Consider the following 119,798-nt stretch of genomic DNA (forward strand, 5'->3'; position numbering starts at 1 on the left):
TGATACCACCCTTCAGGTGCGCGTTGACGGCGGATTGTGTGTCCAGAGCTGTAGCCACAGATGCCGATAGGTTGTTCAGCGTCTGTGCTGTCTGAACAGAGCCTACCGCTGCAGCCGTAGCGGCTGCCAGTGCGGCAGTCACTGCCAATGTGGAAATTACAGCTGCAGTAACGCCAAAATCTCTTCGCTGTCGGAAAAGGGTCAAGAAGCTAGGAGCCTCCACCGGCCAAGGAATATGCCGAGGCATACGGGCAACAATTGCCATGGACTGGCTGGAGGCATTCCAGCAACGGGCATAGGAGCAGTTTGCCGTGGAGCAATTGAGAACACCAGGACCAGAGGAAGTAGCAGTGATCCAGATAAAAGGGGGCCAGAGGCAAACAGGTGTGGAGGGGAAAGACAGATTACGCTGCTGAATAGCGTGGACCGACGTCTCAAATGTTGAGGAGGAGTTCCATGTAAGATTGGCAAGGCCCAAAGAGGCATTAGTAGCGAACAGCCGGGGGAAGATCTGGACATCATGGGTCACCGGCATCGGTCTCGGGAACACCGACAGGATGGCCCAGCGCCGGTCCGTCGTCACTGATGCGGCCAGCAGCAGAAAGGTCAGGAGCAGCAGCATCCCCGGCAGCGGACGCCCCATCATCTGCATCCTCCACATCCGCCAACCGCTGCACTCGCCGCGTTAAGCATGCCGGGACCCACACTGGATCAGGAGTGTCCTGCGGGAAAACACAGACAGCTCCCCTGGACCGGCTCACAACCGGATCCGGGCCTTTCCATTTGTTAAGCAGGACATCCTTCCACAAGACCTGCTCTGATAAAGGGGAACCGGGGTTGGCGTGGCGGTCCGCAGCAGAGCGCCCCTGATCATCCAGCAAAAGAAAATTTAAAGGGAACAAGGTGAGAGAGAGCACAGGCTTAGGGGTACGTAAGCCCAAAGGGCTCGTCCCCGTCTCCCCCTTTTGTTTTTTGAGATAGGCCTTTAAGGTGCCATGGGCACGCTCTATGATACCCTGGGCCTGGGGGTTGTAGGGAAGGCCCGTGCGGTGCTCCACGCCTAGGCGTGTGCAGAATTGACGAAAAGCTTGTGAGGTATAGGCAAGGCCATTGTCAGTTTTGATAACCTGAGGTTTACCCCAGGCAGCCCAAGCCTCTAAGCAGTGGGTGATGACATGACTTACCTTTTCACCTGTCAAGGGAGTGGCATGAATTATGCCAGAGCAGGTATCAACAGAAACATGGACATAAGAAAGAGTGCCAAAGGAGGAGTAATGAGTGACGTCCATTTGCCACAAGTGGAGTGGCCGAAGACCACGAGGATTGACACCTACATGAGGTGCTGGACGAAAAGGTGCACAGGCTGCGCACTGCAGCACAATATCGCGTGAGGCTGCCCGCGAGAGGCCAAATTTGAGACGTAACGTCAGTGAAGGAGTATGGTATAGAGAATGAAACTGGCGAGCTGCCTCCAACGGAGAGCCAACCCAATAAGCGTGAGTGGCATGATCCGCCAGGCCATTGCCGCGTGCCATGGGGCCCGGCAAAAGGGAATGGGCCCGAATGTGCGTTATAAAAAATGGGGACCGGCGCGAATGGATGGCAGCACGGATAGCACAGAATAAGGAGAACACCGTGCTGCGAGAGTTAAGAGAATGGGCTGTTTCCAAGTGACGGACAGCCTGAACAACATAAGCAGAATCAGAGATTATATTAAGGGGCTCTGGCACGGTTCGGAGAACCAATTCAACGATAGCACATTCAACGTGCTGGGGAGAAGAGTAAGCGAAGCGGGCCGTAAACACCTGATCATTGATTACATAGCTACCGGTGCCTGTGGATGACCCGTCAGTATAAACAATGGTAGCCCCAATTAGAGGCTCAGGGGAAGTCAGATGAGGAAAGATAAGCTGATTGCGAAGTGCAAACTGAAGAAGGGGATGTTTAGGGTAATGGTTATCTATGTCTCCTGGGAAGATACAACAGAGTACTGCCCAAGAATTTATATGGATTTCCAATCTAAATATTGCCCCATGGATAGACAGGCCCGCGCGGTACCAGCCCAATCACTGGGGGTCATGGCATGCGCACTTAGCCGTTCCAGTAGGCCACGGGTGTAAGCGGCATTGCACCCATAAGCCTTGACAGCTTCAACCAAAGCTTTTAGTTGCTTGTAATCTAGGTGTTCGTGAAAGCGATGTTGATTAGCGTCCTCAAAGACGGGGAAAGCAAACTCCCTCTGTATCTTCTTTCTAGCTCGGGGAGGCACAAACGAGGTTCCGCCCTCCATATTTAGAGGGGCGGGTCCCGCAACGGGAAAAGGAGGGGCAGTAGCGTACGGGGGCGGGCGATTACGCTCCGCCTCATATCTAGCCGCCGCCTCCTCCAGCTCCGCCTTCTCCTGCGGAGACAGCCCCTCCTCCGCCTCGCGAGAACGCGAACGGGAAGAAGAGCGAGACGATGAAGAAGAACAGGAAGAAGAAGGACGAGAGGAAGAAGAGGAAGAAGAGGAAGCCGACATGTGGAGGGAGGCCATTTTGAGAGCCACCTCCTCCATGTCCCTTTCAGGCGGCGGGCGTCCCCGCCGTTCCTGTTTACCCGTGGACTTACGTTTCCTTTCCGGCCTTTTCCTCGGCCGCCCCGGCCGAGCCGGACCCACTTTGCCTCTCTCAGACATACTATCTTGATAATCACTGAGTACTTGCTGACCTTCCCGGACCGGACCGCTGCAACGGTCGTCCTCTAAACAGGAGCGCACCAGTGCCCACACAGGGAGAACACACTCCCAAAGGGGACCAGACTCTCGGGCACGGCGAAGGTCCTGCTCTAGCTTATCCCAACTCGGAATCGTTAAAGACCCCGAGTGGAGAAACCATGGGGCCACCCGGTCCACGTCCTGCACAAAATGGCGCAGGACACGGTCAGGGATACGAAGCTCCCGGGAGGCCAGAAGACCCCGCAGGGCCCGCAACAGGTGACAACTAGGAGAGTTCCCCATGGGGTAGGTCACAAGCACCCGGTGCCGGCGTCAGAAGAGGGCAGGGGTCCAAAATAAAGCCGCCCCAGCTGCTGTGGTTCTGAACTCACCTCCAAAGAGGTCGTCTCCGCCGGTGCGAGAAGTTCCCGGGTTTCGGCACCACTTGTCGCGCCGCACTCGCCTGCAAGGACGACGCAACAAACTGGAGTTCTTCCAACAGCAGTTTAATGAGGTATCTAGTCTAGTTACATGGCGAGAGACCCCGAACAGGAAGGACAGTGGGCTTATATACCATTGCAGGTAGTCGTGGCGGGAAGTGATTGGTAGAGGGCCCTGACAAGGCTCCCAGCAATGATTCTATTGGCTATGTGCTCACCCGTAATCAGAGACCGCTCCCAACAGTGGTCCCCACTGCAAATGACTGGGGTCCTTACAACAAGATGGCCACATGACAACAGATGCACAGAGAAACGTGGCCACTTGAAGACAGACACAGGGAAATGTGGCCACGTGACAATGACACAGGTGGGAGCAATGCAGGTCTCTGACCTCTGCTTTTCTACCTAAAAACAGGTGATACAACGTGCATGAGAAGGGCCTCCCCACACCAGGAAAAGCAGAACAGCCCATCGCGGGAGACTGGAGTCAAGGCTGACGGGGGTCTGTAAACGAGCCCACTGAGACAACTCTTGTCTTCCAGAAGTTTCCCCCAACACAGCTCCTAGCCACTTCTGCCCGACACACTGCCCCCCACAGCCCAAACCCTTGATCTGGTCATTTCTTCACTAACTTCTCTGTCTCAAAGGTACATAAGTGTCTGTCCTGGTCACTTTGGGTCTTCATTTTCTTGTGAGGGTTTCTATGTAAATGCAAAATTCCAACAAAATTGTGTTCTTTTCTCTGTTAATCCATCTTAAGTTCCTTTAATTCTCAGGCCCCGCTGGAGACCCTAAGAGAGTAAGGGAGAGAGTTTTCTTCCCCTGCAACATCTTAACCACATCTAAGTGCACAGTTCGGTGGCATTAGGGACATTCACCTTGCTGTACCACCATCATGCCATCTGTCTCCAAAAGTTTGCCTCTTCCCATCCAGAACTCTGTCCCCATCAAACACCAACTCCCATCCCCCCCACCCTGTCACCCACCGTCCCCTGTCTGTCTCTGTGGATCTGACTACTCTGGGGACCTCGCACGGTGGAATTGCACGGCATCTGTCCTTCGGTGTTGGCCTATTGCCCTCGGCATGAAACAGGCATCCCAGCATCCTGCCTTGCTCGGGCTGAATAATATCTCGCTGCACGGTGGACCAGGTTCTGTGTCTCATCCCCCTCCAGTGGACACGTGGATGGCTTCCCCTTGTGGTGCTGGGAACTACGCTGCTCTGCACACGGGACACACACATCGTTTGCATCCTGTTTTCCATTCTTTTGGGCACATACCCAGAAGGGGAATTGCTGGGTAACGTGGGGATTCTACTTTCAACTTTTTGAGGAACTACCGGACTGTTTTCCTCAGTGGCTGCACCATGTCACATTCCCACCAGCAACACACCAGCCTTCCAGTTTCCTCATGTCCTTGCCAACCTTGTTATCTTCTGGGTTTTATAATCACATCCTAACGCATGTGAAGTGCTAGCACATCGAGGTTTTGATTTGCATTTGCTAATGAGTAGCGATGCTGAGCATCTGTCCACGGGCTTCCCGGCCGTGTGCCTCTTCTTTGGAGAAACATCCAGTGAAGTCCTTTGTTCGTTTTTAAATCGAGTTGTTTTTGTTGTTGTTGAGTCGTAGTTCTTTAAATATTCTGGACATTAACTCCTTATGAGATACATGATTTGCAAATATTTCCTCTCATTCTGTGGGTTGCCTTTTCACTCTTTTGATAGTGTCCACTGATGCACAGGAGTTTGTAATTTTGATGTAGTCCAGGGAATTTGGCTTTGAATTTTAAAGCATAGTGATTTCTTTTTTTCTTTTTTTTTGAGACAGAGTCTCACTCTGTTGCCCGGGCTAGAGTGCCGTGGTGTCAGCCTAGCTCACAGCAACCTCAAACTCCTGGGCTCAAGCGATCCTCCTGCCTCAGCCTCCCAAGTAACTGCAGCTACAGGCATGCACCACCATGCTCAGCTAATTTTTTCTATATATGTTTAGTTGTTCAGCTAATTTCTTTCTATTTTTTAGTAGAGACGGGGTCTCGCTCTTGCTTAGGCTGGTCTCAAACTCCTGAGCTCAAATGATCCGTCCACCTCAGCCTCCCAGAGTGCTAGGATTACAGGCGTGAGCCACCATGCCCGGCCAAACATAGTAATCTCAACAAGTAGTTGACCCTGTTCGGGGCCAGCCCCATGTTAGGGTCTAGAGACACAAAGAAAACCTGTGGCTGCCTGCAGTCTGTAGAGCTCAAATAGCACACAAATAACAGCAGCCTCCTCTCAGCCATGGTACCTAACACAAAGCTCTCTACAAAACATACATACACACGCACACATGCATGCTCACACACAGAGCTCGCTACAAAACATACATCCACACACACTTGCATGCACACACATGCATGCTCACACACATGCGCACACATAAACACACACACACACACACACACAGAGGAAAATGTCAGGGCGGCCTCACAGCAGAGGAAACATTTGGGCTGAGCCTAGAAGGAGGACAAGGGAGTCCCAAGCAGATCAGGAAGTGGCAAAGAGAGACGTGGCACCGTAACGGAAGGGTTGAAAGATCCTTTCGACGCTCCTTCTCCAACTGAAAGGGTCCTGGGATGGCCCAGGGCTCACCGGGCAAAGGGCGGCTCTCTCAGCCCCACGTGAGGCAAAAGGCACAACCGAGGGCCCAACAGGGCTGAAGAGCAGAAAGCATAGACAGCCTGCCGGGGGCCTATTTCCACCCCGGTCAGCTACCCCCAAACCTCACTGAGACCCCACGACCGGCACCTGCGGGCCCAGGACCACAGTGGAATCTGTGACCGTCCCTCACTCCCCCACAACATCTGTGGAAGGGGATAATGATCCATTTGTATTCATAAGACTATTGTTCAAAAGATTAATTAAAAGGCGAGAGTATTTTTAACCATCTGTACTAATTTAGGGGAAGAATTTAGAAATATAATTGCATTATCTGTAACTGAGGAATTCAGACAGATCCCTCTCGGAATCAGAATATTAATGTCTCAAAGAGACGCAGCAACTTGAGCAAATTATCGCTGCCATTCCTCCTAAATTAGCAGAATTAAATGAGGATGGTTTAAAATGTTTGGTTTGTGCGGGAAGTGACAGTCACGCACCAGCAAGGGGAAGACGGCTGTTACCCCAAGTTTGGAGAAACTCACTCCAACTTGCAGGCAGAGGAGCCCGCCCTGGCCCGGCCCGCAGGCCCTGGGCTGCTGCCCTAAGGCTGGGATCCCACCCCTGGGGGTGGGGGATGGGTGTAATAATGCAGCCAGGAATGGGGGGAAATCGGGGGGCTACGGGGTTGGGAGGGAGGTGCTCAGGACACGCAGCTAGAGGCCAGTGACCCAAAACCTCTATCCCCATGGGGCTATCGGCAGGTGCCGGCCCTCAAGGTGTGGCCAGCCCAGTCCTATGTTGAAGGACATAAAATAAAAAAAACACCACACAGTGGAAGGAAGGGATTAGTTGGGATGGTGACTGGGGACAGGAGCCCCCAGGAACCCCTGTCCACACACCCCATGCTGTGCCTCCAGGCCTGGAGTGGTGCTGGGGGCAGGGGGACCCAGGTCTGACACCAGGTCAGAGGCTGGCAGTAGCCCCAGGCCACTGACAGGCTGGGGAGAGAGAGATTGTACGCGTGCCAAGGCCTGGGGGTGAGGGCACAGCTTCCTCCTGCCAAGCTCCTCCTGCTCCGAGGGCCTCCCAGGGTCCTCACCCCAGGGCTCAGGGCTGTCCTGCGTGTCCTAATCCACTCTGGGGCACACACGGCCAGGATGGCTGCTCAACAAATGATGGAAGGTAGTGTGATCTAAACACACATCCATGTATGTACACACAGGCACACATGCTCACGCACATGCATGCATGTACACACGTGTTCGTGCATGCACACCCATGAATGCATACACACACATGGGCATGCACAGAGGCGTTGAAGAGAAGATTCAAATCCTGGTGCTGACGTGTGCTGGCCGTGGGTCTTGAGGCAAGTCACCAGAGCTTTTCTTAGCCTCAGAGTCCTCGTCTGCAGAGAGTGAGACATATCCCTGCCCTGCAGGTTGGGGTGACCAAGTAAGGATTCTGAGCACAGCACGGCTGACTGGCAGTTCTCTCTCCTGCACCATCGCAGGGTGTGCACCAGCCCCGCCCCGCCCCACACCGCAAGAGCGACCAGGGCCGCTGTCTGCCAAGTGTCTGAGTATTAAGCTGTTTTCACAAAGGACTAAGGAGAAAGGAGGCGCCCAGATGCAATGAAGCGGGTATGGACAGCGCTGCCCTGAGCCCGTGCGTGGGCGGCATCCCCCCAGCACAGCCCCCGCAGCCGGGTCGGTACCAGGCACCGTCCTGACGCTGCAAAGGTGAGCTCTGCTCCGGGAGGTCTACCTGCATCCTCCAGGTGAACGCTGCGTTCAGAGGAAATGGGAAGAGAAAGTGCCCCGAGACTCTCTGAGGGAGGGAGGAGAAAATGATGCTGCATCCTCCAGGTCCACACGGGAAGGAATCGGTTCTCTGGTGCCTCCCGGCGGAACGACAGACTCCCACGGCCTCCTCCCCACACAGCCAGGCGTGGAGTATGAGCATGTCCTTCCCGGGGCGTAACCCGCCTCCCACATTTGTACCTTACAGAGTCAACGTGCAGTTTTGATCAAACGGAATCAACATGCACCACGTACTGAGCACCTACTGAATACAAGGCCCCCTCTGGGCAGCTGGGGGAAAGCCTGGCTCACGCCCAGTCCCCGACCCCAGGAGTGACAAGGTCGAGGGGAGAAGAGGCAAGAAGTCAAACACACGCATGTTGCAGGAAAGAGGGTGGATGCCTCGACTGTCAGCAGCAGAGACATTCCGGGGTCAAGGGAGCAAGGGGGAGCCAAATGCGTCTGGGTGATGCCAGGCCACGGTTCCTGGGTCCCTTCCTTTGTCGTACTGGGGGGACATGAACGAGGCCCAGCATTTGGGAGCCTGCAGACACTGGCCAAGACAAAGACCGAGGTGGCCAGGCCCCATTCCCAGGCACGCTGGGCTTGGCAGGCGGCGGGGAAAGTGGACCTCCTTTAACGCAAAACCCTAGAGTTCCAGAGGGGTGAGCTGAGGCCGGCGGGGGCAAGGTGCTCCAGGTCATGTGCCCCAAACATGCTCTTCCCGTCCCCTCGAGTTCTTGAAGCCGCCCCTGGGGATGGGAGTTCCCCGATTCCTCCCCCGAGGGCCTGACCTTGCTGGTGGGAAGTTCTTCCTCCGCCCACCCGGAGCTCAGCTGGGATTTCAGGGGGCTCCTCTGCAGGGCCGGGGCTGACTGCGCTCCAGGGGGGCCCAGCACCCAGGCAGTGGTGCCCCCCCAGCTCCCCCGGCCCTGCATAATCCTTTTGAATAAAAAAGCCCAGATCTGTGCTTTGTCTTTGTCGGCAGCAGTTGCCAATCTCTCCGGGGAGATGGTCTGTGGGGACAATGCCAGATGAGGCGGCGGCGCCCACTGCACAGGGGATGGCGAGAGAACATTCCAGGCACAGGAGTTGGGCCACGGGGTTAAACTGAAACAGAAGGCAGCTGGGAGGGAAGCACAGGTGCGAGGGGAGAGAGAGGGGAGGCAGGGGTGAGGGGAGGCAGGGGTGCGGGGAGGCAGGGGTGCAGGGAGGCAGGGGTGCGGGGAGGCAGGGGTGCGGAAACCGTGGCCGGGAGGACCCAGGCGGACGGGGGTGTGGAGGGGGCGGCAGGCGGGGGCTGGTACGGCAGTCCCGGTGGGGGCGGGGGAGCCGGACGGGGGTGGCAGTGGCCGTGGAGAGACCAACTCAGGAATCGCTTTGACGTAGTGACAGCAGGGGGAAGAAAGAGGAGGAGGAATAAACAATGACTCCGCGTTCTTGAAATGACAAACTGAAAATGGAAAGACTGTCAGAGGAAGAAGTGATGGGACATCTGTCACAGGCAGGACACGCAGAGCTGCGCTACTGTGACAAAAATAAAAACAAAATTCAGTTGCTTTACATATCAGTCAGTCATTGCTACAGTAACGCTGTTGAACAAGCCACTCCGAGACTCAGTGGCTCGTGACTGCAGGCAGCGACTGCTCTGGGTCACAGGTCTGCACCTCTGCCGGGCGGCTGCGGGTCTTCTGGGGGTTCCCGGGGCTTCCACGCTCGGGAATGGCAGCCACCGGGGCACATTCCTTGAGTGGCAGGCCACAGGCTACCGAGGGCTTGCCAAGCCTCAGGGCCACATTTAAGGCCTCTGCTTGTGCCGTGTCTGATAAAATTCCCTTGGGCAGAGCAGGTCACACGGCTACGCCTGACATCGACGGGTCTGGGAAACATGTTCCCTGAACTTGAGCCCATAGGAAGGTCACACGGCGGAGGGACGGGCTGGAAGTGGGGTGCTGAGAAGGGCAGCGGAACCAAGGACAGGCACGAGGAAGGAGCAGACAGGGAGCTCCTCGGCCCCGGGAAGGAGGGGGAAGGGCCCAGCCTGCGAAAGGCTGTTGCAGGGTCAGATGGGAGCAGGACAGAGGGCTGCCCTGGCACTGTGGCCGTGGGTGGGTAGCCAGGCGAACCGGGTACATGGAGGGAACGCCTGCAGGCTGCTCTCCTGAGGACTCCCAGGCCGAGGGGAGCAGAGAAACGGGCAGCACCAGCAGGGCTGGGCGGCGCGAGGCTTCCCCAGCCCGGGCATTGCAGCACGCTCAAACGCAGATAGGAGAGCCACGGAGAGCGGCGGTAGCTGAGGATGCAGAGAGGGGAGAAAGTCACCCAAGCAAAGAGCTTGAGTGGACGAGGACGAAGCCAGCACAGGCTGCACCGGGCGGGGCTGGCCTTGGGTGGGGCCCAGTGTCGATCCCACGCCCAGCCCTGCGGGGGCTCAGTCCCGGGTCAAGACATAGAATACCCACTGGGAGCAAGTTATCCAGGAGAGGAAACGGAACTGTCACCACCTGGAAGCCCTTTGAGTGATAAATTCTTCCAGTGGACCAGTTGCTCTTCGGGGTTGAGAGAACAGAATAGGCGGAGCGTGGATAGGGTCATCTGTGCCAACTGGCGTCGTCCCTGTCACCCCTACTTCCTCCCCAGTTGCCCAGACCCCCCATGGGGCTCCAGGCTAGATTTGGCTCCGAGAGCCACCAACACCCGGCGCGGGGCTGAGGGAGAAGGGGCAGAGTCCCCCTCCGGTGGCAGCTGTGGTTGGGTGTTTCCAGTTCTCCTGAGAGTTGTTCTCTCCCGCGGTGCTGAGAGCAGCCAAGGACACCTGCGGGGCTTCCCCGGCATCTCTGCACCTCTGGGCTCCCTGAAACTGGCCTTCACGGCTCCCCTTCCACGTCTGTGAGCCTCAATCGCTGGGATTAAATCCGCGTTGCTGTCTCTCTCTGCCAGACTCCGAATCCGCCAGCACCTTCATCTCGCACCTCTGGCCTCTAGAACTGCGAGAAACAAGTGTTGGCTGTCACCACTCAGTCTGTGGTGACCTGCTACAGCAGCCTGAAGTGACCAAGACGAGAATTCCCCTCTGCCGTACCGCAGTTTCTGCCGGCCCCGGGGCCAAGCAGCCCAGACTCCCTTTCCCACGTCCCTGCAGCTGTCTGCGGCCACGTGACTAGATTCCGCCAACGCACTGCGCAGGGCCAGAGCCGTCCCTGAGCTCTCCCCTTCTTTGTCCCCCTGCCCCTGGCTGGGGTGTAGCAATAACAGCCGGAGCAGGGGCAGCCACACTGGACTCAGAGACAGCAAGACAGGAGACTGGCCCCTCAACGTGCAGCTCCACATGGTCCTGAACGGCTTGTGCTTGGACTGTCACGTGTGAGAGGAAGAAGCATCCGCATTTCTGCCACTGGGACACCCCTCCTTGGTTACAGCGGCCGGGCCTGTGTTTAGTAACAACTCATGCAGAGAGGTTCCCTCCACTCCGACGGCTCAGTGCTACGATCGTTGCAGAGACAGAAACTCCAGTCACTGTAGCTCTGATTTTTTCACTCTACTGTCCTTTGGCAGTGCTGTTGTGAATCTCTAATTCAGGATGAAAAATAGCGCATATCACCTACACCCAACAGAAGCTTCTCCTGTCGTGTTAGTGTGGATTAGTGAAGGTGATGCCGACTGTTACAGTCAAACAAACCCAAACATTATACAACAGCTTGACACTACAGCACTTTGGGTTTTGCTCAGATAAAGTCCAAATGGGTCTTCCCGGCCAGTACGCAGCTGCCCTACAAGCTCCGGGGCCACTTTCTGGGCAAAGGAGTCCCTTACGGGGTCAGCCCCAGCCCCCACTGGATGGGGAGGGCAGAGAACGAAGGTTGTTCAGGCGAGGCGTGTGGACAAACATCACTGCTGCCCATGTTTCTGTATCCGTAACTCAAGCACGTGGCCCCACCTAGATGTGACAGAGGCTGGGAACCGTGGTCCCTGCCTGAAAAGCCGATTCCCAGTAGCGTCTCCGCAGTTCAGAAGGAGAGTGTATGTCTTTGATGGACAGCGAGCTGTCCGATCTGACTGCAAGGGTCCCGTGGCGGGTCCCACAATTGATTTTATATATGTGCAAAAGTAAAGGCGTGTTTACTGCTGTGGGCGTCAAATACCATCGATGCTCCGTTATCTGCACGGGGGAGACAAAGGCAGCGACGGAGACCAGACCCAAGCACAGCTCTGCTCAGCAGGACGAAGAGCAGCTCCCCCTGTCACAGAAGAGTCACCAGCCCAGATCCGCTGCTGCTCCTCCTGGGGGAGGGAGGGCTCGAAGGCCCCTCACCGAGCACCCAGCAGGTGGGAGATGTCACACTGGGCCACCACACAAGGACATTTTCAATCCAGCGGGGTTCTCAGTTCGTATGATTTCTATATTTACACCCACCTCTGTCTGGCCCGGAGGGATTAAACTCAATTTACAAATGTAACCCGGACACGAGCTAGGAGGCCGTGTGGTGCCGTCCCGATGGGAATCACATGCGAAGACGTATCACGCAGAGAGCAAAGGGTGCCAACCTTGCGCCAGTCCCTCGGGGACCATGGTCGTGGATCCGACTCCTCGTCCAAGGCCCTTCTCCTGTCGCCCCCCGCCCAGCCCTCGCCCTGCTGCCTCTGCCACGGAGCCTCTCGCAGGGCAAAGGCAAGAACCCCCCACCACCCCCCGACTGTCCCGTTCATCTTTTCATCTCTCTCCTTCCTCCTCCTCCTTCTCCTCATACCTTTATCACAGAGCTTGACCCAGCCTCTGGTTGCTTTTTATTTAATGGACTTTATTTTTTTAGAGCAGTTTTGGGCTCACAATGAAATTGAACAGAAGGTACAAGGAGTCCCCGTACACCCCCGTCCCTGCGTACATAGCCCCCGACTCTGCGTTGCCCCCCGACACAACCTGATCACGCAGCGTCCACAGTCTGACGAGGTTCTCTCTTGGCACTGTATGTTCAATGGATCTGGACAAAAGTTTAATGACATGTGTCCACCGTTATAGCGTCACACAGAAGAGTGTCACTGCCCTAAAATCCTCTGTGCTCTGCCCACTTGTCCCTCCCACCCCCCCAACCGCTGGCAACCGCCGATCTTTTTACCTTTTCCAGAAGGCCACAGGGTTGGAGTCACGCAGAGCGTAGCCTTTTTGGATTAGCTTCTTTCACTTAGTAACATCCATTCAAGGTTTCTCCGTGGTTTTTCATGGATTGATAACTCATTTATTTTCAGCACTGAGTAATATTCCCTTGTCTGCACGTGCCAAGCGTGTTTACCCACTCACCTGCTGAAGGATGTCGCGGCTGCTCCAGGCCATGGCGGTTACGGATAATGCCGCCATCCACGCACGATGCGTTCCCGGTCCCGTCTCTGCTGTAGCCATTCTTAGGCTCCGACCTCACGCAAAGCCCAGGCACGGCCATGGCAACGACAGACCCCTGAGCAGTAACTGAGGGACTGAGCGAGTGGGTCAGGGTAGAATCCCCCATGGCGGGTGGACAGTCACGCGTAGATGCGGAGACAGGGCCTGTGACAGCAAAGGCAAGATGGAAGCAGGGAGGAATCCAGACCCAGACGTGTGCAGCAAACTCCTACCCACCTGCTGGAGGGGCCTAACGTAGCCCCAGCTGTGCAGACGGACACCGTAAAGCGCAGCAGCTGCCCAGGAAAAGCACCAAGCGCCCTTCTTACTTCCGGTCACGGAGCGTCTGCCGTGGACCAGACACGCCGAGAGCCGTGCACGCCGTGCTGCTTACTCCCGCGTCCACCTCCTGCGCAGACCGCAGGGCGCAGCGGAAGCAGCCTGAGCTCGCAGCTGGCGAGGGGCCAGGCGAGGGTGCAACGCAGATCCATGGGCTGCCAAGGTCACATTTCGGTCATTCTTCTAAGACCAGAAGGGAAACAAATCCACAACACAGACACGGAGCTCAGGGCTCCAGCGAGCACCGGACAAGCACCCTGGAGTCGGGGCCGTGGTACCTGCCCCGTCGTACGGAGGAGACGGCAGAGGGATGTTCCAGACTCAAACTCATCGGGAACACCGAGGGTGGGACGTGGCTTCTCTATCAGCACAGCCATGCCCTGACCTCACACCAGTGCCACGGCCCGGGTTTGGGGCTGAGAACTCCCCTCTGCACCCCGTGGGTTGCAGGAGTCATTTCTCCCTTTCTGAGAGTGAAGCCACTCGGGGGAAGATGCTGTTGTCAGGAGCGCTGTGAGCGCCAGGGCTGAGACTAACGTGGGGATGACACAGTCGAGGGAGATGCGCACTTTTCAGGGGCTTAATCAGACCCCGCGCGCTGCCTATTGATTTCTGCTTTCCTCGGCTGGTAGGAGGAGGGAGGCTGTGACATTTCTGCCAGGTCTCATCCCAAGTGGGAAGAGGAGCAGCCTGTGTTTGCTGAAATTAAACCCAGACCACACGGATGGGAGGAGGAGGCTGGGAACGGGTGGAAGACGGCGTGTCGGTGAGGATGGGGCGTGGGGCGGGGGCGGGGTGCAGGGCAGGGGATGGGGCATGTGGGTGGGGCACGGGCGTGGGGCAGGGATGGGGGGGTGTAAGGGAAACGGCATCTCAGGCAACATGAGGACATGGGAGGGGCTTGTTGGAAGCCGTGGGAGCCACGATGGAATGTGGTTTTAAAAACTGAGCGAAGCCCCTCTGGTGTAGTCCTGGAGACACACCTGACACCTTTGAGAAACCCCAGGGGGACAGGCCGGCCGCTCCTGTGGTTCCAGAGAGCAGCTCCTGGACTTCAGGCTCCCAGACCCTTCCCTCCTCCGGGTCTATTCGAACCCCACAGCACGCGCAGCATCCCCTGCAGGCCTCGGACCAAGCTCAACTCCCCCTGGACATTATCCTTGACTTTGACCTTGCTTCTGCCCCAGGCCTGACCCGGGTTGCAGCCTCCATGTCTCCCGAAAGGGGACGCCCCTCGCCAGACACCCTGGGGGCCTGCGGCTCCGCTGGTCCTGAGCTCACCTGGACGGGCCCTGGGTGCCCCGAGCCCCCTCGCCGGCCCTGCTTCCTACACGCCTAGGGAAACACGCCAGGCTCGCCGCAAACCACGACAGCCCCTTCAAGCCATCAGAGTCGCTGCATGTGGAGGGAAAAGGGAAGCAAAAAAAGGCAATTTACAATTGCAAATCGGAACTCCTCTCTCGGAGAGCGAGATAATCTAGCTCGGGAGACAGATGGTGAGGAAGCGTTCCAGGAATGTGTTACCACACATCGCTGCACAGCAGAGAGGCTCCAGCAAGGACCCAGCGCCTGCCATGCCAACCTCGAGGGCCCCAGGAGGGACACAGGGACCAGGGCTGCCCCGCCCTCCTCGCCCGTGTCATCTCTGACCATCCCTCTGCCCTCAACCCCCACCCCTGCGCAGGGCCCAGAACCAGGACGCTCCGGGCACGGGGAGGCAGAACATGAACTCACACGCGGTGCAGCGGTGTGCGGGCAGGGGCGGGGACAGCACCCAGACGTCCCTCTCTGCTGCTCTGTAAATGAAGGACGTGGCGTCCAGGAGCAGAGCCGGGACTCCCTCTGGTCTAGACCACAGCTCAGAGCCCGGCTCAGGGTGGGGGACGCGTGGGAGGGACGGAGAGAGAGAAACACAAACAGAGACCTCCCTGCTTTGTGCAAATGAGAACAGGTGTGCGGGGACCTGGCACATCTGTCGCAGGCTCCATCCTTGAGTCCCCAGAGCCGCGGCGGGGCCTCCCCCTCCCTCCCGAACGCTGCGCTTTTCAGGGAAAGGAAAGGGCATCGCTGCACAGACGGGGAAGCGCCGAACAAACGGATTTTTTAAGATGCCAGTGCCGTCGTCCCTCCTCCCGAAGCTCACTCGTCACATGCTGGCTCGAGGGCTATCCACGCAGAGGCCAGCGGCCCTGTCACAGCAAACCTAGGGCAGGCCCTGGGAGGGAGGCGACAGTGCCGTGACCAGGCCCCGAGGTGCCGGGACACAGCAGGACACAGCACTCCGGGTCCAGGGCGGGGACGGGGGTGGCCGGGTGAGCGGAGGACAGGGAGACAGCCGGGCGGACCCCAGAGCCGGGGCCAGGTCGGTCACCGGGAAGTATGGAGGGAAAGGATGTCCCCCCAGACAGCACCAGGGCAGGAACCACTCCAGGGACCGCCAGGGGTCGGCTCTCGGTCCAGCCAGACTGAGGGACTCCAGAAAGCTCTGTGGCTGGGTCCTCAACGCAGCTTGGGAATCTTCAACAAGATGCTAACAGAAAGTGTCAACAAACGATGAAAATTAAAACACACACATATGGATGCGGCGTCGGGGGCAACGTCACGCTGGCTGGGACACCGGGCTCCGAGCCAGGCCAGCCCTTTCCTGCTTCACTTCCAGTCGCCGCTTGAGCACTTGTGTCCCAGCCTAAGATCCGGAAGGTTCTCAGGACCCAATGCCTTTCTGTGAAATGTTCAACATTTATAGCATAAATCTAATAAATATCATAGATTTTTGGCTTTCAAAAAAAATTTTAATGCATCACCTGTTTCTCCCTAAAGGAAAAGAAGGTGACTGATAATGCTAAAATACGGAAATTTTAAAACCCCTAGAGACCCTCTGAGGGGCACTGGAAGAGCCCGCTGCGCCCGGCCACACCCGGACTTGGCCCCGCGGGGAAGGCCAGGGAGAGGGAGGGCGAGTCCCCAGCTGCCCAGCAGCCACAGTCTGGGCAGCGTCCCCGGACCCTCTCTCCTCTCAGTAGCTGCCCTCGTGTCCGGGGCTGGCTGGGGGGCAGACCCCAACTGTCCCCAGACCAGGCCCCCAGAGGCTCCAGCACTGTGGGTGGAGAGGAGCCCACCTGGCCCTGGAGCCTTGTCTCCGAGGGCACAGGGACCTCAGCTGGGCCCCACTCCCACCCCCAGCAGCTGCCTCAAGGACCCAGAGGAGGTCACGGGACAGCAGGGACCTGTCACACCTCGTCACCACACCGACAGGGCTGGCGTTGGGACAGCCTTGTGTCTAAAGTGTCATCCTGAGCAAGTGGGACTCACGTGCTCATGCAGTCACGTATTCATCTGTGAACTGTGAAACTAATTCCATAGATATTTGCGGAGATATTAGGGAGTTCGTCAAAGGGAAAAAACGACGGCGCTAGCAGCGTCCCGGTTAAACGCCTCTTACGCTGCGCTCTGGCCTCATGCGGCCACAGGGCCACTGGCACGGCTCCGACATCCTCCAACCCGAAGACACCAGCAGGCCGGACTCCGCGGCCGGGACATCAAATCCGCCTCCACCACAGTGAACCCTGAGAAGTCACCTCATCTCCGTGGGTTTCCTGGCCCTGCCAGCCGGGCAGTCGGACAACAGGAGTTTTTCTCTCCGGGTCCCGGAGGCAGCAGCCGGAGACCACGGCATGGGCAGCGCTGGATCCTGCTGAGACGTCCGTCCCTGGCTCAGAGACGGTGTGTCCCCCTCCACACGGCCTCCTCCCCTCCTTAGAAGGACACCGGAGGGGCTGGATCAGGGCCCACCTTAGTGAGCTCATTTTAACTTAATTACCTCTGTGAAGACCCTCTCTCCAAATAAGGTCACATTCACAGGGACTGAGGGTTAAGACTTCAGCACATGAATTTGGGGGACACAGTTCAGCCCATAATAATCTCTGAGCTTTCGTCTCCTCGTTTAACAGAAACACAACGCCTGCCCCCTCTCTCAGAGCACATCTACCAGCCTGGGGCCGAGGTGCCCTGTGAGTGTCCCCGGGCGGTGCCGACTGGAGCCACCGGCTTCCTCTCCAGGTATGAGAGCAGGAGAGACAGGGACTCACATGTCCCGGTGATTCTCAGGAAACCAGAGCTCGCAGGCGGGCGGGGACGTCAGCACGCGGTCCCCCCGCAGAGAAAATCCTTTGAGAAAAGCCGCGGTTCCTCAAAGAGACGCAGTCACACGGTCAGTGCTGTCCGGCCACGGCAATCCATCCCCCGGTGATCACACCACCTGCCTGGCCCGTGGCCTTACACGCCAAGACTAGCTCTTCAGGGGTAATAAAAAAATGGAAAGGAACAGAGGCAGCCCCTCGGTGGGGGCCCTTTGGTGTTCATCTGAATTCCATCGTGAATAATTTATGTGGAGGCTGTACTGGAGCCCAGCGCTTCTCAATAAATGTTCCGCGAGAACATACGCAAATATTTCAACATCAATATCTCTCTGGTGGTTTGGGCTGACGGCCCAAATCAGATTTGAGTTGCCTCATTGCTTATTTACGAAAACTATCATAGTCTTACTTTTATTTGCATTTTCGCGAGCATTCGTGGGGTGACGAATTTGGGAGGCATGAGCAGCAGAAGCAGCTGCTTCTGTTGGGTCCAGGAGGGAAGGGGGACTGTGAATTTTGGAGCAGGAAATGAGGAGAAGGGCTCAGCTGTCTGCGCACTTTTTGCCACAAAACAGCAATTAAGAGCAGGACAAGGAGGGGAGACGTCACCTGGTTTCTGGGATGTAGAAGCGGAGTGCGGCCATGTGTCCTGGGCTGAGCACGGTGGGGTTGGAAGGTCCCCAGGATCCCGCGTGGGGGGCTTGAGGGGTCCAGGGTGTAGGCTTGGGGACAGGAGCCTGGCTCAAACCCTCCTCCTGGCTGCATTATTTGGCCTCTCGGACCCTTTGTTGTCCTCGTTTATAAAATGAGAAGACAGGAACCTGCCTATCAGGACTGTCCTGAGAATTTAGTGTGGTGATGGGACCGCATGGCCAGGACGTCATCACTCACACCCGACGACGCTTGTGGAGTGGACAAGTGCGTGGGAGGAGCATGCCACTATGGAGAATGGTTGTTTGTTTTTTGTTTATTTTTGAGACAGGGTCTTGCTCCGTGAGCCAGGCTGGAATGCCGTGGTGCAAACATAGCTCACTGCAACCTCAAACTCCTGGGCTCAAGAGATCCTCCTGCCTCAGCCTCCTGAGAAGCTGGGACTACAGGTGTGCACCAGCTAATTTTTCTATATTTTTGTAGAGATGGGGTCTCGTTCTTGCTCAGGCTGGTCTTGAACTCCTACCCTTAAGCAATCCTCCAGTCTTGGCCTCCCAGAGTGCTAGGATTACGGGCGTGAGCCATCGTGCCTGGCTGAGAACAGTTATTTTTGACATTACTGTTTCCATGGTGCCAGGGAGAGGTGACCCCGACTCAGCTGCAGCGTCCAGGGGCACAGTCCCCACACACACTCGCTGTCCTGGGGTTTGCATGTCCCCAGCTCTATTGTCTCTTAACAGTTTCTCTTTCTCCTTTGTGAATTCATCTCTTTGCAGCATGGAATCGCCTGCGTGTGCTCAGCGGGCGCCTGAAGACCTCAGTTGCACCCACTGTCCTTCTGTGGGCTCCGCAGCAAGCCGGCCCTCTGCAAGTCCGGGGGGGAGGCTGCAGGAGCCCCCAGCTCCTCCACCCTTTTCACCCCAGCCAGATGGACAGAAAGAAAACCAGATTTCAAAGCACCACCAAGTCAGCCGTGACTTTACGATCTTTTTCCTCCAGCATCACCCGGCCTGAACGCAACAGAGCTGGAAACCCAAACACGGGCGTTGGCACAGACAGAGGACGTTCCGGGGAAGCCCTCTAACTCTGGCTGGAGGAGCATGAAAACGGTCTCCTCGAGCTCAGAGGAAACACGGAAAGTCGCATCTCTTCTCCTCTCTGTGCTCCACACTCTGGCCCCCAAGAAATCCCGTGGCAACATTGGCAGAGACACCAACAGGGGCCCACAAGAGCCGAAACCCTGAAGGAAGGAAAACCTCCTCCGCAGCCAGTGGATCTGTGATCCCCGAGGGCAGGCAAACCCCGCTGCTCCCTCTCCTCATTCTGTTCTCCACCAGTTGGCACCAGATAAGGGCACAGTCACAGAAGTACGGGTCAGAGCAGCGTAACCGGAGCCCTAGGTTTCTGGCCAAATCACCAAAACGAACCAAAGAGTATCGAGAAGAGTGCAGAGATGGAAAAGCTTTGGAAAACAACCCGATAAATTAGTTGTAACCTCCCGGTCTCACCCTCCACGCTGCACAGAGCACGGACTGATCCCAGGTAGTACAGCAAAGACTTCAAGAACTGAACCACCTCCCAGTTCAAATGCCCGCTACTAGATGGCACACGTGTGGGGCAGATCTGAATGGTGCTCCAAAGCCTCGGAAAACTGACCTGTCGTTGGAACCACAACCCACAGAAGGCGAGTTGCAACATGAGGCTTGAACTCCACCAGGTTTGTTGCTTGCTTAAACAAATACATCACATTTTCCAAAGGATTTAAACAAAGCCCAGAGTCTCAGAATGTTCAAAATGTCCAGGGTATAATCCAAAATTATATAGCATACAAAGAATCAGAAAATCTCAACTCACATAAAAAAAGACAAACATTGCCAATGAAGAGATGACATGGATTTTAGGGTTATCTGACGAAGACGTTAATGCAGCTATTGTAAAAGTGCTCCAACCAGCGATCGCAAACACGCCTGAAACAAAAGGAAAGAGAGAGTCTTGGCAAAGTAGAAGACGTAAAGAAAAACCAAATGGGAATTTCAGAACTGAAAAATACAATAACTGAAATTTTTTTTAAAACTCACTGCATAGACTCAAAGTAGATCAGAAATAACAGACGAGTCAGTAAACTTGAAGCTAGATCAATAGAAATTGTCAAATCCCAACAGAGAGAATAATTACTGGAAAATATAGAGATTCAGGAACCTCTAGGATGACAAAGGGGAAACAAGCTCTAACATTCACATCACTGGAGTCCCAGAAGAAGAGAAGTAAGTACAACGCTAGGCAGGGCGGGGTGACAGCGATTCACGCCTGCAGTCCCAGCACTTTGGGAGGCTGAGGCAGGACGACTGCTCAATGTCAGGAGTTCAGGACAGCCTGGATGAGTCCCTGTCTCTACACAACATTTTAAAAAAAGTTTAAATTAGCCAGGTGCAGGGGCACGTGCCTGTGGTCCCAGCTGCTTGGGAGGCTGAGGCAGGAGGATTGTTTGAGCCCAGGAGTTCGAGGCTGCAGAGAGCTGTGATCACACCACTGCACTCAGCCTGGGCAACAGAGAACAACCCTGTCTCAAAAAAAAGAGTACAGTGCTGAAGAAATGAAGCAAAAGTTGAAGAAATAACGGCTGAGAAGCATCCCAAATTTGGTGAGAGACAGACAGACCTACAGATGAAAGAACCTGAGAACCCCACAAACACGACAAACCCAAAAAAGGCAGCCCTCCCTGGTCTGTGTCGCCCCCTGGCACTTATGAGATGGACAATGACAAGGACACAACACATCATTCCTGCAACACAGCCGGATGTAGCAGCAGCAGAGACAGGACAGCGAATGGGCCCAAAAGGCCACATTTTCACTTAGGCCTTTTCTGCCTTTACTGCAACTCTCTCCAAAACCCGTCAGTTAAATTTGGCACGTCCAGAGTTGCTGTCCAGCCTCCCGGAGACGACGGTACCTCCAGGCCGGCTGTGGGCAGAGGAGGCCGAGGCAGGCCCGGGAGAGGGTGAGGAGGACCAAGCAGCCAAGAGGTGTTTTCTCTTCGGCCCCCTCGGCCCAGGGCCACCTCCTCTCAGGCACATAGGGACCCCTCTGCCCCCGCACAAGCCCTGCTACTGCATCCCACACTGCTCACACCATCAGCCACACCCACACCCACACCCCTTTCCGCCGTGGGACGCGCAGGACGGTGACTTGGCTGCCCACATCTGACAGAACTACCAACACTGGAGCTCCGTCCGCCCGGAAGTGCCCAGCACATGTGGATGAGTGTGTAGGGCCTTGGTTTCCCCTCAGAGCCAGAGACCTTGACCCCACCCTAACCCATAGGATGGGGGGCCTCAGTGAATCGGGAGGCATTGAGAAACGTCCCTGTGCCAATATGCAGGACACAGTGACTTTCGGGTCTGAGCGGCAAAGCTCCCTGTGGCTCAGCTGTCCTGTGCTTGGCCCACTGAAATCTCCACACCAGCTTTGGGAAACGCCTGACCCTTTCTCCTCCTGCTGGAGAAGAGAACGATAAACGAACTTCTGATATTTTCAGCCCCACCCGACGTCCTGTATCAGCTGCGGGGACCCCAGCACCTCTGCTCCTCCCCACTGGAGGAGAAAGCAGAAACCAAATGCACCATTTAGGCTTCCTGTTTTAACCCCACCTCCCAACTGGGAGCCTTCACCCACCTTCCCAACCCCTCCCAACCCCTCCCAACCCTTCCCAACTGACAGACAACAAAGCAGAGGACCACGTCCTATCGGTGAACCACAGAGTCTGACCGACACATCTGCCACCAATTCCCGGAATGTTCCCCAGTACGTGAAGCAGCCAAGAGGACCCTCACCTTCCCCCTCCACAGGCCACATCACTGACGGAGCCCCGTCCTCATCGCCAGAATTGCTGAGTCAGAAACTGTGCTGGGTCTGAGCTGTCAACCTGTTTGCAAACTAACAAGTCAGTTTGCAACAGTTTATGTACATAATTGGGCAGAAAAACACAAGACCCTTGGGCTACCGAAACAGAAAATGTATTACTCACAGCAAAAACAGCCTCCAAGCAGCATCATAAGGTCAGTTCCCCCAGCCCCAGTTCCCACAGGCGACGCAGCCAGAGCAAGCTGCACCTGCAGGCGTGGAGGGCTGCACCACAGACAGGAGCCCCAAATTGTGCTTATGTAACAGGGTGGCTGGCGTGTCAGCCCTTGTCCCCTCCCAGAGACCTCATCTTGGCTCTGGAATGTACACAGATCCTTGCCAAGCACAGGAGGGGAGACCTCTAAGTTTACTCCCCTGGAATGTAGGCATCGCCCCTTAGCTGTTCTGCCACTTGCAGTGCCCTGTGCTTGGAGGCCTGACTGCCTCGCAGAACCGTGAAATATGCAACTGTCTCCCACTAGTTGACAGATTAAAAGCTTCCTTTTGGAGGTATCTGTTTCTAGCTTTCAGGAGAAGTGGCAGGAGCAGAGGGAGGTCATTTATCCCTGGGAGAGGGTCCTGCAGAAGCTGAGTCATCTATCCACAACAGTGGGGACAAGTGGCAAACGCTAGGGGGACCTCAGAGTGGAACGACCCAGCCGGCAACGGACAGGCTCCGGGACCAGGGCAGTTACCTCCCTTCTTGCAGGGAGGGCACCGGGGCCTGCATGGGGGAGGCCTAGTGTGGCCTCACCCCTGGGGCAGGGAGAGCAGTTTCTGCACCTGGCGCTGCCCACGGGGCCACTCTCCAGGCAAGTTGGGGCTGCAGAGCTAGGGGACTGTCTGGGCCACTTGGCTAACAAGTCACCTCTGCCTCCTGGGACAGATGTCCTTGAGGACAGTCTCCACTCTGCCCTACAAGAGCGGGGCCCCCAGAGTGCAGCAGCCTGGGTTCAAATCCCAGCTCTGTCTCTTGCCAGCTGTGTGGCCCTGGGCAAGTTCTCAGCCTCTCTGTGTGGGTCGAGGGGGAGTGGCAGTGCCTACATGGCAGGCTGTCGAGCGCCAAAGGAGCCCACGAGGCACCTCGGACAGTGCCGGGTACGTGGGAATGGTGAGTGGCTGCTGAGAACCCCCTGCCCAGACCCCGCTCCTCAGCCCCAGCGGCGCCGCCCAGAGCCAAGCCAGCTCTCCGCACGCCAACCCGCACCAACAGCCACACCCCTCCGGCCCTCCTTCCCGCCCACCAGAAACAGAGTCGGCTGTTTTAGTTTGCTAGGCCGCACAGACCTGCCGACTTAAACAACACAAACTTGTACACTCACAGTTCTGGAGGCCGGAAGTCTGACGTCAGGGCGTCTGCCGGGCGGGTTCCTCCTGGAGGCCGTGCGGGAGCGACTGCGCCAGGCCTGCCGGTAGCTTCCGGCACTGCGCAGCTGCAGGTGCGTCACCTGACTTCTGCTTTCTCTTCACGTGGTGTGCGTGCGTGTGCGTGCGTGGGTGGGTGTGTTTCCCTTCCTTTGTACGAGGCCCCCAGTCACGTGGGATCCGGGCTCACGCCAATGACCTCGTCCTAGCTGGTTCCAAGTAAGGCCACACTCTGAGGGGCTGGGGTAAGACTCCAACACAGGAATCTGGGGGGACACGATTCACCCGGGAGCCCACCCCCTCGGGCTGATAGGTGCCATGGCCTTTTCTCGCCACGAGCTTGTGAGGAGGGGCTTCGTGTCACACAGGGGCACTGCCGGTGGGGCAGCCGCACAGGGGCCCCGGCAGGGCCAGAACCGGCTGCTGGTGTCCTGGGGCCCCTCGGACGCCCTGTGTGTTTGTTTCTCTCCCCCTGTCTGCGAGGCGGGTGGAGACTAATCTTTGCACAGCTGTTTAGGACACAGACGGCTCTTCCTGGTTACAGGTTTTAGCGGAGAAGTGAAACAGAGGGGGACGCGGGAGCCAGCCATGGGCCTCGCTATCCAGGCGCCTCCGGAGCCAGCAGACCAGACGCTCCACAGACGAGGCCCAGGGGAGCCCCCGCCACCAGCATCCCGCCTGGTACACACCTGCCGAGGAGGAGCAGGGAAGCAGCTAAGTTTCCAAATTGTCATGGCTCTAATTTCCCTGCTAAGGAAAAAAAAGCAGCCCAGTGAATGTCACCTAGTTGTCCGCTGGGTCCCGGTCATCGCCCACTGTGCTGGGGATGGCATCAGAGGGCCACCCCAGGGCCCAGTGACTCACAGCTGGGCCCAAGCACGGCCCCGAAAACCCAGCAGGCACCTGGGAGGGGTCCCCTTGGGTCTCCCAGCCGAGACCAGCGAGAGGCGTCCAGAGAGGTCCCTGGCTGTACAGCCAGACGTCCTGTTAGCAGGAACTTAATCAATGCTAGCATGAAATATTTATCCACTTACAGCAGCTTAGGTAATTTAAGTTTGCTAGAAATCAACGTCGTGTGTTCGTATTTAATGAGCTTCTATGGAGCAGCCCCCTCCGTCGCAGGCAGGTGTTGGGGGCAGGAGCCTCCACAGCCAGATGCGGTTTGATCCCCGGCACACGGTGCCGAGTGGTGCCCTGCGGCCAGGGCTCTGCCTGGGGTTGCGCGGCCGCCTCCCGCTCCCCTGTTCTCCCCGACACAGAAGGACACTGGACACCCCTAAGCAGAGCTCAGGGGCTGAGTGCCCTGAGGCAGGCCGGGGGGGCAGGGCGCAGAGCCCACCCCAGGGCCGGGACGGGTGTCCAGGAGGCCAGCGTCACTGAACTGGGCTCAGCCAGCATCAAGCACCTTCTAGGAATGTGGCACCTGGTTAACCACTGTCGGGACTCAGGAAAGGATTCCAGATGGTCCCCACCAAGAAAGGCGTTTGTCATTGGTTGGAGAGAGACTTGGCACGATTCGCGGAGACCCAGGAGGCAGCGAGGACGTCCCGGGCGGCTTGGTTCAGGGAGGGGCCCTCTAGCCTCGAACAGCGCAAACAGGGCTGAGTCACTGGGGGGTGGCCAGGAGGGGACGAGAGTAGCCATGACTCTGCTGGTTCTGGCCTGGGTGGCTGGGAGCACAAAGCCCCTCAACCAGAGGAGGGACGTGGTCAGGGACAGGCAGGGGACGAATCGTGGCCTTGGCTGGGGGGCGCGGAACGTCCGTGTGGCGGCAGCAGTGAGAACAGACCAGACGGAGGCCGAGACCCTCTCCAAACCCGCACACCTCACTCCTCCCACCGCTCGGAATGTCCCCTCCGGGTCCCTTGTTCTCCTCCCGGTGCTGACAGCTGGCGGAGTTACCCGTCACTCCTCGCCCACGCCGGCAGGCAAGGCCCGGTGCAGAGACACTGCTTAAGGAGCGACGGGAGGGTTTGTGGGGGTGCCTCCCCGGCGGGGGTGCAAGTGACTTAGGCCCAGCACTGGGCAGGGAGGCAGGGCCCCCGAGGAGGAGGAAGGAGCAGAGGGGTCGGTCCCTGCTGGTGTCCCACCTGGCTGGCTCCCCACAGCCACCCCAGGTCAGTCTCTCCAGCGAGCCCCCGGGAGGGCCGACTTCAAAAGGGCCTCATCGGAGCCGTCCTGGCTCAGCCGGCAGCTGTCAGAGCGTCTGCAGTGACTTCAAACTTTTTCTTAATCCCTCAGACTCTGCAAGTATCTTACATAATCCATCCGTCCATCACCAGGGCAGCGTGGAATACAATGGGAAGGGCTGTCCCCAGATGACCCTGGACCACAGGCCAGCTGGGACCGGGCTCCCCCTTCTCCAAGCAAACAAACGCCACCCAGGCCAAGGGGCCGCAAACCCCACAGGCCCAGGGGCCTCAATTGCGCATCAGCTGGCGTTTCCAGACATCACCTGGTGCAGAAAAACAATAAAGCCAGTTTCCCCCAAGTGCCCTACAGGGAGCTGGGGTGTTGGGGGAGGCCAGGCCCGCACACCACCTCACGGCCTGACCCAGGCCTGCGTCTGGCTCGAGTCCCTGCCATGGAGTCTACCCACCGACCCACACCACGTGACGCCGAAGGATGGGCCCAGACCCTGGTGCATCACTGGGGAGGATGAGGAGAGCGGGTGGCCCCCTGGCAGGACACCAAGTCCTGACTGTGCCCAAGGTGTGACCTGAGAAGGTGGGGACGAGGCAGCGTCCAGGCCGTGGGTGCTGAGGGCTGAGCCTGGGAAGTTGCTTAGCGCTTTGGCGCCTCGGTTTCCTCACCTGCACACCGAGGAGGAAGGAGGTGACCGTCTGCGAGAGCTTACTACACACCAGGTACTGTCTGGTGCTTCACAGGCAGCCACTCGCCTTCTCTTGTAATCACCACCCAAACTAAGAGGCACAGCAGGACTTTTCTGTCTCTAGAAAGTTCCCTGAGCCCCTTCCAGCCCATCGCCTCCCTGCCAGAGGCCGGGGCTGGCGTGTGGAGAAGCTTGATGGAGACGGTGTTAGGAGACCTTCCTGCCATGATCTGGCTGCAGGGGCCGGGGCTGGTTGCCCTCCCCAAGGCGCTCAGGGCACCAGTGCCCAGTGTTGCCTCAAACCTGCAGAACTGGGCAGGGGAAGGGGCTGGTCAGTGAACACCTGGGGGCAGGTGGCACAGGTGGGCGTGAAACGTAGGTACCTTTTGCTTCAGACACACAGAGTGCACCCAGCCCAGCTGTGTCCGCAGGGTGTGGGTGCAGAAACCAAGAGCCCGGGGCAGCAGGCTGGGAAGATGCCCAGGGCAAGTCCGGGGCAGGGACCTGTTCCTGCAAGCTCAAAGTGCCGCAGGGACTGGACAGCTGGGCGCCTCCATCTCTTCCTCCGGCCTCCCTGGAGCTGGTGGCAGCCCCTTCGTAGCACAGAGAAGGTGGCTTGTGTTTGGATCTTTCTCCATAGTTCCATCTGTCGATCAAAGCACCTGTGGAATGTGAGTAGGCGCACAGCTCCTGAGGTCACTGGTCCTCTGCTGCCTGGTGTCCCAGCCAGCCACCCACTGACGTTTGCCTCAGTCACCAGGTAAAGTGGCCGAGAGAACATGGTGGTCTCAAGAAACACCCAGCCCCTGGCCCCCATCCCGTTCCCCCTCGCAGAGGATCCTGTCCTTGAGGAGGGAGGAGCACCACCATCCGCCACCGCTGTTCTTGAGCATGACAGGGGTCCGGATACAGATGACTTTCATCCCTATTCGGAAAAGGGAAAAGATTGTCCCTGCAAAAGCGGCTGATGCCGTGGGCTGGGATTAAGTGGCAGGAGTTCTTCCTCCACTGACGCCTTCCTGGCACCCAAAGCCTCCCTCCCAACCGCGTGGGAGACCCGTGAGCAGCAAAGCCACAAATAGCCCTGGAGAGGACGAGCCCTTTGTGGCTGGCGGATCTCCTGACGGGGTCCAGAGGTGAGAGGGAGGCAGACGGGGCATCTCGCTGGGAGGACGAGGAGCTCTGGGACACTCCGGGCTCTGAGCCAGCCGCTCAGAACAGCCCCCTGCCTCCTCTTTGCCGAGCCCAGGGGTGGTGACCCTAGAAATAAATCCCCTGTGCCCTTAACGCCTTCTGGAGGGCTCCTGGCCTCCTCCGTGTGGTCACGACCTGCCGTCACCCAGCACTCGGGGCTGTCTGCGCGGGTGGATTTGGGTGAGAATCCGACCTGGGATTAGTAGCCCAAGAGTTCCTGGGAACTCTGCCACACGGATGTCAGCAAGGTGCCCCCGGAGACTTTCTCCCCGCCCTGAGCAGAAGCGCAGGTGCTGATTCTGAAACAGGAGGCAAAGGCTGCCGCAGTCCAGTGTTTTCCGGGGCGGCCTTGCATGCCGCCCCGCACAGAGGAAGCCTCGCAGGAGGAGGAGAACCGACCAGCCCGTCTCTGCGGGACAAGAGGCGCCACCGTGCTGGTATTTGCAGGAGGGCCCTTCGCAACGCCGGCACCCGGCCACCTCGGCACCCTCCGACCCGCCTGGTTAGTCCCAGAGAGCGGCTGACCCTAAATGGGAGGAAACAAGGAGAGGAGAATTCAGTCTGTCGAGGCCCCTAAGTGCCTGTCCCTTGCCCAGCACGGCAGGTGCCTTCTCTGCGCGCAGAAGCCGCACAGCAGACTTGGATATCTGGGCGCCAGCGCAGCGTCCTCCCCTTGCGCATCCCACCTGCGGCATCCTCGGATGGAGCTGACTCCACCCCCAGTGGGCCTGGCCAATCAGCTCCGGCTGTCCCCTGGCTCCGATGATTGGCTCAGGACAGGGCACGTGACCCAATCAGAGCGCAGCGATTGCAGGCGCGCTCCCAGGTGGCTGGAATCGGGGAGGTCCGGGAGGATGCGGCCCTGGGCTTCTGCCAGTCTTACCCCCACCTGGAACTGCAGGCTGAGGCCCCCACGAAGACCGAGGCTGGGCCCGGCGGTCTGCGGTCACAGAATCTGCATCCCTTTCTTTGGCTTGACCCGATAGTCCCTGTCACCTGCTACCCAGAGAGCCAGAACAGGTATCATCCCCACCGCCAGATATGGAAACTGAGGCTCAAAGGGATTAACAATGTGGTCAGGTCACACGGCGGCAGTTGCAGAGCTGAGCCTAAAATTGTAACTCGGATCTGTCTGAATCTGCCTGGAATAAACCACACAGCACACCAGTCCAGGGCATAGCGTTATTGGAGACCATTAAGAAAGGATAAAAAATACCGCCAGTGAAACTGTAACACCATGCTTTCTTATCACCTATAATTTTGTTTTCAAATTCTGTTAAAAACTCTTTTAGACTTAGAGATGGTTTCCTACCGTACTTCCTTCACTGCACAAACAGAAAAAGGAAACGTAAGTGAACCAAGTTAGTCTCCGTGGTTTCTAAATTTCCTTCCATTCAGAGCCCCTTTCTCTTGTGTCACCTGACACGCAGGTGGACATCTGTGAGTTCCCGCACGCTGTTGTCCTCTGGTTGGTGTCAGGAGCAAGGACGGGGCATTTCTGCAAAGAGGTCCCACTGTAGTTTCACTTTTCTTCCAAGCACTGACACCCGCACCACGTTTGGAAGGAAGGTTCTCAGCCATGACCAGAACCTCTGTTCCTGCCTCGGTTGGTCCGTACGTGGTCTGTGGACCAGAGTGTCCAGGCTGCAGCTGCCCAAGTGGCAGCAGGAACCCCACCAAGGTCACATGTGAGAGGCGCAGACAGTCACAACCTGACAGCCACACTCGCTGTCGGACGCATCCTGGTCTCAGAGAGGGTGGCGTGGGAAGGGTGTGTGCGGTTTGGTGAAGTGGATCAGAGTATGACACTGCTCTGGAGTTTGCACGGCACGTGCTCATCTGTCACGCTCTCAGTTCACTCTGAAAACATCAGTGAAAAGTATTTTTATCTATACTTTACTTCGGGGATCCGGGGATTCGGAAGCTGAGCATCCCCAGGCCACACAGCTAATAAGCGGCAGAACCCGGGTTCACCCTCAAGCTTCGGCCTCCAGAGCCGTGTTCTGTTTAAAACAGGGAAAGACCAAAGTGGAGGACAGACAGTGGGTGGCTTTAAAATGCTCTTTTAAAATCTGCCTGTTGTCAAGGTCTTTCATAACGTCACCCCTCTTCCTGAAACCCAAGTTTTGAACCAAACAGGAAACAAGTGAGCCGGCAGAGAACCGCACGCTCGCCGTGGTCACGCGTGCGGCTGGGCTGGGCCGGCTCTCAGGGGTCGGGTGGGCGTGCAGGCCTGGCGGGAGGCTGAGCAGCTGGGCAGGTGCACTCACCCTCCCCTCGCCCCCGGCCAGTGGGGCCCAGAGTCCCCGCAGCCTCTCAGATTTTGTCAGCATCCGGTCGGGAAAGGTGGACCACGGCTGTCACCCACCACCAGGAGGTTCACCGGCTCCGTGGGGAGCAGCGAGGGCCCAGGGCAAGGCCACGGGGAGGGAACTGTCGGGAGTGGGCAGGAATTCCCCTCGCCCCACACTGGCCCTCTCTGTTCTAGAGGCACCAGAAATTTCCATCTTTGGAGAACTGCTCTTCTGTTTGGTGACACAAAGACCATGCCCGGAGCGCGCTGCCAGCAGGAGAGGCTGGGACCAACAGGAGAGACTTCTCCACGCCCCGCAGACCATTGACCACATGCGCCAGTCTGAGTTCAGACAAGAACACAGAGTCACTCCACGCATTTCAGGAAAGGGGCTCCATGTAGGAATGATGGTTTTTACAAATGTGGGGTGTCTGGGGGAGGGAGGGGCTGCATTGGGCAGAGGGGAGTCACTGACCCCCAGCCGAATGCCTGGGAGCAGGTGGGAAGCCGAAGTACCAGGGGCATCCTAGGAGCTGAGGCCACGTGTGTCTAGGCCCCAGGTGGTACCTCACCTGGCACGGGCGCTACAGAGGGCCTGCTGCAGCCACTGTGCTGACCGTGGTGTCTGGCTGTCCTCACAGCGGCCACCAGGACCCTGGGTCACGGCTCCACTTCCACTCCCTGGAACCTCACACGTTCATCTGCTGGCAAAGCCCCCGTCCGGGAGGCAGGGATGGTGTTGGCGTGCAGACAACAGACGCTCCGGCCTTCTGGCGGGGGAGAGAGATGCAGGTGCCTGACTTCTTGGGACGGGGAGGGTCACCGCAGGCGGGTTGGGCACGTAGGCAGCCGTCAGTGAGGGCCACGTGGGAGGGAGGGGCCGACAGACTCTCCAGGAACCGCTAGAGTCAAGATTCTCTGGTCCTTTCCCTCGCTGGGGGCATCTGTGAGTCCGGGGAGGCTTGTGACCACCGCAGCACCATGCAGGGCATTGGGGGGCAGGGGAAGGATCTGGTGTGCCGCGGCCGGCGCTGGAGCAGGGCTGAGGGGCCACAGCCGGAACAGGCCTCCCTCAGGGTTAGACAGGGAGGGGGACCGCAGGCCCCAGGACAGGGCAGGGACGTGTGTGCTGCACAGTGAAGGTTTCCTGGTCTGGCGAGGTCACGGTGACACAGCTGTCACTGACATGGTCCAAGGACCTACACATCCATTCTGACCATGAGGTGACATGCACACACTCAGCCACAGTCCTGATGTCACCGCGCAGGGCCAGGCCGAGTCCGTGGGGGGCGCTCGAGAGCTCTCCGCATGGCTGCTTCTCAGACCTTCCCCAGCGCCTCCCCCTCCGCCTGGTCTGTGAGGGCTTCCCAGAGACACGGAGCCCACGGGACGTGTGCACAGACGCTCCCCGGTTACCCTGGGGTTACACCCCATACACCCATCCTGAATTGAAAATACCGTGAGACAAAAATGCATTTGATACACGCAACCTGCTGAACACCACAGCTCAGCCTCACCTGCTGTGAACGTGCTCGGAGCACTTGCATCAGCCGTACAGCTGGGAAGACCACCCACCACGGAGCCCGTCTTGTCATAAAGTGCTGAAATCCTTGTGGTTACCGCAGACGGTGCAGCAGTGAGAACCGGAGGGGTTGCCTGCGTCCTCGCCATTAACCAACACAGCTGAAAACACCAACTTAAAGTCAAAAGACTGTAGGTGGAACCGTCATGAAAGGTGGGCACTGTCTGTGTACACAGAGAGATTTACGCAAGGAATTGGCTCGTGGGGTCAGGGCGGCCGGCCGGCTGGAGACCGGGAGGGGCCGGGGCTGCGGGTCTCATCCACGGCCACTGCTGCGGAGGCCCCTTGCTCTCTGAAGGCCGTCGCCTGGTTGGACGAGGCCCACCTGCTTCCCCCAAAGTCTGCCCATTCGAGTGTCAGTCTCAGCTGTACCCTCCCCCCCGGCAGAAACATCCAGAATAATGCTGGGCCACACATCTGGGCACACTTGGTCTTGCGAAGGGGCCTGTTTCCTCCTGACCAACGTTGTCACAGCAACACGCACTCGTTGGCAGGTCCTGCCTGCTGGCTGCAGAAGGTGACTCGGGCCAGCGAGCAAAGGGGACAAGCAGGCGGGCGAGATGGATGCCAGGAAAACACAGCACCCCCACCCCCCCGCAAAGGAGACAGACACACAGACAGACGGAGGCCAGGACTGGGCCTCAGTTTCCTCATCTGCAAAGGAGGGACTTAGCCCAGTGGATGCCTGAGCTCCCTCCACATGGGGAACCGGTGACCCCACGAGAGATGAGGTATTGTCTAGAAACGCCCAGGGGGTGTGGGTCGCAGAACAGAGGAAAAGCCTGACACCCCCGGCCTGCACCCCGATCCTTGCTGGGCCCCATGGACATGGTGGCCAAGGCTTGGCCCCTTGGTGGCCAGGTCCCGTCATAGGAGACACCTGAGGGACCCAGCAGAGGGGCCGGGCTCCCGCACCCAGCACAGGTGGCAGGTCCCCTGGGCAGCACGGCCTGTGTTTGGGACAAGACAAGCTCCACCCAGGAGGCCCCGTGGGGCAAAGCCCTGCTCAGCAGCGCGGCACCCGCAGGGCACACGCAGACGCCTCCCCCGCTCAGAAGCGGCTGGCGAGGGCCGAGGAGGGACTGGTGGCTACGGGGGATTAAGTTTCCAGACCGGAGCTCGGGGCTCCCAGGACAAGCGGCCAGCGAGCTCCCTGCTGATAAACCCCTGGCTGGAAGCAGCTGCCCCTCCCGCCAGTGCCGATTTCACTGCCCGGCGCTTGCCAAGGTGTTGGACGCCTGCGAAGCCGGGACTCCACGTATTCCACAGAGGCGGCTGCTGCTCACGCCAGTTGGAGAGTCCTGACGGGCGTTAGAAAAGGAGCCAGTTTCTCTGCGACTCAGCGGCCCACCCAGGCCCCGGCTCCCTCCGCCAGGCGGCCTGAGAGGCAGGGCCGGCTGGTGTCCCAGGGAAAGGCCGCTAGGCCGCGCTGCCTGCAAGCACCCACTGCCCTTTCTCCTGTCTCGCCCTGCCCCCTGGTGTCGGGGACCAGAGACTCCAGGCTGCTTCCGTTGGGTGACAAGACCAAGGGGGTGGCCTTCCAGCAGGTCATCCTCCACCCAGCGCTGGCTCAGCACCCGGCCCCCTCCCCAGGGGACAGGCTGGCCCTGCAGAGACCCACATGGGGGGGACGTGCGGGGAGTCTAGGTACAAATCCTGACCTCAGCACCCCCTTGCCGTGTGATCTTGGGCAAGTTACAACCCCCTCAGTTTCCCCAGGTGTAATGGGGGGCAATGAAAGAACCTGTCTGGCCGGGTTGTTGGGAGACTCACGATGAGCCACAGAAGAGGCTTCAGACAGTGCGGGGCACAAGGACAGGTGCTCGCAGAACACGTGGGCACCATCGCACCCGCCCCATCGGAGCGGGGCTGAGCCGCCAGGAGGCCCACAGCACCTCGCACAGCCTGGCCACCAGCCGGGGTTCCTCCTGCCCCACAACATCCGCCTCCACCCCCGTGCCAGCCACCTTTGCAGGGGGACACCCTGCTCTCTGCAAAGGTCAGAGCCTGGGGCTGTCCGGAGGTTGGGGTGGCTGCGTGCGCAGGGCTGGGGCACCAGCAGCTCCTGACACCGTCCTCAGGAGCCCCCGGGATGCAGGAGGTACCTGGAAACTCCGAGCCTGGACCACAGGCTCACCGGGTGTCTCAAGGGGTCAGACGTCCCTGACGCTGAGGGTCCCAGCAGCAGAGTTTAGAAAGCCACTGCTAGGAAAAGCCCCACTGGGAGCTTCAGGCGGAAAATACCACTGTTTGGACGCAGCCCTCTGCCCGCAGGTGACAGAAAGAACCACAGGCTCAGGTGCTGTGTGCACAGAGCCACCAACACTCCGCGGCCCTTAAAATGCTTGACTTTTTACAACCCCAGGAGAAACAAACAGCAGCATCTCTGTGGGGTGAGGACGGCGCCTGTCTCAGTACCCAGGGCAGGCTGGTCTCTGTGCGGGGGAAGGGGCGGGGGCCGGGCTCCCTGGGTCTTGGGCAGGGAGGAGGCCGGGCCTGCCCAGCCCGGGGACCCGCTCTCGTCTTCTCGGTGAAAAGGGGGGGTCCTTTCACAAATGCCCACGGTGCGGCTCCCTGGGCCCGGCAGCCCCTGCTTTGGAGCAGCGCAAATATTAAAACAACGTTACCCGTGAGCCTCTCTGCAGGAAGGCTGCATCCCCTTGGCAATAGAATCAAAATTTTTTAGTAAATTAAAAAATTATTCAAAAGAACCTTTCTCTCTCACTGAGAAAAAGGCAGGGTGCCTCCTTTTCCTGAGAGGAAAAATGTTCTATAAAACCTTTCTCTTTGTAATCAGGTACGTACAATAGGCATTAGTTCCAGGGAATTTCAACAGAAATCAGGAGAAAGGAGATAAGAAACTTCCAGCCAGCCCACGGAGAGGGGTGGTACGGACCCACCCGGGAGCATTTTATTTCATTTTCTCCTTTGTGTGCTTGTGTGTGTGCAAAAGTGCACACGGCAAAAATTTAATTTTGTCAAAAAAGAGGCCTGACCTTGGTCTTTAGCTGCTGGGAGGTGACCGCTAAGATGTCCTGGCTGGTGGGAGTGTCACTGTTTGCCTGGGGCCTTGGGCCACCCTGGTGGGTCCGTGATGTGATTACGGTGGGGCCGGCCACGCCAGAAATACCGACCACGTGACTTAGCGTGGAGGCTTTGGGCCACGTGGGATCAGTCCACCAGAGCCTGAGACTGACCACGCCGGTAACCGGGCGCTCGTGGAGCCTGCGTGGTGGAGCCCTAAGGAGCTCTGGTCGCCGAGGCCCAGGGAGCTCCCTGGTTGGCGATGCCGTGTACGTGTTGTCACACGTGGCACGAATCCTAACCCACAGGGAGGGGACAACAGGCGCTGCGCTCTGCGTGCTTTTCCTGGACGCTGCCCCACACCTCCCTTCCTGTGGCTGAAGAGATCAGCCCTTTCCCCAAGAGAAGCCACAATCGTGAGCAGAACCACTTTCAGTGAGTTTCGTGCGACCCAGGGAATTGGCAGACCTAAGGGTGGTCTTGGGGACGCCCAGCTTGTGACGGCATCGGTGGTGAGGCCTGCGGGGACAGTCCTTTAACTCTGTGGTCGGCCCAGGCTCTGGCTGAGTGTGGCGCGTGTGGGAGAGAGACTGAGAGAATGGGAGAGAGTATCGTCCCCAGCGCCCTGATATGGTATAATCCCATCTTTTGGAAAACTAAAGTTACATATCCCGGAACTGAGAAATCCAAGGAAAAATTATCCCCACCTTTTGCCTCTGGCTGAATTAGTTAGAGAACGTCCAAGAATTCCAGAAGGTTCTGTCGTAAAATCGGACACAAAGCACCAACCTTGATGGCTGCTGCTTGTACGTGAGCCGACACCGCATAAGCCCCGAGACCCGCCCCCCCGTGGAGACCAGATAACGACTCCAGCCCCGCTTCTGTCTTGTCGCAGACTTTGCAGAGCATGCGGCAGCGGGGGGCTCACGCTAGGGCAGGACAGGGTGAAGCCGCTTCATTGACAGCCGGGGGAGAGGCGGGGAGTGAGCCAGGCTTGGCACCGCCGCTGCCCGAGAAGCAAGGTTATGTCTGCGACGTTAGTTCACACCTGTGAGCCCCTGTGAGCGGGCGGCAGGTAACCCCGGCGGTACCACGTATATTTGGGTACGGTGCCATTTACCCAGCATTTAGCTGCCTCGCGACACGCTGACCTGAATCTGCTCTGATTCTCGGGAAACAGCAGGACAAGGAAGCCGGGCACAGAGAGCTGAGTAGGAAAACACCCTTCGAGGAAATTCCTCATGCAGCGGGGAAGCCAGAGAGAGCAGAGCGGATCCCACCCGGATGGAGTCCTGCTTCTGGCGCAGGGTCCCTGCGGCCCACAACTCCGAAAGCAAAATGCCGCCGGTCAGTGGCTGAAAGGCTACCTGTGCGGAGGGAAAACCACCGCCTGCCAGTGACCATCACATTACGGGCAAAACCCATGGTCCTGGCAGCCGTCCCTGACGTGCCGCTGCCATGCAGCCACATGAGCCAAAAGGGCACTGGGCACGGGAGCGTCTGTGAGCGGAAGGAAGTGAGTCTCTGTGGGACTGGTTCACGCGTCCCCTTCTCAGTCTGAACCTGCTTCGTCTCTGATACGAGCCGAGGCTGCTCCCAACCAAGGCCCTTGCTGAAGGCGAGGGGCTCTCAAAATAGGGCTTTGGTGCTTTCTGTTTTCCTTCCTGTCTACCCAGAGGTGCTCACAAATGGCATTTTTTTCATCTAGCTGGAAATTTAGCCTGTTCCAGGCTCTGCAAATCCCCAGCCTCTTATTCAAAGGCCATCGCATCTGTGATCCCGCCGGGGAGCTGGCAGAGAGATGCGACGCGGGCCCCTGCCCGGGAGCCCTGTGCCCACACAACGCCGGAGTTCAGGTTTGAATGTTCCCTTCTGATCTGCAGTTTCACTAATGCCTGAGCGGAATATGTTCCTTGCGTTGCCAGCGCAAGCGCAGACTGTGGTATTTCCCAAAGTTCAATGGCCTCGCAGGCTTCCTCCCGGCTTTGCTGTGCGCCAGGATCCCCCAAGTGGAGCACACGCCCCTCCTGAGCGGGAGCCACGCCCGCCAGCTCTAGGCCCTGCGTGGCCCACGTGGCCTGCGGCGTCCTTACCACGCACACAGGGCGCAAGGAATGTCCAGTGAGTGAAATGAACGGACTCGAGTGGCAGCTGCAGGGCATGGACGAGTCCGGAGGCAGCTCCTGGTCTACCTGGTGCATTGCCACGGGCCCACGTCGGCAGGACGTGGCGGTGGGTGAAGTTTGCCTTTGTACCGTCTATGCTCCTCACCAAAGTGACTTTGAGTCACTATCAATAAAACAGAAGCACAATCAGAATTTTAGAACTGCACAATTGCAGATAAAAGACAGAAAGCAAGAATTAAAAGACAAGTGAATGAGAAAAACAGAAACAATATCAAGAAACTGAATAAGGAAGACTCGGAGTTTCCTGCCGAAGGGGCAAAGAGGAGACGGAGCGGACGGTGAGCTTGGGAGGATGCTCTCAGGAATCCCCGGGCAGGCCTGTGAGCCCACCGGGTCGGGCCGCGGTTAACGAACTTCCACCCGTCACGAGCCCACCGAAGCGGGAGCAGGTGCCATCGACCCGCCGCGGTGTCCTGATCCCAGCGGGTTGTAGGATATTTGAAGCAGAAAATGGCCTACCGTACTCAAACATTTTAATGTCACAGACTATTGATTAGTCTGCAAAGTAGGCCACAGGAATTCCATTCATGCTTAGCCCGGGAGCCCCAGTGCGGGAGGCACCCGGCTCCCACGTCCACGTCCACGCTCCTCCCCGTCCTGCACGATGACATCTCCCACGCGCTTAAAGCCCAGTTCCGCAGCGCCAACCCCAGCAAGCTTGTCTTGACCCCGCCTGACCCCGCAGAGACCCCTGCCTTGCCGCGCTCCCGGCTCCGTGAAATCCGTGGTGTCTCCCCTCGGGGAGCCCGAGAGGCCCAGCCTGCGCGGCCCTTTCCAGCCCCCTCGCGCACAGTAGGACCTTGGCAAGCGCGGACGGGCGGCCGCGTGAGGAACCAGCCGTGCTCCCGCAGCAGTCGCTGTCCCCCCGAGGGGTCTGGAGGAGGACAGGGGGGAGGGGGTGGGCTACGAAGAAAACGCTTATTCAGGTCAATCAAAAGAGAGCATTTAAAAAGCAGGCGTGAGCTTTCTTTTTCGCTTGTTCTCTCCCTCCCGCCTCCCCCCCCCACTTGCTCTTTAGATGCACAGGGCAGAGTGTCCTAGGGCCACCACCTGGGGGCAGTACCAGACAGCTCAGTTAATGAGTCTACTGACCGCTGGCCAGTGAAACTTCCCTCCAGCTTCCCCCCAGCCCTGCCGTGTTTGTCAAAGGCAAATACTGAGCTGTGACGTGCTGGTGTTTAAGCAGCGAGTTTGTGCCGTGGGTGAGAATACAAAGTTCCCCGGAGCCCACAGCCCCGTCTGTCACCGCACCAGCCACCGCTGCACAAATGTCTGCGTAGCCACGAGCAGGGCCGTGTCGGTGAGCAGCACACGGGTCCTGCCCTCCGGGGGCTCACGGTCCTCGTGGGAGACGGGCTGTGCTCAGGATAGCAGACCTCACCCGCCCGCTGTCCTGAGCAGCCCTCCTGGTGCCCAGACCTTAGGAGGGCGGGGCAGCAGATCAGGAATGAAGAAACACACGGGACACGAGGGACCCGGAAGGACATGCCAACGAGTCGGTCTTGGCCCCGTTTGGTTTTGTGCTTCCTCCAGGATCGCACAGTTTGACACGCAGCCTGGGAGCAGGGCAGGCTGTAGGAAGCAGGACAGGCTGACCGCCCACGTCGTGCCTCCCGCCCCGTCCAGAGGGGTCCCCTGTCCAGCCCGGGGCTCCAGGTCATGCCCACCACCAGTTACAACGTGCTGCCTCCTCCCTCCCGGTCAGCCCGACAGGCGCTGGGGTCTTGGAGAGTGACGAGGAAGAGGTGGCCGGGTCACCTCCTGCTCCCCACTTCCTCCAGGGAGCCCCAGGGGATGCAGCCAGGCGCCCTCACAGCAGTGGCTCCTCCCATGTGGCTCCTCCCGTGTGGCTCCTCCCGTGTGGCTGGCATCTCAGCGCACACTCACGGCTCTCCGCGTGCTGACTCCAACACCCACCTTCCCACCTGACGCAAAGCTCAGCAGGGCGGGACCTGGCCCGAGCCCACCACCACCACAGCCCTGGGCCGGCCCAGGCCCCGGCACCAGCGGGTGCTCAGCAGACGTGTGCTGCATGAGTGAGTGAGTGATTGTGTCGCAGTCTGGGACGGGAGAGAAAAGAGCCCACCTGCCCCTGTGCCTGGTGGGAAAGCGCAGAAGCTGTAGGAGCTGCATGGGCGGATTGTACCCGGGAGGGCGGGTACACCTGGTAACGCCCCTGAGGACGAGGAATTTAAGCTGCGTGGATGTTTGAGAAATGGATTAACCAGGAAAATGGGGGTGGGAGGGGCTGAGGAGGGCGTTTCAGGCCGTGGGAAGTGGGGGCTGCGCAGGGGGCTGGGGCTGAGGGGCAGCGGGACAGCAGAGGTGGGGCCGGGCGCTGGGCTACACCAGTCTGGAGGGAGAAGTGGCTGTAGCCAAGCTCGAGGTGCCACACACGTTTGCTCGGCAATCGTCCCAGGGCTCCTCTGTGCCGGCCCGTGCTGGCCTCACAGGCACGTCAGGACTGTGGTCTGGGTCCTGGACACGGGGAAGCACCTGCCGGGCTGCACAGCCCAGAACCAGCGAGGTTCGGCCGGCATCAGGCCTGAGCATCGGGGAGGCTGGCAACGCCACCCACATCCTCGCCTGGGAGGGGGGGGATGGGACACACTAGGGCAGGAGGGTCAGGCTCCGAGGGACCCTTCGGGCACCACCAGGCCGTGAGGTGCTTGCACACAACCACACACACCTGCAGGGCCAAGGATCGGCTGCCAGGATCAAGAACTCCGGCGTAAAAGCGCTGGCCCCAGCTCGCTGTGAGCCCAGCCGTGGGGGAACGGACAGGCGAGGCGTGTGCAGAGCATCACACCAGTGTCCTGAACGGCCGGCAGTGCTCACGTGAGTTTCCTGTTCAAATGGACCCCCCGCCAGCACACGCTTGTCCAGTCCCCCCTCTGCCAAAGGAAATGAGGTGGGAGCAGCACAGGGCTGGGGGAAGACGGCCCAGCAGCCAGGGCCGGGCGCGTGTGAGTGCGCGAGTGTGAGTGTGAGCATGTGGGTGTGTCTGAGCGTGTTGCATGAATGCCAGTGTGTGTGTGCAAACGTGAGCATGTGTGAGCCTGAGTGTGAGCATGTGTCAGCATGTGTGAGATCATGTATGAGCACGTGTATGAGCATATGTGAGTGCATGTTGTAGCATGTGTGTGAGCATGTGTAAGTATGAGCGTGTGAGTGTATGTGACCATGTGTGTGAGCAAGAGCATGTGTGTGAGCATTGAGTGTGAGCATGAGAGCACGTATGAGTATGTATGTGTGATCATGAGTGCATATGAATGTGTATAAATGTAAGCATGTGCATGTGACCGTGTGTGTGACCACGTGTGAGTGTACATGTGCAAGTATGTGAGCATGTGCATGAGATGTGTGTATAAGTATGACCGTGAATGTGTCAATGTGTGTGAGCGTGTGTATAAATGTGACCATGAATGTGTGAGCGTGTGTCAGCGTGAGAGCATGTGCACGTGTCAGTGCATATGAATGTGTGTGTGAACATGTGTGAGTGTGTGAGCACTGGTGTGAGTGTGCATTAGTGTGTGTCAGTGCGTGAGTATGCACGCATGTGAACATGAATGTGTGTGAGTGCGTGTGTGTACATGTGTGAGTTTGTGTGAGTGCGTTTGTGTGTACATGAGTGTGGGGTGCGTGTGTGAGCGTGAGAGTGTGTGGGGTGCATGTGTGTGAGCGTGTGTGAGCGTGCGTGAGTTTGTGGGTGAGTTTGTGTGAGCGTGTGTGTGCGGGGTGCGTGTGAGCGTGTGAGTGTGCAGGGTGCATGTGAGCGTGAGTGTGCGGGGTGCGTGTGAGCGTGTGAGTGTGCAGGGTGCGTGTGAGTGAATGCATGCGCGTGTGAGCATGAGCATGCGGAGTGCGTGTGAGCATGTGTGAGTGTGTGGGGTGCGTGTGTGTGAGCGTGTGTGAGTGTGCGGGGTGTGCGTGTGAGCGTGAGTGTGAGGGGTGCGTGTGTGTGAGCATGTGTGAGTGTGCGGGGTGTGTGTGAGCATGTGTGAGTGTGCGGGGTGTGTGTGAGCGTGAGTGTGTGGGGTGCGTGTGTGTGAGCATGTGTGAGTGTGCGGGGTGTGTGTGAGCATGTGTGAGTGTGCGGGGTGTGCGTGTGAGCGTGAGTGTGCGGGGTGTGCGTGTGAGCGTGAGTGTGAGGGGTGCATGTGAGCGTGAGTGAATGCGTGCGTGTGTTAGCGTGTGTGAGCATGTGTGAGTGTGCGGGGTGCGTGTGTGAGCGTGCGTGAGTGTGCGGGGTGCGTGTGAGCGTGAGTGTGCGGGGTGCGTGTGAGCGTGAGTGAATGCGTGCGCGTGTGAGCGTGTGTGGGCGTGCGTGCGTGTGGGCGTGCGTGCGTCACTGCGCTCCGGTGTCTTTCCCGGCCGCCCCCCACCGCCCCCACCCGGCGGGACGCAGAAGGACCCTCAGTGACACTTCCCGTTCCCGCCTCAGCGCCGCCTCGCTCCCCGCAGCGAGGCGAGAACCACTCAGGGCCGGCCCGGCACTCCCGAGAGCCCACAGCGGCCGCCGGGGCCGCACGACAAGGGCCGCGCCAGCTCCGAGCTCGGCTCCCTAAAGCGACATCTCCCTTCCACACGCTGCGGGAGCGGGGCCCAGCTGTGAGGGGGCGCCCCTCTCAAACATGGCCGCCTGCCCCTCTCAAACATGGCGGACACAGGTGCACGGAGGGGGCGTCCCTCTCAAACATGGCCGCCGTACCCTCTCAAACATGGCGGACACAGGTACACCGAGGGGAGCGCCCCTCACGAATGTAGCCGTGCGCCCCTCTCATACATGGCGGACACAGGTGCACCCAGGGGAGCGCCCTCTCAAACATGGCGGACACAGGTGCACAAAAGAAGTGTCCCTCACGAATGTCGCTGCGCGCCCCCTCAAAGATGGCGGACACAGGTACACCGAGGAGGCGTCCCCCTCAAACATGGCCTTTCGACCGTCTCAAACATGGCGGACACAGGTGCACCCAGGAGCGCGCCCATCACGAATGTAGCCGTGAGCCCCTCTCAAATATGGCGGACACGGGCAACGAAGGGAGGGCCTCTCACAACCTGGCCGCCTGCCCTTCTCAAATATGCCGGACACGGACGCACCGACGGGCGCGCCCCTCACGAACAGGGCTGGCCGTCGCCAGACTTCATGCTCCGGCGCCCGCCCCGGGCCCAAGTTCTCCGAGCCGCGCCCCGGCCGTTTACGTGAAGAGTCAACTTTGTTTGGTCACATGCCTAGGGACCCCGGGCCGTGATTGGCCAGCTGTTTGCCTACGTAAAACGCCGCGGCGGCGCTGGCCGAGAGGTGTCTGGTGGCGGCTCCGGGGAAGCTGGGCCGGCGCTCAGGGCTTGGCGGCGGTAGCCCGCGCACACTCATGAGGAGCCGGAAGGTGAGAGCCCGAGGCCGGCCGGGGCTGCACCGGGACACGCGGGTCTCCGGGTCTCCCGCTGTCTGGGGAGCCCACAAGGCCCCGGGACGCCTCGGGCCGAGGGGCCACCTCCGCCTGGGCCTCGCCCTGGGAGTGAGGGGGACTGCAGAACGCGCCCCCGCAAGGAGGCTGTGGGACACGCCCCCCGGGAGGAGGGGCGGATGCGGGACACGCCCCCAGGAGAAGGGAGCTCCAGCCACGCCCCTATGAGGATGGGCTCCAAGCCATGCCCGTAAGAGGGGGGGGGTCCCCAGGCCACGCCCCCAGGGGAGGGACTCCAGGCCAGACCACACCCCCCGGAGTAGGGGCCTCCTAGCCTCTCCCAGAGCTGGTTCGCTTGGGTAGTGCTGGGTGTCGCTGACCTCCAGGGGGAGTCACGTGGGTGCTGCTGACCCCCAGGGGGAGGTCACGTGCCAGGCCCTCAGCTTGGCCGCAGCTGCCCTGTGCAAGAAAGTGCAAGAAAGATGAGGGATGAAGGTTGACGGGGTGCCAGTGCCCGGCACGTGCTGAGGGTCGCTGGTGGGGGGGCGAGGCTTAGGGAGGGAGGGGTCGCTTTGCACGGGACCCAGGCTCGCAGCTGTGCTTGGTCTCTCCTGGTTTCTTGGACTGGAGTGACCGCTTGTGAGTTCCAACTCCTTGTACCATTTCTGTCTTTGAATCAGTGTCTCCTGTAGACAGCATGGAGTTGGATCTTTTCCAAATCCAGGCTGATTTTTATTTTGATTGAATTGTTTAGCCCGTTCACATTTAGTGTTATTAACATACAGTAATGAGATTTACATGTCATTTTACTTTTTGTTTTCTTTTTACAAATCTTTTTTTGTCCCGTTCCTCTGTTAAGTGGATTAAAGTGAATATTTTCGTTTGCATAAGTATTTCCTAATGTAATGTTTTAAGTTGGTTTTCTTTCACTATATTTTTTGCTTTTGTCCCCAGTGGTCGCTCCGTATCCATGTGCATCTTAATCAGCTTCAAATTTGTACCAGGTTAATTCCAGTGAGAAAAAGAAATGTTACTCTTATATATTTGTTTTCCCTTTATCCACTTTTTGTGATACTTTGTTGTACCTATACATCTATTAATGTTACAAACTGAGCGATACAGTGTTAACATTGTTACTTTACCATCTGCAGTCGTTTCCTTAGCCCAAGATGGCTTTGCTCCCACCCTGCTTCTTTGTTTTGTTATTGCAAGTATAGTGCATTTCAGTATCTATTATATACATGTTTTATACAACTGCTTTTTTTTTTTTTGACACAGTCTTTCTCTGTCACCTGGTCTAGAGTACAGTGGCGTCATCATAGCTCACTGGAACCTCCAGCTCCTGGGCTCAAGCGACCCTCCTGCCTCAGCCTCCCGAGTAGCTGGGACTATAGGCATGTGCCACCACGCCCGGCTAATTTTTCTATTTTTAGTAGAGATGGGGTCTTGCTAAGGCTGGTCTCCTGGGCTCAAGCGATCCTCCCACCTCGGCTTCCCAGAGTGCTAGAATTACAGATGTGAGCCACCTCACCCAGCCTACAATTGCTTTTTAAATCAGTTAAGAAAAGAGAAACTAATGCATTTAAACTATCTTTTAAGAGGGCATAATTACCCATTCTAGTGCAGAATTTCTGGTTTTTTGTGTGGTTTTGAATTATCGTCTGGGGTCGCTGGCTCTCAGCCTAACTAACTTCCTTTGGCATTTCTTGTAAGGTGAGTCTGCTGGCAACAGATTCTCTCGGTTTTGTTAAGCTGGAACCGTCTTTATTTTTCCTTCAGTTTTGAGAGATAACTTTGCTGCATGTAGATTTCTTGGTTGACAGGTTTTTCTTTTCTTGGACACTGAGTAGTCTCCCTGTGTTGTGGCCTCCCTTGGTTTCTGGTGAAAAGTCAGGGAGTGGTTCGTTTACTGAAGTTCTCTTCTAAGTAAGGGATCGTTTTACTCCTTAAGCTTTCAAGATTTTTTCCTTATCTTTGGCTTTCAGAATTTTTACAATGATATGTCTGTCTGTGGATCTCTTTACATTTATCCTAGTTAGAATTCAGTTCATTACGATTCCTGAATGTATAGGCTATTGTTCATCAATAAATTTGGGACGTTTCGGCCATCAATTCTCTGAATATTTTTCCCATTCCTTCCTCTCTCCTTTCTTTGTGGTTTCCATTGCACGTATGTTGGTGCTCTTAATCCTCGAGCTTGCGTGGTCTGTCCACCTACCCTCAGGTTTGCTGCTTCTTCCTTCCCAGATCATATCTACCACTGAGCCCTTCCCGTGAATCTTTACATTTCAGTTATTGCAGTTTTCAACTCCAGAATGCTCACTTGGTTTCTTTTTTAATAATCTCTGTCTCTTTACCGATAGTCTCTGTGGTGCAACATTGTCATATCTTTCTTTGTTTATTCGTTGTCCCCTTCACTCCTCCTCTTGTTTATAACGGCTACTTTGAAGTCTTTTTCTGAGAAGTCCAACATCTGGTCACTCACAGGCAGCTTCTGCTACCTGCTTTTATTCCAGTGTATGGGTCAACTTTCATGTTTCTTTGTGCGCGTCATAATTTTTTGTTGGAACCTCATCACAGCCTCCACTGTTCTCCAGATTCCGCTTAGACTTGAATTTCTCCACCCTCTGTGCAAACGAACTCGCTGCCTTTGGGAAGACATTAGGAGCTACCTCTGAGCCAGGGCTCTGTAGCTTGGGACAATGACAAGTTTCTCTCTGAATGACATGTGACACTCCTTTAGGAGCTCAGCGCTCATCGGGCAGGAGGGGGTGATGGCAGAAGCCTGGGATCGATTGGCCTCTCCTCACCTGGAACTACCGCCTCACGAGCTAGGAAAGGGTTGGGGGCCCTGGTCTTTTTAGCGAGCTGGGGAGAGGGGCCCTGTGTCCTTGGCTGCAGTGAACGGAGCCCAAATACCACAGACTCTTGCCTTCCTCACTGAGTTTCCATAGGTGTCGTTGAGCAGATGCTTCTCCCTTTGCCGCCTGCCAGGGGACCAGACTGCCCACCACTGTGGGTGGAGGGTCCGTGACGCCCCTCACACGGTCACTGAAGCCGATCTCTTCCAGCCCTTTCTGAGAAACCACATTTGTGCTTCTGACATGGTGGTTTCTAAACAGTCTACTTGGAATAAGGAAAACCTTAATGATGGGAAAGTCCTTCTGTTTTGGATTTTAAATGGGAGCATCCGAGTTGGCGACTGAAGAGCAAGGACTTGGCACGTCAGAAAGAACGTCATGGACTCTTGACGTTTGGAGCCATTGCCTCAGAGGGGGCTTGCCCGCCAGGGAGCCGAAGCAGCGGTGCACTCCTCCTGTGACTCCTGCACATCGAGTGCACCGCAGATGGCCAGTCAGGGGCCTGTGACAGCCACGGCTCCCGGCCCTGCGCACACGCCTGGGTTCATCTCTGCAGAAGGGGCCTGAAAGGCCAGGTTCTAATGAGCCCACCTGATGAGCCGGCTGCACCTGATGTCTGAGCCGCTGCTGTGAGGGTCCCCACAGAAAGCGCTGGGGAGCACCTGCTACCTACCGCAAAGGGCCTGCACGGCTTAGAACACAGAGCCATGACGGGCCCTGCCCCAGTCCCTCCACGAGCAGCTGGGCAGTTCGTGTAGGCAGCTTTGGAGGTCCCATCTGGGGTGAGCTGTGGCGACGAAGCAGAGACTTCGAACCAGACGTCACTTGTGTAAGCTCAAACAAGTTCCTCACCTGAGTCCTCACTGCAGGTGGGGATGCTGCCCAGGCTCGACACAGTGCCTGGCACGTGAGTGCTCAGCAGGAGGGGCAGCTCCACCCCTGCAGGGAAACCTGGGAGGAAGGAGAGGGCCATCGGTGGCTTTCTAGGACAAAAGTGTTTCTTCCCTGCTGTGCAGGTGCTGGTATTTCAGGGAGGGGGGCCCGTTCAGGACTGGGCAGTAGGAGTTGTCCCCATGAGAGAGATGTTCGTGGCAGCTCTTGGCAGGTCATATAACCTCTGTAGGCTCAGTCCCCTCAGTGTACCTGACCCCAGCTGCTGCAAGGGCTCCTTCAGCAAAGCCCTGCTTGCTCCCGTGAGAGGCCAGCCAGCCCCAGGTGTGCTCACGGCAGCACGTACCCAGCCTGTGAGTGCCTTGTTTGTACCGAGTGTGGCTGGTGGGCGTCCTGCCCTTACCTGGCTGCTGCATTTTCTTTTTGCTCCTTTTTAAAATGCACTCTGAGTGTCACAGAGACTTGGAACTGCTGCCTGCAGGGCTCCTGGGGCCCGCTAGGGGCTGCATGGCAGGGATGTTGAGACGTCGCTGTAATGGCTTGTCCTTTCTCATTGCTTTTATCTGCTGCTGGGCAGAGCGCCCTTCGTCTGTCCCTCTGGACTGTCCCCTCTGGGCAGCATGCTCTGCGGCCAGTCTCACCTATGCCCGCAGCGCCCCTACCTGCCCCTACCTGCTTCTCCTCACTGCCCTCCTTCGTGCCTTTCAGGTTTTAAGTGAGCTTTAAAATGTGTTATTTTCCAAGTGCACTGTGGTGTTTTGCAACAGAAAAGGGAATTCATGGAGAGACTGATGAAATTCAAATAAAATCTGTGGTTGAGTTAGCAGTGTTGGACCGATGCTGGTTTCTTGGTGTTGACAAACGCACCATGTTGTTGAGCCTTAGCGGAAGCTGGGGAAGGGTACGCGGTAACTGTGCTATTTTCCCTACTTTTCTGAAAACCCAAAATTAATCTTTAACAAGGATATTTTAAATTATATGGCTGTAATTAATCCCTTTCTTGTTATTAGAAGACTTTCCTTTGCATCGAGGGTGAAACAGAGGGGGCCCAGTTTGTTAAGATTTGTGACACGGAACCGACTGCTCTGACAGCCGGGGCTGTAATTGAGGAAAGAGGGATGGGGCAGGGCTCGGCTCTGGTTTTTCTGTTGCCTTTCGTCAGGGACTGTGACAGCGTATAAAGGAATGAGAACGTCCTGAGCAAAAGTGTGTGCTGCTTATTCCAAACACTTTGAAGTTGACATAATATCCGTTAGCTTACACTTTGAAGTTGACATAATATCCGTTAGCTTCCTAGAAACGTCCAAGATACGGGGACAAACTGTCCCAAAGCTCCAAGGTCAGGGGAAGAGTAGATCCCGTACTATATGCCCAGGCAGTTTTGTTTGCGTTTGCACATTCGGGCCTCAGGCGTCTTTCCACGAAGGTGGTAGAATGTGGGGCTGTCTCGGCTCTGTTTACTGAGGAAATTTTCATGTGCGTGTTCATGTTTTCACCTGGAGCGTTTTCTGAACAAGCTCACAGGGGGAGTGCGATCTTCAGCGCGCCTGAGAGCCCGAAGTTGTTCAGCAGCCGGGGTGGCCTCCGCCCAGGAAGTCGCGGGCTCCGCGTCTGCCAAGACAGCATGTCTGGTGAGCCTCGTTACTCGGAGAATGCCTGGGTCTGGACTCAAGGGTCCACTTTTATGCAAAATTGTCACTGCAGGACATGTTGCCTTAGAAAAACATCGAATGTGGCTTACATGCCAGAGGGGGACTATTTCAGATGAAAAGGGGACGGTGCTGTAATTCTTGCAGAGAAAGGTACGCGCCCCAGTCAGGGGCTGCCTTCCTAGCGTTTGCCCAGGGCGGGTACGTGTCTGAGACCCAGGCTCGGGGACGTGCCCTGCCAGTCCTGCCTGGCAGGCAGTCTGTGAAGTGACGCTGGCACGTGGCTCTCTGCCTCACCCCTAGTGGCTCTGCGAGAAAGGTAAGCTGGGCCGGGAAAGGGACCTCTTCCCACCGGCCATTCCACAGCGTGCAGCGTCCTTTCCAGGGTCTTGGTTCCTGGACTCGCTTGCGCAGACCTGCCCCGTCCAGCCCACCTGGCCGGACACCAGCACCCGGCACAGTGTTTCGCCCTAGTTGAGACGCTTGGCAAAATTCTGTTGCAGTCAATTTAACAAATATTTGCTGAGCACCTACTATGTGCCAGGCACTATTCAGTGAATAAAAAAGCAAAGCCACTGCCGTCACAGAGCTTACAGTCCAGCAGGAATAGAGGAAAACTGGGTCATTTTACTGTCACTTCACAACCTGTAAATACATGCTTCTGAATTGGCCTCAGGAAACATCACACCCCTAGGAAAACGGGACACGTAGGAGTGATGCTGGGTGTGTGTCTATATCTGTTCCCAGCCGTCACTTTGGATTCTGTCCCTTGGTGGCGGAACGGTGAAATCTGTTGAAGTTGTGGTTACAGCATTTTCATCAGCCGCGATGTGAGAAGAAACACCGGCCCCTGGGGCGGAGGCTTTCCCTTTGCCGGCTGTGTCTGGTTTTCGCTCACGCTCTTCTTTCTCGACAGACTTCCTCATCACACAGAGCCACAGACAGGCGAACTTCCAAGAAGTTCAAGTATGACAAAGGTCACCTTGTAAAGTCAGAATTGCAGAAACTCATCCCTAAGAGTGAGAGTGCCGCTTTGCCCACAGTGACTCCTGAGACCTGCTGGGAAAGCGCCTTTGCTGAGGATGGCACCCTGCCTCCGGGCGGCGAGGCCGGCACGTCCCCACGGCCGGAGGCTGCGGGCGTCCCGCTGGGCCTCTGCGGAGCTGCGAGTGACGCCTGCTCAGCGGACACTGAGGACGGCCTGCCCACGCCGGGACACGGTGCCCGTCCAGGAGCAGAGGAGCCCAGCAGTGGTTCCACTGTGCGGGCGGAGTCGGCACTGCAGACGCAGGGCGCGCGGGCGCCGCTGCTCCAGATGGACAACAGCGTCTTTCTGGACGACGACAGCAGCCAGCCAATGCCGGTGAGCCGCTTCTTCGGAAACGTGGAGCTCATGCAGGTAGGTGTGGTGCCTGCCTCCTCGCGCAGGTACCCGGGCAGCACGCTGCACGCTCGAGCCGCGTTCTCCCGGCTCACTGCATGTAAATGATGCCGAGACACAAAATTAAATATAAATTAGTGATTTTAACCCAAGAGGAGAAGATGAAACATTTGCTGCATGGGGGCACCCCCTCCGTCTCCCAAGCTGCGAATCACAGCCCCTGGGAAAGGCCACTGGTGGGGAGGGGCCTCCACCCCCAGCCCAGGTGTGCTTCTGTGCCATCCGATTTGTGGGTTTTGAACATCTACCCCATGGTGCTACTGCTATAGACATTGTTCCAAACCCACGCCTTTGCTCCTCCTCCTCACCTGGCCAAGCCAGTGGGGAGGAAGCTCCCGTCCGGATGCGAGTGCTGGGACTTGGGCAAGGCCAGGGCTGATGATGGGGTGGCTTGCGGCTGCAGGTGCCCACGTGGTGTTATTCGTGACTGAAGTCCATGTTTTCTTCCTCTCTAAGGACCTGCCGCCGGTGTCTCCATCTTGTCCTTCCATGAGCAGAAGAGAATTCAGAAAAATGCATTTCAGAGCCAAAGATGACGACGACGATGATGATGATGCAGAAATGTAGAGAACGCGGGGAACGATGTCCTTGTGTACCGTGCGGTCAGCAGTCTGACAGCGCAGCACGTTACGAGATTTTTAGAAAAATGTATTTCTGGGAGAATGTGTCCCTAATGCCCTCAAAGCTGGCCGTCAGCGCCAAGCACCAAAACTGTGAACTAAAGTCTTTGAGGTCGCAAAGCCGCCGTCCGCGCCAGTGTCGTTTCTTACGCGCGTGCACGCGGGACAATGGCGCCAGTCCGCTGAGGGGCTTGGGGCTCAGCGAGATCGTTGTGAAGACGACACCTCAGCTCATTAGCTTTGATGATATGCAAGGTTATTTGCCATTATCAACATTTGATCATTCTTGTGATTAATTCAATGCCAGTTCTTAAAGAACTCTCCTTATGTCTGTATATGAAGCTAATGTTTACCCTGGAAATTCTGCAGAATACATATGGGAAAGAAATAAATTTTGAAAATATTTTTGAAGAAGTCTTATGTTCTAGAGCTGTGCTCCTTTCTGAGGTGGGCGAGAGCCAAGCGGAGGACGTGAATTTTGTCCTCAGTCTTAGGCTCTCTGGTAAGGCGGGGCCACCTTTGGCTCCATGACCAGCGGGGGAGGCAGGAAAGACCCTTGGGCGGGGCCCCCGCCACTCTCGTGAGGGAAGCTTGAGCTTTGTCATCTAGTGTGGGGAAGGCTGTGCACCTCCCGGCTGTAGAGGTCCTGGTGCAGCCGCCCCACCGGGGACTGACGCAGCCCGCACGCACACCGAGGAGCACCTTGTGACGAGGGGCCGTTTGGGGGTGCTCCGTCCACTGCCACCGCTGCACGCAGAGGCCAAGTGGGGCACCCAGGAGGAGGGAGCCTAGGTCCCTGGGTGACCGAGGACAAGGAGAAAAAGCTGCCTGAGACGCGGAGGATCGTGGACTTTTCATGAGTGAGCAAGAGGGTCTTCCCGTTTGGGGACTATTATACATTTCTGGTTTAGTTATAACAGCAGCTAGATTTAACTGTTGAAATGTCCTTTGCAGCACAGGAAGTATTTTACATAACAGATAAATTGGGAGCAAAATGTAGTTGCTCTGTGAGGAATTTTCCAGCTCCCTTTGCAAAAACTACCCTGCCTGGAAGTAATTTTCTCCGGTGGTCACTCTCTGCTTCCAGTGTGATCATTTCCTCATCAGCCGTGACCTTCACCTGCTCCGAATATTTTTGTGATTTATTGATCCATGGACTATAATTTGAAAATGTTGCTTGTAAAGTCACTTAGGATAGCCAGGGAAAATGACTTGCAACTTGGGGTTGGTGCATGCATGACTGTTAATCACAGCACCTGTTTGGGTGGTGATGGAACCGCCTCCCGAGTGGGGACTTTGTCATTCCCACTTCCGTGAGCTGCGTCATCCTGCACCGGGGCCCCTGCGGGAGCAATGCAGCATCACATTCCCCACAGACTGCAAAAGGGAAACTGAGGCTACCCTTCTTCACTCACAGTTTTTAACCCGCAGTGATGAACGTTCTCAGGGGGAAACATCTTCCTCGTCTGCCCAGACGTTTTAAAAACCAGTCCTTTTGACGGCCCCAGTGTGCACTGCGTGTCCCTGTCAGCACAGTTAAAATGAGGCCGGGCCCCTCCTTTCCTTAGGCGCCCACAGCTTCAGTGGCTTCTGAAGCTGAAGATGTATCATTGCATGCAGCAATCTGAAGAATTTTTTTGAAGTACCAAAAACTCCACGTGGAATCTCCCAGGTGTTGAGAAGGTGGCAGAGATGGTGGATCTAAATCCCTGAAGGTCATTGTCAAAGGAGAGTGAAGTGTTACAAGAAAACACGGGTGTCCTGCGTAAGAATCGGCACAGAGGAGGGTGGTATCTTGAAAGCCTTGTGGAGTGCTTGGGGACGGCGGCGTAGGGACCAAGGGCAGAGGGCCCACAGTGTGCCCACAGTGTGCCCCCAGGAGACAGAGCCCCAGAATGGGGCCCTCTCAGGACGACTGCAGGGCTAGAAATACAAAACAAGTGTAGATTAAGCCCTGGGGACAAGAGGAGATCTCAAAAAGCATTTTAAAATATGCATGGTTAAATCACGCTAATTGTGAGCGCCCCAGCAGATGCCCTGCCTGGGTGTTCGCCAGCAGGTAAAACGAGCACCTGACCCAGCCTGCGACTGTAGGAGGCCGGGTCCTGTTACAAGCGTGAATTTTTAGAAACAATTTCTAATGTTGCAAAATTACACACAAGGGCTTGAGCAGTGTAAAAGAATATTGGCAGACCCATCCTGTAAGTATTCCTTGCTTCATGAGACATATTCCTACAAAACTGACAACCAGAATAAATTATGTTTTTCTACTCCCTTGTGTGTGCTGCGCTGGGACCCCAAGACCAGCCTCAGGCTCAGCGATTCACCGGGAGAAATCACAGGACTCGGAACACACTTGATCACAGCAAAGGGCACAGACGTCGGCAATGGGAAGGGAGGCATGGGGCGGAGTCCAGGGCGCAGCTTCCTGCTGCCATCTCCTGGTGCAGTCCCTGGAGACCCACCTCATCCTCCCTGAGAGGACTGGGGCCAGCAGGGAAGCTCCGGCAAGCCTGGGTGTCCTGGGGGTCACTGGGGTCAGCTGCGTAGGCATGGAGCACCGCCCGCCCACGGAGGGCCTCAGCGGCTCGCACCCTGGCCAAACTGGCACGGTGGGGCCCAGGGCCGCGGCAGACAGAAGCACCCCAGGCAGCTACTCCCAGTGCTCCGAGGTTCCCCGAGGAGTCACGCTGTCCTGAACCTAGGCCTTTCTTGGGAATGGGACGGGTTTAAAACATGAGTCAGGCCCCTCCCTGGACCCCCAGGGGCTTCCCGCCATTTGGAATTGCAGACGCGCCTCCTTTGACTACTTTCTCTGTTTTAGCAGACGTGTGTGTCACAAACTGAAGGTTGTGACAACCCTGCCTCATGCAAGTCTACCAATGCCATCCAGTGACGTGTGTCCACTTTTGTCTCTGGGTCACATTTTAGTAATTCTCACAGTATGTCAAACTTTTGCATTGTATCTGTTACGATGATCTGTGATCAGTGATCTTTGATGTTACTATTGTAGTTGTTGTGGGGTGCCACAAACCCTGCCCATAGAAGCCAGTGAACTTGATTGATAAATGTTGCATGTGTTCTCACTGCTCCACTGACTGGCCACTCCCAGTCTCTCTCTCCCCACCCCCGCCTCCCTATTCCCTGATAGTGTTGAAATCAGGCTGGTTAATAACCCTGTGATGGCCTCTAAGTGTTGGAGTGAGAGGAAGAGTCACACGTCTCTCACTTTAAATCACAAGCTAGAAAGGATTAAGCTTAGTGAGGAAGGCATGTCACAGCCAGGCCAGGCCTTATGTCAAATAGCCAAGCTGTGAATGCAGAGGAAAAGTTCTTGAAGGAAATTAAAAGTGCTACTCCACAAACACACTAATGATAAGAAAGCAAAACAGCTTTATTGCTGATACAGAGAAAGTTTGACTAGTCTGAATAGATCAAACCAGCCACATTCCTTTAAACCAAACTTAATCCAGAGCAAGCAAGGCCCGAACTCCCTTCAATTCTGTGAAAGTGGAGAGACGTGAGGCCACTGCAGAAGAAAAGTTGGAAGCTTAGCAGAGCTTCGTGAGGTCTGAGAAGCCGTCTCCACCCTGTCAAAGCGTGACGGGAGGCGGCAGGTGCTGACGCAGACGCTCCAGCAAGGCATCCGGGAGACCCAGCTGGGGTCACTGGTGAAGGAGGCTACACTGAACAGCAGATTTTCTATGTAGACGAACAGCCTTCTACTGGAAGATACGATCTAGCACTTTCATAGCTAGAGAGGAGAAGTCAATGCCTGGCTTCAAAGTTTGAAAGGACAGGCCGTGACACTTTTGGTAGGGGCTAATGCAGCTGGTGACTTTAACTTGAAGTCAGTGTCATTTACCATTCTGAAATCCTAGTGCCCTTAAGAATCATGCTAAATCTACTCTGCCTGTGCTCTGTAAATGGAACAGCAAAGCCTGGATGACAGCACGTCTGTTTACAGCATGGTTTACTGAATATTTTAAGCCACTTTTGAGAACTACTGCTCAGAAAAAGAGTCCTTATTGACAATGCACCTGGTCACCCAGGAGCTCCGATGGAGACGTACAAGGAGATGAATGTGTTTCCATCGCTGCCAACACAACGTCCATTCTGTAGCCCATGGGTTAAGGAGTAATTTCAGCTTGCAAGTCTTATTATTTAAGAAATACACTTCGTAAGGCCATAACTGCCATAGATAATATTCCTCTGGTGAATCCTGGCAAAGTAAGTTGATAACCTGGAAAAGATTCACCATTCTAGATGCCATTAATTCACGGAAGGAGGTCAAAATATCAAAATTAACAGGAACTTGGAAGTTCATTCCAGCCCTCGTGGATGACTTCGGTGGAGGAAGGAACTGCAGATGTGGTGGAACAGCAAGAGAACTAGAACTAGACGTGGACCCTGAAGACGGGACTGGATTGCTGCAACCTCACGATCAAACTTGGACAGATGGGGAGTTGCTTATGGATGAGCAAAGAAAGTGGTTTCTGGAGATGGAATCAACGGGTGAAAATGCTGTGAACATTGTTAAAACCACAAAGGATTTAGAATATTAATAAGCTTAGTTGATAAAGCAGCAGCAGGGTTTGAGAGGATGGACCCCAATTTTGAAAGAAGTTCTGTGGGTCAAACTATCAAAGAGCATCGCACGCTACAGAGAAATCTTTTGTGAAAGGAGGAGTCAGTCGATGTGGCAGACTTCATAGCTGTCTTATTTTAAGAAACTGCCACAGCCACCCCAGCCTTCAGCCACCGCCACCCTGACCAGTCAGCAGCCACCACCAAGCAGGACCCTCCCCCAGCAAAAAGATGATGACTCACTGAAGGCTCCAATGATCGTTAGCATTTTTAACAATAAAGTATTTTGAATTAAGGTATAGACACTGGTTTTTTAGACATAGTGCTACTGCACACTTAATAGACTATGGTGTAAACATAACTTTATAATATGTACTGGGAAACAAAAAAGTTCACGTGGCTCAGTTTTTTGTGACACATGCTTCACTGTGGCCTGGAACTGAGCTGCAGCGAGCCCAGGGTGCATCTGCACAGGCCTCCGTACCGGCCTGGGTCCCAGCACGTCCGGCTTCTCTCCTCATTGAGTCCCCCACCTACCGCTTGCTACCCTTCGGCCACGGTGGCCTTTTCCTAAGACCCTGACGTGCCCCTCCCAGCCCCCAGCTCCAGCATCAGCTCCCCTGGCCTCCCCTCGGCACCCCAGTGGCTTGTCCTCCGCTGCGCCAGGGCCGGTGCCGGCTCTGTCTGCACTGTGCTCCCTCCCAGGGATGGCAGTTTGTGTCCACTGCACCTGGGCTGTCTGGCTGGAGCTAGACGCGGGCGAGCTGAGGCCCCCTGCAGGCCCACCCACTGGATTCTTCCTTCCAAAGCACAGTACTGACACCAGGACCTCTGGGAGGAGGGGACCCTCGTGCCCACAGGCCATAAGACTCCACACTCTCAGCTCCCAGAATTTTTCTCCCTCCTTTTGTGTGAGAATGGACAGACCATAAACTCCTAATCTGCAGAGGTTCAGCTTCCTACTCCACCCTGAGAGTCTGAGGGTCTGGGTGACATAACTCCTGACTGGAGACACCTCATCTGTTAACTGTCATCCTCCCCCAGCCCAGAGCTCGGAAGCAGGCAAGACACCACAACCACGCTGTCTTCCTCGGTGCACCTGTGCAGCTGGCGGCCGTCTCCTGTTTGACACCATGGCCGCCCTCAGACCCCTGTGAAGCCCAAGAGCATCAGAGAGAGAACCAAGAAGTTTATCTGGCACCGGTCAGACCCTATGTCAAAATGACGTGTAGCTGGCGGGAACCCAGAGGTATCGACAACAGGGCTCGGAGAAGATTCAAGGGCCGGACCTGGGTGCCTAGCACTGGTTATGGGAGCAGCAAAGCACAGGCTGCCCAGGGGCTCCCGGAAGTGCCTGGCCCACCACGGCAAGGAGCTGGACGTGCAGCTGATGTGCAGAGACTGTTCATAACGTTTCCTCCCAGAACCGCAAAGCCGTTGTGGAAAGAGCAGCCCCGCTGGCCACCAGGGTCACCAATCCCAACGCCAGCCTGCGGCGCAGCGAAGGAAATGAATGGATCGCTCATGTGCACATTCTCTTTGTGTTTAAATAAAACCATGAAAACTGCAAAAAAGCAGAAAATAATGACCAAAAGGACTGTGTCACAGCCAGGAGAGCCTTGCAACCCCTGCTCAGTTCGCTGTGCGCAGCTCCTGCAAGCTTGGGTGCCTGCCGTCCCGCCGGCTGCAGGAACCCCAGGTCAGGAAGGGCGAGGAGGGAGACAGGACAACACTCAACAGCGGGGGAGGTGGCAGAAATCCTGACAGACACACAATCTCAGCCCCGTCGTGGGCAGGGGGGTGGCACCTCAGAGCCATCTGGTAGAGGGACAGCAGACCTGTGTGTCCAGGGCAAGGTGGCAGTGCCACGTGAGAAGGAAGCATTGCCATCAAGGAAGCCCGCAACGCTGAGACGCTTCTCTGATGCTCTTGGGCTTCACAGGGGTCTGAGGGCGGCCATGGTGTCAAACAGGAGACGGCCGCCAGCTGCACAGGTGCACCGAGGAAGATGCGTGGTCATGGTGTCTTGCCTGCTTCCGAGCTCTGGGCTGGGGGAGGATGACAGTTAACAGACGAGGTGTCTCCAGTCAGGAGTTATGTCACCCAGACCCTCAGACTCTCAGGGTGGAGTAGGAAGCTGAACCTCTGCAGAATAGGAGTTTGTCGTCTGTCCATTCTCACACAAAAGGAGGGAGAAAAATTCTGGGAGCTGAGAGTGTGGAGGTGCCCGCCCATGCCCGGGAGGGAACAGCTCAGTCCCTGAGCTTGGAATGACCAGGCTGGAAGGGCCTCAGCGGCCGCCCAGTCCAGCCTCAGTGCCATACAGATGGGATCCACTGACTTCCAGAGAGTTCTTCGGCCTGTGCAAGGGAATCTGAGAAGAGGAAGCAGGCGTCCCGACTCACCCACTGTGGACACATCCCTGACCAGACGACAGCACCTGCTGGAGGTGGGACGTGTGCACATTCCCCAGGGAACTGGCTCGTTCTAAGGCATCGCTGCATTTCAGTGAAGAAAACACAACAGCCCAGGGCAATTTTTAGAACATCACTGACCCCTTATTTTTATCCTTGATTTCATTATTCTCAATGAGTGCGAACTTTTGTGGCATGTCTATTGTTAAAAAAATCTTTATTGCTTTTCCTGATTATATAATCAATGTAAAAGTTCAAATATTACAAATGTATGACTGTAAAAAGTACATTTTTTAATGTTAATACATGCTCATTTCAAAAAATTCAAGTATTACACACGATTTGGAAAATGAGTCCTTTGTCACCCAGTCTCACCCCACCATGTCCCCAGGATTACTGCTGTTCACAGTCTGGCATGTTCCCTGCACACACTGACACATGTGGATGACGTGAGCACCTGCCCTTTGTAGACAAACGGGTCATACTCTGCAGAGTTGAGCCGCCTGGGCACGAACAGCGTCCCTTCTCCACGCGAACGCTCATCTCGTGGACGCCTCAAACTGCTATAGTGTTGCATTGTGTGGATGTATCAGGTTGGATCGTGCAATAAATGACATCTGAGCACTTTTAACCTAGAGAAACAGCAGTTTCACATGGTCCAACGTGGGCCACAACCAGCGGTCGCCCTGCTGTGGACTGTGGAGGGCTCACACTTTGCCACCGTACACAGTCCGGCGACAGTGTCCTTGTGTGTCCTTGATGCAGCACAGACGTGTCACCCAAAGGTGCTGCCCTGCTCTTCGGGGCGCTTAAGAAGAGTCCGGACGATAGAGCTGCCGTGTGCTGTGGAAGGAGAGAGGTGACACACAGACAACTCGTCCCCCAGGCAGGGCAGCCAAGTCCAGCCATGACACGGTTTAGTGCAGAGCCCACGCTATGTGAGCAACACGACACTGGTGACGTCAGAAAATGAAGGATCTCTGAGCTCAAAGACAAGTCCTGGTCCCTGCCGGCCAGTGTGACCCACGGATGTCCCGTGAGCACCCTAAAGCCGTCCTCTGGAAGTTGGGCTCTCAAAAGGCACAGAAAACAGATTGAGATATATATGGAAATCAGAATTGTAGGAAATATTTTTTTTTAAGTTTTTTTCCAGGAAATACTGGAGTGACCAAAAAAGAAAAAAAAAATTAGCACCTGTTAAAATTCCGCGCACACATGAGGCCCCACCTGAGCATGCGGTGCGTGGCATCACTGGGACTTGCGAGCCAGCCGCTTCTTCCGCGGCCCTGTCCGGGGTTTGTAGATCCTGTCGGGATCGCAGCCGAGCCTGTGGGTAGTTTTCTTGTGGCAGGCGATGTGCACGAGCTTGAGGTTCTCTGAGGTGAAAAGCAGGCTGTAAAAATACTCCCAGTCTACTTCTCTTCCGTCTTGTCCCTTGACGGCTTTGGCCAGCGTGGGGACAATGGTGCGCTTCTTTTCTATTCTGCAAAGCAAGGTCAGAGATCGTCACTTTCTGCCGTCACAGTGCCACAGGCACATTTCCCATCAAACCACAGGGATGTTTACGACACGGTTCTGACTCGGTCGTCGTAGCTAAGCACAGAACGTTTGGCTGTTCACAGGAAAAGGCGAGCGGAGAATTGAGATGTTGGCGGGAGCCTCATGTGGAAACATCCTAAAGAGCCGGGGCCAGGGAAGGAGCAGCTCCGGGGGCTGTCTCCGGAGCCCTGGGCGCGACTCTCCCCAGACGCCTGCTAATGCCGTCACCAACAGGCGGCCGTGCCCGGGGCCAGGTCTGTCCGGCAGAGCCTGGTGCAGGAGCTCTGCTGTGGCACTTTTCAAAGCTTGGTTTGTGGACGTTGCTCAAAACACTGAAAATCCACAGGAAAAAAGGGGAGTCAGCCATGTTCCTGTCACTCGCAGTTATCCACCATTGACAGCTGGCTTATTCACTTCCACATTTCACCTACGTATAGATTTATTTAAAAAATACCTGATATTGAATGAAAATTTTAAAAGTATACCATTACAAATAAAGCTGAAGTCACCTTTGCCTACCACCCTTAATCTCATCTCCTCTGTACGCCCCAGAGGTAATCACTATTAAGGGTTTGATATCTACCTTTCAGTGCCAATTTCATACGTCTATTTGCGTATTTGTGCATCTGTGTTTAAAAAATAGATGATGTTGTTTTGTGTGAAGCTATTTCAGGTACACGCAAACCACTCACAGGCCCAGTCACCATGGGTAGGCACTTGGGAAGTGACAAGATGGGGTTAGAGACCCCACAGCAGGGCTTTGGCCCATGGTGGGCTAGGCTGGCATGGACCCCCTCCCCACGATACAGAGAAATGCCAAACAAAGTCACCTTTTTTAAAATACATAGTTGAGATTAAAAAAAAGAAGGGGGCTCCCCAGCTGCAGAGACAAGAGAAATTAAGGCTTGACCCACCAGGCAGGCTACTCACCAGGGCCATACCTGAGTTCCTGCCCCTGATACAGGCCAGGAATGCTCAAGAGACAGGAGAGGTGGGACTGAGACCCCGTGCCTGTCCTTAAAGGGGACACAAAAGCTGGAGCCGAATCCAGGCCTTTGGGTGAGAGGAAGGAAGGACCCACTGCAGCGGTTCCCTACTTCTGTACAGCCAGCCACCATAAACTCAGTGTTCTGTGGGTTGACCCAGCGGGTCTGCCAGTGTCACCTGGCAGGCTGGGGCTGTGTCTGCAGGAGCACTGGCTGCGGGCTGGGCCCTTGTCCCTGCGTGGCGTCCACCACCGGGGCAGGCTCAGGCTCCGGCTCCCTCACATGGTAACAGCAGCGTCCACAGAGGACAAGCCCCCGTGTGCAAGCACTTTCCAGGCCTCTGTTTGCTGTTTGTGCCCTGTTCCCTGGTATCACATGGCCAAGCCTGAATGCAGCGTGGCAGAGTGGGCCAGGGCAGTCCCCAAGGGTGTGGATGCCGGGAGTGACTCTTTGGGAGCCATTCACGTAACCCCCTTCCATGGTCACCCACGAACACAAGGCATGTGGTCCACAAGTACACTACCAACAAACACGGGAACCACAAGCAAGAAATAATCTAAAATTGTTTCAGAGCCACGAAACAACCCTGGGCATCTGGAGGAAACAAATGCAAACCACTTTGTAGGGACATTCTCACAAGCAGCACATAAGGATGTCTACAGAAAAAACAGTTCCCACTGGGACGAATTCAGAACCCAAAAGGACAAACAGAAGAAGGAATAACACTCTGACAAGCAAGAGAAGCCCCACAAATGCACCATGAGGACTGGCAGTGACCCAGGGCCCCACCCTCCATCACACTGTCACACTACCCAGTGACCAGGAACCACCCTCCATCACACTGTCACACTACCCAGTGACCAGGGCTCTGCCCTCCATCACACTGTCACACTACCCAGTGACCAGGACTCCGCCCTCCATCACACTGTCACACTACCCAGTGACCAGGGTCCCACCCTCCATCACACTGTCACACTACCCAGTGACCAGGACACTGCCCTCCATCATCACACTGTCACACTACCCAGTGACCAGGGTCCCACCCTCCATCACACTGTCACACTACCCAGTGACCAGGGTCCCACCCTCCATCACACTGTCACACTACCCAGTGACCCAGGGCCCCGCCCTCAACTATACTATACACTAGTAGCATCAAGAAAAACTTATAACCTTAACTATATGTTAGATACAAAGAGAAACAAATTCATGGATAAGCAAAAAGAAACCCAAAGAAGTAGAGGTAGGAATAAAAAAAATTAAAAATTAATGAAGTTAAGTAAGGGGCCAAAGGCACCAGTGAAGAGTCTCAGTAGAAAGTCTGGGTACCAGGGACATGGCTGGCATACTCGGGGCAATTCCCGCAGCTTATGGCACTGAAAGGCCCTTAGGCCTCCAGAATGCGGACAGCACTTTCCAGGCCCCACCCCTGGGTGCCTCCCCGGGCTAAACCCCACTCACCCCTTTGGGGTGGCAGGTTGCTTCTGGGCCAGGGGCACCCGGACCCACCCTCCCAGACCACACTTCCAGCGCTGGGCCTGCAGTGTTTCACGGGACCCCCCGGAACTGCTTCCAGGTTTGCACCGGCTCTTGGCCAGCACACCCTCCAGGGACAAGCCCACCCCAGGGCACACGCCCCTCGGCCGGAGGGGGAGGGTGTTAGAGCCTAGACACCTCAGGCATGCACATGAAGGTCCCTGTGGCACAAAGTGGCACTCAGGTGGGAAGAGAAGGGCCATGGGTTGGCACCAGGGGCCAGTTGCCCTGTACTGCCATGTTCTGGAACCCGAAAGTCCGCAAATTCTTCTGGAACGTGGCACCTAGCCTGCAGGCCATGATGATATGTAAGTCCAGGTAGGAGGATGGCATGCATCTTATTTTGTCCTTTGTTAGCTTTAACTCTTAAACATGTAAACACGGGGCATGTGGCTTCAAGCCCACATGTGTCAGGGGCAGCCTGTGGCAGACAGACCAGTGTTTCTCTAGCTTTTTGATTGCTGGTGGTAAAAACTCCGTTTTTAATTAAAACCCAATACACATATCCCTGTGTAACTGTATCTACTTAGAGAAAATGTCACTGAAACCAACATTACATGAGACGTTACTCGGGCTCGTGCTGCAGATTCTGCTGTCCTCTCTGTTTTCTGCTCTCTGTGCTGGGCAGCCAGGCTCATGTTAAAATGCGGCTGTGTGCCCTCGGCCAACGTCCCCACCCCCAGAGGGTCGAGAAAAGTAGGGGAGCAGCCGGGAGAAATCAGCTTGGTGCTTGCTGCGTGTCAGAAGGGGCCCCGGACACCAGCAAAGAACGACAGAGAACACCTTCACGCTGAACAGGGGGGGCGAAGGATTTCTGAACACACAAAAATGAAAAGATATACCTGAGTACATTGAAATTTAAAACTTGTCATGATAAAAGACATCACACAATTAAAGACAATTATAGACAATTAAAGCCAAAATTATATATCTCTAACATAAGTAACCACCAAGGAATTAGTTTTCAGAATATGTACAGTAACCCTACCGATAACTAAGACCAAAAACCCAATAAAAAATGAGCGCAGGAAAGCAACACAGAAGACACAGGCTGTTTGGATACCATTCGTTTGCCCTCCCCCAAGTCTCATCTTGAAATTGGGTCCCCAGTGTTAGAGGTGGGGCCTGGTGGGAGGTGTTTGGGTCCCCCATGGATGACAGGTGCCGTTTCCCCAAAGTGAGTGCATTCCCACTTAGGTCCTGCGAGAACTGGTGGTTGAAAAGCGCCTGGCGCCTCCCGTCTCCTGCTTGTGCTCTCACCGCGTGCTCCCCGCACACCCGCCCCCCACCTTCCTCCTGAGCGGGAGCAGCCTGGGGTCCTCCCCGGAGGCAGACGCTGGCGCTGCCTCTGTGCAGCCTGCAGAACCGTGAGCCACATGAACCTCTTTTCTTTACAAATTACCCAGCCCCAGATCTTCCTTTATGGCAACACAAGAAGACTAAGACAACACAAGTGGCCAATAAACAGATACTCAAACTTCCCAGTAATCAGGAAAATAAAAACTAAAGGAAGAGAATCTGTTTTTCACCTATCAGATAGGATGAATGCAATAAAAGGACAATGGCACCAAGCGGTGGCAAGAACGTGGAGCAACGTGGACTCACACAAATTCTCAGTACTCAGGGGAAGGTGGCTGCCTGGAGGTCACTTAGGCAGCCTGTCCCCACGCTGGAACACATACCCAGACCCCCGGCTCCTGGGAAATGTCTGGACAGGGCCTGAGAATCTGCATTCCTAACCCGCTCTCAGATGCTGCTGACGCTTTAAAAGTGACCACACCTTAAATAACGTGGAACCAGCCCATATGGGCTCATTCCATGAGTGTTCATCCCAGGGTTTTTTATGAGAGTGAAAAATCAGAAATAATGCAAAAGCCTACCAGCAGGGAAACAAAAGTTAAAATTAGAATCTATTCAAAAATAAAGCGTTCTGCATCTGTTCAAACAAATACACCAAATCTACAAACGCGTCACCACAAGCACTGTGTAAAGTGAGAACACGCTGCAGAGTGACAGAGCAGGACGCCACGTGTATACGTGTGGGGCTCAGGCACGTGCTGAAGGTGCAGTGACAGCATCACAAGGACACGCAGATTCCAGAACGGTGCTTCCCCAGGGGCAAGGAAAGGGACTGGTGCAGAAGGGGTGGTTCAGCTATGATGTTTTATACTTCTACAAAAATCTAATTCCAAAAAGTAACACAGGCTGTGCGTCCCTTATCTGAAATGCTTGGAACTAGACATGTTTTGGGTTTGGAATTTTTTTGGATTTGGGAACATTGCATTTCACTTACTGACTCATCATCCCAAACCTGAAAACCAGAGATGCTCGATGAGCACTTCCTGTGACCATCGTGTCGACGTTCAGAAGTTTCAGGTTTCGGATGAGGGCCGGGCAACCTGTAGAGCCATTTTAAGGGCATTTGAAGATCTCTGTCTTTATAAATCAAGGGTGAAGACACAGTTATGGTTAAGGAAAGTATCTGAGTTTAAAACAATGAAGTTTTCCATCCTGCCCTTTTCTTTAGTGCTGTAGAGCTCGTGTAGCTACAGAAACCACCCCGCCCACTGCGCTGGTGCTGGGCCTCACTCAACGAGAAGAGCCCTGCATGCCTAGAGCACCCGCGGTCGGGGCACGTCCTGGTTCCAGCACACGAGGTGCCTCTGTGCCTGGGCCCTGTGCTCTGGGGAAGGCAGACGCGGCCCAGCCCCATCCTGGGTGGGAACGGAGGGGATGGGGAACTCAGGTCAAGCAGTGCTGAAAGAACAGTGAGCACCCACCCCTCGGCCCTTCCCTGGGCTGTAACCGAGGCAGGGACGGGACCCTGGCGAGGTGCTCCTCTGGCCCGTGAACATGGTTCTCAGCGACAGCCGCTCCGGAACCCCCCTGGGAGAGAGCGCTTACATGTGGTCCAGGTTCCAGGTGCTGAAGAGGACCCTGCTCTCCCTGTTGCCGTAGGGGTTGATGGAGTGTCTCGACAAGCAGCTGTCCATGTCAAAGGGACCCTGGGGGCCAAGAGAGCAAGAGGAGGCCAGGACGTGAGTCTGTCATCTGCTGTCTCCACCACCAAGTCAGATGATCCTACTGAGACGCAGGCCCCGAGGGGAATCTGGTCCCGATCGACGGGTTCACTAAGCACCTCACCACCTACGCCAGCACAGGCCTGCTATCTCCAGCCCTCCCTCGCCCCTGCGAGCACACGCCAGCAGCCACACCTCGCGAGAGCGGGGGCCACACAAGGTGCCGACTTGTCCAGGGCAGGGCCAACACGTGGCGAGCACCTGTGTGCCATGGTGCTCCCTTTCTACCCACTCCCGAGGCTTCTGGATATTTCCCCACAATCCTGACATGGAGGCTGGGCCACCAGGCTGAAGGCACCATGGCCACTGCTTCCGTTTTCCCTGCCACCGGCATTCCTGGTCACTCGGCACACTCATTCTGTCGTAGACATCTGTGGAAGGTAAGCCGAGTGGCCCGGCTCCCAGCTGGCACCCCACTTCCCAGCTGCCACCCCACCTCCCAGCTGCCACCCCACGCCCCCAGCTCCCAAAGACCTACAGCTTCCCCAGTGGAGCTCACTGCTTCCTGCTGCTTCCTCCCTGATGGTCCCACCTGGTCCCACCGGCCCAGCCCCACCCAACCCCACGCCAAAGATTTGCCTCCTCCCCGGGACCCTCCTGACTGGCCCCCCCCATGCCCCAGGACACTGGCTGCGTCCCCTGCCCTGGCCTGTTTATACTTCTTTCACCGTCCCCAACGCTGGCACCTCCTTGAGGCCGGGGTGACCTCGCACAGTGCCTGGCACGGTGGGCACTCAGTGAGCGTCCAGGCGAGCTCATCTAAAGTCTGGGTGTCAAGCCAGCTGGGAAGGACTTTTTCGGTCAGAGTCCGGCACCCATGGAAAGAATCTGCCCATCAGTGGCAGCCAGGAGCCTTTTGCAGTAACAAGAAGCCACAAGCGGCCACCCCTGCCACCCAGCCCCTGCTGCTGGAACCTCTCAGTGGCTCCACGAAGGCCGCCTGCGTGGGGGATGTTACTGCGGAGGCGACTGCAGCTGTAAATGGCAAGAGGTGCCCCCTGGTTCCTCCCCACACCGGGCGGGGTCTGGAGACTCACCAAACCCCAGATGCCATCGCCACCCAAGGCTGGACACGCCTAACACGGCACAGAAGGGGAACCCGCCAAGGCAGCGGGGAAGAAGCACGAGCCTCGATAGCCTCCATCCGTCCTGCAAAGGTCACTGTTTCCAGCCTCCAGACACTTGGCCCTGAGCCCCCGGAGGTGGTGGCACCTGTTCAAGCTGGTGTTCCTGTGCCCTGGCCGATGCCACCCTGCCTGGCAGTCAAGTGTAACTAGTGCCCAGAATGCCACATGCAGCCACAATTCCTGAAATACCGGAACTCTCTGTCATCTAGAAACCTCATCTGGGGGGACAGAATCATTTTTCAGGAGCCCTGAAATGTCCTCTGAGCAGCCCCTCAGTGGGTGCCGCTGCTCCTAACACTGAACCCCACCCTCACGAGACCCCCGCGTGTGCACCTGCTCACTGCCCCCCAGACTGGCAGTTCTCAAAGTGGAGTCCCTGGGCAGGAACTTGTCAGAAATGCAGATTCTCGGGCCCGCTGCTGTGGTCTGAATGTTTATGTTCCCCCAAAATTCATGTGCTCAAATCCTAAACCCTAAGGTGATGGTGTTAGGAGGTGGGGCCTCTGGGAGAGCTGGGATCAGAGGGTGGCCCCCTGGTGGAATCAGTGGCCTTACGAGAAGACACATAGGAGAGTCTGCTCTCCCCATCACCCTCTGTGTAAGGACACGGCAAGAAGGTCCCTTCTACGTGCCAGGAAGAGGGCCCCCACCAGACACCGAAACTGTTAACACCTCGATCTTGACTCCCCGCCTCCAGAAGTAAGAGAAATGAACGTCTGCCGTGTAAGCTCCCAGCTACAGTGATCTGTGCCGGCAGCCCGAGCTGGCCTAGGACACGGCCCAGGCCTACAGACACACAAGCCCTGGGGTGGACCCAGCAGCTCTGTACAAGCTCCCCGGGGACTCCCAGGGGCGTGAGGTCTCAGAACGTCTGGCTGAGACAGTCCTGCCCTCACCTTGAACATGAGACCTGCACCTCCCAAGGGGCTGTGCCCAGGGGGCCAAGGGCTGAACGTCCTCACCTGCCTTGCCCCAGGAGGACTGCGCCCCCAGCCCACCTGGGTGGCCCCAGGATACAGGACACACAGCTCACCTGGCAGGAGAACCAGCCTTCCGGTGTACAAAGTCGGCCGCTGGCCTTAGCTCCTCTGTCGAAGTAGCTGCTGTTGTACTGCACGGACTTGAGCTTCTCACACATGGAGTCCAGGACCCGCACGTACTCCTCTTGAGCCTCCGTGCCCACCGTGGAGGCGTAGGAGTTCACCTGGACGACCAAGGAGCACCGCCGAACCTGACGCACCACGCCCTAAACCCATGCTGGGCTCCTGATCCTCAACGCCACGGCCCTCAGAGACCCTGCCCCTCAGGCCACAGGGTCAACACCCGCTCGGCTGCCGCCCTGGGAAACTGCTCCAAGCCCATGACGTGGAGGGAACCGCGACACCGGCCCATCAGGCTGCGTGAGAACTGGGGGAGACAGTGTCAGTGGTAGCGCCCATCTCACTGTGGTCAGGCGAGCAGTGGGGAACAGAAGGGCCCAGACCTATTACACGTAGTTAGGACAACTGCCATGAGCTAGGTTAGGAAATTCAGGGGAGCAGGGACAGTCACCCAGACCTTGAGGAAATGCAGAGAAAGATGACACCGCAGAAAACTGTGCCACACAGCGTGGGGTAGGCCATGGACACAGGGACGCCAGCCCTGTGGGGCAACATCAGGACAGAACATGCAGCCCCCCGCCCGCCGCAGGGACCTCTGCAGCGCCTTCCACATGCTAACACTGTGTCACGGCATGATGTGGCGTGGCATGGTGTGGTGTGTCATGCTGTGTAAGGAGGAAAGCCACACTCAGACGTGGCAGACAGGTGAGGGGCAGAGCTGGCTCCACCTCTGGGAGAGGAGGGAGGTGGAGGGGCTTACAGACCAAGGAGCCAGGTGACAGTTGCCGGGGTGACCCTCACCTACAGCGTGGCTGCTTGGCCCCACAGACCTCTGCCAGCTTTGACCACAGCTGGACAGATGATGAACACAGCTCTGGGCATCCTCTCCCCCGTCTGCCCTGGCACTCATCCCCACCCCCCAAGCTGGAGCAGGTGACGACACCAGCGCTGTGCTCGGCCTCCCCACAGCGGCCACAGGTCGGCAGGCGCGGGATGAAGGCAGGGCGGTGGTGCCACTGCCGTGTGTGCGCTCGACATCCTGGGGAGGTCCCGGCGGGGGCAGGGGGGAGACAGCAGGGTCCCCAGCGCAGGCCACGAGCGGGAACCCAGGCGGAGGCGGGCCGGGCAGGGCCTATTTCTTCCTGGAGGTGAAATTCGGTTTCACCGGTAACGTCACACTTAAATCTGCATCCGTCCGTGTGGACGTCTCCCTGAGAAGGGAGGGGCTGGTCTATGTGAAAAGTCAGAGCTCAGACCCAGCACAGACTCCAAGTGCCTCCAGGCAGCACGCAGTGCGGCAAACGCCGCCCGGCCTCTCCATTGCCTCTCAGAGGTCAGGGGACTGCGCTGCACCGAGCGACAGAAAACAAATGCGGTGCTGGAGAGAGGCACCCGCCAGAGCAAACGGTGACAGAGAGAAGACATTAAGTTCATGTCAAAATCGAACCACCCAGTACATGAAGATATGCACAGGCCGGCGCCATGCAACACAACAGGGGAACACACAATGGAAGGAGAAAGTGTCGCTCTGGCCAGGCACTGCCAATCCCACCCAGGCCAGGGGGACCCGAGCACCCTGCCCTGGGGAGGACGGAAGCCTAACGCCAACTGCAGGAGGAGGCCGAGCAGTAGGACAGTGACGCCGTGTGCTCCTCCAGGTGCACGGTGCATCTGCTGGCTTAGCTCGTCACAACAGCTCGCTAGACATGCGCAGGTGCAGGCCTGTTGGCCCTGCCAGCTGCCCACCTCCTGAGCCCCGCAGAGCCGGCGCTCCTAGACCCGCCAGCATCCCTGGCTCTAACACAGGCTTACCTCTCTCAGGTAACCCCGGATCCGGCTCTCACAGCTGTATCTCAAATAGCTAGACTTGCTCTGAAATCGGGACTCCAAGCCTGCGAGGAAAAAGAGGAGACCCCCATAGTTCACAGGGCAGGCCAGGGGCCTCTCAGTCTGTGCCCTGTCCAGCCCAGATGCCAAGCGGGGCAGGACGTGAGAGTCACATTGTTGTGTCTTGAGAAGCATTCTGAGAGTGATGTGCACAGTGCGTTTAGGTTTTGTTTGTTCTGGAAGCATCTCAAACACTACCGAGGGGCTTCGGCCTGGCTAGTCCTCAGCCCCTTTTCCAAGAGGGTTTCAGTCTCTCGGGGCTGGCTACATCGGGCCTTAAAGACCAGCCCAAAAGGCGGCAGCAACCCAAGTGTCACTCATTAGGAAATGTGGCGTGTACATACAACGGGTGTTACTCGGCCTGGACAAGGAAGGGAACTGGCACCTGCTATGACATGGTGACCTGAGGGTCTGTGCCGAGTGGAATCAGCCAGTCACAAAGGGCAAACCCTGCAGGACCCACCCACAGGAGGCCTCCGAGTCGTCAAATCACAGAGAGGGGAAGTGCATGGGAGTGGCCAGGGGCTGGCAGGGATGGGGAGTCGTATTTAATGGGGACACTTTCAATGGGAAGATGAAAAGGGTTCTGGAGATGGATGGTGGTGACAGTTCACAGCAACAAGAATGTGCTTAATGCCACTGAATATGCACTAAAAAATGGTTAAGATGGTAAATTTTACGTTTTATATATTTTACCACAATTTAAAAAAATAATTAAAAAGGCCCACACAAGGGCTGCCGGGGACTCTGACCCGCCACGTGAGCTCTTGCTAGACGCCTTCCCCATGAGGCCTGGGGGCTTCCTGTGAGCACCTTCTGTTCAGAGACCCCACCCCGACCCCCGTGAAGCCAGGCGAGCCCCGTGTTGGGGGGCTCTGGGACCGGAAATAGGACCCTCAGGCTGCAAGGAAGCCCTCCCCGGCCAGCCCAGCGCGCCCAGAGCCCACGTCCACACGCACCTTCAAACCACGGCGGGTCCTCAGCCCGGGTCTCAGCCTCTATGTTCTGGCTGACGTTTTGCAGGAGGTCGGCCAGCAGCTTCTGCCTCAGCGGGGCCTGCTCACCCGACAGCAGCTGCCGGGCGGCCTGGATGATCTCCGCGTGGGGCTCGTGAAACACACTGAGGAAGTGACCAATGTCACTCACATCTGCCACCAACAAGGGGAGAAACAGAAAGGCGTACAGTTCAGCGGAAGGCACGTGCTGCCCCTGGCCACGAAAAGAGTCTCTGCCCACATCTCCATCCTAACCTGTCAGAGCCTGGGGACTGTCCCCAGGCCCTCATCCCTGCCCTGACCCCGGCTGGCGACCACCTGTCAGGGCACTGTGAGGATGTGCCTTGGAACATGGAAGTGCCACCCAGCAGAAGCTGCCGTTTCTCGAGGCCTCTCCTCCGAACCAAGCCGCCCCTTCTCTGGCCCTTCCCTCAAGACCTTACTCCAGACCAGCAAATCACTTTTTCTGCTCCGTCACAGAGTCTTCTCATGACTCCCTAAAGCAGTGAGCTCTCCCAGCAAGCTCTTAATAGGAAGTGAAAGTCTACCAAGGACCCCAACGAAATGTGAGCAAACAGAACTCAGTAATAGGTAAAAAGATGTAAATGCCACGGCCAAGTAGGAATGCAAGGATGGTTCAATATTTGAAAATCAATCAGTGCAATCCACCATATCAACAGGCTACAGAAGAAAAGTCACATAAGCATATCAATTGATGCAGAAAAATACAGGAGGAAATCTTGGGGACCAAAGGCTTGGTGAAAAGTTCTTCAACTTAACACCAAAAGCATAAGCGTAAAAGAAAATAATTGACAAACTGAGTTTCATCAAAATTCAAAACTCTTGCTCTGGGAAAGATACTAGTAATAAAAAGAAAAGACGAGCTACAGAATAAGAGAAAATACACACAAACTGCATATCTGATGGAGAACTCATATCCAGGTGTATTAGGGAAAAAAACCTTTCAAAACTCAACAGTAAAAAAAAGAATATCTAGTTAGAAAATGGGCAAAAGACATGGAGAAACATTTTACCAAGAGCATCCACAGATGGCAGATAAGCACATAAAGATGTTCTGTACCATTAGCCATTGGGGAAATGCAAATAAAGGCCACAATGAGCTATCGTATCACCACACACCAATCCGAATGATTAAATAAAAAATAGTAACGATGCCCAAAGCTGGTGAGGCTGCAGAGAAACCGGATCTTTTGTACATTGCTGGTGCAAAGGTAAATGGTGCAACCACTCTGGCAAACAGTTTGGAAGTCTCTTCCTTTGTTTTAAATAGCTTTATTGAAACACAATTCCCATCCTTACAAAAAATTTAAGAATTATCCAGATGCGGTGGCATGCCCCTGTAGCCCCAGCTAAAGGGGAGGCTGAGGCAGGAGGATCGCTTGAGCCCAGGAGTTGGAGGCTGCAGTAAGCTATGATGGCACCATTGCACTCCAGTCTGGGTGACAGAGTGAGACCCCGTGTCAAAAAAAAAAAAGGAACAAACTGTTGATACATACAACTTAGATGGATCTCAGGGACAGGATTACAGAGAGGCAGCATGAAGGAGAAACTTGGTGGTGACAGATGGGGGAGGTCTGTACCCTGACTGTGGTGCTGGTCACATGAATCTACCTGGGGATACCCGACGGAACAATACACACATGTTACACCAACATCACTTTCCTAGTTTTGAGACTGTACCACGGTTATGTCAGATGTCACCTTTGGGGGAATCAGTGAAGGCTACACAGGAACTTCCTGACTTTCTTCGCAAAAGCTTCCTGCGAATCTACTATTGTTTCTAAATACACAGTTCAAATATTTTTTAAAAGTCTACCAAGGAAAAGGACTGGTGTTCTCAGCGAGAGAGGGGGACAAATCACCAGAGAGGAGGGACAGACAAAGACAGACAGACAAAGAGACTGAGCAGTGGGGAGGGATGGAGAGAGCACCCTGTTCTGCTCTCATTCAACCTCACCACGATTTGGGAAAGAAAAGGAAACATCCAAAGGCACCCAACACCCCGCCGTCTCCTGCCCACGCCCCAGCTCCCACAGGGGCCATCCCAGGTGGCATCACTGTGATGTTTTCTGGCCACCTCCTCTAGAAGGACAAGACCCAGTGGAGAAAGAGGACCTGCAACCTCAGAGCACACACCCCTCCTGCTGACAGCTCAGCCCTGACACCACGGCCCCCCGCCACACAGACACTACCCTTCGGCTTCCCTCTTCCTCCCCCGTGCACAGAGAAGCCGGGACCCCCTCCGGTCCCAGGAGCTCCCACGTCCTTCTCAGGTCACCAGCAGTGTCTCCTGAAGCATAACTCCCTTTGCACAAGAGCCAGACAATCCTCCCAGGAAGGGCACACCATGGTGTCAAGCCTGTCCCAGGGGTTGGACCCTCTCGCTCAGGGACACTCACATAAGCAGCACCAAACTTGCCATCCAGCTGTTCTGGAAGGCAAAATTTGTGTCCTGGGGCTTTTGTCCAGAGACCCCTAAAGAACCACCTCTCAAAGCAAGTGCCCCAAACACGAGCCCTAAGGGCAGCCTCTCAGTAAACACCAATAGGTAAGAAACTGAGCATGATGGCAGCCACCACCCCGTCCCTTTAGAAAGAGGCACAGCCCGGCAGATGTGAGCGGCATCTCTCTCTGGCTCCACCTTCCCCACAAAACTGTGCAGGCCCCAACCCCAAGCCCTCCCTTTGTCCTAGAGAGTTACTAGGATGCCTCAAATGAACACAAACAAAATTAAGAGAATTTTCTTTAAAAAGACAACCAACTAAACAACTGCACTCATGGGCAAGAGAACTGAGGACCTGGCCATCCGCGTGGCCCTGACCAGCTCTGACTCCAGAGGGCCTCCTCCTTGAGACCAGAGGGTAGAGTAAGGGGGCCCCTCCCTTCCTGGCTGGCACGTGGGTTAAGCCCCCAGGACCTCCCAGCGGGCCAGCTTCCCGCCCACCCCCAAGGCCCTTGCCACTTACAGCCCTGCCAGGTCTGGCCCGAGGTGAGCAGCACGAGCTCGGCATTGTCGGGGATGCTGGGGAAGTAGTCTTCAGTCAGCTCCGTGCCGTCCTCGTACAGGCACAGCCAGGAGCTGCGCACCGGGAGCTGCGGGGGCAGGAGGAGGAAGGGTCTCAGACGGCCACTCTCGGGGCAGCAAGACGGGGTTTTTCATTTGCAGGCTTCACAAATGACAAGCAGGAGCTCTGTGTAAAGAGCCTGACTCTGGATGCTGCCTGTTTGCTACACCAATACCCAAGACAAGAATCAGCACGTCCAAACAAGGGCACCTGACCGACCACAGGCCATTCTAAAATACGAAAAGTCAAGTAAAAACATATACCAAGTGGTGACTGTTTGCTTTGCAGAATTCACTACACAGACTTTTTTTTTTTTGATGGGGGTGTCTTACTATGTTGCCCAGGCTGGTCTTGAACTCCTGGCCTCAGCGATCCTCCCGCCTCAACCTTCCGTGTAGCTGAGACTACAGGCCTGCCACCATGCGTCTCTCTGAAAATGACTCACTGCCTCTGCAAAAGCGTGGCTGGAACGCTCGTGGCTGGCACACACACTCTTGGCTTGCTGAGGTCGGTTCCCTGTTACTGCACACTGGTCAGTTTTACGCTTTGTTTTTAGGCCTTGTCTGAAGTTTTAGGCATTTTCATGGCAACTTCCCCCGACCACCAACACATGCACACACGCAAGCCTAGCACTGGCCTAAGAAAACAAGCACAGTAAGAACGGGAATGAAGACTGAAATCCGCAGAGGGATTTGGCGCCCACCCTGCCCCACCGCGTTATCACACAGGGGGGGCTGAGCGACGCTGCAGAGGGGACGTGGCCTTGTCGCCTGGAGCACCACCAGCTGGGCACTGACGCCAAGGCCCCTGAGCCCGCGCAGAGCCGTCGCGACCTGCACGGTCAGCGGAGGGAAGGAGGGCTCCAGGCCGCCCCGCAGGCCGTCCCCGGCGCACGACAGCCAGAAGCGGCTCGCGGGCCCCGCGCCGGCGCACCTGGAAGCGCAGGCACCCCTTGCGCAGCAGCTCCTGGCAGCTCCTGCCCGCCACGCCGAACTTCCTCGGGCTGCGCAGGGCCCGCATCTTCACGCTCTTGGCTTTCTGGAGCATTGCAGACGTCCTCGAGGCCTCCGGGCCCCGCAGGCGCCGCTCCCGCGCGTCCGCCGCTCAGACAGCCGTCGCCTGCGCCACCTGGGTCTCGCGGGCGGGCTCCGGGTCTCTGGCACCAGCCGGGCGCCGAGGCCGGAGACTACATTACCCAGAAAGCCCCGGAAGCAAAGCCGCGCATCGCCTTGTGCGCAGGCGCGGCGCCGGAGCGACATTTCCCCAGGGCCGAAGAAATGGACACTCCTCTTTGTGCGCAGGCGCGGCCGGGTCAGGGAGGAGTCGCGCACGCGCAGAGGCTCTCGGCCCCGGGCTGGGCTTGGTTGTCATGAGAGCGGCGGCTGTGGCCCGGGCGATGGGCGGAGGCGGCCGGGGCTGCTCCTCGGCTGCCACCGCCGCTGCGGCTTGGGGGCGCAGGGCGACCTGGGACGGCGGGGGAGGCGCCACCTGAGTTCCGCCGGAGGGAGTGGCGCCGCCGGCGAGGTCCGCGGAGGGCCGGTGCCCGCCCGCCCCCGGGCCCGAGAGTTCGGGCCCGCTGCCCGTGGCCGCAGCGGCGCTGCACCCGCCCTGGCCGCCGCCCTCCGCCGCGGGGGCTCCGCCGGGGGACCGTTCCGCCCTGAACAGGTACCGTCAAGGCGGCGGCGCCGTTAGCCCCGACAGGGAGGGGGCCGGGGCCGGAGAGAGAGGGCCGCCCGGCGCCCGCGGCTCGCCGCGACCCAGGCCCGCTGGAGGCCCCGGTCGGCGCTGCCGGGTGCGGAGCTGGGCACGCTTTGCAAGCCCAGGCGGCGGGGGTTCGGGCCTCGGACTTGCTGTCGCCCACGGAGCGGGGCGGTCTTGGGTCGGGGGTGCCTGCCCGGCCGGGGGCTCCCCACGGCTGCCCGCGTGGACACGGGCGCGTCCTGCCCACGGCCGCGCCGCGTCCCCGGCGAACCGCCGCCGCCGAGACCCGCTCTGCTGGTTCACCTCCCAGTGGGTTCCCTGGGTTTGGCGTCGGACGGAATTTTCCTGCCCCGACTTTTCCTATTCTGGACGCGTAGCTCATAGTGGACCAGTTTTAAAACGTGTCCTGCGGATCAAAAGATTGGAGAATGTTGCGTTGGCCCCGTGTAGGTTAAATTTTGATCCTTTTCTTCTTCGATTTCAGGTTTCTCTGAAGCCCTTTCAATTCTTAACATTACTTGACCAGACATCATTATTTAATTGTGTAACATTTAAGTTTTCTTAAGGAAACTGGAAACAAAGTTTCTTTCCTAGTGTGGTAACAGAATGTTTAAAAGTTGCTACAATGAGTTTCAGTTTAATTCATAGTTAATTACCTTTTCCGGTGCCAGTACTAGGAGGAGTGTAGTATGGGAGGAGAGTGTAAATGCTGCTTGGGGAGTCTGGCGCTCTCTGGGGGTGCTGGGGTGCCGGTGGACAGCCCGGATCCCGCACGCCTCTGGTGAGGAAGACCAGCTGAGAACTAGGCATTCAGCAGAGCTTCCGTTCTTCCCAAATTGTTAATGGTAATTTTTATAAAGCCTGAAAGTAGCATCCTTCAATGACACCCCAGGTATCTCATGTAACCCTTGAGGGTTTACACAACGGAGACCCTAGGGTACAAAGTGGAAGATCTTTGGGAGGGAGTGGGCTAAAAAGGGAATCCTTTTCGAGTATCAAACTGAGGTGAGGACATTTCCTCTACAGCACCCATGCATTTCTTCTCCCTGGCTCTGAAAGGCCAGTGCTTTGTTTTGGATTTATTGAGGCAGCATAGCATAGTGGAAGCACCTTTCTATTTGACTTTAAATGCCCCATATTTAGGACTTAGTGCTCTAGCAGAGTGTATTGGTTAAGATCAGAGATTGGAACCCAACTGCCTGAGAACAAATGCTATTTTCAAGGTGGGGGTAGGGAGATGCACCTGCTCTTAAAGATGATCAGAGCAGAATTCAGAGCAGAGGGATATTAGCTTTGAGCTTTAGTTAAATTTGGCTGGACTTCAGAATTCAAGAATTCAGGACAAAAAGTGAGAGTTGAAAAAGCAAATTGGATTAGGGCACACTGTAATCCCTGGAGGGTCTTGAGTTGGGTCATGACCAGAGCCAGGCCTGAGGCATGTCCCTCTGGCAGGAGCACAGGACAAGTGTGAGGGGCTGTGCTCCAGGGGAACACCAGACAGTTGTGGCAGTGCTCTAGAAAGCATGGTGGGATGGAGAAGAAGGGTAGGACCACCAAGACTTGGCACACTGTTGGGGGGAGGTGGTCAGGGTAGGTGTCACGGCCAAGGGAAAAGTAACTTTGGGCTCAGAGCCCGGGTGACCCAGAAGTGTTGGGTCACAAAGAGCTCGAGGGGTGGGAGGCTGCGTGTTTCTGGCGTGGGGTGCCTGGGACGCAGCTGGGGCTGTGCAGCGGTCCAGTGATGAGCTGGCGTGACGCCGTCCGTGCTCATGAGCTTGCTGGCTGCATGTCGCGCCCCCCCCCCCCCCCCCCCGCACAGTGCCGCCTGCTATGGACTTTGTGTAAGAAATAACTAAGATTCTTAATAGCGGCTTATCATTCTCATTTTAACACTTTTGTCCATGCATTCCAAGAAACATCAGCAAGTGCCAGCCAACAACTAATTTGTTGAATTGACCCTCTTCAAGTCTCAATGAAAGTGAAAGAAAGATCTAGATCATGCATCAAGCATGTCAAAATAAGCAGTTTCATTGGGGGCATGTGTTTATGTTACCTCCTGTGGAGAATTTCAATTCATAGCATATCTTATCCCAGAGAACTTTCTGATGGATTCTTCTTTATCCTCTGTTTTTGTTTTTGTTTTTGTTTTGAGACAGAGTCTCACTTTGTTGGCCGGGCTAGAGTGAGTGCCATGGTGTCAGCCTAGCTCACAGCAACCTCAAACTCCTGGGCTTAAGCAATCCTACTGCCTCAGCCTCCTGAGTAGCTGGGACTACAGGCATGCGCCACCATGCCCGGCTAATTTTTTTGCTATATATATTTTTTTAGTTGTCCAGATAATTTCTTTTTATTTTTAGTAGAGATGGGGTCTCGCTCAGGCTGGTCTCGAACTCCTGACCTCGAGCAATCCACCCGCCTCGGCCTCCCAGAGGGCTAGGATTACAGGCGTGAGCCACCGCGCCCAGCCTATCCTCTGTTTTAGTGAGCAGTCTTCCTTTTTTCCTTTTTGCTGATGATTTAGATCTAACTCAAATTGGCTTACTTAGGAGGAATTTGATTGGCTTAGTGAATGAAAAGTAACCGGGTCCATAAGCAGATTGGGCTTTAAATATGGCTGAGTCTAAGGGCTCAGAGGGTGGCTCTGCCTTGGTCGGCACTGCTTCCCTGGGTTGGCTGCACATGCTGCATGACCTCCCTATCTGGTGGCCTCCAGCAGCCCTGGGCCAGCGGGCCCAGGGGGTAGAAAGCTGCTCTTTCCCAGCAGGCCCAGCAAAGTCCTGCATTTGAGTGTCGTCAGTCAAAGCTGGCTCACACACTCATGTTCCCACCCTGAACCCGCTACTGTGGAGGGATGTGGAATTCATGGACTGACCAAGCCTGGAAATGGGCCCCGCACAGAGGGGACCGAGGGGGACGGTGCAGGGCGAGTGGGCAACCCCACCAGAGCCAGGGTGGGGAGGGGAGGGACCCCGATGGAAAACTGAGATGCTGTTTGCAAGTGAGGAGAGGATGGCTGTCAGGCACAGCATCCACCCTCAAAATGATGGTATCGAACTATGAGCAATGTCAGGTTCACTAAAAAATCATGACATTAAAAATAAAATCATCCAACTAATATTTAAATGTATCCTATATGTAAATCACTCATCCCAACTCTGTGTGAACATTTTTGTACTTAATTTGTCTGTCCGTAGTTCCTGCTCTTCCTTCTAGTTGTACATTTTCATTTAGTGATCATTATTTTGTCAGTATTTAAATTGCCTTTTCTGCCTTGTTATTGTATAACTCGTTAACTTACTGGTTGGACTAGTTTCCTAACTAATACAAACAAGTTTGTATTTATATACTAGCAAAAAACTTTTTGCCATGACAAAGTATCACAAACAAGATGGCTAATAATAGCATAAATTTGTTCTGGAGGCTAGAAGTCTGAGACCCAGGTGGCAGCAGGGCCACGCTCTCTCTGAAGGCTCAGGGGGGCATCCTTCCCTGCCTCTTTCAACGTCTGGAGGTTTCTATTGATCCCAGGCATTCCTGGGCTTGCAGGTGCATCGCTCCAGTCTGCCTCTGTGCTCCCTGTGCGTGTCTGTGTCTCTGTCCCCTTTCTTGTAAGGACCCTAGCCAGACCTCAGTTTAACTAGATTTCGACCACAAAGACCCTATTTTCAAATAAGGTCACATTCACAGGTACCACAGGTAGGACGTCAGCCTATCTTCTGGGGGGACACAATTCAATCCACATCACTGGTCAAATTCTTTGCACAAATATTTGGGAAAAGTTAATATAATGTAAATGATAGCTTAAGTAGAATTAGAAGTGTCTATAAAAAATGTTTGACAAAAAAACTAGACTCTTTCAAAGTGATGAAAAAATTCTGAATGCTTAGTGAATTATTATGTACATTAGCAAGGAATGAACTAGCACTTTAAATGTTATATTGTGTTAGCGAATCACTTTAAAGAAATCTCTCCTGTTTTTATAAATAGCCAAAGCGTGCAGAATGCCCCACAAGATTGGATTTGTAGTTGTCAGCTCATCCGGACACGAAGACGGCTTCAGTGCCCGGGAACTCATGATTCATGCGCCGACCGTCAGTGGGTGGAGGTCACCAAGGTGAGGGCTGGGCAGGGTGAGGGCGTGGGCTGGGCAGCAGTGTTGGGTCCCTGAAGGGAGTGGGGATTCCTCTTATTCTGAGCCTCGAACTTTACCGTAACTTGGACGTGGGGACCACGAGGTTGTCGGGTTGTGCTGCAGTGTCAGACATTTTGTTCTGCGGTGGATTTTTTCTTTCTGTTTATTTTAAAGAAGATTATTGACCCTTTTTTCGTTATAACATTCATCCACACTTAAGAAAGTATGCAAATACAGAAAAGAATAAGGAACAGAAATGACCCCCCACAATTGTCTAATCATACTCCCGAGTCACATGATGGGTCGCACATTCTCATCTGCTTTCTGTGCAAAGGTTGTGTTTGCAGATTTTTTTAGTTTTACAGTGGGCTCCTATGATAAAATATTTTGCATCTAACTGCTGTTTTTTGAGACAGGGTCACATTCTGTCACCCAGGCTGAAGTGCAGTGGCCCAATCATAGCTCACTGCAACCCTGAACTCACTCCTGGGCTCATGGGATCCTCCTGCCTCAGCCTCCCGAGCAGCTAGGACTACAGGCATGCACCACTATGCCCAGCTAATATTTTTTTTAATTTTTGTAGGGACAAGGTGTCAGTATGTTGTCCAGGCTGATCTCGAATTCCTGGCCTCAGGTGATCCTCCCACCTTGGCCTCCCAAAGTGCTGGGGTTACTAACATGAGCTACCATGCCTGGCCCTAACTGCTTTTATGTGACACCAAGCTTTAACCAAAAAAGTATCTTTCAAATTTGTGTACACACAAAGGTGTACACCTTTATAAAAATGTTCATTATGTGAGTGTTTAGATTTATTACTTTCCTGAAACATTTAAGTCTTTCTTACCTCTGTTGTTTTTTCCTGAGAGATCGTCCTTCTTCACCAAAGGTAGTCAGCTCTCTGCTGAGTAGCGTGACCTGGCTTTTCCCACTTACTCAACTTCTGCCCTCTGCCCTCAGTCATGTGACACAAACTCACCCATCTTGTCTCCACCTCTTAGCAACGGTGTTCTTTGTGACTGATTTTCAAGTCTGAGAAGTCACAATTTATTCCTAACTCATGAATATGTAAATATGTATGACATTTTAAATTCACTGATATGATTGTGTTTTGCTTTTATCCAGAAGATGTTTTGCTGAAATTGAATATAAATCACATTTAAAGTTAAAACATATTTTCCTTTTGAAGTTTTTGAGGGAACCCAACAAACAAGACTCCCTTTCCCTGCATTTCCCTGCAATTGAGTTCTGAATGAACTGAGAAATGAAACACGAGGAAAGCAGTTGGGGATGAAATAGCACCTTCATCATGGGGAGAGCTGATATTGCAGGCACGGGAGCTGCTAATACCGCCCCCCACGCAGCTGACTCACCTGCCTCTGGGCAGCGCTAGGAGTCCTCGCCAGGGCTGGCGGGATGTCCCCCAATACCATCCTCACAACCTTGGAATCGAAGAGCTTGAACTCTTCAGAGCGAGACGCTTTTCCAAGAAAGCATAAAGTTTATACCAACCACTCTAGCCTCTGGGCATCAGTTTTTTAATTGCCAAATTATTTTTATTCAAAAAGAAATCTGTAGTTGTCAATTTATCTTGAAAGGCTACTTACATAGTAGCCTTTTTAGATGTGGTATTTCTCTTTATATTCAGCTTGAAGGGTATTTTTGATTCATCTATAAACTGTTGAGCAGCTAAATCATAGGCCCTTTTCTTGAAGGATTTTTAAAAATATAGTCATGTGTCACTTAGTGACAGGGATACATTCTGAGAAATGCACCGTTAGGCGATTTCATTGTTGTGGAAACATCATAGTGTGTATTACACAAACCCAGACGGCGCAGCCTACTACACACCTAGTTAACAACAGAGATAAAAAAAGACTTAAATGTTTCAGGAAAAGAATAAAACTCAAAATTGAATAAACAGTCAAATAAGGAACATTTTTATAAAGGTGTACACATGTTGAAGAGAAATTTGAAAGAGATGTTTTTTGTTAAAGCTTGGTGTCGTATAAAAGCAATTAGGCACAAAATCTTTTATCATAGGAGCCCAACCATAAAACTAAAAAACTCTGCAAATACAACCTTTGCACAGAAGACAAATGAGAATTTGCGACTTAGCTCTTACGTGCTGCCAGCATTTAATCGGGATTCACCCAAATGGCGGAGCCTTAGCTGCACCGGGGGTGGGGTGGGGAGGGGGATGCGGGACTGGGTGAGGTCCGAGCATCACAGGGGCACTGATACAGCCAGGTGGCGGAGCCCACTCTGCACGCAGGCCCTGTGGTGTGGCTGACCGCTCCGGGGCTACAGCCTGCGTTACTGTACTGAACGCCACAGGCAGCTCTGATACAGTGGGACGTGTTCGTGTATCTCAACATGTCTAAACGTGGGAAAGGCACAGTAAAGACAAGGCATTATAAATTTAAGGGCCCACCATCAGTATGTGGCACAGGACTATACAACTTCAAAGTTTATTGGTTACATTGGTTTTCTTTAAACAGTTTTAGAATTTGGGGGGTTTTTTTAGTAATAAAGTTTTTTTAATAATAGATTACTAATAGTCCTTATGTTTAGAATATTCTCACCACAAATTATAACATGTGCCCTGCATTTAGAAGCAGTAAACACCTTAAACGTCTGAAGCAGCACTTTATCTACATGAATGGCTTAAGTATGTTCATTTCAGAAGTTGCTTGACTTCCCAGTGTCTGCTTCTACCCTCCTGGCCCAAATGTGCCTCTGGTGACTTGGTGTTGGGAAAAGTCAGGCAGTCATGCCCTCAAAATGACAGAATGCAAATCCACTGGCTCCGTCCTCCACACCCACCCCCTCAGCCCCTAAGTTTAGCTTTTGTGCAGCGTTCTGCCCGGAATTCCCACGCTCAGGCCTGTTTGGCCGGATAGTCCTTCCTTAACCCTCCCTTCTTTGGTCCCTTCCACTGACAGTCACTGAGCACTTGCCACCTGCCAAGTACAAGTTCAGGCATTGATTAGACAGCAGTGAAGGAGGGAGGGCCACCAATGGTTTGGCCTGATTGTCCTGCTAGAAGCTTCGGGATGAAGCCTAGGCCATGGGCAGGCAGGGTGCCATTACTGAGGTGGGGACGGGCAGGGGCAGGGCAGAGGTTCTGTTTGTCCCTGGCGCATTCATGCCTTTTACAGGTCTGTGTGGGAGCATCAGGTTCCCTCTAGATACAGAGGAGTCGGACTCAGGGCGGCACCGTGTTGGGGTCCCTGATAAGCAGGACGTTTTGAAAGCCATGAGGCTGACAGGATCCCCCGTGGTACATGGAGAGAAGAAGGGAGCCTGGGCCCAGCCCTGGACACATCCACGGCTGGACGGAAGGGAGGGAGCCCGAGGGGTAGGAGGAAGAGCAGGAAGGGGTGGCATCACACACACTGGGTTAGGCAGAGCCCTTTGGGGCACATGGGCAGGTATGTGGACTGAGCAGGTTTGGCCCCAGGAAGGAAGCACTGCACTGTCGTGGAGGTTCATGGTGGCCTTCACATGGGTAACCGTGGGCAGCATGGCACAGAGCCCTCCAGGAGTGGGATGGGAGAAAGGGCACAAGGAAGTTGTGATAGTGACTACAGACAGCTCCTGCATGCAGAATGAGGGACACCTAGAGAGGAATGTGGGGTCACAGGATGGTGCTCTTAAAATGGGTGTTTCCAGAGTGTTTGTGTATTGATAGGAATGACCTGGCCAAGGGAGCTGCAGGCCGCCCACAGGAGCCAAGTTCTCAAGGAGGCTGGCGGGTGGGCCCACCCTCAGGCAGGCTCTGTCCAGTGCAGCCGGGCAAGTGGGGGAGGTGGGCACGCTGGCAGGGGGCTGTGCCACTGGGTGGAAGAACTCCCTATAGAGGGGCCCATGTCCAAGTCAGGTGTGGGTGGGTAGGCAGCAGCTTTGGCTTGGGGAGGGAGAGGAGGCCAGGTGTGGCCAGGCAGGTGGGAACACAGACCCTGGCAGCGTCTCTGAGCACACTGAGGGTGGTGACACCTGAGGTGGGAGAGGCCTTTCCTGGTGGCCCTCATCCTTGGGAGCTTCCCCTGCTCCTGCTCCATGTACCTGCCCCAGTCCCTCACCCCGTGCTTGCTAGCTGAATGTGGGTGGTCTTTGCTATCCTGCCAACATTGGGGGAGTGCCTGTTCAGGGTCTTTTATTGCCATGCCAGGTCTTTGCTGATCTCTGTGGTTCTCGGATTCTTAGCTGACTTGTTAGTGTGTCCTGTCACCTCTAAGCAACAGTGGAAGCACCAACATGGGCCGTAGCCTAGGCTGCTCCCCCTTGACCGCTGAGCGTGAAGGGCAGGTGCTCCCTGGGTATTGATAGGCTGGCGCTTTTCCTTGAGTGTCTGGGTTCCCGGGGAAAATCCTTTGGCTGTGTCTTGCCCACTAGTACAGGCTCTTTGAATTGATTTGTTGACCTCATGATAAACTTCAGGCTTCACTTCAAACCACTGACTAGCTGCCAAACTACAATTCACATAGGGTTGCAGGCAAATCAAGTCAAATCATAATTCCAAGCTTCAGCTCTGACTGAAATCTCAGGAGAACGGGAATAGTGTCGCAGTCATCTCTGTACCATCAGGACTCCCAGACCATCCGCTCACAGCAGGTGCTTGGTTAACGCTTCTTACCGGGAAGAATGAGGTGCTGGTATACAGAAACCCTCTGCAGTGACTGGTCAGAAAAAACAAAAGTGTGTTTGTTTTCAGATTTTGCCAATTTCCACAAGAAATTGTTCTTCAAATGGTGGAGAGATGTCGAATAAGAAAACTACAGTTACTTGCTCACCAGTATATGATTGCAAGTAAAATCGAGTTCTACATTAGTGAAAGCTTGCCTGAGTATTTTGTACCATATCAAGGAGAGCGGTTTCGAAGACTTGGGTAAGAATGAAATTTAAAATTTACGTCAGCTTTTAGACTGACTAATTCTACCTCAGAGCTCTTAAAACTTAATGAATTGCCCCTTGCTTTGGTCCTGCGTTAGTTACTTCTTTTCAGTTCAGGAATACACAGTTGCCTCATACTGAAAATGCTTACTAAGCAGCATTATCATCTTCGAATTCTGCTGTTCAGATTCTGATTCCTGGGGTTTGTCCCCAGGTTTTCACTGCAGACTTAGCTTTTGTTTGAACCTGCTGAGTACAGGAGCAGCAGGGCAGCCTTATTGAGCAGCACATTTTCAAATCAGCACTTCTTCCAGTGTGTCTTTTCTTTCAGGTATGTCTCTCTCTGTGATAATGAAAAGACGGGTTGCAAAGCCCGGGAACTAAAATCCGTTTATGTAGACGCAGTCGGGCAATTTCTTAAACTGATTTTTCACCAGAACCATGTCAACAAATACAACATATACAATCAGGTAAGATGAGTCAGCTTCCCTTTGATTCTGCTGCCCACCCTCTACAAAGACGCAGTCGTATATCTTTTCTTAGATGTGTTTTCAAGATTGTCCGGTAAGAGGGGATCTTTTCTGGGAAGAGGTTGAGCTCTCTGAGTAGTGCTGTCCGACACAGCAGCTTCTGGGCACGTGCAGCTCTTGCCCACCGGGAACGGGCCCAGTGCCCATGAGAGCTGCTGCCAGCGGCACCAGACAACGGACTTCAGGCTCAGTGCAAAAGGATATAAAAGTTTATTAAAATTTTTATATCAATTGCAGATGATGAAGCAATAACATTTTGGATATGTTGTGTTAAACTGTTATTAAAATAGATTTTACCTGTTTTTTTTTTTATTTTTAATGGGCCTACTTAGAAAACTTAAAATGACAAATGTGGTTCAAGTGCCATTTGTGTTGGACTATGTCGATCTAGAAAACCCTCTAAACCTGTGCAAGACACATGCCCTGGTGAAATCGGGAACACATGTAATATGCATGTAATCCCAAATCTCTCCAGCTCCAAACTACTAATTCTTAAGCTCTCCCTCCCTCCCTTTCTTTTTTCCCCTACATGGTTAATATAGTAGAAATCAATTGTGTCCAAAGCAATCTTGTTAATTAGCAAATATTTACCATACTCCCTGCCCCCTCCAAGAGGAATGCAAGCATTCCAGCAAATCAGACTTGTAGAGCAAGCACACGAGTTGGAGGAGAGCTCTCCGCTGTGCTGCGTGGTCCATGCCAGCATCACTTGACAGGACCCTGGAAGACTCGGTCCTACCCTCTGTCCCTTCCTCCCTCCCCCCACCATGTCTTCACCAGCGATGACCTGGTTACCTAGTTAGCCCACCGTGGTTCTCAAGGAGAGGGGAAGGAATGGGAAAGTAACTTCCCCTCAGGTGAGAAACACTGACTTGGATAAACTGACCTATGTTAATTTAGCTTTTAATTTCACTGTCTAATTTCCGAGATCATATAAATATGACCTCCATATTTAACCTTGAGTAGTAGATGGTTTATCATGAGGCCACGTTAAAACTTTGGGGGGTTTTAGCTATTATGTTTTAACATCCTTTAAATGGTTAAAATAGCCAATTGGTTCAGCATTAGAATATTAACTTACATAAATAAAAACCTAATAACAATTCTATACATTAGCATAACATTTTACACTTAATGCACTTTGATATACATCATCGCATTTGATAATAATATAGGTCAGAGTTTGTCAAGTCATCAAAAACATTTTATACTTAATTACCATTGATTTAACTCTTTCTTAGGTTGCTTTGGTTGCGATAAATATCATTGGAGACCCTGCAGATTTCAGTGAGGAAAGCAATATTGTAAGTGTGGGAAGTTTAATTCCTAAGGAAGAAAATGTATTGTTAACAGGAGGGAATCATTTGTTTGCACTACAAAAAGTGTCATTTTAAAAATCTTTATAAATTGACTAGTAAATGCTATCAGATGATTTTTAGTGGCTATAGTACATTAAACTTTTCTTTTACTGAATAGTTTTAACTGTCCCTCCAAAAGACCAGAATCACAGACGACTTTGTCACATATTCTTATAGTCGAGATCTGTTGTTCCTTGCTTGCTCTGAGATACTAAGCAGATGTTTTGCTCCCAAAGACCTCTAGAGAGAAGCTGCTTGACCATTATCTTGGGCACACCACAGAGGATCCAGCTCTAGAAGGAACTTATGCTGGGTAAGAGTCCTGCTGTCCACGCAGCAAACGTCTGCACCTGTCCTCAGAATCAAGGAAGTGTCTGTCATTTCCAAGGGATTCTGGATTTGAGAGCCTCTAAATTCAGTTCAGAGCTGGATAAGCCACTGATTGGATTGTCTCAAACTTACGTGCAGATTAAGGTCGTTGTTTTATTTAGCACACCTTCGCTTGCTGCCCTTCAGAGACTACTTCATTTCTTGTCTTTGGGTGTTACTAGAAGGTTCCTAAAATGCATTTAGAAAAAAGAGCCATCAGCCATCCTTTGATATTTTATTGGCACAGGCAAATTCACAGGTAAAAACCAAAGGTATTAATTGACCCAAATTAATAGTTACGAGAGACATCATCTTATGGTTACTTTAAAAAATTTATTCTTTAGGGGAGTGAGAAACACAAATCATGTCACACAATTTTTACCAATTCCTCTCTATCCATTAAAACATTCTCATGTTAACAATTGTAGACACTTATTTCTTTTGCTGCCTTTTTTCCCCAGCAATGTAAGGACCCTTGGCAGGTCCACAGTTGGGGAGCTAAGGAGCCCTACTGCACCGTCCTTTGTCACCCCTCTGTCCCTGGGTGCCTCTTTGGGACAGTAGCTCCCTCAGCAACCTCACCACATGCTCACTGTGGGCGACATATGGGCACCCCCTCCAGAGGTGCCGCATCTAAAGGGAAGCGGAGTGCACGGCGATCCCTGGTTTCTCTTCTCTGACAGCAGCTTCCCAGTAAAGAAAAGATCAAATGTTTTAAAATGTCTTAATAGACGTTTCAAATTTGGAGTGATTTCACTTTCCCTGCATGCAATCACACTGCTGACACGGAGTGACTAATACCTGAGCCCGGCTCTTCTGTTTGCACAAAATGTGGCACAGATTCTGTGGTTGCCCAGGAGCCATGCGCTGTTTGCCGAGTGTGCGAGCTGAGACAGTGAGCCTTTCTTCCCATGAGCCCCCTCCTTCCCCACACAGCTGGTCTTCACAGGGACCCGTCAGCCGGAGAGGGGCTGTGTGGGAGGAGGTGCAGACCGAGGGCTGTCGCAGCTGCTTGTGAGTGTGGCGAGCCGGGAAAGTGCGTGAGGCCATTCGAGTGGCGTTTGCAGAAAAGGATGATCAAAGTTACTTACTTGCCCATACACGCTTCTCAGTCTCCACCTCGGGTCCCCCCTTCACCTGACAGAAAGATACCAACACCTCTCACCTTCAAAAGGGAATCTGAAGCCCCTCGGGGGCAAAGAGCACTAATGAGCAGATAGCTGTGTGTCTCCACTTCTCGCCAGCACTGTCGCCATGAGTATACTCGGTTTCTGCCCTTATTGAAGCTCATGCCAATAAAACAGAAATGACAAAATTAATTGATACATTTTAGACTCCAGCTCCAACAAAAGTTCCTTCTGTTATTTTATGTGTTAGATAAGTTGTCCCAGTCCAGTCAGCCAGGAAGGGTGGCAGACTGTGGTTTGCCTGTCCTGCCTTTGCCCCGGGGTCTTATGAGGGCAACGCGAGGGGCTGGGGAGGTTGTGTAACTGCCAAGTGTGGGGCTCTACTAGACATGAGAATCCAGTCGTTGGCCTGAGGCATCTGTCAGAGTGGGCAGACGGCGCTCCCTGCTGCTGCTGCGTTGCCAGGCGTTGGGACGTGGATGGCATAGGACGTTGTTTCTTCTTTGTGGGATTTTTATAATCGAGTGAAGTCTCTGTCTTGATCTCTGGGACATCAAGGCAAAATGACTTAGACTTAAGGGTATAATGTGTGTTTCTAAAAATAGTTAACATGGTCTTATAGAAACACTAAAAGGTGTCACTGTTCAGTCATCCCTAGGACTAACTGACACAGTTCAAAGCTGCCGAAGCCGTCCTGGTCATCAGCCTGCCTGGAGCTCCGGCTGTGCCATTCACGGAGTGGGGAATGTCAGAAGAGAGACCTGGAGATTTTTAAGGGTGACATATTCCCATGTCCCCTTTGAATTTAGCATTGTACAAATCAGCTAAATCTATGTGAAAATAATATTTTAATTAAAATTTACCTATATATAAGGAATCCAAGTCACAGCCAACAGCTGGCTTATTTCGTGTAGTTGATACAGCAGACTGGAATTCTTTGAAACTGTCCTCTGTTAGAGTTTTTGTTGCATGGTTAGACTAGCTTTATGTTCTAAATTCTAGACCCAGAAGAAAGCTGACCATTGCCCTACTGTAGAACTTGAAGAATAAGGTAATATTTAATCAGAAATGAGTTATTCGGGTAACTAAGAAGATCATTTAGACCAGGCATGCTCACACCTGTAATCTCAGCACTTTGGGAGGCCAAGGTGGGAGGACCACTTGAGGCCAGGAGTTCAATACCAGCCTGGGCAACATAGTGAGACCCCCCATCTCTACAAAAAAATTAAAAATAAAAAAATAAAAAAAAAAAACAAGAAAAATTAGCCAAGTGTGGTGGCAGGCACATGTAGTCCCAGCTACTCTCGAGAGGCTAAGGCAAGAGGATCACTTGAGCCAGGAGCTGAAGGCTGCAGTGAGCTATGATTGTGCCTCTGCCTTCCAGCCCAGGAGACAGCATAAGACCCTGTCTCTTACAGGAAAAAAAAAAAAAAAGATCATTTAGATTTCTGAAAAAAGTTTTCTAATCTCCTATAGGACTTGATGGTTGACAGCATTCAGATTAACACTTTGAGGCGAAAGCTCAGTGGTAGCAATTCTTAACCTGTAGTGTGCATCAAAAGTACTGTGGTCGGGTTGTAAATACAGATGCCTGGACTCCCCCTTGGCCCGCCACCTCACTCCCTCTAAGGGTGGGGCCTGGTCATCCATTTGTTTTGTTCTGTTTGTTTTTCCCCCTATTCTGCAGTTGAGTCACATTCACTGTTACGTCCCCAGTGCCCCCAACCAACCGGCCCCGAGTCTGCACTTGGAATATCTATCTGTTGAGTGGCTAAACAAGTACATGCACCCTTAAAGGCTCAGTGCCCTGAAGTGGGGTTCAGTTAATGCAAGCGCACGAGCTTTGGAGTCAGAAAGACCTGCTTGCACTTAAGAGCTCCATGACCTGAAGCCCGTCACTGACTTCTCTGAGCCTCCCTTTCTCACACAGGAGCTGCCCCCAGACCTGCGACTAGGGGTGGGCCGGGTCTTAGCTGTGCATCTTCAGCACTGAGCTCATAGGGCTTCGCTGCTAGATTGAAATTAGCTCTAAAATATTCCTTTCTTCCCTCTAGGAAATCTGACTATATTTCTCCACTAGATGACTTAGCTTTTGATATGTACCAAGATCCAGAAGTTGCACAGATTATACGCAAATTAGATGAAAGAAAACGTGAAGCCGTCCAAAAGGAGCGCTATGATTATGCCAAGAAACTAAAACAAGCTATTGCTGATTTGCAAAAGGTACTGCTTCTGGAGAAAACAGTTCCTATTTTATGCTTGTGATAGGTTTTATATATAATTATCATAACTACATGTTAAAACAAAGTAACAGGTTACTAAAGGCTGTGAAGTCAGTGTGAGTTCACAGAGCTCAGCGAGATACAGTTATGGACAGAGGAGTACCATAAAACGTCAGTGGAAGCAAGTGCTTTCCCTCTTCAGACTCACGTTCAGGTGCCATCAGCTGCTTCACTGCTGGGACCCTTCATGCTGTGGGAAATGGGAGGAAAATGAGCTCTCCCAAAAGTCATTGTGAACTCACAGGCCTTAGATGCTGGCACGGCCACAAGCAGCCAGACCTTCACGACTGATGCTATCCATGTCTCCCGTTTCCCTGCACTCGTTCCCTTCTCCTTGTGGGATGTTTACGTGGTCGTCGCCTCTGCTGTTCAAGCATTACTCCAGAAATTATCTTTGCACTTGACGTGAGTTGATCCAAACTTGAAACAAAATGCCACCATTTTGTGCTTCAGGTTGGTGAGCGTCTTGGGCGGTATGAGGTAGAAAAGCGCTGTGCCGTGGAGAAAGAAGACTACGATCTCGCCAAAGAGAAGAAGCAGCAGATGGAGCAGTACCGCGCCGAGGTGTACGAGCAGCTGGAGCTGCACAGCCTCCTGGATGCTGAGCTGGTAGGTGCAGGGCGACCAGGTGAGGGGCCCGGCACAGGATTCTGGAGTGGGTGGATGGAAGCCTAGGGGAGGAGAGATTCAGCTGTGATGTTCATAAAATTGGGTGTCTGTTTCATAAATGAAATGCAAAAGATCCGTTCAGCTCTATGAGCCTACATCAGGTCAGTTTTTTCCTTGGCACATTCTCTCAGGAGGATTCACAGTAGAGGGACAGGGAATGAGTCAGGGTTCGGGGAGAGGGAGGCCCTGCCACTTCTGCCCGAGAGTTCTTCAGCTCTCGTTCCCAGCCTCCTCGTCTGTAAAATGAACTGATGACCCTGCCCCATCTCCCCTGAGTGTTGTGAAGATGAAGTGAGAGAGTAATACTGATGGCTTTGGCATATGGAGCAGGTGCTTCACATAAGGAATTCTGCCTCTGATCCTTGGAACTCATGCAGGCAGGTGGTACTCATCCCCTGTGACAGATCAGGAAACTGAGATCCTGAGGATAGTGGTTGAGAGCACCCGCTCTGGAGCTGGACTGTGCCTGGGTTCAAATCCAGGTTTCACCATTCTGCCTTCATGATCGCAGACTAATTCATCTGAGCTCTAGGCCTCAGTTTAAGTGGGGGTAAAAACAGTAAACATTGGTTAGTCCAAGTCCAGTGGTGTTTACAACTAATTGGTCACAACCAGTTACAGATTCCTTTGTTCCTTCTCCACTCCCACTATTTCGCTTGACCAGCAAAAAAAAAAAAAAGAACAAAACAAACAAACAAAAAAACCAGTAAGCATTAATGAGCCCACCTGTCTGAAGCACCTGGCATCATGCCCAGTGCACAGTGACTGCACAGTCAGTTTTGGTTGTTGGGATGGCACAGCGTCACTTGTCTTTGCAGACATGGTAAATAGCAGTCCCAGACTTGGATCCAAATCTACTTGGGCCCAGCCCAGGTGCTTTGTCCCCACTGCCCTGCTTCTCTGAGGGCTCCTATGTGGACATGCCGCGTGCACCGTAGTGCCCGTGTACAAATGCTCCTTTCTATACTAGCATTGTGGGTGCGTTTGTCACTTTTGTAGTCCACACAGTAACCATGGAGAGACAAGTGAGGTGAGTGCACTGTGACTGTGTAGGACTTTCGCATAAATTATCACTATCTGTAAAAGGTTTTCTTTTATTTTGCAACTTCTCATTGTGCCCAGGATCCTCCTCCAGCACAGCCTTTCTGAAGTCTTATTCATCTGGGGGAATGAGGTCATATTGGGTAATGACATTTGAAATTCATTGTCCCTTTTTTCCTCTAGATGCGAAGACCTTTTGACTTACCCCCGCAGCCCCTCGTTCCTTCTGGCAGTCCTCGCCAGAGAAAGCCCGCGCCCTTGCTCCCACAGCCGGAAGAAAGAGGAACAGAAATCCTGTTTGCAGAACCTTTCCTTCAGGAAAAGCCATCCTCGTGTTCCATAACCGTGTCTCCTCAGCATTCTGCAGCAGACCCGTTACTGCCTGCCACAGATCCTCATCGAAAGATCAATGTAGGTCACTCAGTTTCGGGTTGGTATTCGTTTTATTCAGCAGATATTTATTGAGGACCTGTGTCGTGCCTGGTGCTGTTCCGGTGCCTGGCATACGTGAGTGCACCGCACAGCCAAGCCCCCTCTTCCCCTCCTTTCTGGGAGAACTAAGCACTGAGTAGAACGTGGCATGAGCAATAAGCCTATCAGCTGCACCTCCTGTGGGAGACACTGTGCAGTCAGGACTGCTAGGCCTGCCCCCTGTGGTGTCCCTGTCAGCCTATGGCCCTGCACATCTTCATCCTGATCCTCTGTTTGTCTCTGTATGAAAATATACAAGCATCTGCTTAAAGCATTGTTCAAGGAATAAAAGAGACAATATTTGTAAAATGCCTAACACATGAACTAACCACAATGAAACCTCATTGAAGTTTTGTGTATACTTACTATGCCTGTTAGAACTTTCCATGTTGTAACTGACGGTTTCGTTGGTTTTTGTAACTGTTAAGAGATCATGTGGGTTTTGGGGCTAGATTGATTCAGTAGCTCAACAGCATCATCAGAAACCTGGTTTCTTCCTACCATTCAGCTGCCTTTCTCTGGTTCCCTTTCACCCTGGGGCTGGTTGCTGTGACGGCGGCTCTGAGCTGCCAACTGTACATTGTACCATCTGGGGAAGAGACCGTGTCCCATTCTGAGCAGGAGTCCTCGGGTTTGCCCTGATGAGATCAGCCTTTGAAGTGACAGCTAGGATCCAAGGAGGGACGTATGGTGTTTGGTCAGCACCTTCCTGGGACCTTCGGCTTCTGGCAGGTGGACCTCATTCCACTTGGAGGAGGAAGCAAGCGTGGCAGCCAGCCCAGCACGTGTCCGCTGCAGAGCTGGGCAGCTCGCCTCCCTCCTGTCCTGTCTCAGAGCAGCCCCTGCAGCACCCGCCACATCTTTTCCGTAACTTAATTTTTATATTTTATTTACCACTTCAATTTAATAGACTGTAGTTTTACCTTTATTTTTCATTCAAAGTTTTTTACAACTATGAGTGAGTTTTAGAATATAAGAAAGTTATTCTCGCACATTGTATACATAGTATCTCTTATTAAGTGTTAAAGACGAATACTGACTCTTGTTCATTTCCATGTCACAGTAACACCTGCCCAAGAAAATGAATCAGGACTTGCTCGCTCTGTTCTCAGTTATCTGACTCCTACTACACGTTGACTGACTTAGTTGTGCACCTTTGTCTCCCCCAGGAGGTAGCGAGCCCTGTGGGGCAGGACGTCTGTCTTGTTAGGACGTCTGTCTTGTTTGTTGCGTAGGTGGGCGCCAAGAGCAGTGCCTGGAGTGAGTTAGGTGCTCAGTAAACCTGTGTCAGCGTAGTAGTGACTGGAATAGCCAGCTGTCTGTCCAGAGTTTCAGCAGGCACTGCAGAGAAAGCTCGTTTAAAGATTCTTTAACTTTGACTACTATTTTAAATATAAGGCCCCATGATAATGAACATATTTATTAAAAACAGGCTTGATTCTTATTTCTAAGCACTAAACTAGGAAAATATTAATAACAGATCTTGTTAGAAAAAATAATATAATAACCTTTACTTTAGTAATCTCCGTGTCAACTGAACTGAAATTGCTACTAGGGGACAGTAATTGAGACATAATCTACATTGCCTTTTTTCGTTAGGTCTATAATAAGGGTTTTGTTTTGTTTTCTGTTGAGACAGAGTCTCACTTTGATGCCTGGGCTAGAGTGCCGTGGCATCAGCCTAGCTCACTGCAACCTCAAATTCCTGGGCTCAAGCGATCCTCCTGCTTCAGCCTCCCAAGTAGCTGGGACTACAGGCCCACACCACCATGCCCGGATAATTTTTTCTGTTTTTAGTAGAGAATGGGGTCTCTTGCTCAGGCTCTTCTCAAACTCCTGACCTCAAGCAATCCTCCCACCTCGGCCTCCCAGAGTGCTAAGATTACAGGCATGAGCCACCACGTCCAGCCTATGAGTTTAGAAAGGGAGAGAAAGCCTCATCTCATATTTTCAGTTACATCCTATTTGTTATGCAAATTATTCTAACCTGACGATACTGATATTTAGCAAAATAACATCTTTCCGACCAGGCAAGCAAGTGCAGTAGCCTGCTGGAGAGCGTCTCACTGGGGTGGGAGAAGCGCAGGAGGGAGACACCCCCAGCTCCACAGTGCTGTCCTTGTTCCTTCCCTCGCTGCAGGTGGAGCCCCTTCCCTATGACGAGCGGCCCCTTCCAGCTATTCGCAAGCAACAGGGGGACGCGTTGGCAGAGCCCGAAATGAGTGACACAGACTTCGGTGATGCTCACAGAGGGGGCGTTTCAGGGGAGCCGGAGCGCTTAACAGAGAAGGCCTTGCGAGAAGCCAGCACTGCCATTGAAGTGTTGGGCGAAACCTTGGTAAACAAAAGGGGAAGGAAGCTATACATGTAGCATATACACACGCATACGTATGTGCGTACATGTAAAGGAGAGAAACATGCCCAAGGCTTTGTATTCGTAATAGTATTGATTTCGCTTTGTTCTTACTGAATTGGAAAGCCTTTTGTTAATTATTAATAATATCAAACAGCGAAAATGTGAGCTAAATTTTCAGATTTTATGAACAAGTATTCATTTAAGACTTGGCATTTCTGGTATTTGCGAAGCTGGTGTTAAACATCAGCCCCTTTTCTTGAACCTCCAGTGGTTCCAGTGAAGAACAATCGCAAAGCCAGATGGATGCATCTCCCTAGAGACAGCCCAGTGGGTTTGTCCCCTGGTTCTCAGCTGTAAAATGTTTCTCTTGGTGGAGCTTTTAATACTTTCCATATTCTAATGGAAAGTATTGAATATAAATATTACATATTTAATAGTCTTAAATTTTCCTTATCAGAAAAATTATTTCCGTAAATATAAATATTCTGTAGAAGTCCTGTTTTTAGAAAAGATTCCTCTTAGTTTTAAAAAAAAAACAAACAAAAAAAAAAAAAACCTTCAAATCGTATAGTGTTTGGAGGATGGTTGTGTGCTGTGAAAACACTAACTAGAAGTGAAGCAAGACCCCTGTTTTGTGGTAGGTCGCCGGGGCTTATTCCAAGGTATGGTCCTGTCGGGAGGACGCGCTGCTCGCTCTGCATGAGAAGCTGATGGAAATGCCTGCTGGAACACCAAAGGAAGATTTAAAGAGTACACTGAGAGCATCCATCTTTCTCATCAGAAGAGCCATAAAGGACATTGTGAGCCCAGTGAGTCCCCCAGCTGGCGCTGGCTACAGCATCCATGGATGAGGTCACATAGCGTGAGAGATGGCCAGCTGGCATAGTCACCAACTCTAGCTCGATGATATCACTAAGAATTAATGTTCTCAGGCAAGAACTAGATCGTGCGAGTGAGTGTAAATGAAGGGTCTGTGAAATCTGTCTTTCCTGAGTCATCCTCTGTGGTCCTGAACAGCATCAGCTTTTCCATGGTCTTCACAGCCAGGTATTTGCGGAGGCCTGATTCACCACTTACCAACAAACGTTCACTTCGTGGTTTTATTTTTCATGAAATCTGTGGTGCTTGAGAGTTACCACTGAATTTTTCTAGCTCTGAACAGGCCATAAGAGTGAAGATTCCACAATTACACCATTGTGTACCTCCATGTAGGAGCTCACCCGGTGAAGCAGGAGAGCTGGGTATTTGGTATCTAGGGAATGCGTTGAGCGCTTTACGACACAGTGAAGCAAGAGCATAGATCCTCCATATGCGGGGTACGGTACTTAAAAAGCAGTTTGCCATTTTCAACCCTTCAGACAAGATGTAGTTTTCAATATAATGTTCATGTTTATTACTAATAGCAAATGTCGTGTTTACTCTTGGTGGAATTTCACTGCAGTAGCTCATCTGTTTTTATCACTTTTTTCCTAGGTCTTTCAGGCTTCTTTGAAGTTGTTGAAAATGATCATTACACAGTTCATCCCTAAACACAGGCTGAGCAAGCTTGAGACAACTCACTGTGTGGAGAGGACCGTCCCACTTCTGCTCTCCAGGACTGGGGACTCTTCTGCCCGCCTCCGAGTCATGGCTTTAAATTTCATTCAGGTCTGAACTTCATCGTTTGAAACCATAGATAATAAACACATTCCTACTGATAGCTGACTTTCTTAATACCTTGCACAATTCTGTCTCTACTCAAGCGCATGTCAGTTATCCTTCATGATTCACTGTCATGCTTTCCTTATGCTCTAAAAGGTAAATTTTGTCTTAGACATAAACTTTGAATAAAATGCAGAGTTTGGTTTTTCCAGTCTTTCTCTTATCCAACATATGCCTTTACTTTTTTTTTTTTTTTTTTTGAGACAGTGTCTTGCTCTGTCATCCTAGCTAGAATGCTGTGGCATTGTCATAGCTCACTCCAAACTCAAACTCTTGGGCTTAAGTGATCCTCCTGCCTCAGCCTCCTGAGTAGCTGATACTACAGGCGTGCAGCACCACGCCCAGCTAATCTTTTCTATTTTTGGTAGACATGGGGTATTTTTCTTGCTCGGGTTGGTGTTGAACACCTGGCCTCAAATAATTCTCCTGCCTCAGCCTCCCAGCCTCCCAGAGTGCTAAGATTACAGGTGCGAGCCACCACACCTGGCCTAATTTTTTAATAAATAAGAATACGTGGAAAACTATATCCAAATTAAAAATTTGAGGGTAGAGAAATGTATAACTGTCTTAATGTAAATGTTTTCATTCTTTGACCAAATGTGGCTCCTCTAGGCTAAATATTTTGAGAAATATTAAGATAGTGATAAATGTATAAGAGTTTGGGGGCACACAGTTATACCAAGTAGTATGAGAATATATTTTACTGTCTCCAAATTAGCTAATGAATTCATCTAGTCTAGGAGTTCTTAGGGGTCCACATTTGGGCTTTAGAAAGCCTATGAATTCCTTAAAGTTTTAAACAAAATTTTGTGGGTGTGCACATCTTTCTTAGGAAGGAATTCAAAGCTTTCATAGTTCTCAAAAGGGCCATTTCTTCAAAATATGAAGAACCACAGATCTAGTTTCATTTTCAGGAAAAATGAGTAAGGAGAAATAAGTAATAATAATAAGGTAAAAGCAAGTGCCGTGATGCTGAACTGCTACAATATACTTCTAAGATGGCTAGAATTTGGGGGTGTCTTTCAAAAGATAAGCTGAAAATGAGAACATGTTATTACTTTATTTAATTATTTCTAACCCGTATTAATTTCTGAGTAGTTTGTTAGTGCTAAAATTTCCTCTCTGAGATCATTGTAAAGCAGTATATTGCAGGGTTACGATGCATGTCATGCACCAGCATGCCAGTTTGCTGACTTTGCATATACGTATGTTTGCAGCATCTGTTTGTCCTTTAAGGAGTTTACTGTTCATCTTCTCTAAGAATACTCTTGTTCCTCCCCTTTACATTGGTACAGAGTCATTCGTAGGCCCAAATATGAAGTTAATTGTGCAAAATGAGGGATTATTTTAAATGGTATGACCTACAGGCCTATTAAAAACAGATTTCTTTCTATATTGCAACTTAAATGCTTCATATTTTATCATTTCTTCCTCTGCATATGGCTAATTAAATGATAAAAATCTTTATTATAGAAAGACGTTTAGAGATATTAAAATACGTAGTATCACTTACATATTTTCAATTGTATTAACTGGAGAATCATACATTGTTATACTCTTGGTTGACATTTAATAAATACTAAAATGATGATTCTAGCAGCAAAACTAATTTCTTTTAGAATTTTGGAAATTAGAAAACCTTTATTTGGGTTGAGTAATACTGAGAACAGAAACTGAGTTTTTGGTTATGTTTTCTGTAAAGCTTTCAATAATCTTCAGGTGACTGTGATTTTATCTCTTATGCTTCAGGTTTTCGTTTCTAATTGTTATTATACTTTAAATAGAAATGTGAGCTTATAGATTGATGATTTTACTACCATTTGTCACTATCATTTCATATTTCCCTGTTTTTTCCTTTGATGTTTAGTTTGAAGATCATGCTAAATTGTACTAAATTGCCTTTAGCATTTTCCAGTAGGAATTAACGAATTATGGTGGGTTTTACAGGAAATGGCCTTGTTTAAGGAAGTTAAGTGTCTCCAGATCATTCCGTCTTACCTGGTGCAGCCACTGAAGGCAAACTCTTCGGTCCATCTGGCAATGAGTCAGGTGGACCTCCTGGCCCGGCTGCTCCGAGACCTGGGCACCAGGAACTCCGGCTTCACTGTTGATAACGTGATGAAGGTAAGTGGCCGCCGCCACTCACCACTGTGGCCCCAGCACTAAAACCGTGCCTGGGGCACAGTGTCTAGTTGGTGTTTGCTGAGTGAATGAATGGCTGAGAGATTTCAGAAAAATAACCGTTGTCTCATCTAACAAACAAGGGCGCCTGCACCCTTCCCACTGTTCGTAATTCCATCCGTTGGTGCATGGTGTCTGCAGATCTTTGTCCACAGTGGGAAACAAGTCATAAGAAATATTTGTCAGTAAGAGATGATAACTGCAGGAATGGAGAACATCAAGTACAGGCTGAGTATCCCTTATCCAAAATTCTTGGGGCCAGGAGGGTTTCAGATTTCAGATTTTGGAATATTTGTATTATACTTAGCGGTTGAACATCTCAAATCCAAATTTAAAATGCTCCAAGGAGCATTTCCCTTGAGTGTCACATCAGCACTCAGAAAGTTTCGGATTTTGGAACATTGTGGATTTCAGATTTTCAGATTTGGGATGCTCAGCCTGTAAAGTGTAAGTGTATGTATTTTTTGTGCTTTGGACAACTTAATGAAACCGTGGAAGTTGGAAGAGAAATTTTCTGCCAATCAATAATTCCTTACTTCCTGATTTCAGACATGTTGAAAATGTAGCCCTGACTGTGTAGCCACCCTCTTGGCCAGGCATGTAGGTAACACGCTCCACACTGTGATGTTCCCAGTGCCCGGCAATCAGCTGTCTGTCCTCATTGCACCCGTGTGGAGAGAGGCGGAGGCAGCTGAGATGTACTCAAACGCCACCTTTCTTCTGTGTTGATTCTATATATCCGTTGACTCCAGATGCCTGAATTTGGACCTGACCTAATAAAATGTATAGTCAGAAAGGCCAGCATCATGTTTTCTTAATAGCAGTGTGATTTAGACTCGGAAGGAAAGAAGCCCACGCCGTCCTGGTCCCCTGCAGCACTCAGAGCCTCGTCGTCTCTGTTCCTTTGCTAGTTCTTCTTCAGCTTCCTGATTTTACATTTGAAGTGTCCATGCCTAATTCTTCCTTATGATTTGTGCCCGTGTCCCTTCCCTCAGTGATTCCAGCCAGCTGCACTTCATGTGTTCATCGAAGGCTCTCAGGTTTATATCCCTGGCCTGTACACTGCTCTGAGCCTCTGACTCACATCCCATCGCCTGCTCAGCATCCCTCTTGGAGATCAGCAAGCTCAGGCTTACCCCGTCCAAATCAGACCTGGCTTGTTCCTCCTCAGCCTGTCCCGTTTCAGCAGGGAGCAGCTCCATTCTTCCACTGGCTCAGGCCACAAACCCTGGAGTCATCTTTGATTCTTCCCATTGTATCAAACTCCATCAACAAATGCTTTGAGCTCTCCCTAAAAATACATCCAGAACCTGACCAGATCTTACACCTTCACTGCCGCTACCCAGGTCTAGCCGCCATCATCTCTTGCATGGATTATTGTCACAGACTCCCCAGTGGACTTTCCACTTCTGTCCTTGTCCCTCCTCTGTAGGCGGTTTTTAACACAGCACTGAGAGGTCTCCCATGGACATAGGTTAGATCTTGATACTCTCTGCTCAGGCTGGCCAGTGTGTCCCTTTGTACTCAGAGAAAGAAAATCTTTTCATTTCTTTTTTATTTTGTTTGGGTTTTTTTTTTTTTTTCTCTTTTTTTCTCCCCCTCTCCCCTTTCTTTCTCACTTTATATCAAAAGCTATGTTTTGGGGGGTTTGGGGGATTTGTTTTGTTTTGGTTTTTGTTGTTTGTTTTGCTTTGAGACAGGATCTCACTCTGTTGTCCAGGCTGGAGTGCAGTGGCGTCAGCCTAGCTCACAGCAACCTCAAACTCCTGGGCTCAAGTGCTCCTCTTGCCTCAGCCTCCTAAGAAGCTGGGACAACAGGCACTCACCACGACACCTGGCTAATTTTTCTATTTTTTATAGAGACAGGGTCTCGCTATGTTGACCAGGCTGGTCTCAAATTCTTGGCCTGAAGCGATCCTCCCACCTTGGCCTCCCAAGGTGACAGTATTATAGGTGTGAGCCACCTTGTGGACCCAAAGTCTTTTCATTTCTGATTGCAAACTGCCAGTTCTCTCCTCAGTTCATCTCTTCCTTTTGTAGAGCTTGTCAAGGCAGCCAGTTGTAGCCCAAACACACCAATACCCTAATTATTTCTGTCCATTTCTCTTGGCACGACCAGCTCAGTAGGCCCATCTCTGCCTTCTGAGTTGTATGGTTGGCAAGAGCTATAGTGACTGTGTGCCCTGCGTAATAACATGGTCTCAGCATCTCTCCTGTCTCACATATTTAAATTATTACGGCAGCACCCCACTTCAAGATAGCAGTTTAAGCATTAGTTCCAGGAAGCCATGGTACAGCAACAAACTCCAAACTGTCTGTGGCTACCACATGCATTTCTGGCTCTCTCGCCGTGGTCCAGTGCAGCTTGCAAGGATAGACCATGCTCTAATCCGTGCAGTCATCCAGGAACTTGGTGTTCTTCAAATGTGAAGCCACCAGCCTCCGCATGTGACCTCCAAGGCTCCTCAGTAAAGGAAAATGACTAGAGGATTGTGCGTGGGAAGTTGCCATGGGTTAAGCCTCTGCCACCCACGTTCCTGTTGACCAAGATGGGCTGTACTCACCGCCGGGGACTGAAAAGTATGGGACAGCAGAGCACCAAGGAAGAGAAGGAGACTGGTTTACCAAGCACACAGTTGTGTTCTAGTCCATCTAAATGCTGGTAGGAATGATCCAAATGGAAAGAAGAAAGAACCGATGAAAGTAGGAGCCGAGTGTGGGGGACTAGCGCGAGCCGAGTCCTGGCATGGCCCGGGGCACTGGGCTCCGCACACAGCAGGAGGGCTGGCCACAGACGGGGCCGGGCATCGTGCTCCTCACGGCAGAAGGGCAGCACCAAGCCGAGAATGGGTGATGGAGGTTGGAGAGGTGAGAAGGCAGAGGAGAGGCTCACCCAGGAGTCTGAGTGGCTGACAGGGAATGCTGCGAAGCACCTGGGGCCCCTGGCGCATGTGGCCGGAAGTCCACGGTGAAGCAGCCGGCGCCTCTGTGGTCCGCAGGCACGTTCCGCTGCACCTGTGATGCAAAGGAAGGAGAAAGGGTCCAGGATTTTGAGGGTGCACGCGAATGCCAGAAGGCGCGGTAATGAGGGCCTGTATGTCCAAGCTGGACACAGGGCCACGGGGACTGGCAGGTGGTGAGAGATGGTAGAAAGGTGGTAGCAGGTGGCGGGGATGGACTGAAGGTCCTGTGGGGTTGGAGAATTGTTGGGGAAGGGGCACAAAAAGAAGTGACCTGGAAAGGTGGGAAGTGATAGTCAGACTTTTCAGACGTGGTGTGGCGACTGGAAATGACAAGGTCTGGGCTGGAACCCGAGTGTGCCTGGCTCAGGCTGAGACTGGCAGAAGTGAGGAAGCCCAGGGACTGAGAGGCCCTGATGCCCACGTTAGTGTCACCTGTGAATAGACAAATAATGATATGTTCTTATGACTGAACACCGTAGAGCAGTTGAAATGAAAGAAATAGATCAAGATAAATGAATGTGCGTCGATCTTGAAAGGTAACGCTGGCACGCACAGGACACTGGTCATGGTGTTGAGCTGCATGCCCACGTCCACACGCACACTTGGGCCATGTGCACTTCGCATTGAATGAGGACACGGGGGCAGCACCGCGTCGGCTTGAGGGGAGTGGGCGCCTCCACAAGGGACGGGCGACAGTGGCCCGGGAGACGCACAGAGGGAACCCCACCACAGCGCAGCGCTTGTTTCCTGGGAACGGTGATCCCAAACAAGAATGGTGCTAATAGAACTGTAACACTGGTTAAGTCTGGGCTGTGGATCCATGAGGTTTATTATATCTTTGTTCTGTATGTTTGGAATATTTTGTCATACTTAATATGAAGTTTATAGAAGGACATAACCTTAGAAATGTTTGTTAATATGTTAAGTGGAAAAAAGCAAAACAAACTGAGTTCAACTAAGTGTGCAAGGCCAATTAAGGAAAATTCTCTGTATCTTAATATATGGGATTCTGGGCCCGTTGTTTTCGTTTTTCTTTTCTTTATTTTTCAGACTTTTATGATGTACCTATATTTCTTTTATGCTGGAAGAAATTGATTTTGTTATTTTAAGAATCAATAACAACAAGAAACCCTCCCAACTTTATTTTTAGTTTTCAGTGAGTGCCCTGGAGCATAGAGTATATGAGGTTCGAGAAACAGCGGTTAGAATTATTTTGGACATGTATAAACAGCACCAGGCTTTTATTCTAGAATACCTTCCTCCAGATGACATCAACACACGCAAGAACGTTCTCTACAAAACAATTTTTGAGGGATTTGCTAAAATAGATGGCAGACCTACAGATGCTGAAATTAGGGTAAGTTAACCTTCATGAAATTATGATCTAATGCTGTATTTAAGAAATTACTTGGTACGTGAATAAATAACACATTATTTTAAGGAGCCGTTTACACAGGAAGCGCAGGCATACTGGCTGAGAATATTGGCTCCAGAGTTCAGATCCTGGCACTTCCACTTTTTGCCTGTGAGACCCGCAGGCTCCAGGCAGTAAATAGTAACGAGACAGCCGTGAGGACGTCTGCAGTTTTATCTGTCAGTGAACATTTATCGAACTAATCTGATAAATTTACTTTTAGCCCTAATTACATTATTAATCTTAGTGAATATTATATAAGAAACATAACGTATAGGCCATAATTTGTCTCCCAATTTCTTAATATTACCCTAAAAAGCTATCCTAATGGGAAAATAATTTTCTTACCAGGCACAGAAAAAAGCAGCTACAGGAGAAGCAGAAAAACAAAGGAAAGAAGAAATAAAAGCTTTGCAAGCGCAGTTGGCAGCACTGAAAGAGATTCAGGCTGAAGTCCAGGTTGGAAGTTAACCTTTCACCAATACGGTTTTGGTTGAAATTTATCTTGTTATGTAGATCCATAACATGCTTGATTTACTTTTCATGGGATTATGCAAGAAGATATCTTTATTCTTTATTGTTTTTAAAAATTAGTTTTGGGGTAAATCAAAGGAGTCCTCCATAGGTAGCTGGAATCAGATGTTGAGAACTCTGCCTGCTCCGTCTCCTGTCCGGACTGGAGTGGGCAGGGGCTGCTGCCGGTGTTCAGGGAGGGGCTGGGGGGGGGCGGGCACAGAACTCCTCTCCTCCTTGGCACCCCAGTCCCCTTCAGGGGAAAAGGAGAAAAATAAGCTGGAATCTGAAGACTTGCCTGCAAGGCATTAAAAAAGGAAGGTGTCAGGTTAATGTTCTACTTCAGGGAGCCGTTACTCCTGAGCCGACGGGAGGCATCGTGTTCAGTGGGGTCGGATAGCGCTTGGTTGTATATAAACATGTGCCTCCTCAGCGGCCCTGCTTCTAGATTTGAGTTTGTTTCATCACACTGATACTGTGATGAAGTTCCTTAAGTTGAAACAAAATTTCTTTGGAAAAAAAGTAAAAGAAAAGGTGGGGAGACAGGAAGTGGCCATCCAGTGCCTGAGGTTCAGTGGTGCGGGTGACAAGTTCTAGGCCGCTGGGCCGCCTCCCGCCCGCAGTCAGCTCCACCGCGCCACGCACGCGGGAAGCTGGCAGGGGCAGATCTCACGGTAAGGGTTCTTACCACAACTGTTTTAAAAAGAAACGGATAAGAATGGGAAAAAAAGAAAATAAGCCTGAATGTATGTTGAACTTCCTATGGCAAAGTGCCAGAATGTCAGAATAATGAGAAAAGGAGAGAAGAGGCGAGGAGGAGGCTGGTGGGCCTGTGACCCGGGGCGCGTCCCTGGCTCAGGTGGTAGATTCACAGCGACCTCCGAAGCGGGTCAGGCACATGCTAATTGTTATTCCTAATGGTACACACACGAGGAAACAACCATAGCAAGCTAAAGAGACTGCCTCACGCATGCTGCACGCGTTGCCAGTGCCTGCTGCCCTCACCCCACCCGGGACCCCACGGCTGTGGCTCCTGGTGTAGTGCCACCTCAGAAGCTGTTCCCAGGACGGACGTGTCCTGGGTCACCTGTGCTGACAGACTGCACGGCCAGCACACAGCTCTCCTGTAGTGCCTTCGCAGTCCCTGCTCGCTGACTCAGTGTTTGCTGAGCCCTGCTCTGTGCCCGGCACTGTCCGGGCTCCGGAAGTGCAGCAGGCAGCAAAGCAGAGGCTGGTCCTCCGGGCCTGGTGCTCTAGAGAGGAGCAGGCAGGGGAGAGACACAGGCCGGGCACACTCAGGGAACACCAGGGAAGCCATGCAGCTGGGGCACGAGGAGCAGCTTGGACTTTGGAGATGAACTGCAAGAAGAGTAGCTTAGGAATCCATCAAGGGTTTTGGACAGAAGTCAGTCACCTTGCTGCGGTGTTAAAGGGTCCATCTGGCACCTGGATGAGGAGCAGCAGGGAGATCCCTTTCAAAGCCGTGCTCACAGTCCTGGCAAGAGACGGCCATGCTAGCAGTGGAGATGGTGAGAAGTGGTTGGATTCTGCCTGTGTTTGGAAGTAGAGCCTGCGGGACTTGCTGACGGGTCTGAGAGAGGCCAGAAAGAGGAGTTGGAGCTCTGCAGGCTTCGTGGCCTGAGTGGCCGAGGACGGGACTCGATGATCTGAGACAAGAAGACGCTGAACAGCAGGCTTGGGAGGGAGAGCGGCGGGTTTGCATTAGACACGTGGAGTTTATGCAGAGAGGAGCATGGGCACCGGACAGGAGGCCACTCGGGTAGCACCGGCAGACGGGAGGAGAGATCGGAGTGCAGAGTCCTGGGGAGGTGGCCAGGTGTGTCTGAGGGAGGGGCCAGAGAAGGTGGAGGAAACCAGGTGTCCTCGGGGCCAGACTGAGAAGGGAGAACCAACCGCCTCACGAGCCACCGAGAGGCCACGTGAGAGGGTGGTGACAAGTGGCGACGTGGAGGAGATTGGTGGCCTCAACTGGAGCTGTTTCCTGGGTGGTGGCGCTGAGGGCCCGAGGGGAGGGGCTTGCAAACAAAGGCAGGGGAGGGAGCGTGCAGACCTCTTTCCAAAAGCTTTGTTATTTGCTGATAGAAATTCTAAAACTAAAGCTAGAAACGTGCTTTCAGGATGGAAACCTACCCTGGCTAGACTCTTGCCCACACTGCAGCCCCTTGTCCCTGACCTTTCTATCTTTGTGTCTCAGGAAAAAGAAAGTGACGCTGTGAAGCCAAAGAATCCGGGTACGTACCTGCCCTCCGGAAACCCCTCTGTCGAATACCTGCTGTGCTCCAGACCTTGTAGAGCCCAGTGTAAAACGACACTACCTTTTTAACGGGGGTGATGTTTGTAAAGTATGATTCACATCACACTGGTTACTAAAATTTTGAAAGTTAATTTCTACAAAAAGTTACTTAAATTGTTTCCTTTTAATCTCTTTAGACACTCAAGGAAGGAGAGCGGCCCCGCCTGAAGGTCTGGAGATCACAGACAACCACTACTTAGACAAGTGAGTGAGGCGACCCAGGCTGCCCGCACAGGAACCTGGGTCATTGCGACTGGGTAAATGAACTGGCTTATTCCAGCAATTTAAAGGCTAGGGAAATTGCTCTCTAAACTAATCAGCATGAACTCTGAGTAAGTCAAGATAACTTCCCCTGTCTTTACCCCAGCAGAAGTTTCCTGCCTATTTGTCAAAATTGCTGTTACAGGCACAGGTATCATAGCAGCAAAACACTTTTTGCTGTACAGGGGCCAAAACGAATCTGTAAGGAATTTAAGGGCAATGTCTTTGTCTTTTTCTTGTGACTCAAAATATCCCTTCTGCTTGACCGTGCTAAGTTAGAATTTGAAGGGACCTTTAGCTAATTTATTTCCAGCTTCACCTACTTGGTGAAGACTCTTTTGGGGCATTTCAACAGGTGGCCCCTCCAGCCTCTGCCGCCGTCTCTCCAGGGAGGCCCAGCGGCCCGAGCAGACCGGGCAATGCGGGCGGCAGGCAGCGTGGAAGCTACCGGGATTAGGGACAGTTGCTCGTGAGGTGGGGCAGAGTGGCCGTTTCTGAACTGGACCTTTGCGTCATTTCCTACTTTTCTGCTTTTTCAGTTTGTGTATTTTCTGTGGGGAAAGGAGCGACTCCTTCACAGAGGAAGGCCTGGACCTGCACTACTGGAAGCACTGCCTCATGCTGGCCCGGTGCAGCCACTGCAAACAGGTCAGGCCGCGGGGGCTTGAGCACCCAGACTCACAAAGATACCCCAAGTCTTAGTGTTTTCCGAGGAGAAGTTGTGATAAAAGTCACGGAAGCGTGCATAGCACACACCGATGTCATTAAGTGTTACAGCGCAGGAGACCTCACACATCTCTCTCAGGGTGTCACCCTGCCCCGCTCCTCCCCACTGTCCTCAGCGCCTGAGCCCTGACACCACAAAGTAGCGCCTCTTGCTCTCCGGGCCTCACAGAAGTGGAGTCTTACGGTGTGTGATCATCTTGTGTCTTGTCCATTGTCTGAACAGACCACAGTTTATTCGTCCATGTTCTGTTCATGGGATTGGGTTTGTCCAGTTTGGGACTGTCATGAAGAACCTTCATGACATGTTACGCAAACGTTCTGGTCTGTGTCTTCTGAGCGCACGTTCTGGTCTGTGTCTTCTGAGACTCTCCTGGTTTGTGCCTGTCTGTGGGTTGCTGGTACCCTGGCGCCAGCTACAGCGCCAATGCCACGTGATGCTCCAGAGGGTGGTGCCAGCTCAGCCCCACCAACAGCCGTGAGAGTGGCTTGGTGCCCGCAGCATGACGGTGGCAGTGCTTCCTGCTGCTTGGCAGCTTCCAGTTTGCGTTTCCCTGCGACAGTGCAGCAGAGCACCCGTCCCTTTGTCTGTGGGCCACCGGCTGTCCTCTGCCATAAAACACCTTCTGGTCTCTGCCCATTTAAACTGGGTTGTCCACCTTTTTTGTTGTTGATTTGTAATCCTGTACACCTGGGAGTGAGCCCTTTGTCAGCTGGCTGCATGCACTGTGACCATCCTCTCCCACTCTGCATCTTGCATTTTCATTGTCTTAATGTGTCTTTTGATGAACAGAGGGCCATGGTTTTTTATGGTTCATGCTTTTTGTGTCCTGTTTAAGAAGTCTTTCCCTACCCTAAATTTTTAATCTCTTCTGTGATGCAGTGAGTCTTCTGTTTCAGTCCGTTTGTGTTGCTATAAAGGAATACTGGGGCTGGGTAACTAATAAGGAGAAAAGGTTTATTGGGCTGGTGATTCTGACGGCTGGAAAGTTCAAGCTTGGGCCTCTGCATCTGGGGAGGGCCTAGGCGGCTTCCACTCGCGGTGGAAGGTGAGGGGAGCCGGGGTGTGTGGAGATCACATGGCCAGAGAGGAAGCAAGAGAGGGGCGGTGCCAGGTGCATTTTGGCAGCCAGCTGTCAAGGGAGCTAACACAGCAGAGAACTCGCCCCTGGGGAAGGGCATTAATCTATCCATGAGGGATCTCCCCCGTGAGAGGAAATTAAAAACACCCAAAGAAATTTTTCTATTCTCTTGCTCCACAACAATCAACATGGAAGATTTGTGTGACCAAGCCTGTGGGGGGTTCCTCCCCACACACCGAGCAAGCAATTGTTCCTGTAGCCAGCACCAGCTGCGTGACCTCCAGTTCATTCTGACACTGCCTCTCGGGAAACAGTGTGAGATCCCACAGGGTGGGGGGTCAGTCCCCAAACTGCCACCCTCCCCAGCCCCGTCCAGACGCCAGCCACAAGTCCAGGCCTCCAGAACTTCTGACCGACTGGCTTCAGGTTGGGGTTCCCACACCCCCCGCTTTGGGTTTGATTAATTGGCTAGAGCTGCTCACAGAACTCAGGAAAACACATTTACCAATGTAATGCAAAGAACATCTTAAAGGATGCAAGCAAACAGCAAGAGATTCACAGGGCGAGGTCTGGAAGGGTCCGGAGCACAGGAGCTCTGTCCCCAGGGAGTTGGGCTGCACCCCCTCTCAGCACATGGATAAGTTCTTGTTCGCCTTCCTGTCAGCCTCCATGTCTCAGCTCTCTAGAACCTACCCAAACCCGTCCTCTTGGGCCTGTGGTGGAGACTTTGTTGGGTAGGCAGGATTGACAACGTGTAGAAATGTGACAGGACAAAGGGGCACGATCTAATGCTGATAGACTGAGTGGGGAAACCCAGCGAGGCCCATCTGTTCAGAGTCTTCCTGGCCTCTCTGAGCAGCGTCCTTCCTTCTGGGTGTGGGGCAGGACCCTCTCTGGAATGAGGGTCTTACGACCCACAATCAGATTAGAGTCCTCCCTTGGGCAGGAGCAGGTCAGAGAAAGACTCTGCTTCTCAGGCCCCCAGCGCCCCAACATTGTAGCAAGAGCAATGGGAGTTATGACCCAGGAGCCGTGGATGAAAACCCATATGTATGTCAGTCATAGTCCCACACCCCCATGACCCAGACGCCCCCAGCACCACCACACTCAGAGTTAAGTTCAACATGAGATTTGGTGGGGACAAACAACCATATCCAAACCAGTGCACCTGTTTTAATAAAGAAGGAAAACTGAAGGGAGAATGAACTTCCTTCATTAACCTTGGGACTCTCAAGTTTACAGGGAAGAGTTTGAATGGGCAGATCCTACCCTCTGAGCAGCGACCCCTCAGACCAGCAGGGTACACTCCTAAAACCCCCGTGTGGCCGACTGGCATCTCCAGCACTGTGTGGAGGCCTGTGGCATGGAGCTGTGGGCGTTTATAAGTCATCCTGCTGAAGTGGCGAGGCGACCTCTTAGCCTTCTTCATGCGCATTCCTAGAAAGAGTGGCAAGCTGGGATTTGAACCCAGGGCCACACGTTTAAACACTGAGCCACTCTGCCCCCGGTACAAGTATCACACTCAAATCTACCGTCTCTTCCCCGATCCCACCCCTCGGGGTGACCTTTATATGGTGCTAAGGTGACAGGAAAGGAAAGACACAGGGTCTTCGGGGCAGTGTAATGAATGACCCCAGGCGCTCTGGACAAGTGCCAAAGGTGAAAGACCACGGCTCCCCTTCACTGTGGGCGACACAGAAAACCTGCCGGGTTTGCACAGGAATAGGGAGCACCTTCCGCATTCTCAGCAACGTGCTTTTCCTGCATTTCAAAATCCAGGTGGTCGAGATTTCCAGCCTAACGGAGCACTTGCTGACGGAATGTGACAAAAAAGACAGGTTTGGAAAGTGCTATCGTTGCAGCGAGGCTGTTTTAAAGGAGGAGCTGCCCAGACACATAAAAATCAAGGATTGCAACCGTGAGTGCCTCTGCTTAGCTCCCGTGCCGTTTGGTCACCGGATGCCCTCCTTGGGGAAAGCATAGCTGCTGACGGGCGTTGGCAAGGGCTGGGTGCAGTTGCAGAGCGTCCGGCGGGCAGGCAGAGGTGATGGGTCCTGTTCTCCCCCTGTCGTTCAGGTTTCCTGAGTAACAAAATCTTTCTGAAACCATTTCAGCAGCCAAATCAGAGAAGTTGGCAAACCGATGTCCTTTGTGCCATGAGAATTTCACACCTGGAGAAGAGGTGAGTGCTCAGGACAGGGAGCAACGGGAAAGTAATTTAACACTCATAATGATGATGATGTTGATGTTGTCAGTGCTGGACCACAGCCGAAGTAAAACACATTGCGTATTCCGGGAACAGTTATTCCATTTACCTACATGTTCACGTGATTTCTTTCCATAACATTGGTAAGCGATTTATTCAAGTAGTCTCGGTTCATTGGGGTATGAGTTTGGAGCGGTTGTATTTTGTTCTGCTCATGGTTTTCATCTAGACGTTGAGGCCCTAAATGGCATCTTGGCCAGATTCTGTAAAACTCTGGTCCCTTTTGATTAATAGCTGAGCCTGGTTGGGTTTAACAGTTGTGCTCCCTGTCCAAGCTCTCCTCCCTGTCCCAGCGCAAGCTGTGTGTGTGACCCCGCAGGCCTGGCGGGGAGGGGGCAGGCTCCTCCATGCCCGCCTGTCCTTCCCCACATGTTCTGCTTCTCTGGTGCTGGAGGCGTCAGGGACAGACTGGGGGACCCAAGGCTCCATATCTGTGGTGGCTCTCTGCTCTGTCCAACATGACAGGCTGGCGATGACCTCTTGGTGCCAGGCAGGGGGTGAGCACCGGGGGCCTGCCCAGGGCCTGGTTTTGGAGATGGCATCTGGCTAACCAGCTTTCACGCCATTCTCCATGGCTCCTGCCCCCTGCGGCCCACCCACTGCGTCCTGCTGCTGGGCTCTCCTCGCCCCGCCTCCAGGATAGGGTACCAGCAAAGTGGCTCAAAGCAGCCATCTCTGCAGCTGTCTCTTGACTGTAGAAACTCATATACCAAATGGAGGGAAAACAGTCCACCCCAGCCACTCCCTCAGCCCTGTGTCTCTGCTCCACTGTGCGGTTCTCCCTCCACTGGAAAATTCCAGATGCATCACAAAGTACACAGAAGAGTAAAAGAAACCCTGGGTGCCCTTCGTGTGCCAGTCACCCAGCTTGAGTCACTGTGGACTTAGCCAGGCTGGTTTCCTCTGTACCCACCCCCACGTGCCCCTTGTCGTGCTGAGCTGAGGCAAACGGGGACGGCACGCTTCTCCTCCAGACGCTCCAGCGCGGAGCCTGCACAGTGAGCACTTGGCACACAGCCGCAGCGGCATTACCTCAGCCTCCCGCTTTGTCCATCCACATTGTCCATTGTCTCGTGGCCCAGAAGCACTTGGGTACCAGCACCCGTGGGAGGCTCACACGCTGGGATTGGTGGACATGTTTTTAAATAGCTTCCTTCTCCTACACTTTTTCCTTACACTTTATCTGGTGAGGAAAAGAGGCCATTTGTCCAACAGGTTTTCCATCGTCTGGATTTGCTGCCAGTGCCCCCACGGAGGTGCTTGAATGTTCCTCCGTCCCCTTATTTCCTGTGATGTGGAGGTGGGTCTGTAGGCCTCATCAGATGCGGACAGGTTTGGCTCTTCTCTTTTGGTGTGGCTCCCTGGCGGCAGTGGCGGGCCCGTCCCTCGGGGCACGCGGTGTGTGTGACGGCAGCCACCACCGCTCTGCAGGCCGAGACTGGCAGCTCGTGGCCCTGCACAGCCCTGTGATCTCACTCTGTCTCCTCCTCACTCGTTTGCTTCGTTCATGTCTTTAAGCAGAAGCTCATCTGCGCTTTGGCTACCCTGGGCTGGGCTGTGTTGGAGAGGCAGGACGACGGTTTAGTTCTTTTCCTTTGTTCACCGGTTTCCAAAATAGTAAGTTAGTTCACTAGTGTCTTCCAGTGGTAGCTAAATGTTTTTGTTTTGAATTTAAACTATTTGAAGTGTTCCAATCACTGCAGGTACTGTCCTCAGTGGTGTGTGAACTGTGCCCTCTCTGGCCGATGACAGCCCCTTCAGCTGTTTCCCGAGGCTTCTGATGTGACCCACGTGGCCTCAGACAGCGTCCTCTTATTTGGTACATGCCGCCCAGCCTGGAATCAGCCACCTCGTCAAGGAGGCCAGTCCCCTTTAGCAGAAATTGATGTTTCAAGATGGCACAGGGGCCTCGCGTGCTCTTTGCTATAGGGTGGGTCATGTTGCTGGGTGTCTCAGTGGACAGAGCCGGGAGGAACGCTGTGCAGTCACCTCGTTTCCCTCTTACACCTGTGTCTCCTCTTTCTTGCACCCAAGAGCCCCGGTCCCCACAAGGCCTGCAGACACAGAAGCAGCATATCGTGGACGGTCCGTTAGTCATGCCCCGCTCTGCACGTGGCACAGCCTGGAACAGCAGCACCCCCCACGGCAGTGAGGTGGCTGCTGAGATGAGGTTTGTCCCACTGTCCTGACCACGGGTTCCATTCGTAGCGTACAGTCCAGTGGCTCTGCCTTAAAAATCCTTTGGGAGAGTTCCAGTGGGCTGCACCACCAACTGTAAACACAGGTTCATTTGTTTCATTTTATATTCAACTTTTAGGGGATTTTTAAAAATTAATTTCTATAATTCTATGAGCTACATGGCTTCAAGTCTGTAATCAGGCACCTCCAAAGACGCCTGGATCAAAGTTGCCATCCCTGCCCTACTTACCCCTCCAGCCTCATTGCAGAGGACGATTTTTTTTTATGATATATCGTTCCCCCTTTTTTCCAAACAAAGCAGCTCTCACGTGCACACACTCTCTCTTCCCCGGTTTATCTTTAGAGTTTAGGAGCCCTCATATGCTCATTCTAATGGTTACCCATGCTGATACTCGCACATGACACCAGAGTCCCCTCTTTGTTGGTTACTGTCTGTTGGTTTCCCACTAGGAGCAATACTACGATTAGCTAGGTGCCGCCCATCCTTCCTCCCCTGCTTATCCCCAGCATCTGATGTGAGCTGATGTCCTCTTCCACTTACTCTCCTTATCATCGCTTTCCCTGTGTCTGAGTTATTCACGCTGAGTGACACGTCGCCACACACCCAGCGGCACGTGCAGATAACAGTCATGGCTGCCCTGAGTCAGGAACCTGGGCACAGCCCACAGGGCCTCTGCCCAGGGTCCCCTGAGGCTGCAGTCTGGGTATCAGCTGGGCTGGTCTCACCTGTGGGCTCCACTGGGGAAGGGTCCCTTCAGGCTTCTTCCAGCAGCTGGCAGAGTATTTCCTGTGGTCATAGGACTGAGGTCCCCGAGCTTTTGCTGGCCGTCAGCTGGGGGCACACTTGGTGCCCAGAGGGACCACAGTCCCCGACCCCATGGGCCCCTCCACGCAGCTCAGGTGTTCAGGCCAGCAGGGAGGCCCTGTCACTGCACATCTTTCTGATCTAGCGTCGAGTAGCCAAGGGTGACTTTCCTGTCACCTGTGCCTCACTCTGCTGGATGGAAGCAAGTCGCAGGGCAGGGCCTGCAGACAGGCATGACTCATGGGGTCCCTGAGGGGGTGTCCGCACCCCCATCCTCCTACCCTGTCCCTACCTTTCAGTGGTTTCTTTTTTTTTTTTTTTTTTTTAGGCAAGCATGAAAATGAGGTTTATTGAGGGGAGTAAGATAGGATTATAGGGCAAGAACAAGATATAGGTTTACAGAGCAGGGTACACACAGCACAGGTGACGACCAGACCCGTCGTCACAGCAGGGCAAACAAAAGGAAGGGCAAAGAGGGAGACGGTGGTTTCTGACCTACGTTATCAGAGCACTTTGCTTGAAAGTGGATGTTTTTCACCATATTTGGAAATTGTTTTGCCATTAGTTCTTCAAACGTTTTTGCCTCCTCGCCTGCAGGGGCTCTGCTCACAGGCAGGATGTCAGACTGCCAGGTGTTGTCCTCAGGGTCACTGAGTTGTGTCCACTGTCGTCTTTTTTCTTTCTGTTCACTTGGATGGTCCGTTGACCCTTTCTCCCTCTGTCTCCAATCCTCTTTTCAGTGAATTTCCATTTCTAACATTGTACGTTTCAGTCCTAGAATTTGCATTTGGCTGGTTAGTTTTTCACAGGTTCAGTTTCTCTGCCAGGATTCCCCATCTCTTCACTCATTAAGATCCTCTTTTCCAAACAGCTTTATGGAGACACAGTTCACATGCCATATCGTTCACCCACTTTTAAAGCATAGAAATCCACAGTTTTTAGTATATTCATAGAGTTGTGCAGCCATAAGCACAATTTTGGAATGTTTTCATCACCCCAAAAGAAACGCAGCCCTGCCTGTCTCCCCATTTCTCCCCAAGCCCCTACCCAGCCCCCGGGAACCACCCATCTAGTTTCTGCCTCTATGGATTTGCCCATTCCTGACTTTTCACGTAAAGAGAATCATCCGCATGTGCCTTTTTGTGTCCTGCCGGTTGCACCCGCCTGGTGGTGTCAGGGTTGACCCACGTCCTCATATGTGTTGGCAGGAACTTCGTTCCGAATTTTGTTATCCATTCATCAGCTGACGGACATTAAGATCATCTTTTTACTTAAGTCCTTAAACATCATTATGACACCCACTTTACAGTCCTTGTGTGCTAAGTCGTAGGTTTGGAATTTTGGGACAGTGTGCAGTGGGGACAGTAAAGTGAGACGCTCACGCTGCACACGGTGTACGGGGAAGTCACAGGCGGACTCGGAATTCAGAAGTGGAAGACAAATCTTTTAGGAGACAACACAGATAAGAGAGTATCTTGGTGACTTCAGAGCAGGAAGGGATTTCTTAAACAGGACACAGAGGCTTAAACCTTGATGGAAAAGGTTGATAAATTCAGTCACATCGAAGATAAGAACGTCTGCAGGGTAGAGTTTCGGTTTCGTAAGATGAAGGAGTGCCAGAGATCGGTCGCAGGTGAATGTACTTAACGCTGCTAAACTGTACACTTTAAAAACTGACATTTTAAAATAAAACTATTAAATTTAAAAAACCAAGAACCTCTTCAGCAAAGGACACCATAAATAGCAGGAAATGGAGAATTGTTGACCATTATTCCTCAAGTGAGTGGGAGGAAGAGTCCCAGCAGGGCTTGAGCAGAGGAGTGACGTGGTCTGAGTGACATGGCTCAGCGCCAGGTGCTGTCACTGCTGCACCAGAGCCGAGAACAGGCCGCGGGCAGAGGGGTCGGGGTGCAGGCAGGAGGCGTGGGCAGCGTGGACCAGGTGAGAGCAGAGGGCTCCGCGGTGAGAGCAGTCCCTCTGGACAGGTTCTGAGGGGCACGGGACTTGCCACCGGAGTCCTCCCGCGTGGCAAGTGGGGGGCTGAAGGGGAGGAGTCGTGCAGTCAGGAGCTTGGCCTGGGCTGTGGAGCTGACAGGACTGTCAGGCGTCCCCTCAGACAGACGGGTCTGTCAGCGTGTGAGGGCTGGTGACCATCACACCAGTGAGCTGCCCCAAACAGAAGAGGACAGAGAGCCCTGGGGAGATGGGAGGGAAAAGGTAGACGGCAAAGGTGCTGGTGACAAAGTACAGGGAGGAGGCCACGCGGACACAGCCCGTCACGGACGTCCAGCGCCCTGCTGTCTGGCGACCACAATCCGTTGCTCCACGGTCCGCACAGGCTGCAGGGGGCCAGGTGGCTCCTAGGATCCCACCTGGGCTCTCACCTGTGTCTGGGGTGCTGGCTGCAGCTGCTCTAGGAGGGTCTTATTCCCGGACTGCCCACCCCAGCCACCAGCCCAGGTACAGCCCTCCTGTGGCAATGGTGCAGTTCGTCCCAGCCTTCCCGCATCTGCCACCCCGTTGGCCAAAGGGAGCCACCACCAGGACTTGAGGGGAGCAGGTGAGCCCACCTTTGTGCTGGGAAAGGGAAACATTGGGGCCATCAGGGCAATCTGCCTCCTGCCGCCCAGGAGGGGTGAGCAAGTGTGCCCCGTGCTGCTGGGAGCACCTCAGTGCTGGGGGCCATGGAGCTTGCTGGCAAGGGAGACAGAAGGGGGGAGCAGGGAACGTGACAGTCCCGTCGAGAGCGAGAGGCAGCGTGGAGCAGTGGCCGGACCAGCGGCCTGGCAGGCATTTAAACAGGAGGGAGAACACTGGGACAGCCCAGGTGTTGGGAAGGCCTGGGAAGCCAGCGGCAGCCTCTTTGTATGTAGCCGCGGGACGCGGAGGGCTCACAGACGACCTTGAAGGAGAGGAGCAGGCTGCAGAGGAAGTCAGGCCTTCGAAGGCACCACACCCTTCAGGGACGTGTGCGTGTGGTGTGACTAAGGAAGAGGGACGTGTGTGTGTGGTGTGACTAAGGAAGAGGGACGTGTGCGTGTGGTGTGACTAAGGAAGAGGGACGTGTGCGTGTGGTGTGACTAAGGAGAAGCAAAGACGAAGACGTTGGAAACGCCACGGGCAAGTGTGGCTGCGTGAGGGGGGAGCCTGTTTCCTGGCCTGGGCAGCGTCCATGCAGGCCTTCTGCTTCATGTGCTCACACTGCGCCTGTATGGCACATTTGCGCTCTTTGAAGAGAACATCTCACCTGCTGTGCATAAAGACGCTAGCCCTGAAGTCCCTGTTTCCCGGACTGCAGGAGCCGGTGCTCCCAGAGGTGGACCCTGCACAGAGGTGGTTAAGGTGCACCCTAAGGGCTGCACACGCAAGAGCCGTCCTCCAGGGCTCTTGCCGATTTGGCGGCCTCTCGTTTATGTCTTGCACAGCGAGTTGTCCTGGGTCTGGAAACACGCCAGGTCTACCTCAGCAGCCTGATTAACACGCTGCGGCCTCCTCTTTCTTGCAGGCGTGGAAAGCTCACCTGATGGGCCCTGCTGGCTGCACAATGAACCTGCGCAAGACACACATTCTGCAGAAGGCCCAGGCGCCGCAGCCAGGTAAGGGGGGGTGCGTGGGGTCTCCAGGCCTCCTTCCTGACTACTCAAAAGAGCATCCGGTTCTCCCCACATGCACCAAACTGCGCCACTGTTTCCAAGTCTCTCACAGGTGACATCAATGCAGTAGCAACAAAAGAGACTTGCTGGGCACTCTCAGGACACACACTGGTCCTCACACTTGTTCTGCCTCACTGACTCCAGAGTATTTTTTTTTAATAGATGAGGTCTCACTGCCACCCAGGCCAGAGTGCAGTGGCACAATCGTAGCTCACCGTAACCTCGAACTCCTGGGCTCAAGCATCCTCCTGCCTCAGCCTCCCAAGTATCTGGGACTACAGGTGTACACCAACACGCCTGGCTAATTTTTCTTATTTTTGGTAGAGACAGGGTCTCCCTGTGTTGCCCAGTCTGGTCTCAAACTCCTGGCCTCCAGTGATCCTCCTGCCCCAGCCTCCCAAAATGCTGAAATTACAGGTGTGAGCCAATAAGCCTGGCCTCCAGAGTTTTTAGAAACAACAAGTTAAATAGTAGACCAATAGAGAATGCCACCACCTAACCCATAAATCATAATTTTAACTATTTTATGTCAGAGTTAGAATGCCTTGCAGGAAAACATGCTATCTTTCATTAGAAAATTATTCCTGAACAAAGACCTTTGGAGACAGAACTTTATTTTAGGAATGATCCCTACACAGTAAAACAGGAGTGTCAGCCTGTGTCAGGCCGTGTGCTGAGGGCCACGCCCGGTGCCCACATGTCCCCATCCCAACCTCTTCCATAAGTGAAAGCTCACAGAGGCGGCCTGCCCGCAGTGACCCGGCCGGGCAGTTGATCTCTGGTCACGTGGCTGTTCATTTGCTGCTTCTGGAGCTGCCCATCGGGCGAATGGCCCAGCTCTGCCTGCACCGTGCCCCTGTGCCAGGTGTTCTCCCCTCTGCTGGCGCCCCCACGTGCACATCTCCAGCTGTGGCCAGCCGGGCCCTGTGGACTCTGTGACCGCTGTCCACCATGCTGGCCCCACCAGGCTCATCCCTGATTCCTGGAGATGGGTGACAGCCACTGTCAGGGGCCCGCAGGTTTGTGTCTGCTCCACTGTCAAAGCCGCCTCCTAATGCACCCCCTGTGCTTCCACTACAGGGAAAGGCCCAGCAGTGACCAAATCAAGCACCTCGATATTGAAAGTTGGAAGCAAGATCCCGACCCCCAGGGGAGGCCTGAGTAAAAGCTCTGGCAGGACATACACAAAGCGATGACACGACAGCCATTCCGTCCATCTCCACGGGACGGACCGAGTCTCCAGACACTGAACCATTTCTCCTAACAACTTTCTTTGGCCATGGCAACCCGTACCCTGGCTACGCTGCCCCCACCCCCTCGCCCAGCCACACACAGCCTCGCACGTGTCACGTCCCGTCAGCTCTCGTGCAGATGACGTGTGTGAAACTGACCAAAGAACCTGTGCCCCAGGGCCAGGACCTCTGCACACTGTGTGTTGAGTTTCAGGTTGACTTTCTCAGGCCTTCGTCAGGAACAGAAGAGCAGCCGTTGTCTGGAGAGAGCCAGACGTCACTGCGGGCTGTGCCACAGCAGCCACCAGGCAGCCGGCACACACACGGCATCCGCCCTTCTTAACTGCTTGGAGCAATTTCCATAAAAAATTTACCATAAGCCTTGTGCATATTGGTCTCTGTCACACATGGTAGAGTTTCCACAGGGCTGCGGCTCAGCTGGGCAGTGTCCCAGGGGAGTGGTGGCGTGCACAGGCATCTAACCATGCCACCTTCTCCCTGTGGGCCCTGCCTGCTAGGCTTTCTGCGGTGCACTTAGCCACGGGTGCGGGGTTTCAGTATCTGCAGAACTCATGTCTCCACTGTCACAGAAATAAAGGTACAAAAGAAAATCTAAACAAGTAGTTACGGAGAATTGGCCCCACTTCAGCACGTACCTTGCTCGATGCCTCTGAAGTAGCACTGTCTCTGCCACAGACGCTGCCCCCACCTGATCCCAACTCTGCAGTCCCCACCTGGAACTGAGGTTGACACTGATGTAGGCCCGTGTCATGCCTTTGCTCAGAGGTGCTTCAAATTCTCCACACTTTTGAATTCCTAAAGGAACCGCTGTTAAATGACCCGATTACCCTATGCTCACCCAGCTGGCCACATGTCAGTCACAAGCTTTTCTTACAGCCTAATTTGGATTCTGGCCTGGAATACCGTCCACTTCTATGTAATAAGCGGAGTCTTCAGCACAAATCCACAGGCCCAAAATCCTTCTGGTCTGGGTCTGTCGTCTGGTCCCTTTCAAATCCATATTATAATTGGAGCTGTAAGTTGACTTTATTCAAACACTCCATAGTGTGTTTAAAATACCAAGACTTTGCTTAAAATGGTGAAACCAAACCTCACAAAACGGTCCCCTAAGCAGGTCCTGACCTGCCCTCCCCGTCCTGTGGTCCTGTGCAAGTGAGACTTTCCTCCCAGTGACTTTGTCAGACACACGTCATCCAGGCGGCTAGAGGGAGAGTCAGGGTCTGTCTGACACCTGCCTGGAAACACCATGTCTTTGTCGGTCCCCTCTGCTCCCCAGGTGCCGCCTAGTGCAGACTGAGGGACAGTCGCTTCTCCCCCACCCCCCCACCCAGTGACCAGGGCTGTGCCTTCCTCCTGAGTGTCAGGTGGGCAGACTTTCACAATGCCAATCAGAGATGTTTGGAGTTGATGAGATCTGTGTTGAGCAATTAGTATGTAAATATTTTTTAATTCCCAACCACGTGAAACAAATATGAACACCAAAAGCTATTTGAGCAGTGTACTCCCTGGATATGTTCGTAACCTCGATTCATCAGTCTCCGTCTTCGGTAAGACAGCACCTTCTGGGAGGGTCGACTGAAAATACCGGGTGAGACTAAGATCAACCAGGAAAATAACCTTTCAAAATACACTTTACTAAAAGCTTTTAAAGTATGACAGGAGAAATAATTTAAAAGTTTATTAGACAAAGTACAGATATCAAGATGTTTGTAAAATGATCCTTGAATTTTCTAATTCGTTTTAAAAGTACAGATAAAATACTTCTTTAAATAGAACAAAAAAGAGAAAAGTTAACTAAGGAATTATTCTTTTCTCTACAATCAAAACTTTTAAAAAATAAATGTGTAATGTTTTCTCTATATTGTAACTTAAAGAAGATATTTGTAAAAATACTTCATTTCTGTTGATTGACAAACTTGGGCTCATTTAAAACAGGTTACTCTCTTGCTGGTTACAGAAAAATCAGGTGTTTATGTTGAAATGATTCTGGCAGCAATTAGTGGCTACTCGGAGCTCCACGGAGCAAGACACTTTAAGGGACCAAGAATAAGGGATAAAAAATTAAATGGAACCATAAGACTCCTTGGCCATTCATAAATAAATATGTAAATTTGGAACACTAATAACTGAATTTTCACTCATGAATATGTTGAGGATATTTAATATTTATTTCTATTATGTTCATATTATAAGAATTAATTTAAATCTAATTTAAAAGAATTATATCTATAAATTTGGCATTAGAATACAAATGTAAATACTTTTAATGAAAATTTGCACCTTTTTAATGTTTTAACATGATTTTCTATTTGTCTTTATTTGAAGTACCAGAATTATAAAATAAGTAATATATTTTTGTTGTTTTAGGGCTTAAGGTTAATTCACCTAAGTATATTAATCCAATAAAAAGATCACTAAATGTTTTGTCACTTTTATTTCAAGATTATAATTGAAAACCAATTTGTAAATTACATTTACTTTAAAAAACATGCAAGTATAGCTAGCCCAGAAACCTTAGAAAACAGATTGAAAATTGGTGAGAAAAGAGGCGGTGAATATTAAGTTGCCTTGAGAGAATTTGGCCCCTAAAATAAGTTATCTGTCAAAGTGAGTTCACTGCTGAAGAAGCTAAACAATTTTAAGCTATGTATAGAGAAAATTACTGACCAATTTCATCCTGTAGAATAAATTAAGAAAGTTCTGTAAGTTCCCTAGTTGTGCCCAGTAGAGGATTACACCTCATAGTCTCCTCATGTGTTTTTCCCTCTTTGAAAGAGGGTATTTTGCTTTTCAAATAAGTACAAAGTCAGCATTATGTCTATAGATTTGTAGAGTAGTAGTTTTAAAGTTTTAAGCTTCTATCAGCTTTTTTTTTTAGAGAGACAGGGTCTCTGTTGTCTAGGTCAAAGTGCAGTGGCCCGATGACAGTTCGCTGTAACCTCAAACTCCTGGGCTCAAGTGACACTCCTGCCTCAGCTCCCAACGGCTGGGACTACAGGCACCTGCCACCACACCCAGCTAATTTTTTTTTTTTTTTCCCTGAGACGGGGTCTGGCGTCTCACTATGTTGCCAGGCTGTCTTGAACTCCTGGCCTCAAGCAATCCTCTCACATTGGCCTCCCAAAGTGCTGGGATTACAGGCGTGAGCCACCTTGGCCAGCATAAAACTTTCAATAGGAAAAATATATGTAATTTTTTTCTGTTCTTGAATTAGATGAGGATTTTTTAAATAAGACAAAAAGGACAACTATAAAAGAAAGATTGATAATTTGATTATCTTAAAATTAAAAACTGAGCATCAAAAGACACCTGAAAGGAATGGAAAACTGGGAGAAAATATTTATAACCAATAAAGAATGAGTATCCAAAAGAGAATTCTTACATATCATTAAAAAGGAATATGCACCTCACTTGCCTGGTTTAAAAAATGTAAATGAAAAGTGGTAGTTTCAGAATATGGTGCTGCATTAGTTTTCTATTGCTGCGGTGACAAATCATCAGCAGTTTAGTGGCTTGACACAAATTTATCACCTCACAGTTCTGCAGATAAAAACTCTAACGTGGGTCTCAGTGGGCTAAGACCAAGGTGCTGTCAGGGCTGGCACCTTTCCGGAGGTCCCAGAGGAGAGTCTTGGAGGCACCTGCACTCCTCGGCTCCTGACTCCGTCTCCCACCTTCCAAGCCAGCAGCGTAAGGCTGTGTACCGTTCCCTCTGCTCCTCGTCTGGTTCCCTGTCCTGCCTCCCACTTCTGCTCTTAAGGACCCTTGTAAGTACGCCGTGTCTAGCAGGATAATTGCAACATCAGCTGATGATCAGTCTTAATTCCACATGGAATCTTAATTCCCCTTTGCCCTGTAATTGAATGTATTCGCAGGTTCTGG

General features: G+C 53.2%; 3 protein-coding genes and 1 pseudogene across 6 annotated transcripts; 3 read left to right on the forward strand and 1 right to left on the reverse strand.

Moving 5' to 3' along the window:
• Window positions 1–41,712: 41,712 nt before the first annotated feature.
• C3H1orf174 (chromosome 3 C1orf174 homolog) lies at window positions 41,713–49,736 on the forward strand. Of its 2 annotated transcripts, XM_045548684.1 has the most exons (4): window positions 41,713–41,839; window positions 47,130–47,243; window positions 48,178–48,660; window positions 49,159–49,736. In XM_045548684.1, exons 1-4 carry the CDS (start codon window positions 41,825–41,827, stop codon window positions 49,267–49,269), a joined length of 723 nt encoding a protein of 240 aa, XP_045404640.1. In that variant the 5' UTR covers window positions 41,713–41,824; the 3' UTR covers window positions 49,270–49,736. The 2 variants fall into 2 exon arrangements, with proteins under 2 accessions (XP_045404640.1, XP_045404641.1); XM_045548685.1 differs by lacking the exon at window positions 47,130–47,243.
• Window positions 49,737–55,042: 5,306 nt separating this feature from the next.
• On the forward strand, window positions 55,043–55,971 carry LOC123634898 (annotated as a pseudogene).
• Window positions 55,972–56,523: 552 nt separating this feature from the next.
• DFFB (DNA fragmentation factor subunit beta) lies at window positions 56,524–72,801 on the reverse strand. 3 transcript variants are annotated; one of them, XM_045548686.1, is made up of 7 exons: window positions 72,593–72,801; window positions 71,561–71,687; window positions 68,538–68,726; window positions 67,504–67,583; window positions 65,625–65,795; window positions 63,289–63,389; window positions 57,491–57,806 (listed from the first exon to the last, which is right to left on the reverse strand). In XM_045548686.1, the coding sequence occupies exons 1-7, from the start codon at window positions 72,704–72,706 to the stop codon at window positions 57,572–57,574; spliced, it is 1,017 nt and encodes a 338-aa protein (XP_045404642.1). In that variant the 5' UTR covers window positions 72,707–72,801; the 3' UTR covers window positions 57,491–57,571. The 3 variants fall into 3 exon arrangements, with proteins under 3 accessions (XP_045404645.1, XP_045404642.1, XP_045404643.1); XM_045548687.1 differs by having other exon boundaries at window positions 57,718–58,194; XM_045548689.1 differs by lacking the exons at window positions 63,289–63,389; window positions 65,625–65,795 and having other exon boundaries at window positions 56,524–57,806.
• A 427-nt stretch (window positions 72,802–73,228) lies between these two features.
• Window positions 73,229–116,274, forward strand: CEP104 (centrosomal protein 104). Its single transcript, XM_045548690.1, has 22 exons — window positions 73,229–73,324; window positions 77,348–77,474; window positions 82,207–82,380; window positions 82,717–82,855; window positions 84,157–84,219; window positions 84,510–84,586; window positions 87,824–87,992; window positions 88,505–88,660; window positions 89,945–90,172; window positions 92,373–92,570; window positions 93,230–93,397; window positions 94,062–94,235; window positions 96,237–96,413; window positions 100,584–100,790; window positions 101,199–101,306; window positions 103,576–103,612; window positions 103,812–103,878; window positions 104,475–104,583; window positions 107,520–107,658; window positions 107,855–107,922; window positions 114,516–114,606; window positions 115,744–116,274. The coding sequence occupies exons 2-22, from the start codon at window positions 77,362–77,364 to the stop codon at window positions 115,857–115,859; spliced, it is 2,778 nt and encodes a 925-aa protein (XP_045404646.1). The 5' UTR covers window positions 73,229–73,324; window positions 77,348–77,361; the 3' UTR covers window positions 115,860–116,274.
• The last annotated feature ends 3,524 nt before the right edge of the window (window positions 116,275–119,798 follow it).

This window comes from Lemur catta, chromosome 3 (genome assembly GCF_020740605.2).
Source record: "Lemur catta isolate mLemCat1 chromosome 3, mLemCat1.pri, whole genome shotgun sequence".
In the NCBI taxonomy this organism is placed as follows: domain Eukaryota; kingdom Metazoa; phylum Chordata; class Mammalia; order Primates; family Lemuridae; genus Lemur; species Lemur catta.

Bases quoted from the DNA above. Each gene is read 5' to 3' on its own strand.
- C3H1orf174 (XM_045548684.1), top strand. The intron at 47,244-48,177 runs GTGAGCCTCGTT...CTTTCTCGACAG, and splicing joins CTGCCAAGACAGCATGTCTG to ACTTCCTCATCACACAGAGC. The intron at 48,661-49,158 runs GTAGGTGTGGTG...TTCCTCTCTAAG, and splicing joins GAAACGTGGAGCTCATGCAG to GACCTGCCGCCGGTGTCTCC.
- DFFB (XM_045548686.1), bottom strand. From the start codon at position 72,706: ATGCTCCAGAAAGCCAAGAGCGTGAAGATGCGGGCCCTGCGCAGCCCG. The intron at 68,727-71,560 runs GTAAGTGGCAAG...TGTTGGTGGCAG, and splicing joins GGGCCAGACCTGGCAGGGCT to ATGTGAGTGACATTGGTCAC. The intron at 65,796-67,503 runs GTAAGCCTGTGT...TTGGTCGTCCAG, and splicing joins TCCGGGGTTACCTGAGAGAG to GTGAACTCCTACGCCTCCAC.
- CEP104 (XM_045548690.1), top strand. From the start codon at position 77,362: ATGCCCCACAAGATTGGATTTGTAGTTGTCAGCTCATCCGGACACGAA. The intron at 92,571-93,229 runs GTAAACAAAAGG...GTTTTGTGGTAG, and splicing joins AAGTGTTGGGCGAAACCTTG to GTCGCCGGGGCTTATTCCAA. The intron at 107,659-107,854 runs GTGAGTGCCTCT...AAACCATTTCAG, and splicing joins AAAAATCAAGGATTGCAACC to CAGCCAAATCAGAGAAGTTG.